Genomic DNA, 136,466 nt, shown 5'->3' on the forward strand with positions numbered 1-136,466 from the left:
AAAAAACAAGCGCAAAAAAAAAAAAACAAAAAAAAAAACCCCCAAAAAACAAAAACACAAAGCCTGCAACTGTAAAGCAGTAGAAGAATCAAAGTGTAACAATACGCAAACATATGGCGGCAGCTTTAAGGGGAAGTTACTCACCCGGCTATTTCAATTTCAGTGACTGAGACTCGGAATAACCGTCCCTACCTCCTAGAGCGCCACAAAAGCAGCAGGAGAGCGGCTGGCGCTCAATCATCAGGGTGTCCTTACAGTCAGTCCGTCGTGAGGTAGGCGTAAGAAAATCCTCATCACACGACAGGGAGATAGAGGCAAATAAAGAGGCCACTACCGACGCCAAGAAATCAGCAAGAGTGCCGTAAATCACAGAAGAGGTCTTTGGAAGGACGCAAACGAACAAAATGACAGAGACAGGAGATGTGGGCAGAAAGCGACAAGACGAGCGAAACTGCACAGTCGACAGTAGCTTAGCTAAAACCGCGTGCGGGCAGAGACAGCTAAAGCGGCCTGGAAGGCGAGTAAGGCGGCTTTCTGTCCTGGGCTTGCCCGGTGCTCCCGGAGCAGCCCGGCGGGAGGAAGGACACAAGGACACGGCTGAAAGCGTCGGCGGGCCGGTCTTTGTTCGGATCTGCGCCGCCCCGTGACGCCTCCTCCATCCGCCCGCCGGAGAAGGGCCGTGGCCTGCGGCGGGGCAAGTCCACACCCGGGCCGCGGTGCTGCCCGTCAGGCTCCACGGCCCCCGGCCCCCGGCCCCCGGCCCTTCGCCCCCGCTACGGACGGAGGCCTTTCCTGGCTCGCCCACTGCGACCCCAGCCGGCCACCATTTGCCCGGCGCTGTGCGCGGCGGCGTCGCGGCCTCGTCCCGCCTCCGCGCGGGCAGCGGGGAGACCCGAGCGGCGGGGGAGGCCGCGGCCGCCCGCTCCCTGCCTGGCACCCGGCCCCGGGCCTTCGGGGGTCGCGGGAGCAGCGCCCGGGCCCGAACGGGCTGGGCGGGCGGCGCCGCGACCTCACGCCTTGCCGGGCCGGGCCGGGCCGGGCGCTGGGCGCAGGGAGGCGGCGGGCCGCCCCGGGTGCCCCACGCCGGAGCCGGCACGCCGCTTACCACGAACACGGCCTCCGGGATCCCGAGGTGCAGTCGTCGCCCGGGCACCGCGGCCACGTCGCTCGAGCCCCAGCCTTCCTTGGCGGCCGCCATGTCGCGGAGGCAGCGCGGGACGCGGGACGGGCGGCGGGGCGGGCGCTGGTTGGCGCAGTCGGTGGCGCCCGCCCCCCACGCCGAGCCTGCGCGCCGCCCGCCCCCGAGCGCAGGCGCCGACTGACTGGCCCGGCCCGGAGGGGCGCGTCGCGGGAGGGCGGGAGGGCCGAGGCGGGGCGAGGCGAGGCGAGGCGGGGCGGGGCGGGGCGGGGCGGGGCGGGGCGGGGCGGGGCGGGGCGGGCGCAGCCGAGCGCGAGGATCGGCCCGCGGGGGCGGCGCCGCAGACGCCCTTCTGTGCCCCGCAGCCCTTGCTCGGTCCCGGGACCGGCTCGCCTGCTGCCCACCTCAGTCGGTGCCCCTCAGCAGACCCCGGCCTCCAGGACACCTCCTCCAGGTGTCCCTCCCCAAGCCACCCCCTAAATCACCTCTCACAGATTTGCACCCGCACACACTCAGGCCTTCGGGGCTCGGAGAAACAACGCGGCCCTGAGACCTGTCGCAAGCACCGGCGGCCCGGAGAGCAGCAGGACACAGACCCGCAGCGCCGCCATGCTGAGTACTCTTTCGTGACAAGTACTCACTAGCTTTCACGAGTCCGGGGTGTGGACCCCGCAGCGCACAGCCCAACTGCGAGCGGCCTCTCGAGGCTGGGGCGCAATGCCGATCGCCTGCACAGACTTCACTCTTCCGAGGACTCGCTCTTATGTGACTGCTCGGCGGTCACACCGGGGACACGACTGTCCCTAGCCACCCAGGCCCCATGAGCAGCCACGGGACGCCCGCGCCTCATCACACCCTCAGAATACTACCGGCCTGACAGCGGCCTGTATAGGACCCAGAGCCCAGGTCTGCATCGTCCGTGGCACCCGACGACACCGAAAAGATCCGCTACATTGCTCGCACCGTTGTTTCCAAGGGGGCTTGGGGACGAGCGAGCGCCATGGCACCACCAACAGCAACTCGCCCTCCAGGCCGCGGTCTCAACCCCCCATTCTCTAACGCGCACACGCGCACGCAGACACACACACACACACACACACACACACACACACACGATCACACTTACCACCAACTTCACGACTTCGCCTCGGCTGGACATCTTGGACCTCAAGGAACCTGGGCTCACCCTCAAACCAGAAGGCCACCCCTTAACTGCCGCCAGCACAGCCCACCAATAGGAAGCAGCAGCAACAGCTCCATCCTGTCGCACAGCCAATGGCGAGCCACCACAGCCCTGGACTTCTCCTGCACGAGGCCTTCACTTCCGGTGGCTTCCCAACTCCCTCCCGCCTTGTCCGCGAAAAGTCGACGCTTTGTCCCCTCAGGATCTTGTCTGTGCCCTGCCATATTGTGCCGATTTAAGTTGCATGAATTTCCTTTTTAAAAAAAAAAAAATGTTTACCTTTTAAACTTTATTTTACTTCATAGAACAGAGAGAGATTGACAGGGAAGGGGGTAGATAGAGGGAGAGAGACACCTGCAGCCCTGCTTCACCTCTTGTGAAGCTTGACCCCTTCAAGTCGGGAGCCGGGGCTTGAAACAGGGGGGCTTGAACCCGGCTCCTTCTGCATGGTAATATAGTGCACTTAAACCTGCTGTGCAATGGCCATCCCCAGTTTTATTTTTTCTATTACCTATAATAAGGCAGCCCAGTCAAAAAAGGATTATTTTTTTATTTAATATTATTTATTATTGGATGGAGACAGAGACAAATTGAGAGGGTGAGAGACAGACACCTGTAGCCCTGCTTCAGCACTGGTGAAGCCTTCCCTCTGCACGTGGGGTCCAGGGACTTGAACCTGGGTCCTTGCGCACTATAATTGGTGTGTTTAACCAGCTGCACCACCACCTGCCCCCAAGAATTGGTTCTTCACGAGTGCTGCAGGAGCAAGCTTCTACATAATGGAAATTTTAAAGGGGAACGTCCACCCCTGCTTGTCATGAGATCTATATGGATGACTCACACAGCTAGGTCTAGAAGACCTTCCACTAGACAACAAAACGTTTTCTTTTTCTTTTTTTTTTTTTGCCTCCAGGGTTATTGCTGGGGCTCAGTGCCTGTACCATGAATCCACGGCTCCTGGAGGCCATTTCCTCCCTTTTGTTGCCCTTGTTGTTGTAGCCTCGTTGTGGTTATCATTATTAGCATTGTTGATGTTGTTCGTTGTTGGACAGGACAGAGAGAAATGGAGAGAAGGGGAAGACAGAGAGGGGGAGAGAAAGACAAACACCTGCAGACCTGCTTCACCGCCTGTGAAGCGACTCCCCTGCAGGTGGGGAGCCGGGGGCTCGAACCGGGATCCTTACGCCGCTCCCTGTGCTTTGCGCCACGTGCGCTTAACCCGCTGCGCCACCGCCCGACCCCCCCCCCCCCAAAGGTTATTTTTATAAGGTCACTCACACACACACACACACTCACACAGAGAGATTTTTAAAAAATGACTTGGCCATTGGATGACCAGGGTTCAAGTCCCCAGCCCCCCCATGAAGCATGGGAGAAGCTTAATGAGAGCAGAAGCAGGGCTGCAGGTGTCTTTCTCTTCCTATGTTCCCCTTCCCTCTCAATTTCTATCTCTATCTAATAAATAAATGAATAACGAAAGAAAGAAAAAAGACTTGGCCTTAGCAGAAAGCCCCTGTTTATCAAAATAGAACTACAGCTAATATTTAAGACAGCATTACAATTTCACAAGACAGGCTGACAAGACAGCATACTGGCTCCGGACGAGATTTTCCTGCCTGAGGCCCTGAGACGCCAGGTTCAATCCCCAGCACCACCATCAGTCAGAGCTGAGCAGGGCTCTGTATTCTCTCTCATTAATTATATCTTTTAAATTAAATTGTAATTGACAATACAATTGTATGTCCACACCAAAAAAAAAAAAAGTATTCTGACACGACCGCTGATTTGGTGAGAGTTCTCTTAGCAATCAGGAGTATACAAATTAGACCAGATTTGTATGACTCTCAACCCACTGCAATGGAAGACACCTTAGAAGTTGCGGGCTAGAGGAGGACTAGTTGTGGACCCCAGTTTGGAGAACATGCAACGCCCAGGGATTACCAGTAGGGTAGACTTGTAGTGTTCTTTTCACAGATGTTTAGGCAGTGTCTTTCTTAGAAAGACATCTATTCTATCTATGGTTCAGTCATTTTACTCCATGAATTTATCTAAGAAATAGAATTACTCCATAGAACAGACACTCACACAGTAATGCTTATGAAATTTGCATATCTTCATGGACTTTATTTTTTTAAGTTTATTTATTAATGAGAAACACAGGAGAAGAGAAAGAACCAGACGTCACTCTGGTACATGTGCTTCTGGGGATCAAACTCGGGACCTCATCTTGAGAGTCCAATGCTTTATCCACTATGCCACCTCCAGGAGCACTCTTCATGGACTTTAGATATTCTTTACAATTTTCCCTGAGGAAATGACTTCTCAGATACACAAAGAGTAACTCCATCAACATCACAAGCACACCAAATACACTTCTAAAAGCATGTACTTCAGGAAGAACAAGTGCTTCCCAAACAAGAGGGAATGGTTAACAGTGCTAACACAGACAATGCTCAATCATTTTCCTGGAACACATTCAGCTCTGGGGGCTAGCAAAAGGAGACCTGTAAACGGCTGGACCAGCAGGTAACTTGGGAGGAAGTGAGCGCTCTTGTAGTTTCTAATTGCTCTTGGATGGTTTTGTTACTTGAAAGGGTACATTAAAATTTTATGTTTGCTTATGTATGCTTTTGCAGGATAACATTTCGAGGATTACTCTCACAACAGAAGAAATTAATAGGATAACATTTAAGACATGGGACAGAAAATTTTCCTGAGTATTCAATGTCCAAATGAATGTTTATTTACTTGCAAGATGCGGACTCCTTCACGTCAGGTTGTAAAAAGATCTCATTTTTTTTCCATTTCTAAATGTTTGCTTTGCTCTTCTACATGACTTCTGTCTGTATGAGAGAAAGACATATTTTTTATCATTTCTGCATTTTTCATTCTGTTTATTAAGTGAATTACAGATACCTTCATGCAAAGCACTGGTCTGAACACCTACCACAAACATTCAGGAACTAGGCAACCCAATATATAGGCTAAAGGCTAAAGGCTAAAGGCTAAAGGCTAAAGGCTAAAGGCTAAAGGCTAGGGGAAATCCTAGAGAGACCTGTAGAAAACAATTACCCACATCTGGAGGCTCTTCCATGTACTCTGGCTGCACTAATCCTGCCCCAAGTTCTGCGCTTTTGTTCTCTCCGGTGCCTACGATGCCCAATGCCTGTTACTTACTACCTGCGGTCCTCATTACTCCCAACTCTGTCTCCAAGTCTTCCATCCCTGACTCGACCTCCTGCAGTTCTCTGCGCGCTCCTATCCGCTTATGACCTTCCCCCATTTTGCTGCTTCTTGCTGTGTACTGTAAGCCCCAGGCTTCAACATAGGTGTCACTTCTCTAGGAGGCTGTCCTTAATACGCTCTGAGCTACCCACCTCCCTGCCACTAGGGAGTCAGGTCTAGCCAGTGAACGAGTCAACGAACAGCGTCAAAGCCCTGGTGAATAGCTATCAGAGCCTTGCTGAAGCTCCACACCACCAGTCTGCAGAAGGCCAGGTCTGCCTCTTTTTGTACTTTTTTTTCCTGTGTTTTTTTCTCAATGCTAAAAGTTATCGCCCCATAGTGACCCTGGGTCCAGGCTTCCAGAGGGATAAAGAAAAGGAGAGCTTTCAAGGGAAGGGATGGGATGGGATACAGAGTTTTGGTGGCGGGAAGTGTGTGGGACTGTACCCCTCTTATCCTACTGTCTTATCGATATTTTTTATTTTATAAATAAATTAACAAAAAAGAATTAAAAAGGATCACAAATCCCTTTCTTCAACGACAGACCAACAGTGTGCATAAGATGAATTACAGAGCTGTTCTCATACCGACCCTCCCTCCAATGCCACTACTTCTCTAAGACCCAAGACTACCACAGCTCAGACAAACCTTAGGTTCTGTGGATGAAACAGAAAGGTTGCTGGTCATTAAGCTTGGCTGCATGTGCATTGTGGGTTGCGGCACCATTAAGAAAGGCTCTCCCCTTGGAGTTGGAATCTACGAATGGGAGCGAAAAGAAACTGTGTGAGAGCTTGATCAGTGTACACATGCTTTTCTCTTTCCGTGTCTGTCTGTTTTTACCAGAACACTGCTCAGTTCTGGCTTCTGGCGGTGCAGGAAACTGAACCTGGGACTTGAGAACAAAGATTCTTCAGTGGAGGTGTGGGGCTGCTCAAGGAAGGGCAAGGGAGCCCTTCCCAGAAAGAAGGCGGCAAGGCCAGGCAGCAGGTGAAAGGTGCTGTTGGCTTTGGCTGTGGGGACTCTGGCTGTGCCTGCAAGGTCAGTGCTGGCGCGGGGCGCGGGGTGCGGGGCGCGGTGGTGGTGACTGAGGAAACTCTGCAAAACAAAGTGAGCAAAGTGTCCTGAGCCCCTGGGCAGGGCGAGTGGCTGCTGGCTGTGATGGAGGTGCGGTCAGTCACGAGGTCAGGTGAGGACAGGGAGAGCTGGAGGCCATTCTATATCCGAGGGAAGATTTCACCTACACAGCTGGCCATGGAATCTGGTGGCGGGCAGACCTCCAGGCTAGTGCCATGAGTCAGCAGGGTGGAAATGCACACTCCAGCCCGGGCTTGGTGACCGACAGAGAAGATACCAATACTTAGTGCAGGGAGAGAGAACAGAGTGAGCAGCTAAAGCGCAACGCTGTCCTGCAGAAGAAGTGCAAGGAAACAATTCTCAGGAGGGAGTGGCCGTTTGTACCAAGTCTTACTCGCGGCAGAGAAGAGTCTGGGGCAGGCCCACAGAGGCTGAGAGGACAAGTAGTGACAGAGCACATGGACAAGTCTTTTGGGAGAAAACAGACTGCTAGGTATGTGAATCTGCATTGGGTCACCAGAATTTTCTCCAATCTACATATAGCTTGAAAACACGAGAACCTATTGTCACCAATTTTTTTCAATCATGTAGAATAATATCACATCTTTTCCATGAGTCCAGACATAAAATTCATCGCTGTCACTGGAGGAAAGGGGACTGGGATAGGTGCCTACCAAGAAAACTTTGGTTTTGCTTGTGAAATCCCATCTACAAATTCTTTGCCATTTGACAGTTTAGAAAGTGGATACACAGCTGGTTGGTCGCTGTCACTCTCAGCTCCGTGGCCCACCGCTGGCCAGATGACCTCAGGGCAAGGAGAAGAACACAGCACCTGGCAGCCCTATGTAGTAACTCTTCTTTGTTGTAAGCGGTTCTTCTCTCTCTCCCTCTCTCTCTCTCTCTCTCTCTCTTTTCACTTAAAAAAATTAAAGTAGGGTGGCTGAGCGGTGGTGCACCTGGTTGAGCACACACATTACAGTATACAGTGGACCCAAGATCAGTCCCTGCCTGCAGGGGAGAAGCTTCATGAGAGGTGAGGCAGTGCTGCAGCTCGCTCACTTGCCCTCTCTCTCCCTCTCCCTCTCTCTCTCTCTCTCTCTTTCCCTTCCCTTCCCTTCCCTTCCCTTCCCTTCCCTCTTCTATCTCTATCCAAAATCAACTAAGTGAAAACATTTAAATGAGTTGAGCAGCCAGTTTAGGGGTGTGTGCCAAATAAGATCAGTGTACACAGGCGGGGACTAAAACTACATGAATGAAAACGACCAGCAGAATAACTCTCGCTAGTTTACTAGTCTTATCTTTCCCCACTGAAAGTCTTAAACAGTAAGAACAAACTCAGCCTTATGAAATCCTACTTAGTTCTTTACCTGCTAGATGTAGAATGGAAGTCGTTGCAAACGCTAAAATGGCTAATAAAATAAAAGCAAACGGCAAAATCTTTGCAGAGGGAGGAAAGCCAGCAGCAAACAGTAGCTCCGAACTCTTGGGATAAAGGGAGAAATCGAAACACACTTGTACTTGATCTTTCACATGTACAGTACGTACTGGCTATTCCTACTTGGGATGAGCTACAGACTCCGAAGCAATTCTTCCTTAACTCCTCCACTGGCATGTGATCTTTCTCCCCCTGCCGCTTCAGCTCCTTTCTCCATTCCCTCTAGCCGGCTTGGAAAGCCTTCACAGAGCTATTGTTCAGAGGGCTGCTACTGCCTTTCCCAATGCAAGGCAACAGCGTACTATAGGTAGATGACTTTCCATGTAAAAGCATCTATATTGTGTCTCTTTCTGTTAGTTAAAACCACGGGGAGTAAAACAATCAAATATCTAGGAATACACCTAACCAAAGAAGTGAAAGACTTGTAGAATGAAAACTATGAGTCACTACTCAAGGAAGTTGAAAAAGACACAAAGAAGTGGAAAGATATTCCATGTTCATGGGTTGGAAGAAGTAACATCATCAAAATGAATATACTACCCAGAGCCATCTACAAATTTAATGCTATCCCCATCAAGATCCCAACCACATTTTAAAAAAAAAGTTTATTCCCTTTTGTTGCCCTTGTTGTTTTACTGTTGTAGTTATTATTATTATTGTTGTTGTTGTTTATGTTGTTGTTGTTGGATAGGACAGAAAGAAATGGAAAGAGGAAGGGAAGACAGAGAGGGGGAGAGAAAGACAGACACCTGCAGACCTGCTTCACCGCCTGGGAAGCGACTCCCCTGCAGGTGGGGAGCCGGGGGCTCGAACCAGGATCCTTACATCCATCGTTGCGCTTTGAGCCACCTGCGCTTAACCCACTGCACTACTGCCCGACTCCCCCCAACATTTTTTTTGGAAAACAGAACAAATGCTACAAATGTTTATCTGGAACCAGAAGAGACTAGAATTGCCAAAACAATCTTGAGAAGACCGAACAGAACTGGAGGCATCACACTCCCAGATCTCAAATTGTATTATAGGACCACTGTCATGAAAACTGCTTGGTACTGGAACATGAATAGACATAATGACCAGTGGAATAGAATTGAGAGCCCAGAAGAGAGCCCCCACACCTATAGACATCTAATCTTTGACAAAGGTGCCCAGACTATTAAATGGAGAAATCAGAGTCTCTTCAACAAATGGTGTTGGAAAAATTGGGTTGAAACGTGCAGAAGAATGAAACTGAACCATTGTATTGCACCAATCACAAAAGTAAATTCCAGGTGGATCAAGGATTTGGATGTTAAACCAGAAACTATCAAGTACTTAGAGGAAAATATTGGCAGAACTCTTCGTCAAAATTTTAAAGGCCTCTTCAATGATACAAATCCAATTATGAAGAGGACTAAAGCAAAAATAAACCAATGGGACTACATCAAATTAAAAAGCTCCTGCTCAGCAAAAGAAACCACCACCCAAACAAAGAGACCCCTCACAGAATGGGAGAAGATCTTTACATGCCATACATCAGACAAGAGGCTGATAGCCAACATATAAAAAGAGCTTGCCAAACTCAACAAGATAACAAATGACCCCATTCAAAAAGGGGGAGAGGATATGAACAGAATATTCTCCACAGAAGAGATCCAAAAGGCCTACAAAAATATGAAAAAATGCTCCAAGTTACTGATGGTCAGAAAAATGCAAATAAAGACAACCATGAGATACCACTTCACTCCTGTGAGAATGTCATACATCAGAAAAGGTAGCAGCAACAAATGCTGGAGAGGCTGTGGGGACAAAGGAACCCTCCTGCACTGCTGGTGGGAATGTCAATTGGTCCAACCCCCATGGAAAACAGTCTGGAGAACTCTCACAAGGCTAGAAGTTGACCTACCCTATGACCCTGCAATTCCTCTCCTGGGGATAGATCCTAAGGAACCAAACATACCCATCCAAAAAGATTTGTGTATATCTACGCTCATAGCAGCACAGTCTGTTAATAGCCAAAACCTGGAAGCAACCCAGGTATCCGGCCACAGATGAGTGGCTGAGCAAGTTGTGGTCTACATACACAATGGAATACTACTTTGCTATTAAAAAACAGTGACTTCACCTTTTTCAGCCCATCTTGGATGGAGTTTGAAGGAATCATGTGAAGTAAGATAAATCAGAAACAGAAGGATGAATATGGAATGATATCACTCATAGGCAGAAGTTGAAAAATAAGGACAGAAGGGAAAACACTAAGCAGAACTTGGACTGAAGTTGGTGTATTGCACCAAAGTAAAAGACTCTGGGGTAGGGGAGGAGGGTTCAGGTCTTGGAACGTGATGGCAGAGGACCTAGTGGAGCTTGTATTGTTATGTGGAAAACTGAGAACTGTTATGCATGTCCAAACTATTGTATTTACTGTAGGCTATAAAACATTAATTCCCCCCCCAAAAAAAAAAACATTAATCCCCAAATAAAGAAAAAAAAACATAGGAAGTGATAACTGTATCACCCACTCTGATGTGGTGCGCATGTCTTTTCTTACCATGGTACACAGAGGGGCTTGCTGTGGAGTCAGCAGATAGTCTATTGGAGGTGGTTCCTGGAAGAAGAGTGTTAGTTACTAAATAGTATATATTCTACTTGAAATATAATAAAATACCGATAACATTCACCCATCCAAAAAGATCTGTTTTCACTTATGTTCATAGCAGCACAATTTGTAATAACCCAAGCCTGGAAGCAATGTAGGTGCTTAACAATAGATGAATGGCTGAGCAAGTTGTGGTCTATGTTCACAATGGAATACCACTTAGCTATTAACAATGGTAAATTCACCTTCTTCACCTCATCTTGGATGGAGCTTGAAGGAATCATGTTAAGTGAGATCAACCAGAAAGAGGATGAGTATCAGATAATATCACCCATAGACACAAGTTGAGAAATAAGATCAGAAAGGAAAACACAGAGCAGAACTTGGACTGGAGTTGGTGTACTGCACCAAAGGAAAAGGCTCTGGGGGAGGGGGTTTTCAGGTCCTGGAACATGATGGTGGAGGAGGACTTAAGTGCGGGTGGGGGGTTTACAATATCTTGCAGAAAACTGAATCATTTTACTGTTTACTGTAAACCATTAATGCCTTCCCCCCCATTTTTTTTCTTTAAAAAGTCTCTCATGCCTGAGGCTCCAAAGTCCCAGGTTTAATCTCCTGCATCACCAGGGCTCTGGTCAAATAATAATAATAATAAAAAATTTCATAGTGAACCAGTTCTCAGCTCAACTTCACTAAGGAGTGGAGATTCGCTCAGAAACATTCCACACAAGCCAGGAAAAAGGAAGGGAAGGAGGAGGGAGGGTTGTGACTCCTTTTTGTATTGCATAAATTATAACATGTATAGACAAAATGAAAGAATGAACAATTTCAGCAACTGTCCCACTGCTGCCAATAATCAGAGCCTTGTTCACTTCTAGTGTTTTCTTCCAGTCTCCGGTTATGACGCCTTAGGGATATGTGTGCTAACAGAAATATGAAGATAGCTTGGCTTGCATCACAACAGATGAGGAGCAGAAGCAATATATTTCGAGATACCAGCAAGATACCCAATTATGCCTGGCTTTCCACCCAGATTCAGTCTCCTGGTCCTGACCAGTCATGGCTCTTGTCCTTGCCTTAGTCTAAAACAAGAAGCCATCATCTTTGGCCTAGACATATCCCAGGTGCTAGTGACTAGCCAGATGCAGAAATACTTCTTTAATACCAAGATTCCTGATCTTTCCTCCCTATCTATCTATCTATTTATTTATCTATTTTTACCAGAACACTGCTCAGCTCTGAGTTATGGTAGCACAGGGGTTTGAACCTGGGACTTTGGGGCCCCATACGTGAGAGTTTTTGCACAACCATGATGCTGTCTACCCTCGCCCTTCTCCCAATATTCTTATGCCCTGACTCCTAATTCTGCTAAGATTGTTTTTCATTCTTGATATGTATCATGTGACTCAAGGTTGACCTGGAGTGATGCCTGTTTTTGTCACTCGCACCCTACCCGCAGGCACTCGTCAGTAGGCTCTAGTCAAGCAAAATCTGATCTACCTACCAGAAGCATCAACAGCAAGGAGCTTGCCAGAAATACAGATGCTTAGTTCCTACCCTGACCTGCTGCATTTTAACAAGCTACCTCAACCCCGGGGTCCGTGTGCAGCGTGAGAAGGGATAACTTGGCTGGGGGAGCACGGAACACATGCGCCAGAGGATCCTGGATCAACCTCTGGTGCTGTGTGTCTTGGAGTGGTGCTCTGGTTTCTCTCTCACGTGCAATTCTCTATCTCGTATGAAATAAGTAAAATACATCTATGTTTCAGTGTGACAAGAGTGGAGAAAGTCGTCCTGCCAAAGGAGTATTCACTTCTAGCACATTCACAATGGCCCCAGAGCAGCTTCCCTGCTGTCAGGAGAAATGCTCACCCTCCCGTTTTTATATTCCTGTCAGAGAGCTGCGGGATTGCCATTAATGGGCTTGCCTGCGCGAGGCTTTGGGTCCAATCTCAGCGTAGTGCATGCTTGTGTGATGCTCTGATGGCTCCCTCCCTCTTGCCCTCCTTCAAAGTCCATGAGAATTCGTAGTAACTTAATAAAGATAACACTCACAGAGAAACTTTAGGACAGAAAAACAAACTAGCTGAAACAAATATCGCTGGACAGACCCAATGGCAGAATGGAGGCCAGGGAGAGAATTCAGCGCTAGATTGACAGGGTTTTTACAATTCAATACCCACACCACCACAGGTCAGAGCTGGAGGAAGAGACGGAAGAGGAAGTGAACTTGAAACCATTCATTCTCAAGAAAACGCAAAAGATGTAAGAGTCAAACAATGTACCACACCACTCATCATCAGGAAATACTTGTCTCCCGGTCCTGTCAAAATTCGCATCCTCAGGGCTGAGGAGATAGCATAATGGCTGTGCAAAAGACTTTGCTACCTGACTGGGGACTCTTCCCATCTCCTTTTACCTCGTGTTGGACTCCTGTGGGAAACTCACCAGCATGCTCTCTACAGTATCCCAGCACCTTACTAGTCAATGTCTCTGTTTGGTGACAGGCCCGTCTCCCCTTCCAGTCCGTACAGCCTTTCCTTTTAGCCAGATACTTAAGGAATGTGCAACAAAGGAGCAGAAGTAGAGAGTGTGCAATGGGAAGAGGACTATACACCTTGCGGAAGTGCTAAATCTGAATTTTCATATTTTGATGAGTGGGGTAGTTCAATGCATTTATAGCAAAGGCTACATTTCTGGCCCTACCTCCTTCCTAAATCAATGTCTATGCCATATGTAAATATGTCAAAAATAAGTGAATACTCGTTCACAAGTGTTACCAGGTGGGGAATTGGAGGAGGAGAAATGGAATTCCAGATGGTGGACGTGCAGGCACGGGTGTTCACCTGCCAGCTGATTCCATCCACCATTTCCGTCTCTGCAGGTTGACACGTCACGTCAAATCTAAAACAGAATGCAGTAATCAGCCACTCGGGAGCAGCAGATCAACCTCTTCTAGATCTGGTCATGAGACGAGTTTTGAGATGATGTCTGCACTTATCAAGCAATGAGAAGAGCAAATCATAAAGCAGACTTTGCCCCAGCCCACGGGGGTTTCTACACGGAATGAGTTATTACACAACTTAAGTGCTTGAGATCAGTTTTTCTAGTTCAAATCTGAACTCCCCACTAACAAGCTTAAGGGGCCATGAAGAAATTCAATAGCAGCAGTTTCCCAGAAACAAAGTGACTCCAGTGAGAATATTCTGAAGTAGTTCGTAGAGAGAGAAAACTAGAATTTCCATATGTGGCGGCTCACCAGGGCGCTAGAATCAACAGGCCTTGAACCCCGTGCCCCACTGCATGATTCACGGCTTGTGTAACCTTGACTGCATTAACTTTCTTCTTTGTTTATAAAACGGGGGTAAACAATGCTTTATCACGCTGCTTCATAGAACTAAAAGTTATCACGAGAATACGTAATACCTGAAAGAATTTTCCATAAGTAAGAAGATAAGCTGAAAGAAGGAAAGGCATTCTTCTTGGACTACTTTTCTTACTAGGTTTTTTGTTAGGTACTGCAAAGTATTAACTGCCATTTCATTTCTTTTTTAGTTCTTTAATTTATTGACTAATTTTATTTGATAGGACAGAGATAAATCGAGACTGGAGGGGGATAGAGAGGGAGAGAGACAGAGAAACACTTGCAGCACGGCTTCAACACTAATGAAGCCTTCCCCCTGCAGGTGGGGACTGGGGACTCGAACCTGGGTCCTTGCACATGGCCACCTCCTGACCCCCCAGGCCATTTAATTTCATAATATCCATGTGAAGTATTATTTAAAAACGCTTAGTTTATGGATGAGGAAACTGAGTCTCAGAGAATGCTCGTGTTTATTCTGTTTTCAGCATATGACGTCTCTATGATTAATTTTTTGGACTCTTTTTATTTTTTAATTATTTATTGATTTATTGGATAGAGCCAGCCAGAAATCGAGAGGGAAGGGGGAGACAGAGAGGGAGACAGACAGAGAGACACCTGCAGCACTGCTTCACCACTTGCAAAACTCTCCTCCTGCAGGTGGGGACTGGGGGCTCATACCCGGGTCCTTGTGCTTTATAACATGTGTGCTCTCAACCAGTGCGCCACCACCAGCCCCTGTTTAATCTTTATCTGTGTGATAATGAGCTAAAAGATCTAAAACCATGGGGCCAGGTGGTGGCACACCTGGTTGAGCGCACATGTTACCATGTCTAAGAACCCAGGTTCACCTGCGGGGGGGGGGGGAGCTTCACAAGTGGTGAAGCAGGCCTGCAGGTGTCTCTCTTTCTCTCTCTATCTCCCCTCCCTCTCATTTCACTGTGTCTCTATCCAATTAAAAAAAATCTAAAACCAAAAAGTCACTTGCTACTCCCCCGCCACCAAGTAGCCATTCTTTTCCACATACTATTTGATTCTGGAAGGCGGTATTTATACCACTGTAGAGTATTTTATGAGCTTCGACATAATCGATTAGTTTCCTTTGGAAAAACTGATACTCACACCGCCTCCTTCTCCCCCTCTGACCTTCCCTCATCTCTGAAATGCCGAGGTTAAGAGCTTAACTCCAGGGCAAACCTCAGTTCCATCATTTGAGAACTGGGCAAGTCAGAGGCCCTGCATGTATGTATTCTCCCCATGTGCAAAGCAAACGCACTGCAGCCAGTTCACAAGTACGCACTGAGCATCTACTAGGTGCCGGGGAGTGTTTTTGTTGCCTAAAGTGTACACATGGCTACTTCCAGAGACTTATGATGGTCTAGTGACCATAACAACTTCTGACATACAAAGACTAAATGAACCATCTGGTGTAAGATGTGTACAGCGGACAGTCCTCATCACAGAACGGGCAACACTTGGTAGCACCAACTGACCTGCCCTGGAGGGTTTTTCTGGGGACCACCTTCCTGTAGCTGCATCTCCTGCTCCAGTCTGAACCGGCTGTTCTCCAGAGCTGCCGCACAAGTGTTACCTGAGACTTGCACTGTTACCCTGAGAGTCCTCTCCTCATCTGACCTCGGCAGTGCCCCCTCTGACTGTTGGGACTCCACGTGTTTCTCTCGCCTTGTTTTCTTCTCTGTTTTACTGGAGCACACCCTGTGGGAGCTTCCTGAGCAGAGGTGCATGGTAGGGCCATTCGTTTCAGATTCCTAATTTCTGAAGATGTCTATGTAGCTCTTAACAGCTTGGCAACGACAGAATATTAGTTTGGACACAGATTCATTAAGAATTTTTTTTTTAAGTTTGAACTTACTTGTTGTCTGCACTTTCTTCAATGTCAATATCTGTTTAAGAAAAATAAATTTCACATCATATTGTCTTTTTCTTAAAAAGTCCTTTGAAGTACATGTAAAATAGGCATCTCAAAAGAGACGTTTACCTCCTACATAGCTACCAAGAGAACCATTCGAGCTGCTTGCCGTAAGTGTTCCATTCTGCTGCCCGGCTTCAAGATATCTGTGGTCTTGGAAAGGTTGTAATAGGCCACGTAGCAGAAAGCATCTGAAAAGAAGTCAGATTTATACAGAGAGATATCTACCCCACACGGTGGCGACACAGATGTGCCCTCCTACTACAAACAGGACTCCATTTATGAGACAAATGAGTGTATATAACACCAGACTACACGTGACATCTAAGTTATAAATGAAGCAAATTCAAGCAGAGCACTTGCTATACGCCAGGCACTGTGCTAGCTGCTAGGATACATCAGTAAACAGATGCCCAGATGGCTCACTTGGACAGTGTGCTGCTTTGCCATGTGCACGACCCAGGTTCGAGCCCGGCCCCCACTGCACTGCATTCAAGGAAGCTTCAGTGTTGTAACTTCCCTCTCCCTTTCCCTCTCTGTCTCTATCAAAGTAACAACAGACATTTTTTTTTTTCAATTAAAAAAATTTATTCCCTTTTGTTGCCCTTGTTGTTTTATTGTTGTAGTTATTATTGTTGTTGTCATTGTTGGATAGGACAGAGAGAAATGGAGAGAGGAGGGGGAGGCAGAGAGGGGGAGAGAAAGATAAGACGCCTGCAGACTTGCTTCACCACCTGTGAAGCGACTCCCCTGCAGGTGGGGAGCCGGGGACTCAAACCTTGCACTTTGCGCCACCTGTGCTTAATCCGCTGCGCTACCGCCCAACTCCCTAATAATAGACATTTGTAAAAGATCTACAAACCTCTGCCTTCATGGAGCTTAGATCTGATGGGCGACAGAGAGCAACCAAGACAAATCAAGTACATATCATGAAAGGAAAGAGCACTCAGCCAAGGCGTACGGTGCCACTGGAGAAAGGTGCACTGAGAAGGGAACTCTAAGAGAGAAGCAAAGGCTGAGCAAGAGTGCCACGGAGCAGCTGCAGAACTATCAGCACAAGCCGGTGGCCTTGGCCTGGGCTTCAGGACTTTCATTTCAAAACTGCCACTTTCACTCAGTCCAGCACTGCCACCCGCCACCAAGCTCATCCATGACCCTGACATCAGACGTCCTCCAAGGGGTCTCTGCCCCACACATGAACCGAGGTGCACTCTAGGACTACAGAACGGTGAGGGGCTCCAAGTGTCCACGTCCACAGTCAGAGACTGAAGGAGTGAGAAAGGCGGTGGAAGGTCTTGAAAGAGTCAGAAGGCCTCCTAGCTTTGATTTCGTAACCAACAGGGCCAGTGGACTTGGAGTTGCTTCTTTTGCCTGCCAGGGCCTCATGCTGACAGATTCCACTGCTACTGGTGGGCCCGGACATGATCAAGTGCGCACTCGGGAAGGTGAGCATCTCCTGGGCCCCGGACTTGTAAGCGTACTGACAACACTCAGCTCTCTGTCAAGAATGGCTCTTCGCACACCATATACCAGACAAGGCTAAGAACCAAAATATGTGAAGAGCTCACCAAACTCAGCAACAACAAACAAAACTATCCCATCTGAAAACAGACAGAGGTTATGAACAGATTATTCACCAGAGAAGAGATCCAAAGGACCAACAGTCAGGTGAAAAAATGTCCCAAGTCATTGTCAGAGAAATGCAAATAAAGACAACCATGAGATACCACTTCACCCTTGTGAGAATGTCACACATCAGAAACGACTGTAACAAATGCTGTTGAGGTTTGGGGGGGCAAAAGAACCCTCCTGCACTGCTGGTGTGAATGTCCAACCCTTGTGGGGAGCAGTCTGGAGAACTCAGAAGGCTAGAAGTGGACCTACCCTATGACCTAGGGATATATTAAAAGGAGACAAACATGCCCATCTAAAGATATCTGTGTACACCTATACTCACAGCAGGACAATTGGCAATAGCCAAAACCTGGAAGTAGCCCAGGTATCCAAGGACAGATGAGAAAGGCTACGAAATCTGCGGTGTACATACACAGTGGAATACTACTAAGCGGTTCAGAATAATGACGGTGGGAGTTGGGCGGCAGCGCAGCAGGTTAAGCGCACTGGCGCAAAGCGCAGGGACCGGCGTAAGGATCCCGGCTCGAGCCCCCGGCTCCCCACCTGCAGGGGAGTCGCTTCCCAGGCGGTGAAGCAGGTCTGCAGGTGTCTGTCTTTCTCTCCCTCTCTCTGCCTTCCTCTCCTCTCTCCATTTCTCTCTGTCCTATCCAACAACGACATCAATTTAATAACAACAATAAAAAAACAAGGGCAACAAAAGGGAAAAACAAAAGAATAGTGAAGTCTTCTCCTTGGCTTCATTTTGGATAGAGCTTGAAGGAGTCGTGGTAAATGAGATAAGCCAAGAAGAGAAGGATGAATACCAGATTATCTCACCGACGGGTGGCACTTAAGAGAAAAGGACCAAAAGGGACAACGCAAAGTCAAATTTGGACTGGGTTTGGTATATTGCACCAACGCAAAGGACTCTGAGGAAGGAGGGGGGGTAATGAGAGTGGGCTCTGTGGCCCTGCTGCATGCTGATGTAAAGGCCCTAAGCTGGCAGCGGCCAGTGTTTTGCGGAGAATTTTCACAGGCAGACAGATGAGAAAGTGTTCCCAATGTGCCAACAACTATGCTGCAAACCATTAACCCCCCCCCCCCCCCCAGTAAAATGACACTCAAGCAATGGGACCATAGGGAGCTGGGACAGAAATGGGCCCCCTTCCAGCTGTATTTACTAAGCGGAAGAAGACACTGAGGCCGTCACACAGGCACAGACATGCACACATGCAGGAACTGGGCTAGGGCTTTCTGCCTGCCCTGTGGGGGTGGAAGGAACATGCCCCAGGAAATCTAGGCCCTGGGAAAGGGCTGGACCCCGAAAACAGCGGGCATTCTGCACGGTCGGGAAATCCATGCAGGAGGTGACGGTGCTGGCACAAAGCTAGCAGCAGCAGAGGCGAGGAAAGTGATCTCCTTTGGGAGTGTTTAGACGGCAAAAACAACAACTTCCAGCTGGACTAGATGTGGCCTGTGACAAAGAAATGAGTCGATGATGACTCATTTCTGAGGATAACCTGAGGAACTAGAAGAACCGAGTGGCTGTTCTCCTTTGGCTAAGATGGGGACAACCATGGAAAAGCGAGTGTGAGGGCCAGATGGTGGCACACCAGGCTAAGTGCTCATATTACAGTGTTCAAGGTCCTGGGTTCAAGCCCCTGGTCCCCACCTGCAGGGGGAAAGCTTCACCAGTGGTGGAGCAGGACTGCAGGGGTCTTTGTCTCTCTCTCTCCTCCTCCCTCTCAATTTCTGTCTCTGTCCAACAATAAGTAAATAAATAAAAATGAATGTTAAAAAAGAGAAAAAAGCAAGTGTGTGTGGAATATCAGGACCTGAGGTGTAGACAGACTGAGTGTCACAACCCTACGGGGCACTCAAGTGCAATCACTGGATATACACTTCTGGAGTTCAGGAGGAATGGGGTGTAGCTGGAGCTAGTGATTTCGGAGTCCTGATCCCAAATACAATTTTCAAGGCTGTGAGCCTGGAGGAGGGCATGTGGGGAGTTAAGAAGTATAGCTTAGGGAGAGAAGTGAGGAGCAATCAGTGAACAGAAAGACTAGAAATAAGCCAAGAGTTAGAACGGACAAAGCCACAAAGGCCATGAAGAAGATAGTGTGTCGAAGAGGAAGCAGTGACAGGCCATGTCCAATGTCGGCATGAGCCAGTGTGACAGAGTAAGAAATCACCAAGGGTCCTGCAGTCGGCAGGTTGCTGGTGACTCTGACACGAGTCCTTTTATTGGCAGGCGGTACAAAAGCTTGCTTGGCATCATGTAACTATAGAAAGTACTCATTTTAAGAGGAAATAAGAGAAGGGGGGAAGGAAATAAGAGAAGTTAGCACGCCTTTCTTTGAAGTTTTTAAGAACAAGCAGAACAAGTAATCGATGCAGACATAAAGGATTTGAAGAACACAGTCAACAATCTAGGCTCATACCACCCTGAACATGCCACATCTCGTCTGAAGAAAATAATCAACAACTCTGGCCAGCTGGTATCCATGGATCACAAGACCACCAATGGCAGGAGATCATTTTCAAGTAAGTGCACACGAAACTTCTGCCAAGGAATGATCACATCCAAGATCAAGAAGTAGGTATCAACCCATTCCAAAGGAAAGAGTGAAGGTTCTGATATGGTGCAAGTAAACTAGAATGTAATCACAGAACAGACAACTAGAGGAGCCCCATAGCCATGAAACACATACACACAATGAACACGGTGATGGGCCACATGCTCAACAACCTCTCTGTGCTGACTGAATTCTCACAGGAACCCTCCAAGTTACAAGGTCCATGAATGATAAAGTGACAGTTCCATTCAGTCACTCTGGTCCCAAGATCAGCAGTTTTTTAAATACTTATTTATTTTTAAAGAACTAATGGAGAGAGAGAGAAAGAGAGAGACCAACTAAGACCAGAGCACCCATTGTAGCCTAAGTTTGTATGTGTGTGGGGGTGTGTCAAACTCGGGCCCTCTCACATGCAAGGCATTCACTCTACCCACTGACCCACCTTCCCAGCACAGATGCCCAGGATACTAAACTCACAGTGCCTTAGATCAAGTATGGCTTGAGCTGGCCCCGGGATCTCCCACAGAAATGGTTCAAACGACGAGAGCTAGGCAACCTGAGCTAGGTGCTCTCAGAGGATGGGTGGAGACTGCCGCCTCCCCTCTATACCACTTGGGATTCACATCTACAGCTTGCCAACCGGCACACTTAACTGTCATGTAAGATCCCTGGCAAGCACAAACAATTCCCACAGCAAAGGAACCCAGAAAAGTACAGACTTTGCTTTGGAAGTAAGTCAAATGTACAGTTTTGCTATATGAATGGGTTTACTCAAAGAATATATATTCTAGTTTTGGTCAAACTCACCCATTGAAAATTCAGAAGGTGGGCCCATCGCGAATAGATGTGCAAAAGAAAAACAAAGACAATGTGTAAGACTTGAGGTTACATTATGAAGAAACTTACATTCAAATTCGTATGAGCCCCACAGTAACAAAGTTCACTATTAGATGGGTTTGCGTGCAGAGCAGAGGGTCAGGAAGCACCACTGAAACACAACTGTTGGTGTACAAACAAAGCAGCTGTGTGTCAGACAACTAGCTCTCCCCACAACAGACCTCTTTCGCAATGTCCGTTAACATCTGTGGTGCAAATACTTCCATCATTGTCTCACTTGGAGAAGTTTGCGAAATTTCTGCAACTTTCCTAGATTTCTGGGAGCTGGTATGAGAATACCTCGTTCTTCCTGAAAGCAGCTCACTTTACTGATTTTTACCAGAGCTCAGCTTAGCTCTGGTTGATGGTGGTGCGGGGGATTGAACCTGGGACTTCGAAGCCTCAGGTATGAGAGTCTCTTTGCATAACCACTATGCTATCTACCCCTGCCCCCAGCTCACTTCATTCCATATGCTATATCCAGAAATATTCCTTAAGGAATTATAAAGTGTATCTATCTTTCTGTTTTTAACGTCAAAGACGGTATGTAGTCTCACATCTCGCTCATTTGCAATGTGATAATATGTCCTGGAGATCATTTCAGTACACAAAAACAAGACTCTTGTTGACAGTGATTTGTTACTGCAATGTTGCAATGTTCACAACTGTAAACATATGTGTTGGAAAAGCTCTGCTAAATGAACCTTCTAGGTCAAAGACTGCAGCCGACAGCAGGTGGTTGGGCAGTGGAAGACCGAGACTCTGCTCTGTTTCTGTTTCCCATCCTTATGGACACAGTCATGCAGCAGTTCTATTACCTGGAACCCAAGCTTCTCTTGGTGAAGCTTTCAGAAGAGGAAACTTCGTGATGGAGGACATCAAAGCGCGCTGGAGACTTGAGAGAACGCAAGACAGATGAGGCCTGGACAGTTAGTAGGGTCACATACCCCTCACCCAGCTGAGTCCATCCAGCAATCCATCCACCCACCTCAGCACACACTTACTCATATACCGATCTGTAACAAAGAGACAACTGATAAGTAGTGAATGCATAACCTGATTCCAATCCACACGGCCTGTAAACGTGGAATGAATAATGGATGCATGATTGTCAACAAAACTTGGGGCAATTCTGAAAAGTACCAAACAATGGAAGTTGAGCATGTTTTTTCCACTCAGAAGTAGCTGGTGTAAACACTGTGAAGTGACACATCCCATTGTTGGTGTTAATTCACTGTGTGTATACATGTAGTGTGTGTGTGTGTGTGTGTGTGTGTGTGTGCGCGCGCGCGCGTCTTCGACGCTCCTGCCCACTGTTCTGTGTACTTCTTGTCTGTGCACCTCCAGGACAGTAATTCCCACTAGCAGAGCTCCTACGGGAGGGCATCAGATTCTTCAAAAGAGGGGCTTCTTGCAGTCCTGCTCTCCGACTTGGAGAATCACTCGGTAAAGAAGCACCTCTTCTGGGAAGTGACTCACCCATGTGAAGAGTATGGGTCCCTGAAAGACTCATGTCTTTTCCATAGTAGCATTTCAAACCCCTGGATAGCATTCAAGCATAGTCAATGTCCCTCTCCTCTTGCTAAATAGAAGGAAGTTGTCCAGTGAGAAAGAGAATCCATCTCTACAAAGACACTAACTCACCTGTGAGGAGGAACAATGTCATTTCTTTCTTCCAAAGAAGCTAAATGCTGCTGGAGTGCTTCCAGTAAACTGTGGGGTGCCTGGAAACAGTTATTATAAGAGTCATTTTCCGACAGTTCTTAGCACATTAATAATATTCTCTTACATAAGGCAAACCTGAAAATACGGACACCTGTTATCAGTACACTCAAGGCAAATAATGGTTGTAATTCACTTAATCACTATTAATTTATTGGACAGAGACAAGAGAGAAATTGAAAGGGGAAGGGAGATAAAGGGAGAAAGGTAGAGAAACATCTGCAGCCCTGCCTTCACCACTCATGAAGCTTCCCCCTGAAGGTTGGGATCAAAGGCTTGAACCTGGGTCAGATGAGCACTGTAATGTAAGCACTTGACAAGGTGCACCACCTGGCCCATCTCTTTTTCAAACCCAGCCAGGGAAGTAGAAAAAACAGCTCTCCCGAAAGAAGTAAAGGTTGGGGGCCAGGTAGTGTCGCACCTGGTTGATCGTGTACCTTATGTTGTACGCTACCTTATGCAAGGACCTGGGCTCAAAGCCCTGCTCCCCGCCTCCAGGGGAAAGCTGCAAGACTGGTAAGACAGGCCTCCAAATGTGTCTCCCCCTCACAATTCTTTATGTCTGTATGAAACTTTAAAAATGCATTACTAATCAAAGGTAAAAGCTGAGAAAGATTTGAAGGGGGAATGAAAGAAGGAGTGGGGTGGCAGGGCAGGGGAACCACTCCGTGAAAAGGTCCTGGAAAGGGCACAGCCACGGCCGTGGACGGAACAGCCCTGTGCCGCTATGGCAGAGGCCAAGGGCAGTAAGAGGACGAAGAGGCCGGCTTTCTGTGAAAGGCACTGTGTGTGTGTGGGGGGGGTATCGCCCCCTGTCCGCCCCCCCCCCCCCCCCCCCCCGTCCTGTGACGTGGCTTTCTGAGGCCTGAAAGGACCAGTCACATCCTGGCGGCACTGTGGAGATCAGATGGCAGGCGTGGTCGCCATGGCAGCATCTGAAAGAGGTGCTGCAAACACAGAGCGGAGTAGGCTGAGGGAAGGAGCCGTGAGCACCGTGGGCAGGACTGGGACACCACTCTGAGGAGGAGGGAGCGCTCTAGGACTGACACTCTGGCCAGCTTCTAAAGAGGCAGCCCAGCGGGCACCTGCTCAGTGTGGACGCCAGGAGCAGAAGTGCCCGGGACTGCCCTAGAACAGAAACATTCCAGAAGCTGCCCTTGGGTCGAACCTGGAGACAGACGCCTGTGGTGAGGAAGAGGGAATCTGGGACAGAGGCGCACCTCAAAGACTCTAGCCTGCAAGACAGACAAGAGGAGGCGAAGGAACGGCCACGGAGGAGCAGGGCACCGCAAGTGGGACAGTCAAGTCAATCAGCTGAGCATTTAACAGACGGCATCAGAAACGGTCTCAAAGGAATCAAAGTGGGAGTCGGGCGGGAGCGCAGCCGGTTAAGAGCAGGTGGCGCAAAGCGCAAGGACCCGCGTGAGGATCCCGGTTCGAGCCCCCGGCTCCCCATCTGCAGGGGCGTCGCTTCCCAGGCGGTGAAGCAGGTCTGCAGGTGTCTGTCTTTCTCTCCCCCTTTCTGTCTTGCCCTCCTCTCTCCATTTCTCTCTGTCCTAGCCAACCATGACGACAACAACAACAATAACTACAATAAAACAAGGGCAACAAAAGGGAATAAATATTTTTTAAAAAGGAATCAAAGTTGGCACTACGTGAACAGTGCTGGTTGGAGGTCTTCTTTTTTCATCTGACTTCCTCAGAGTTCACTGAAGGCTTTGAGCTGGAGGTGCTGCCATCACACAAGGCTTAGCTGCTAGGGGTCCCCACTCAAAACACTAGGTAGGGCGCGGAATCGGACAGAGACGCCTGCCTTCACCAGCCAGTCTGACTAGAGTGCTCTGAGGACCTGAGCTGAGGGAAGGAGAGAGGGGGACCCAGTGGTGCTGCAGCCTCTGGGTCCTCCTGTCTGATGACCCCCAGGGGCCGAGCCCTGGTCCATGAACACCCCGCCTATGCTCCCCCCAACACCCACCAACCACCTCCCACTTGAAGAAAACTCTGAGGACCCCCATCTGGGGACATTTAAAGCTTTGTTTGGTGGCCTCTGTGCTGTTGCTTCCAGGCTGGGAGTGTGCCTCCCTGCCAGCCCCTTCCTCCCGGCCGAGGAGAAGCATGTGCTGGTGACAGTGTGGGCTGGAAGCCACTGTGCGGACACCTGACTTGCCACTGTCTGCCCTGGGTTTGGGTGCCTTTCCCATTCCTCTCTCACAGTGTGGTCCGAAGTCTACAGAAAGTCACACGGCTCCTCTGACAAGCAGCGCAGCTGGGATGAGCAGAGGGTGGCGGGCCCCGCAGAGGCCTTGCCAAGCTCCCTGAGCTCCAGAGGAGGGAGAACTACTAGGACTCAGGGCCTTCTGGGTGGCTCTAAGCTGAAGGGCTGCAGTGACCAGGGATCTACAAGGACAAGTCATTCAGAACAGGGGCTCAAACACTGCCTCTGGGACGCCCCCCTCCCCCCCACACAGAGAAAGAGGAGGCTGGACCCCTGGGGAGTCTGAGTCCTGCAGGCAGCTTGCTCCAACGGACGGACGGACGGACGGACGCCCAAGGCCACACGCCTCACGAGTCTGGAGCCCAGAGGATGCAGAGGCTGAGTGCCACAAGTCCGGGCTAGACAGGCAGTCCCGCTGCTCCACCCTGTGATCCCTCCCACCTCTACCCTCTGCACTGCCCCCCTGCGGCCATGCAGCCTCTTGCACTCATCTCACTCTCACAGCACTGCAGTAGGCCGAGAAAGTGACACGGTGTCTGCTGTGAGCTGCTGGAGGTCACGCACCCAGAAGGCGGAAAGGAGGCCTCAAGCCCGGGTTTAAGATTCCAACACTTTGTCCTGCTGTTTGCAGCCACCAGTGCTGTGGGATTCTCTGGCAGGGCAGAGAGATGGGCACGCCGAGGCTGGAAAGCAGAAAGCAGTGCTTCCCCCAGTGCCGGCAGAGCCCCCCAGACTTGCGTCCACGGACTGGGCCCTTTTACAGTTCTCCACTTCCCTTTTGCAATAGCTGCCCTCTCCATTTCAGGTTGTCCCTTCAGGGGTTTTTGGTTTGTCTGCTTTTTGTACTATATTTATTTACTGGATAGAAAGAGGCAGAAATCGAGAGAGGAGGAGATAGAGAGGGAGAAAGACACCTGCAGCCCTGCTGCACCACTCGCAAAGCTTTCCCCTCGCAGTTGGGGACCGGGGGCTCGAACCCAGGTCCTTGCGTATTGTGACATGTGTGCTCAACCAGGTGCACCACCACCTAGCCCCTCGATTTTCCCATAGTAACTCATAGCAACAAGCTGAAAAGGTTACGTTTTTCTTTCTATGTGAAGAGAGCACTCTCTGTTTTGCTTATCAGCAGGGTTTGCTAACAACCCCTTCTATTAGGTAGCATAGAGTGTTCACTGGTAGCTGGCTCAGGCCAAGTTGATGACTTTTAGCAGAAAGTCCCCTCTGTGCTGAGGGGAGGGAAGGCTGTCTCCAGCTGTGTTCTTCTTATTCAGCTTGAACACCCAATTCTTCTCTCCTGTGAGAAGTTAACTCTTGCAGGTGGGGGAAGATAGCATAATGGTTCTGCAAAGAGACTCTCATGCCTGAGGCTCTGAAGCACCAGGTTCGGTCCCCTGTACCACCATCAGCCAGAGCTGAGCAGCGCTCTAGTAAAAATTAATTAATAAAATAGAAAGTTAAAAAACAAAAGAGTTAACCCTTGCTTGTCTCACCAGCACCACCCTTTAGAAAAGCAGGCCAGGTGGTTTCACCAGGAGTCAGCACTCAGCAGGGCTGGACACACTGCTAAGAAAAGTCAAATCTGTGTGAGCCCAGGGAGGGGGGCACACAGGAGCGCCAACAAGTCCTCTGGACAGAACAGCCACGCACTGACCTGATTAAGATATGGAATGTCATTCTGGTCAACTCCAACTTGCTGGAATCACAAGGAAGGGGAGAGAGAAGGTACACGTTATGGCAGGGAGTGGTACAGAGTAAAAACACTAAGATGATCGTGCACAGAAAAGAGGCAGAGCGTGTACAGAAATGAGCGTGAGGCCGACATGTCCACAAGTGCCCAGAGCGTGAATGGATGTCTGTGGGGCTGGCACGGACCTAGACCTCAAAGGGCCTACAGACACCCTCGGCACTTAGACGCAGTCTCGTCTTTGTCTCAATGGCGAGACTGGAAAAGCCGGCCAGCTACGGCCTGCCTGTGGTCTGGGGAGCGCTGAGCTGCACTGAGTCTCAGGTGCATGTGTCTGCCAGTGGGCCCTCACAGTGACTCTGCTGTGCACTCGCTGCAGTGCAGCTGCGTCCTCTCAGCCCATACATGTCTCTGACAACCTCCTCGGCGTCCCGCCCTCCTGGCTCAGCCACGCTCCACCTTAGGACCTCTGCCTGCAAAGACTTAAGCCGCGGGATTTGGGCCCAGTCTTAGAGTGGTTTCCGTGCCAGCTGTGCTCCTGGCCGATAACAGAGGCCACTGCAAGGGCTGGGAATGCAGCTCAGCAATACCAAGTAGGAGACCCGGGCTCTAGGCCTGTCGCTTCACGCCCACCCCCCTCCGCCCCAAGCACACACACATACACAAAGAAGTCCTTATAAGGTTACTTTTGGGGAGTCGGGCGCTAGCGCAGCGGGTTAAGCGCATGTGGCGCGAAGCGCAGGGACCGGCGTAAGGAGCCCGGTTCGAGGCCCCGGCTCCCCACCCGCAGGGGAGTCGCTTCACAGGCGGTGAAGCAGGTCTGCAGGTGTCTCTCTTTGTCTCCCCCTCTCTGCCTTCCCCTCCTCTCTCCATTTCTCTCTGTCCTATCCAACAACGACATCAATAACAACAACAGTAACTACAAAAAAACAACATGGGCAACAAAAAGGGAATAAATAAATATTTTCTAAGAATTATAAAGGGGAGTCGGGCTGTAGCGCAGCGGGTTAAGCGCAGGTGGCGCAAAGCACAAGGACCGGGATAAGGATCCCGGTTCGAACCCTGGCTCCCCACCTGCAGGGGAGTCGCTTCACAGGCGGTGAAGCAGGTCTGCAGGTGTCTATCTTTCTCTCCTCCTCTCTGTCTTCCCCTCCTCTCTCCATTTCTCTCTGTCCTAGCCAACAACGACGACAACAATAATAACGACAACAATAAAACAACAAGGGCAACAAAAGGGAATAAATAAGTAAAAATAAATATTAAAAAAAGAATTATAAAAAAAGATTGCTTTGGGGGGAGCTGCGTGGTAGCGCAGCAGGTTAAGCACATCTCGGTTTGAGCCCCCAGCTCCCCACCCACAGGAGGAGTCGCTTCACAGGCGGTGAAGCAGGTCTGCAGGTGTCTATCTTTCTCTCCTCCTCTCTGTCTTCCCCTCCTCTCTCCATTTCTCTCTGTTCTATCCAATAACGACAGCAGCTATGACAACAATAACAATAACAACTACAACAAGTGCAACAACAAGGGCAACGAAATGGGTAAAATGGCCTCCAGGAACAATGGATTTGTAGTGCAGGCACTGAGCCCCAGCGATAACCCTGGAGGCAAAAAAACAAAACAAAACAAAACAAAAAAAAAACCACTTCTGACATAAAAAAAAAAAAAAAAAGATTGCTTTTGAGCACAAGAGAATTGGGTGGCATATTTTAAAACCTTTAGTTCTTGGCTGTACTATTTATGAAATAGTTAAGAATGCCATCAGTTCTGTATGTCTCTGTGATGTGGGTGGGGTGGGGCAGGGAAAAGGCAGTTACACTGAATGCTAGGCTAATGCAGAAAATAGCAGAAAAGTTTTGGATAGAGAAGGATTTCAGAACCTCTGCAACTTTCAGGAACTGTGCGAGCTTCGTAGTCCTCCCCAGGAACTTGATGTAAATATCCAAGCTTTCCCTGCACTGAGTCTTCCTCATGTTAAAATACTTGCCTAAAATAGAAAATAAATGATCAAGAATGAGCAATCTTAGCAGCTTTCAAGTTTAACTCCATTCTGATTATTCTATTTCAAGCTGGTTCTGGGTGTGATTTTTTACGAATTCAGAAGCAGTAAGTTTAGATGCGATGATTTTCTGTTTTGGCAAACAACCCTGCCCTCAGTCCATATACACCACAGACTGTGGTAGTAACTGCAGCAGGCCGAACACCAGAGCTAGGAAAATACACATTAATAACATACACAGAGAGTTGGTTTTCCATGACTTCTAGACTGATCTCTGAAGTCCTGTACTTCCTACTCCTTCATAACTCCAGAACGATACTGGGAACTTCTGTAGTCAAGAAACAAACAAACAAACAAACAAACAAACCCACAGGTCCTCACCAAAGTCTGGAAAACCCTTCGTATGAAATGAAATCACTCTTTAGGGCTAGACGCTCAAAGAACTTTCCTGACAAGTCTACTAACTATGTGCTCGTGACAGTGAGTAACAATCACTTCTGCTGTAGGCTCTCTCCGGAAAGTCGAGCTCTCTCATTTGACCTTGGTGGACCATCTCTCAAGAGATGGTGTATACACAGGGTGCCCGTGCTGCCTTCCTGGCAAATTTCACTGAGAGAACAGCTGACACACAAAAACTAAAAGCTCTGTAGTTAGCCAAATGGCTTTTAGCCAGCATAATATGTTTCTCATCGGGAGTTGGGCGGTAGCGCGGCAGGTTAAGCGCAGGTGGCGCGAAGCCCAAGGACCGGCATAAAGATCCCGGTTCGAGTCCCCGGCTCCCCACCTGCAGGGGAGTCGCTTCACAGGCGGTGAAGCAGGTCTGCAGGTGTCTATCTTTCTCTCCCCCTCTCTGTCTTCCCCTCCTCTCTCAACAATGTCAACATCAGCAACAACAATAATAACTACAACAATAAAAAAAGCAACAAGGGCAACAAAAGGGAAAATAGATTAATTAATTAATACAAAAAATATGTTTCTCATCTATATGCAGTCCCCTCCAAGGATCTTCTATTTTGAACAAAAAACACACCAGGCTCTAAATACAGAGACCACTCATCTGAACAAATGCTTTGCTTTCAGCGTTTTTTTTTTTTAAGTGCCATCCATTCTTTAGCCTACCTAACAGATTTAAGATCCCCTCATTGTAGGCCGCAAAGAGACGAAGAGAATCCTTAAAGAGGAGCATGAAAGCAGCTTCTATTATCCTGTTATTCAGCTCATCCGCGTTTGCCTAAAAAGCACAAAGAGTAGTCAGTCACCACCCCCATTTGAAAATTTGTCTCCCCACCACTGGCCAAGAATGGCACTTGTCAACATTCTAAGAGAGGACTCTTACATTAAAGTTGAGAAGTGCGTCAAACTGAGTCTGAATGACTGGGAGTATCTTCAGCAGCTCTTTTGTGCTCAGAGTTCTCATCATTCCATCCAGTCTAGAGAAGAGAAGGGGAATTCTCAACAAGAACTCAGGCTGTGGGAACAAGTGCTGTGGCAGCAGCAGCATGAAAGCAAGCTTTTGACACAGTACACGTCCGACTACAAATGCATTCCCCTACTCCTCGTATCCCCAGGCAAGGTGGTTTACTGACCCTCTCTTGGTTTTGGTGATGTCAGATGCAAGCATTCTGTAAGCCAGTGACTTTTCGTTCAAGTACCTGCTATAGCGCCTGATGAAAGTCGACATAGAATAGCCTACAGGTGAGACAGTGTTTATATTTGCCAGGTAAGTAATAGTAAACATTTACAGTATAAGCTAGCCAACACGAAGACTTAGCCTACATTCACCCCAAGAATCTCAGCAACTTCTTTCAACCAAGAAAACCTCAAAGGACTTTGTTAACACACAGCCCAGCATTCTGAATTCAAGCTCACTGTCAGAGACCATCATCTGCGCCCACGGGATGGCGACGGGAGTGAGTGTCGATGGCGACATCACTGAGCAGAGGGACTAGCTGAGCTTTATCAGTTTCCCCTTTCCACAGGAGCAGCCGCATGTTTTTCATCTTTTTCTTCCTTCAGCTCTAACCATCCCTTCACAACCTACCCCCTTAGCAGACAGCCTTGCTCATCATCGTCGAGAACCAGAGAAAGGCCATAGAAGCAGCTCAACTCCGTGCCATTCAGACTCCAGACAGACCTCGGTTTGTGGATTCCACAGTTGGGGAGTGTACTCTGGGGACTGGGAACTGTCGCAGGGTCCTGCCTTTTGTGCTCCTCAGCAGAGGGAAAATGACACAGAGGTCCCTGTCTGTGGAGTTTACATGCCTATGGGAACTGATACGCAGTTAAGCAAAAGATGGTTGACTGATGAGGAGTGAAGAACCCAAACTCGGGCAGAGGGGTAGGGCCACATTTTGGGAGTGAACAAGGTAGGCCTCGGTGAGCAAAGCCCTGTAGGTCTCAATTCCCTCTCTTTCCAGAACAGAGTATATTCTATCACTCTGCTGCTGTTCTTGTGTGGTGGAATTGTTCAGCATTACACACACACACACACACACACACACACACACACACACACACACACACACACAACCTGTAAGTTACCGTCAGCTGGTTAAACAGGCACGGATTTAGGAACTGTCGTCCTTGTTGCATGGAATGACTTCTATCGAAGGATCATCTTACCTTCTATGACACTTTTATCCAAGAAGTTGTGTAAAGTGAACAAAGAGTTTCTAGATGAAAGATGCTGGAGAAAACGCTGTCAAAAAATTTGTCAATGCAAAGATTACTTCCTGTTCACAGACAGAGTTCATCAATGATCTTATCAATGTGAACACAGGCTCTATGCACTTCGCAGACAGCCTGCACTTATATACTCCCAACAAACAAAGGGTTACACGCACTCTTCCCCATCTAACATTCTGACCAGTCTCAGAATCACTGTAATCATTAGTGTTGACCGCGTACTTGATTTTACACCACAGTCTTGTGTGTGTATGCATTTCAGTATCCAGAAAGGCTACTGCTGACTTTCGGACAGGTCTGCTTCCAGTCTACTTGGAAATCAGAGCAAGCAAGTATTCCAGAGAACTTTAGCGCGCTTTTCACCCATCCCTAAATTCCTTTTTTTTTTTCCTCCAGGCTTATTGCTGGGGCTCGGTGCCTGCACCATGAATCCACGGCTCCTGGAGGCCATTTTCCCCCTTTTGTTGCCCTTGTTGTTGTAGCCTTGTTGTGGTTATTATTGTTATGGTTGATGTCGTTCGTTGTTGGATAGGACAGAGAGAAATGGAGAGAGGAGGGGAAGACAGAGAGGGGGAGAGAAAGACACCTGCAGACCTGCTTCACCGCCTGGGAAGCGACTCCCCTGCAGGTGGGGAGCCGGGGGCTCGAACCGGGATCCTTACGCCGGTCCTTGCGCTTTGTGCCACCTATGCTTAACCCGCTGTGCTACTGCCCGACCCCCTTTTTTTAAAAATTTCTTTACTGGGGGAGTCGGGCGGTGGCGCAGTGGGTTAAGCGCACGTGGCGCAAAGCGCAGGGACCGGCGTAAGGATCCCGGTTCGAGCCTCCGGCTCCCCACCTGCAGGGGAGTCGCTCCACGGGCGGTGAAGCAGGTCTGCAGGTGTCTGTCTTTCTCTCCCCTCTCTCTCTGTCTTCCCCTCCTCTCTCCATTTCTCTCTGTCCTATCCAACAACAAAGCAACGTCAACAATGGCAATAATAACCGCAACGAGGCTGCAACAACTAGGGCAACAAAAAGGAGGAAAAATGGCCTCCAGGAGCGGTGGATTCATGGTGCAGGCACCGAGCCCAGCAATAACCCTGGAGGAAAAAAAAAAAAAAAAAGCATCCTAGGACTGACTGGAGCAGTAACTGTGGATATACTAAAAAAAAAAAAAAATTTCTTTACTGGGTAATTAATGTTTTACATTCAACAGTAAATACAATAGTTTGTACATAACATTTCCCGGTTTTCCACATAACAATAAAACCCTCACTAGGTCCTCTGTCATCCTTTTTGGACCTGTATTCATCCCCCAACCCACCCCCAGAGTCTTATTTGGTGCAGTACGCCAACTCCAGTTCGGGTGCTACTTGTGTTTTCTCTTCTGATCTTGTTTTTCAACTTCTGCCTGAGAGTGAGATCATCCCATACTCACCCCCTTTTTGCTTTTAACTGGAAGTTACTAACACCATTTTTTCTTCTTCTTTATTGGGGGGATTAATGGTTGACATTCGACAGTGAAATACAATAGATGGTACATGGGAAACATTTCTGTTTTCCACATAGCACTCTAACCTCCCACCGAGGCCATCCTCTGACTGGCATTAATTTTAGCATGCTACCTGCACCGTCTATTGTACTACAGTGCTACGGGTGTTTATTCTGTGCACAAATACTCAAGTGTGCATTTCAAATCTAGAAGTATCATACTGCACTCTGAGTATCGTTCTGCAGCTTGGAGTTTTAGCTTTGCTGTCCACATGCCGCGCCATGCAGCCAGTAGCCGTGCAATGAGCACACCTCACTGCAGGTCCAGGCCCCTTCTCAGAGAGTGTGGGCGCTTTCCCCTTTCAACAACTCTAGGCACACCGTGAGGAGGGGGTCTGCTGCGTCACTGAGCTGGGCATGTCCCATTTGACGAGCCATGGCTCCCTGTCCCGCCGGCCTCAGCAGGGGCAGCAGCGCTACATGCAGGCCACGCATGGGGGCTGTGAGCTACTGTGCCCTCGAGGCCTCCCCTGAGCTGGCCCGCAGCTGTCCCCCACTCCACACGGGGCTTGGCTGAGCCTGTCTCCGGGTGGCATACTCAAGCTGGCTCCTTGCCGTTTGCTCATCTCCCCACCGTGCTACCTTCTTCCCTCACATTTCCACTTTAGCCGTGTGTCTAAGTTCCGCATGCTGCATATCTCTTATTCCGACTCTGCTGTCTTTCCTACTCATTGCCATGAGCTGAGTGCTCACTTACGTTTTCAACGGGCAGACTCAGGTTTTCACATCTGCAGATTTCATTCATGGGCACTCATGGGGATTTATTCTCGCGTCTGAGGTAAGAGAAAGCTCTCACTGCACTGCTTCCTTACGGGATGTGAACTGAGCCGACGGCTTTTCCGTTAAATTCGGCGCTTAGGTCACATCCTGGGCTCTCGTGCTCCACTTGCAGAGGCTGCAGTGTCAGACACCAAAACGTGTGCTGACTGTGGTCTGATAAAAAGCCTCCAGACCTAGTTACCTCTTCTGGCCCATGTATCCTGACTTGTCCCACTGGAACAGTGCTTATCTCTGATTTGTAGTGGAGCCAGGAGCCAGTGAATTTCTAGACCGCCAAGGCTGACGGAAACTCTACTGACACAAGCTTCTGTGAAGGGAGGAGAGAAATACTCAGCTGTCACAACATTTCAGGCGCTTTGTAAACTATAAAAGAGTTTAGGTAAGGAGAGCTGCCCTGGTGGCGACGGCATTCACCCAGGTGCCCGGTTTGCCTGGCAACGGAAGGCAGCTTAGGTTCGAGGGCTTTCTGTTTATCTGGTGTATGTAAATCGTGTAAAGGGGAGAGGGAAAGAGCCCCTCCAGTCACCACCTGATGTCCACTGGCTAAGGCACTATTCCCCCATCAAGGCCGTGAAGTGAGACTGCTGGGGAAACAAGGAAAGAGCAGTGCTGAACACCCACAGCTCGTTACTTCGCCCTGCCTGGCATTACTGAAAGGCTCACCTCGTTCCCGTGCACCATCAGGTGGTGCACCGTCACCAGAGCTTTGAACACCACCACCCAGCTGCTGCTCCCCGCTTGCTGAGACAGGACATCGGCGAGACGCGCCACGCTCATTTTCGTTCCATTTATGTGATGAATGAGATCTAACGAGAGACAGTGACGAGTGTTAAAATACGGCAAGAGGGGGGAGGAAATACTCAGCTTATTAGCCTGAGACTGCTGGCTTCTTTCTGTCTCACAGGAAATAAAATAAATCTCTGAAAATAAAATACAGGCTGGGTGAGGGGCACGAAGTTTCACGACCAGTGACGCAGGGCTGCAGGTGTCTCTGTCTTTCTCCCTCTCAATTTCTCTCGGTCCTATCTAATAAAAGTAAAGGAAATTTTTCAAAAAATTTCTATTAAATTAAAAAAAAAAACACGGGGGAGGGAGAATGGCCTCTGGGAGTGGTGGATCCACAACGCTGGCAACACTGGCAACGCTGGCACTAAGGCTCAGTGATGGGTCTGGTGGGAGAAAAAAATGGACAGGCTGAGAAATTATTTTAACATCAATACCGTGCAAGTGAAGTCAAATGATCAGCTGCACTGATACATGTTCCACAGCAGTGAGTGCCCGTCACTTCGCTAGCTGCTGGGAAGGGATCATGTTTGTTAAAGTCCTCACTGTCCCTACGGGGCAGCACAGGGGCGGCTCAGGGCAGGTGATGTTGAACACACATCTAAAGAATGAACCGCACTCAAGAAGGCTGGTAGGGAGCGGTGGCTAGCGCTGAAGCATTTTATTTATTTATTTAAAAATTAAATATTGACTTTCCCTTTTGTTGCCCTTGGTTTTTGTTGTTGTGGTTCTTACGGTTGTTGTTATTGATGTTGTCATCGTTGGCTGAGACAGAGAGAACTGGAGAGAGGAGGGGAAGACAGAGACGGGGAGAGAAAGACAGACACCAGTAGACCTGCTTCACCGCCTGTGGAGCGACTCCCCTGCGGGTGGGGAGCCGGGGGCTCCAACTGGGATCCCTGCACCGGTTCTCATGCTTTGCGCCACCTGCGCTTAGCCCGCTGTGTTACCACCCGACGCCCGTGCTGAAGCATCTCTATGCCACCTCTCCACAGAAAAGTGGCCTTCCACGGGCGTTCCTCTGGAACCTTTCTGTCCCCTCTTTATGTCCTCATTCTCTAAGCCCGTGTTGCTACTTCGTGACTCCATCTGGTCTACTGCACAGAGTCCCAACTTCCTGCCACAGACATGCAAAAATGACAACACTTCCTTTTTTTGCAGCCAAGAACATGCAGCATTTCTCTCCAGTTCTTGGAGGCAAAGCTCTGCTTGTTTTCCAACCTATCTGCACACTGTCATTTAGCAGTCATTCAGCTGGTGAGAGGCAGTACAGCGAGAGATCAAGGGACTTGCAAGGAGGAGGCCCCACATTCAATCCCTGAGTGTTCAAGCCAGAGGGTGGCTTTGGTTCTCCCTGACTTGTCTAATAAATCAATCAACATGAAAAAAGAAAACAAACCCACACATATGGACACTTAATAAATCACAAAGTGGCCAAAACTATTTAGTGATGAGTAGAAGACTTCTTCAATAAATGGTGCTGGGAAAACTGGACAGCCACATGTAGAAAAAGCAAAGTAGGGGGGCCGCCCAGTGTGACAACTGGTTAAGTGCACATAGTGCCATGGGCAAGGACCCAGGTTCGAGCTCCTACTACCCACCTGCGGGGGGGGGGGGGACGCCTCATGAGTGGTGAAGCAGGTCTTCAGGTGTCTTTCTCCCTCTCTATCTCCCCCTTGCCTCTCAATTCTGTTTTATTCAATAAAAAAGAAAAGGAAAAAAGGGGGGGGGGTGGATGGCCACCGGGAGCAGTGGACTCTTAGTGCAGGCACCAAGCCCCAGCAATAGCCTTGGAGGAAAACAGAAATCAAAGTAGGGCCAGGCAGTGGCGCACCTGATTAAGCGCACACATTACAACGCACAAGGACCCAGGTTCAAGCCCCCGGTCCCCACCTGCAGGGGGAAAGCTTCATGAGTGGTGAAGCAGGGCTGCAGGTGTCTCTCTCTCTCTCCCTATCTTCCCCTCCCCTCTCAATTTCTCTGTCTCTATCCAATAATAAATAATAAAGTTTTAAAAAATTAAAAAAGAAAGAAAGAAAGAATCACAAAAATCAAAGTAGACCACCAGTTAATAGCTTGCACCCAAATTAACTCCAAAGGAACCAAAGCCTGGACACCAGACCTGGGACCATAAAAACAGGTAGAAGAAAACATCAGGGAAACACTTGGGGGCTATAGCATCAAAGATGTCTTTTGAGACTCAACCGTAAGAGAAAGTGAAACTAACGCACAATAAAAGAAAGAAGACTCCGACAAACTGAAAAGCTTCTCCATCTGGGAAGAAGGTTCCACAAGGCTAAAAAAGGGAGAAGATGAAGATAGCAGCACAACACACATCTGACAACAGAGTGGCGGCAGAGGCGCACTACGGCGCTGAGCAACAAGACTCCAGTTAGCTAACCCGAGTCAAAGCTGGGGGAGAGATCTGGAGAGTTTCTAAAGAAGGTGTGCACGGAGCCTGCGGAGACTCAGGCCCTGCGCCGCACTCACTCCTAGAGAAACGCAAATCAAAGCCGCATGGAGCGAGCACCTCACACCATGGGGATGGCCTACATCAACAGAGCAGACAATGCCAGCGTGGGGAAAAGGGACTCTGGTACATGGCTGGTGGGAATAGAAACAACCTTTTAATTTTCTTTTTTTTTTTTTCTTATTTTTTTATTGCCACCAGGGTTATCACTGGGGCTGGGTGCCTGCACTATGAATCCACCGCTTCCGGCAGCCATTTCTTTCCTATTTTTATTTATCACTGGATAGCGACAGAGAGAGATTGAGAGGAGCGGGGGAGTTAGAGAGGGAGAGGAAGACAGAGGCACTTGCAGCCCTACTTTACCACTTGTGAAGCTTCCCCCTACAGGTGGGGACCAGGGGCTTGAACCTGGGACTTTGTGCACTGTAATGTGTGTGCTTAACCAGGTGCGCCACTGCCTGGCCCCTTTCTTTCTATTTATTTGACAGGACAGAGAGACATTGAGAGGGGAGGGGAGGGAGAGAGAGAGAAAGAGAGACACCTGCAGACCTGCTTCACTGCTCGTGAAGCTTCCCCCCCTGCAGGTGGGGGGTGTTGGGGCTCAAACTCGGGTCCTTGAACATGGTGATGTGTGCAGTTAGCCAGCTGTGTCACTGTCTGGTCCCCTCTTTTTGTTTTTTGTTTTTCATTAGTGATTCCATACTGATTTACAAGCTTAGAAGATGACAGGGTGCAATTCCACACAGTTCCCACCACCGGAGTTCCGAGTCGCCATTCCCTCCACTGGAAACTGCAGTTCTCCCAAGGTCACAGATACAGGCTGACTTTTTCATTATCTATCTCTCTATATATATATTTCCCCCATTTTTTAAAATTTCTTTTTTACTTGAGAAAGGATAAATTAACAAATCCATAGGGTAGGAGGGGTACAACTCCACCCAATTCCCACCACCCCAATCTCCATATTATTTCCCCCATTTTTCTATGTTCCTGTGTTCACTTCCTTTCCAAGTGACATCTACACCTATTTCTACTTCTGAGTGTCTTTTTTTTTTTTAATTTTCCTTATTTCTTTATTTATCCCCTTTTGTTGCCCTTGTTGTTTTATTGTTGTAGTTATTATTATTGTTGTGGTCGTTGTTGGCTAGGACAGAGAGAAATGGAGAGAGGAGGGGAAGACCGAGAGGGGGAGAGAAAGACAGACAGACACCCGCACAGCTGCTTCACCGCCTGCCTGCGAAGCGACGGCCCTGCAGGTGGGGAGCCGGGGGCTCGAACCCGGGTCCTCCGGCCGGGCCCTGCGCCCTGCGCCACGTGAGCGTCTCGCTTTCCCCTCTCCTGTCTTAGACTGGAGAAGAAGTGCCCGGCTTTATCCAGTGTCTTCCCGGATCGCTTCCCGGGCCGTGTGCTACGCTACGCTACCGACATTCTTGGGGACAGACGCTTTGGCTCCTAGAGGAACTGGGGGCTCCGAGCCCTCTGGGATATGGGCAGAAATTGCGGGGGGCAACTGCAACCCACCTGGAGAACAGTACGGGTCAAAGAAATGGAGGGGAGCGCAGCCGCGCTTTCACAGGGCCTCGGCGTGGCCTCGGCGTGCCGGACAGCGGCGGCCTCACGAGCCGTGAAGTCGCCGTGCGGGAGAAGACAGACGGCGGGGCCCTGGGGCCAGCGTGGGGCGTGGAAAGGAGGGAGGCGGCGACAGGGAGGTCGGACACGCCGAGGGAGCCCCGGCGGGCACTGGGGCGGCCGCTGTGGGACACGGCCGTCAGCTAACCGCTACTGACAGGAATGGCGAACATGGCGAGAGGCCGCCGGGCTCGGGCTCGGGCTCGGGCTCGGGCAGCGGGGGCCGGGGGCGGCCAGGGGGCTCCCTCCCGCACGCGGCGGCCCCAAGCCCGTCGACCGTGGGAAACGGGGGAGGCGGCGCGCCGGGTCCGGGTCCGAGCCGCCCGCCCTCCCGCCGCCGCGCGTGAACCTGCCGGGGGCGCCGGGCTACTCACCCGCCAGGTGTTTGGGCTCCGGCGCCGTGGGCTCGTCGGTGGTCGCCCCGAGGGCGGCCTTGGACGCGGAGGACCCCATGTGCGCTGCGCGGCGGCCGGCCGGCCTCGACGGCGACGGCGACGGCGACGGCGACGGCGCGGTGCGGTGCGGTGCGGTGCCGAGCCCGGGCCGCCCCCTGCGACTGAGACGAGGCCCGCGAGCGAGCGAGCGACGGCAGAGAGGCGTCGCCCACCGGGCGGGCGGCGCATTGTGAGGTGGGACCCCGGAAACCTGCGGGGGCGGGGCGGGGCGGGGCGGGGGCCGGAAGCCGGCCACGAGGACGAGGACGAGGACGCGCCGTCGGGGCCTCCGCCGCTCCTCCGGCAGCCCGCAGCCCCGCGCACCCGTGTCGTCGGGGACGCGTCGTCGCCACACTCGCCGACACACGGTGGGAAACAGACGCCCGCCCGCAGCACCTTTTCGCGGCGCGTTAGGCGTCCCCGCGGGTGGACCGGGGCTTGAACCCGCATCTTCGAGCACGGTAGCAAGGGCGCCACCCGCTGACCACCTGGAGACGTGCTTTCCTTCCTTTAATCCCACTTTGGCCGAGGCTTTTCCTTTGAACCTGTCTCTGGGTTACGCTCATGTACACGCTTTGGAAGTACTTCCTCGGGAGGCGGGCGGCAGCGCGGCGGGCAAAGCGCAGGGAGCGGCGTCAGGACCCCGGTTCGAGCCCCGGCTCCCCCCCTGCAGGGGCGTCGCTTCGCAGGCAGGCGGTGAAGCAGCTGTGCGGGTGTCTGTCTGTCTTTCTCTCCCCCTCTCGGTCTTCCCCTCCTCTCTCCATTCCTCTCTGTCCTAGCCAACAATGAACAACATCAACAACAATAACTACAACAAGGGCAACAAAAGGGAAAGTAATTTTTAAAAAATATTTATTTATTCATTTTCCCTGTTTTTGCCCTTGTTGTTTTTTTATTGGTGTAGTTATTATTGTTGTTGTTATCGACGTCTTCGTTGTTGGCTAGGACAGAGAGAAATGGAGAGAGGAAGGGGAGACAGGGAGGGGAGAGAAAGACAGACACCCGCAGACCTGCTTCACCCACCGCCTGGGAAGCGACTCCCCTGCAGGTGGGGAGCCGGGGGCTCGAACCGGGATCCTCTCACTGTTCGTTTTGCTTTGCGCCACCTGCACTTCACCACTGTGCTACCGCCCGACTCCCTGAAAAATAAATATTTTTTTAAAAATTTTTAAAAAGAAGCACTTTCTCCCGTCCTCAAAATGAATCACTGAACATACACCCATTGCCCCTGCACTGAAGCCCATTAGACCTGCTTCCACCCTGGCACCCCCGTCTTCTTTGTAATGCACCCAGGCATGGGGATAGCATCGACCTTACTCCCACCAGAGGCAGCCACCACTAACTAACAAGATGTTCAAACGCTTAAGGCCAGAAATCACAGAAAACTGCTCACGGGTCAGGAACTTGGACACTTGGACTGTGACATGCTTCTACTCAGATTTTTAAAAATATTTCTTTATTTAGAGGAATTAATGGTTTACAGCAAATACAGTTGTTGATACATGTGTAAAGATTTCTCAATGTTATGCAAAACACTCAGCTCCAGCCTAGGTCCTCCTCGGCTATTGCACACCAGGAGCTGAATGCCCCCCACCCCCACCCCAGCCCTCTCCTTTGGTTCAATCCACCAAGCCCAGTCCCAGTTCTGCTTTGTGCCACTCAGACGTTTTTACGATTCGCTGCCTCAAGTCTCGCTCACATGCTTAAGCATTTTTGCCTCAATTTTCATCCAGATGCTATCAACTCAGTTTTTTCCTGACAAAAGGAGTAAGTACACCTTATCTCCTCATCTAGGACTTTAGGGAACAGATGAGCCTATCGCTCCCACTACATCTTCAGGGAAGGTTGTGTGTTTGTTCTTTCAGCAGAGCGCTTTGCCGCTGCTAACTGCTGCATCCGGTGCATGTGCTCCCACGTGGCCAGAGACTGGAGGCTGAGTCCTCTCCTTCACTGTGCACTCTCCCAGGTGACCCATCTCAGTCCCAACTGCACTGATCTCATACTGCTCTCTGGCCTGTCTTTTCCCTGCTTGCTAATATCTTTTGATGCATGAAATCTGTTTTCATGAAACCAAAGAAGCCTTTCTGTTTCGTGTGCGCGCCAGCTTTATAGATATGAGACCAAAAGCTCTCTGTCCTCTTCTCTCTCATTAGTAAGTGAAGGGCCATACGGTGCCACCCCAAGTTGAGCAGACAGATGACCAGGCACAAGGATCCAGGTTCAAGTCCCCACTCCCCACCTGTAGGGGGAAAGGCTTCTCAGATCAGCAGGCAGGTCTCTCTTTCTTCCTATTTTTATATATATATATATATATATATATATATATATATATATATATCCTGTCAGCAGTGGTGGGTTTGATGTGTGGACACTTAGCCCCAGTGATAGCCCTGTGGAGATGAACAAAGTAGGCATCTGGGAGCTAGCTCAGTCAGTACAACAGACACTTTACTCCCAGGGAAACAACTTCAGATTCCCACTAGAAAACTGAGGAGACGGGGTCAGATTTGGGTGAAGCAGAGACTTTACTGCACACAGACCGAAAGCTCAGATCATTCTGCAAGCCTTCAGCCTCCAGTCCAAATTTGGATTCAATATATACCCCGTCAGCAAAGTGAAAGCAAGTTTACAGAAGCTGAAGCTGGTAGGTCTCATTTTTCATTTTTCTCTACCCCCCCCCACACACACTCAGCCTTTAAGCTGCTAGATACAGGGAAAGCTCCCACCAAGCACGGCAGTTGCAGCTGCTTGCTGCTTCCTACTTCACTGCCCCGTTTCTCACTTGTTCAGCTTTCCTCACATCCATGTTTGTCTGTTCGTTCAACTCGCCTCCCATTACCATGTGGGAGACCCGTGTTCAAAACATAGGAGATCACACAAAGAAGAAGCTTCAAGAGGGGTGCTTGGTGTCCCCTCTCCCTCTCCCTCTCTTTATTCACCCTACAACTAGAACAAAGAGAAAAATAAGGCACTTTTTTTTTCCTTTTTTTAATATTTTATTTTATTTATTCCCTTTTGTTGCCCTTGTTGTTTTATTGTTGTAGTTATTATTGTTGTGGTCGTTGTTGGCTAGGACAGAGAGAAATGGAGAGAGGAGGGGAAGACAGAGAGGAGGAGAGAAAGATAGACACCTGCAGACCTGCTTCACCGCCTGTGAAGCGACTCCCCTGCAGGTGGGGGAGCCGGGGTTCGAACCGAGATCCTTATGCCGGTCCTTGCGCTTTGTGCCACCTGCGCTTAACCCGCTGCGCTACAGCCCGACTCCCAGGCACTTTTTTTTTAAGAGTCAGTGTCAAAGGCACGGAAGGTGATAAAGATGACTACTGCCTAGGCCGGGGCTCCGCATATTCAACACGCTGGGCTTGATTTCCGGCTTCACCAAAACACAGCGAAGCAAAACCAACAAAGAGACAGAAACAGAAAACTAAAAGACGAACAACAATTACCACTGTTTTCTTGGAAGCATTCTTTTTTTATTTAGTATGCGGTTTTAGCTCCTTCATTTAGGCCTTCGCTTAATTTGGAGTCTTAGACACACTGATAGCCCAGTATGAAGACAGATGTGACTTCACCTCATGTGTCTATCCAAGTGTTCACTCAGCCATCTGCAAAGACCAATTTTCCCCATTCAAAAGTTCCGGATCCCTTGTTGACAATAAGCTGACCATGGGCATGTGTGCTTCATTTCCTGGCTTTTTTTTTTTTTTTTTTTTTTTTACTGCTCAGCTCTGGCTTATGGCGGTGCAGGGGATTGAACCTCAGGCATGAAAGTCTCTTTGCATCACCATTAGGCTATACCCACACCCTCTAGGCTCATTCTCTTTTCTTCTCTTTTTTTTTTTTTTTGACATCACTGGGGTTTCACAGTTTCAGTCTTTTTCAGAGAGAACCAGGGAAAGACATCACAGCCCCAAAGCTTCTGGATTTGAACCTGGCTCACACAAGGCAGGTGTGCTGCTGGGTGAGCTATCTCGACTGTCGTTAGACTCAATTCTATTGCAAGGATCTCCGTAACTAGCCCCATAGCTGAACCAAACTGTCTTTTTTTTTAAAAAAATTATTTCTTTATTGGGGAATTAATGTTTTACATTCAACAGTAAATACAATAGTTTGTACATGCATAACATTCCCCAGTTTCCCATTTAACAATACAACCCCCACTATGTCATTTATCATCCTTCATGGATCTCTATTCTCCCCACCCACCCACCCACCCCAGAGTTTTTTACTTGGGTGCAATACGCCAATTCCATTTCAGGTTCTATTTGTGTTTTCTTTTCTGATCTTGTTTTTCAACTTCTGCCTGAGAGTGAGATCATCCCATATTCATCCTTCTGTTTCTGACTTATTTCACTCAACATGATTTTTTCAAGGTCCAAACTGTCTTCTTTGTCAGTACTGAGCCTTGGTTTAGAAACGAAACTACCTGTGTTCCTCCTGCTTGGCTCTGCTGAGGTTGCCGAGGCCACCACTGAATCCAAGAACCAGCTTTCAACACAACTGCCGTTTGACAGATGCTCTGAGACCTCACCGCCTCCACTTTGTCGTAGATGAAGTACGTTCTTCTCGGATAAGACTTCTGGACTATCTATTTTGTGGCATGCCTCTCATCATAAACAAAACGAATCTCTGTGCCTGGTCTCTGGTACAGAAGAGAAGCAAGCTTCTGAGTGCCACCCCTGCAGGAGGCATCGCTCACGCAGGGCACAGGGAAGCAGTCTGAGGCCCTTCTAACCTCCATCCAGCTGGGAGAAGGACCCTGTGTTCCTGACAGATTATTTTCTTTTTTTTCTTCTATTACGACGACCAAGTGGAAATTTACTACAGGGTTCCATTTTTATTTATTCACCATGTAAGTTGATTCCATGAACGAAATCAGATGATCAATCCCACAGACGTTGAAAGGGCATTTGAGGCCTCGTATGTTAACTCTCTTTTCAACCACCAGGTTCCAGATGCCACCAGGATGCTGGCCAGGCTTCCCTGGATTGAAGACCCCACCAATGTGTCCTGGAGCTCCGCTTCCCCAGAGACCCATCCTACTAGGGAAAGAGAGAGGCAGACTGGGAGTATGGACCGACCAGTCAACGCCCATGTTCAGCGGGGGAAGCAATGACAGAAGCCAGACCTTCTACCTTCTGCAACCCTCAATGACCCTGGGTCCATGCTCCCAGAGGGATAGAGAATGGGAAAGCTATCAGGGGAGGGGGTGGGATATGGAGATTGGGTGGTGGGAATTGTGTGGAGTTGTACCCCTCCTACCTTATGGTTTTGTTAATTAATCCTTTCTTAAATAAAAATAAATAAAAGAAAAAAAAAGAAAGGGCATTTGAGAAAAATTCGACATCTAGAAAACTACATTATTAGTGAATTCAGTACAAGAATATTAGCTTTCCTCACTCCATCCTTTCTCTATGGGCTTTGTGATGAGAAACCGGATGAGGACCTACCTGATTGTTGTACCTTTGTATGTTTTTTTTTTTTTCCCTTGTCCTTTTTTTTTTTTTAAAGATTTTATTTATTTCTGAGAAAGATAGGAGGAGAGAGAAAGAACCAGACATCAATCTGGCACATGTGCTGCCGGGGATCGAACTCAGGACCTCATGCTTGAGAGTCCAAAGCTTTATCACTGCACCACCTCCCGGACCACCTCTTGTCCTTGTTTTTAGATAGTTTTACTATTCTTTGTCTTGGTGTCTGCCATTTTGGATTAAGGAACTCGGGTGTTCAGCTTCCTTGATGTCTGTTTTAAACACTGCACAGGTGTGGGAAGATTTCTGCTATGATTTTTTAGTTTATTGTGTTTTTTATTTTTAAGCTCTTTTTTCCATTTATTTATTTTGGATACAGAGTAAAAAAAAGAATATCAGCCTATATCAGCTTTGAGTAGGGCACCAAAGTAAAACCCCTGGGGGACAGGGGAGGGTGAATGTTCAATTTCACGGGGTGGGGGGGCTGGGGGGAGGGGATGGGACACAGTCTTTTGGTGGTGGGAATGGTGTTTATGTACACTCCTATCAATTTGCAGTCATATAAATCACTATTTAATTAATATGAGAGGGGAAAAATTAATTCAATATCTCAAACTTTTTAAATCACAGACTCTTTTTAATACAAAGGCTGAGTCTTTGATATGTTGACTCTCTTAAAAAGCTTAGTCTAGGGAGAACAAAAGCAACTGGTGGCATAGCTCTATGCAAACAATGTCAAAGGACATGAAATATGGTGAGGGTGTGTATGATATAGCAAATCCTAACAAAGGGATTCTTCAAATTTAACCCAATTGCCAAACAATGTGATTATTGCAATAACTATGTATTGTCTTCTTAAACCCTAAGACAATAGGAATCTCCACTTCGTCTATAGAGCCTATGTTTCTCCCAATCCTGGAACCTCTGGGGTGGGGCTCACTTCCCTGCATGCTTCTCTCATGTCAGGCCCAATGATATTGCATCCTCCGATTCCAACCGAATCAATGCAACAAGTGCTTTACCTCAGACTGTGTCCAGAGACGTCAGGCATGGATTGCCAACACTTCACCCTCCTCACTCGGGTGAGACCTTTCCTTTCATGGTATTCTCTAATTCCTTCCAGGAGGTTCACTTCCTAACAAAGTCCCAAAATCTAGATATAGACCAGGTCCTGTAAGATAGAGCATATGTTCACATGTATCTAGAGATTAGGGCAAAATATATACCTGAAAGCAAAAATACACACTAGTCAGCAGTGAGTTAGTATCAAGTTCATAATGAAATAGTGTCTACTTAGACTTAGATACCCTCCTCACCTACTTCCTATTACAGTTCTCTCACTCACTCCAAAGCTCACCTTAGCAAAGCAAGGACTGCAAAAGCTGAATAAGGGCAAAAGACTGGCATACTTTAACGATGACTCTTTAGTCACTATCAGGCCATTCCACCAGCTGGGGCCCTAATCGGGGAGTCCTGAGTCTCCCAAACAGACTTGATGGGCCTAGAACTCAAATCTCTCCATTGTTTCCAGTCATCTGTATCAGGAACAACAAAATATACCCCTTTGTGGGCCCCCATACGACCTTGCCCTCAGCTTGGATCAACAATGATAGAGAATATTCCATCCTCTGAAGGGAGGCTGGACAACATACTCTATGCTACACCTGAGGAAGATGGGTTGATACTGGGGCAGCATGGAATGTTCCTACTCATGACCACTGAATATGAGCTCAGATCTAGAGGGATGCAGAGGTCACACAGGCTCCTAAGCTAATTATGGGCCCCAGATCACATCAAATCGATGGGGTTTACAGTCAACAATATTTATACCCCTTTCCCATATTAGGGAGCTACTCTCTTCCCTGATCCAGCTTTCTGGTCCTTTTCCCAGCCATGACATCATCTCCCTAGACAATAATTAGGATTCACCTGCATATCAGATTTCAGGCTCAGGCAAAACAAAACAAAACAAAACAAAAAACACCTAGTATAGCTACAGACCCTTTGAAATACAACTAAAATATGCCTACTAGCTATCTACAAAATGGAGGACCCCCCCAACGTTTCACCTGCACTATTCCAGCCTTTAGGTCCATAATTGTCCAACAGTTTCTTTGGCTTCATATATTAACTCTTTTCAGCCACCAGGTTCCAGATGCTAGCAGGATGTGACCAGATTTCCCTGGACAGACGACCCCACCAATGTGTCCTGGAGCTCCGCTTCCCCAGAGCCCTTCCTCACTAGGGAAAGAGAGAGACAGGGTGGGAGTATGGATCGACCTGTCAACACCCAGGTTCAGTGGGGAAGCAATTACAGAAGCCAGACCTTCAGCCTTCTGCATCCCACAATGATCTTGGGTCCATACTCCCAGAGGATTAAAGAATAGGAAAGCTATCAGGGGAGGGGTTGGTATACAGAGGTCTGGTGGTGGGAACTGTGCAAAGCTGTACCCCTCTTATCCTATGGTTTTGTCAATGTTTCCTTTTTATAAATAAAGAAAGAGAGAATATCAGCTTTGCTATTACATAGGAGCATGCTGGAGATACTAGCTTATGCAGTTATACAAGAAAAAGAAACTGGAGATAGGAATATTGAAAGACAGAAAGTGCAATGTCTGTGGGTGACTGGATTCCATGCCTGGATCTTTCCCTTTTTATATATTTTTATTTATTTTGTTATCTTCATTTTATTTCTTGGATAGAGACAGCCAGAAATCACCACTTGCAAAGCTTTCCTCCTGCAGGTGGGGACTGGGGGCTCGAACCCGGTCCTTGCGCATTGTCACTTGTGCACTCAACCAGGTGCACCACCACCTGGTCCCTCTTTTAAAAATTTTTAAAAAGATTTTATTTATTTATGAGAAAGATAGGAGGAGAAAAAGAACCAGACAAAACTCTGGCACATGTGCTGCCGGGGAATCAAACTCAGGACCTCATACTTGAGAGTCCAAAGCTTTACCACTGTGCCACCTAACAGACCACCCCTTTTTATATTTTTGTAGAGTCTGGAATTGAAACATCTTGTGGGGACCATTGGTGGTGCACCTGGTTGAGTGAACGTGTAACAATACGCAAGGTCTCAGGTTCAAGCCCCTGGTCCCCAACTGCAGTGGGAAACCTTCAGGAGTGGTGAAGCAGTGCTGCAGGTGTCTGTTTCTATCTCCCCCTTCCTCTCAATTTCTGGCTCTACCAATAAATAAGTATAATAAAAAACATTTTTTTAAAAGAAACATCTTGTGTTGCTTCTTGTCCACAAGACTACTTGCAGAGGCTCACCTGTGTGTGGTTTGCCACCATTTGCACTGCCTTTTCGGCCTGCAAAGATCTAGGTCTCTGAGTGAATTATTGGTTTCTCCCCACTTTTCGTATTCTTGGGCACTACCCTCCTTCTCATCAGCCTCCCCATCCACGTCCCAGGGTGGCTCCCACAAGGGACAGCCTCTACCAGGATGACTTTTTTTTTAGATTTTTAAAAATATTTATTTCCTTTTTGTTGCCCTTGTTTTCATTGTTGTTGTAGTTATTGTTGTTACTGATGTCGTTGTTGGATAGGACAGAGAGAAATGGAGAGAGAAGGGGAAGACAGAGGGGGAGAGAAAGACAGACACCTGCAGACCTGCTCCACCGCCTGTGAAGCGACTTCTCTGCAGGTGGGGAGCCAGGGGCTCGAACCAGGATCCTTATGCCGGTCCTTGCGCTTTGCCCACTGCACTACTGCCCACTCCCCAAGATGACTTTCTGAGCCAGCTGACTTATCCTTCTACGTTGCCGAGCTGGCGCTCTGCTTAAAGAGCTCTCATTCTAGTGGTCCGGGAGTTGGCGCAGTGGATAAAGCCATCGGACTCTCAAATATGAAGTCCTGAGTTCAATCCCCGGCAGCACATGTACCAGAGTGATGTCTGGTTCTTTCTCTCTATCCTGCTATCTTTCTCATTAATAAACAAATAAAATATTTTTTTAAAAAAAGAGCTCTCATTCTTTCCTCACCTATTTCATTGTCACTCGACTGTCAACCACGCTTTTTCTTCTTCTTCTAGCGTTTGCCGTCAACCACGCTTCTAGCATGCAACAAGTTATATATTCCTTTCCTCTCCTAATTCTGAACTAAATCATCTCAGATTTGGTGGGTCAGAACCTCTCAGGCTAGACCCATTTCTTTACTCCATGGCTCAAACAGATGGCCCAGGCTAACTACCTTCAGGGCCCCCCTGCTGCTTCTTCCATGCAGGAAAATGTCTGGAAGCCAGCTCCTGGGGGCCCCGTGTGCACACAGCTCCTGGCACAGTCTTCTCCCCTGCTTTCGGGGCACACCGTGGTCTCTGTATCATTTTCCTTCTGATTTCAGTTTGACACAGTGGGGCTCGGCTCACATTTCCCACTTCTCATGTCTGTCCGTGCTAGCTCTCGGCTTCCTCAGTAGATTCACTTCTTCGCTCCACCCCACTTATCTGCTGAAGGACCTGGCTGCCAGCTATCTCTCCACACTGACAGCCAGCCAGCCACCGTGTGACTTTCTCTCTAGTCCCCAGCAGACTGGGGACTTGGGTGTCTTCATTCTGTAGCTGAGCCGTGCTCCCCCAGTCCTCAGGCACCTCCCTCCACCCAGAGCACAATCCAGATGACTAGGTTTGAAAAAGAATCGCAAGGGGCTAGGGGGTGTCCCTCAGCCAGCAGAGTGCACACACTGCCGTGTGTGGGGACGTGGGTTTAACCTCCTAGCCACCACATGGGAGTGCCACAGGGGGAAGCTTCAGACAGGGTGACTTGGTGTCTCTCCTTCTCTCTGCCCCCACCTCCCTCTATCCAAAAGAAAAATGGCTGCTGGGAACAGTGGATCTGTGCAGCAATAACCCTGGTGGGGAAAAAAAGAAAAAAAAGAAAAGAAAGCCAGGTTGTGTTGTGTTGTGTTGTGCACCAGCAGTGCTGCATTTGGGTACACTGCATGAGGAAACTGCGTGGTCGTCTGCCCTGCCCTCCAGTGGGAGGAAAAGGAAGCAATCTAGAGAGGGAGAGAAAGTGTATGTTTTCTAAGTGTTCAAAGTGACCTTTAAAGTACTCAATTCATTTTATCCTCCTCAGAATCACTTATTTATTTATTCCCTTTTATTGCTCTTGTTTCACTGTTGTGGCTTATTATTGTCGTTGTTATTGGTGTCGTCGTTGGATAGGACAGAGAGAAATGGAGAGAGGAGGGGAAGACAGAGAGGGGGAGAGAAAGACAGACACCTGCAGGCCTGCTTCACTGCCTGTGAAGTAACTCCCCTTAAGGTGGGGAGCCAGGGGGTCGAACCAGGATTCTTCTGCTGGTCCTTGCGCTTTGCGCCATGTGCGCTTAACCCACCGCGCTACCGCCCAACTCCCCAGAATCACTTTTTTTTTTCCTCCAGGGTTATTGCTGGGCTCGGTGGCTGCACCATGAATCCACCGCTCCTGGAGGCCATTTTTTCCCTTTTTGTTGCCCTAGTTGTTGCAGCCTTGTTGCGGTTATTATTGCCATTGTTGACGTTGCTTTGTTGTTGGAGAGGACAGAGAGAAATGGAGAGAGGAGGGGAAGACAGAGAGAGAGGGGAGAGAAAGACAGACACCTGCAGACCTGCTTCACCGCCCGTGAAGCGACTCCCCTGCAGGTGGGGAGCCGGGGGCTCGAACCGGGATCCTTCCGCCGGTCCCTGCGCTTTGCGCCACGTGCGCTTAACCCACTGCGCCACCGCCCAACCCCCCTCCTCCCGAATCACTTTTTATCACCTTTTTCTTGTCTCAGAAAACAACCACCACACCTATGCGTTCCTTATTTAATAGTTGTAGCTTTTTATTTTGCAATGATTGTAGACTTACAGAAAGTTGCGAAAATCGTGGTCAGCCCCTTGTACTTTTCAGCCACGTTCCCTGGTGGAGTACACAGAGTCAAAACCAACAGACTGCCAATGGGCCGCACACTGTGCACTGTGTCAGACCGCGCTCAGCATCACCAGGCTTTCCATGTACAGGCCAGACAGAAATTCATGTCGTCAACACCACAGTGAAGGTACAGGGTCATTCTGTTAGCACAAAGGACTCCTCATGATCCCGTCAGTCACACAGGCCCCACTGCCACTCCAGTGCCTATCCCTGGTGCCCAGTACTGTGCTACGTATGCCCAGAGTGGTAGAGTCGAGACGGTGGTGCAGCCAAGCTGTGCGTGTCAGCAGTCCTGCTCACAGTGGAGTGACCCATAGCCCACAGGACTGCTTCAGCCTCTCACTGGCAGGGCAGCTGGCTTGTTTCCTGGGTTTGGGCCGTTACAAATAAAGCTGCTAAGAACATCTGCATGGAAGTCTTTGTGCCAACGTGAAAAGCCTTTCATTTCTCTGGGACATACGTCCCGGAGTGCAGTTGCTAGGAGTGTATGTCAGACTCCACGAGAGCTCCAGAGTGGCCGCAGCCCGCTGCATTCCGACCAGCGACGCCTGACACCCAGTTCCCACACTCAGGGCACCTGGCATCTCCACCACCTTTTCTTTAGCCACTCGGACATGGAGTGATCGCTGCTCGTGGTTTTAACTGGCATTCCCTTAGGACTAATGAGGTTCAACATCTTTTCATGTGCTTAGTTGCCATCTGTATAGCCTTTTAACTAAAGCAATTAAAAAAACAACAAAGAGGCGGCTGGGTGGTGGTGCGCCTGGTTGAGTGCACACGCTACCACGCAAGTGAAGCAGGTCTATAGGTATCTATCACTCTCCTTCTTCTCCTTCCCTCCTGATTCCCCTGTCCTATCAAATAAAATCAGAAAGGATAAAAAAAAAAAAAGCCACCAGGAGCAGTGAATCTGTAGTGCTGGCACAGAGCCTTGACAATAACCCTTGTGGCAATTAAAAAAAAAAAAAAGTTCGCGAAGAGAGAAAGGCCAGAGAACTGCTCTGCTCCATCACATGCAGCTCGGGACACTGAAGCAGGGCTCTCCACACACGAATCCTGTGCTCCCCAGCTGAGCCGCCCCCAGCTCTGTGTCCTCTTTAGTGAAATCCATATCCACCTCTTCTGCCCATCTTCTAAGTCAGTCACTCCTTTTAGCTATAGACCATGGAGTCTGAACCGACCAAGCAGATTATTTGCAAATGACCCCTCTCGCACTGTACGGTAGCTTTTCCTCTTAAGAATTTTGCAGAGCCAAGGTTTTTCATTGTGATAAGGTGAACTAAATCAATGTCTTCCTTTTAGAGTTGTGCTTTTAGGGGTGCAGACCAGAACTTATTGCCTAGCCCACCATCCTCATGATTCTTCCATGATATTTGTTAAAAGCTTTATAGTCCTATGTATTACATTCAAATTCATGATACAGTTGGAGTTGATTTTTTGTGGCGGGTATGAAGTCGCATGACAGGTCCGTCTCCACCCACAGATGCTCGACGGCTGTAGCAGCCTTCCTTGCAAAGACTATCTTTCCACTAGATTGCTTTTGCGTCTTACTCCAATCAGTTGTCCTGATCACTGCAGTTTTATAGTAAGTCTTTAAAAGTCACATAGGTGATGGGAGTCCTCCAGCTTCTTGGCAATGAATTACCTTGATTAACTTTACACCCGGATATTTGCATCCTTCCCTATGGGGCAAGACAAGAATAGAGAACAGAGAAGAGCTGTGGCTGGGGAAGCAGGAAGGTCCGTCACATCATTTCATATGCTCTAGGGACCGCTTGCAGACTGCCCTGTGTCTCAGGGAGTTGAGGCCAATGTCTGAAGGGTCGCACTCAGAATAGAATCCTGACCTCCAACAGCTACAACGCTTCCAGACTTGGTTCTGGACTACACTGGAAACACAACACTTTAGGGAAAAACAAGAACAACAAACAGACAAACTAAAACTCTCTCTTGGGGCCAGGCGGTGGCACACCTGGTTAAGCACACCCATTACAGTGTGAAAGGACCTGGGTTCGAGCCCCTGGTCCCCACCTGCAGGGGGAAAGCTTCACAAAGCAGTGAAGCAGGGCTGCAGGTAACTCTCTGTCTCTCTCCCTCTCTATCACCCCCCTTCCTTCTTGATTTCTGGCTGTCTCTATCAAATAAATAAAGGTAATAAAAAAACTCTCTCTTGATGTAGGTGGTGAGACTCTTTGCTTTCTTTCTTCCATATTATTTTCAACTCCCACTTTATTTTCCTGTATAGCCAACTTTTTCTGAAGACACACTTAACATCTGTGGTTACACTTGGCAAGAATCATGCAACAGAACTTTCTGAAGCATGCTTTATTATACCGTAAGTCCTATATCTTTCTAGAAAAGCATCTGTATTACAATGGAAGTTCCAGGACTATCTGGATTTGCAGGCAAAATTCTTATTAGGATCAAATACAGTAGAAGCCACCCATTTCATCAGGTAGAGTCAACCCTTGATATGACGGATATCTTTTTTATCGAACAGAGACAGAGAGAAATTGAGAGGGGAAGCGATAGAGAGACACCTGCGGCCCTGCCTCACTGCTAGTGAAGCTTCCTTACTGCAGGTGATGAAGAGCCCTGGTCCTTGCACATGGTAACCTGTGCACCACCACCCAGTCCCCCTTCACAGATTTCTTAAGGTTTATATTCTGGAGATCAAGAAGGGAGACATAACATATATCTCACGTGGAGATCAGAGTAGAAGTCAGGTGTTCATGGGTAACTTCACCTCCTTCTACTAACCCTTGTGTTATTAGTACAGCAAAACATCATAACTAAGAAAACAAACCAAAAAACTTTATTTTCTTTAGCTAAGTCTAAGCAGTGAGCATATCTGAAAATGAAAATAGACTTCCAAGTGAAACAAAGGAAAAAGAAACATTTAAATTACAAAAATGCATATAGCTGGGGAGGTAGCATAATGGCAACACGAAAATGCCTTTCATGCCTGAGATACCAAAGGTCCCAGGTTCAGTCCCCAGCACCACCATAAGCCAGAGCTGAGCAGTGCTCTGGTAAAAAACAAAACCAACAAACAAACAAACAAACAAAAAACCACCAGATATTTTATTACAGGCTGTCATGGTCAATGTTCCTTCTGCAGCCTTAAAAATAATTTCAGGTTCTACTTTGTTTATTTATTTATTTATTTTTTAATATTTATTTTATTTATTTATTCCCTTTTGTTGCCCTTGTTGTTTTATTGTTGTAGTTACTGTTGTTGTTGTTGTTGGATAGGACAGAGAGAAATGGAGAGAGGAGGGGAACACAGAGAGGGGGAGAGAAAGATAGACACCTGCAGACCTGCTTCACCGTCTGTGAAGCGACTCCCCTGCAGGTGGGGAGCCGGGGTTCGAACCGGGATCCTTATGCCAGTCCTTGCGCTTTGCGCCACCTGCGCTTAACCCGCTGCGCTACAGCCCGACTCCCCAGGTTCTACTTTGAAACACAGTGTTGGCACTCTTTGCCGGGCGACGACAGGCAGGTGGGCTGTTAGCCCTAATGAAACATTCTGGGCGACACTGAACACAACCCCAGTTCTGCTCCACTATCTGCCTACACGCAAGCTGCTGCCTTTTCAGACCAGGCTTAATACACAGATCGAAAAGTGCTTTTTCTCACCCCACTGAGTCTCCTGCTTTATTCGAGGGAGGAAAGCTCTTGCAGAAGCTCTTCTTTCTCTTGCTGCAGCTCCTGCAGGTGCTGCTGATTCTGCTCCAGTCTGTCCTCCAGCCACTGCAGGAGAGGCCCGCTGACTGCCGACATCTGACTGCACAGATTCTTGGTAAACACTTGAATTGGAAAAGCACAGATGAGACAGCTGTGTCCAAGTACTGTCCACTGGCTCGCTCCCACGCCAGCACAGTAGCCCCCACTGTGCACACACAAAGGTGGAGGGAGAAGTAGAAAAAGTTCAACAGGTAGGTAGGAGTGACAGAATCCCAGCCAGGGAGAAGAGTCTCCTCGGGTCCCTGAGCAGAGGGCAGTCTGGCCTGTACCGAGGTCACTTCCGTCCGAAGGCCACAGACACCACCACCCCCAACCCCCGCCACCACCTCCCAGAGAACTCCAACTCCAGCTTCCGCAACACCGTCTCTGCAAGTCCAGTGAAGCAATCTACCTGCTGGATGCTACGGCCTTTGAAGAAGTAGATACATTGATCTAACCCACCCGAAAGCCCCTCTGGCAATGAGGAAATAAATGCCAGGGGGACGAAGAGGACTGATGTCCAGCCTCAGTCTTACAACTAACGTTGGCAGATGGAGTGTTCTTTCTCATTATCCCTGACTTGCTGAAACGGGCATATAATGCAGTGGAGTGTATCTTCCGAGCTACAGTACAGGTAGATATATGTGTGTGTGTGTGTGTGTGTGTGTGTGTGTGTGTCTTGAAGAAAAAAAACAAATGAACTGTCTCAACACTGTTTCGTGGATGATCTATTCTTCCTTGCATTGAAGTAACATCTGTCTTAAACTCTATTATGCCATGGCCTATCTCTGGGTTCTATTCAGATTTGCTTGGCCCTCTGGGGACATGTTGGGGACAAGAGATACAAAGCATATGGCCGCCTGCTGAGCCCAGCCCAGCCTGTTCATCTGTCTCTGAGCTCCCGCCATCTTTCTGAGAGTAACTGTTAAGTCTGGAGGATGGCGAGACAGTCACATTTACCTTCAGACACAGTGGGCCTATGGCACCCCGGCCCCTCCTTTTCTTCTGACTCTGGGAAACCTCCCCTTCTTCCACACTGGGGTAGATTCAGACAGCATGGCCTAGGAGCTAGGCCTGGTGTGAGAGAACAAGTGTTGTGTGTGTGTGTGTGGGGTGTGTGTGTGTGTGGGGTGTGTGTGTGTGTGTAGGATTTTTGTGTTTTGTGTTTTGATTATTCTAACCCTTGATATCACTGAGAAATCCTTTATAAATAATCTGAGCTGAAAAACCCTTACCTGAACCATTATGGATCTTGGTTACTGAGTCCAGATGTGTGAGGCTAAAGGAAGGAAGGAAAGAGTCTAGGTTAGCAGCACAGCTGCAGTAAGCAGGGAAGCAAGCAGGCAAGGGCTGTCACGACACAATCAGTGGTACCAGAGCCCTGCCCAATGTGGGAGATGATCTGTGTGTGTGATCTCAGACTGTTCAGTTCCTGGTGGTCTGGGGGATGTGTCTGTATCCAGAAGTTCCCAAGACGATGGGAAGAGAGTTTTGAACTCCTATTCTGAAGCTGTCACTTAGTGCCCATTTATTGGCAAGACCCAGTGCCTGGCAGCGGGGCTCCTGTGCTTCCAACAAACATTGTGTCTTTGTCCTTGAAGGACCCACAGTGCAACTAGAGAAGAACATAGGTGAGAGACATTGCTGTCACTATAGGAACCTCTTGACGTGAGAGTGGGGCCAGGCCCTGAGCGGGGAGTGGGGAGCGGGGAGCGGGGAGGGGCTGGACCTGTGGATCCTCCTGTAGGCGTCCTGCTCCTCCTGGCATAGGATCTTGGGCAGCTCCACTGCTGACTCAAGACACACTTTCCCAACGGTCGCGTGGGGGACAATGTGGATCGGGATCTCAATCCTCTCGTACCTGCCAGATAAGCAACCATCAGCGCTTGCTCGTTGCTCGGTCTGCTTTGCTGAGATGGAGCAGGCAGGCAGGATGACGCGGATCGACGCGCACCGCCCCCGGTGAAAGTATCAGCGCCCTCCAGCTGATCCACATGCCACCGCATCACCCGCCCCGCTGGTAGCACTGCCCAGTGAGAGCGCTTCAGAGCTAGCGCCTCAGCAAAGGCCAGCACAGGCCAGTGCCGGTGACCATGGCTGCCATGTACGTGAGGCCCCGCAGCGTACACTGACCAAAGCTTCCCCACCGAGCACCACTCTTCTGCCTCTGGGGCTGGACTAGTTTAACTACTGACATGAGTGACAAGCAGTATTCGTCCTGCTCTAACTCACGGCACTTCACATCCCGCCCTCCCGCTTCCTCTGCACCGCTGCAAGTGCTAGGTCATTCCACAGACACAGCTGCCTTTCTCATCCGCCGTCAGGTGTTTCAACTGCTTGTGTGGACTGGCTATTGAGTGATGTCACAACGAGCATGGTGGTGTAGAGGTCTCTGTAAGGTAGTGACTTCAGATATACACCCACAAGTGAGTTCACTTTTAACAATAATTTAGCAGTAATCAGGATAGGAAGTTTAGGATATAGCGAGCTTCAAAAATCAACCGTTATTTCTCTGATTAGCTGAACTTCAAAGTGGGTAGAGTTCGGATAGTTTAACCTGGGAGTTGACTGCACACCTGATATTCTCTAGTCTTGCAGCTGAAGCCACTTCCACAGCTGGAGAGCTCTTGTGACATCAAGACACTTCTACATGCTTCCCAGAATGGGAAATAGCTCCTTTCTGCTCCCTATCGGGAAGCTGGACTCACTGGCCACAAAACTGTGAGAAGAAGAACCACCCATTTGTCAGTAACACGTGGATGGGAACACACATGTCAACCCATGCTCACTTGGTCCGGTCAGTGCTCCTCACCAGTCTCTCTCCTGGGGTGAGGGCGAAAGATGAGTGAGGAACTTGCAGGCACTTGCATCTTATGCTAGAGCAGAAGTAGTTCTGCTTGACCCCGAAAGCAACCCAGACTCCTCAACTTGCTCCTTCCTCACTCCAGGTGCACCAACGCTGTACCTAGCAGTGGCTCCGCGAGCATCCATCCCAACAACTGCTGGCACCACAAGGTCCCTTTGGCTCGTAAACTCAAACTCACCTCTCTGTTGCCAGCAGAAGGTATCTGGGCCCCTTACCAATCGAAAGGGGAGCCATAAGAGGCAGATTATAATTCCTCCACCCTCCCCATATCCCAGCAGCTATGGAGACTGCAAGAAAGACGGTCCCATTACTGGGGCAGTTTGCAGATGATCCCAGGAAGCAATTCCGAGTGACTACTAAGAACTACAGCACATTCTACTGACAGAAAGTCAGTCTGCTGCTGCTACTAAACTGGCGAGGAAGGCTTCCCCACAAGTGTGTTTGTTGGAAGCATGAACAGAAGCAGTTCAAGTGATCTGCTGAGAGTGAACGCACAATCTTTACACATTCCTAGTGGAAACCGTCTCGGTCAGTACGAGTTTCCTTCAAAATACAACTGCAAGGCCTAGGCAGGCAGAGAAACAACACTTAGGACAGAGCTTGTATTGCTGCTATGACCCAGACAGTCAGGATGAATCCTGTTGACAGCAACTAGCAGAGCGGTGCCACTGAAACAGTGAACATGTAGTCCAAAACTGCCAGCAGGGACAGCACTGAGAAACCGCACTGCGTAGCCTACAGTAACGACAAAAGTCACATAGCCTGAAAAGGAAATAAATGCAGGAGAGAACAAAGCAAGTCACAGTCACAATGGCTACAAAGGGTCCAAATATGCCAGCTAAAAAAAAGAAAAGATCGTTGAACTGGATTAAAAAAAAAAAAAAAGCAAACCCCAGCTACATGCTAAGTATAAGAATCCTGAAGCTTTAAAGTTAGACACCAACAGGTTAAAAGAAAAAAAAAAAAAAAGATGCAACATGCTAGAAAAACCTCAAAAGACAATAGAGGTGGCTATACTAAATCAGATCAACTCATTTCAGAACACGGAATGTTAGTAGGATAAATGAGCTGATTCCGTAATGATGAAAAGGTTATGAATCACAGAGAAGACTGAAGGGAGGACGGATGGACAGTGACAACAGAAAGCAAGGCAGATAGTCGCAGGAACACTAGCAGGTATAGCAACCATTACAATACGAAGACTGCATTACACACACGTATGAACAGACAGTCTGACCGTCAAAACCAAAGAGCTCTAAGGTATTGCTAGCTTCCACTCATAACGGACAAAATAAGCGACAGAATCAAGGAACAGAAAACATTTCTAACAGCAGGAATCTGCAACAGGCTACCTGATCTAAATGCCTAATCTCAGCTTCCTCCTTGGTCGCAAAGTGGAGAAGCCCGAAACAGGCCACCGCAGAAACAAATGCCTGCTCGATGCGGATATCTCGATGAAAACACAGAACGTACAGCCACGCTTCACGCCATACACAAAGATCGATTTCAGGCGTTCACATAGATCTAAATGTAAAAGGTCAAATGAACAGCGCCGGAAGGTCAAAAGCAGGACATCTGAGGCTGGCGGAACAGGTCACTCGGCCAGTGTGCTGCTTCCCCATGTGCACCACCCACACTCAAGCCTGGCAAACTGCAGGACAGAGACGGCCAGAAATCGAGACGGAAAGGGGTGGGAGACAGGGAGAGAGACAGAGAGACCCCTGCAACACTACTTCACCACTAGCAAAGCTCTCCCCTTGCAGGTGGGGACCAGGGGCTCGAACCTGGATCCTTGCACATTGTAACATGTGCTCTCAACTAGGTGCACCACCACCGTGCGGCACCTCTTTCATTCTCTCTGCCTCAGTCTCAATCTAAAAAAAAAGATAGATAAATAAAAAATTTTAAAAGCAGAACAGCTGAGTGATCTTGAGGGTAGGGGAAAAAATCCAAAGCAGAAAACCAAGAGCACTGACCAACAAGGAGATAACGGCCGTCCGTATTAAGAACTGTCACCAAGGGCTGGGGAGATAGCATCAGGGCTATGCAGAAAGACTTCCACGCCCGAGCCACCAAAAGTCCCAGGTTCAATCCCCAGCAGCCCCATAAATCAGAGCTTAGCAGTGCTCTGGAAAAAAAAAAAAAGTGAATCATCCTATCTTAAGCAAATGAAAAAACAGGAGTGAGGAGAGTTTTTTAAAAAGAACTCATATCACGATATATGTCATAATTTTTCAAATAAATGTCTATTTATTTATTTATTTATTATCGAAGACACAAGTTGAGAGGAGAAGGGAGCGGAGAGAGGGAAAGAAACAGAGTGGTCCAGGAGGTAGTACAGTAGATAAAATGCTGGACTCTTTCTTTTTTATTTGTTTCTTTTTATTTCTTTTTGGATAGAGACAGAAAGAAACTGAGAGGGAGGGGGAGATAGAGAGGGAGAGAGACAGAGAGACACCTGCAGCCCTATTTCACCACTCGGGAACCTGCAGGTGGGGACCAAAGGCTTGAACCTGAGTTCTTGTGCACTGTAATGTGTGCGCTTAGCCAGGTGCGCCACCGCCTGGCCCCACGCTGGATTCTTTAAGCATGAGATCCTGAGTTCGATCCCTGGCAGCACATGTACCTGAGTGACATGTGCTGTCACATGTCTCTCTCCTCCTATCCCTCTCATTAATGAATAAGAATAAAATATTTAAAAAGAGAGCAAGAAAAGAGGGAGAGAGACCCCTGCAGCCCTGCTTCACCACTCATTAAGATTCCCCCTGCAGGTGGGGACCAGGGGCTTGAACCTGGGTCCTTGCGCACTGTGTGTACTTAACCAGGTGCGCCACCGCTTGGCCCCCGGTCCTAAACTCTTTATCTGACAGTGTTAAAATATATAAGCAACTATTACAACTGCCTGGGGGGAAAAGGTAATAAAATAAAATTTAAAAAAAGAGCAAAAAAACCCTCAGCCATTTCTACAAAGAAAACATACAAACGGACAGTGGGCTTATGCCAGTCCATCCAGCTACCTAGAGCCATCTAAGCCGGTGAATACAGTTACCACAAAGAAACCAGTAAGCACAGCATCTGCTTTCCATCCGTGAAACAGCTCGTCTTTTCCATCTGAAAGAGGCCTCACTGTCCCAGCGCCGACACCTGTCATTTGTGAGCTCTTATCTTCACTGTAATTCTGAGGTACAGCTGCCAAAATTGTAAATCGGTTCGGTCTATAAAGTGACGTTTTGATGCATGCACACTGAAATCATCAGCACAAGCAAACTACGTGTCTGTCACCTCACGCAGTTAGCAAGCAGTTTCTGTCGGGGCACTGCCTTCTCGTACCTCGTACCGACCTCTACTCACACTGCTTGCTGTGCACTTGCTTTCCAGAAAAGGCGTCCTGCAAGTGGGCCGCGTGTGCCTCAACACTACCTACCTCCCCACTGCCATGCCCTCCGGCGCCTGGCAAACACCATTCTACTAGGGTTCTATGAGTCTGACCTTTTCAAAGTTCACAGATAAGTGAGATTACACAGTATTTGTTTTTCTGTGGCTAGGTTATTTCACCTGGCACCATGCACTTGAGTTTTGTCCATCCTGTTGCCAATAGTGGTAGTTTATTCGGGTCAAATACTGATTCGCTGTGTGCGTACACATTGTTGAGACGCAGTGACAGCCTTTTTCTATACCTGCTGGCCACGCACAAGCCTTTAGGGAAACGTCTAGCCAAGTCAGTCGTCCCTACTCTACTCCTCTCTTCCCTTACTGCTGACTCACACATTTCCAAGTTAAGACAGCGGTTCCAGACTATTGACAATTAATTATCCTCTTAGCAACGTTCTGTTTGTTTTTGTCAACAGGGTTATTGCGGGGGCTCAGTGCCTATACAAAGAATACACAGCACCAGGGCTGGGCGGTAGCGCAGCGGGTTAAGCGCACATAGTACGAAGTGCAAGGATCCTGGTTTGAGCCCCTGGCTCCCCACTTGCAGGGGGGTCGCTTCACAAGCAACCTGTTTTCCTCTCCCCATCTCTATCTTCCCCTCCCCTCTCAACTTCTATCTGTCCTGTCCAAAAAAAAAGGAAAAAATAGCCACAGGAGCAGTGGATTTGTAGTGCAGGCACTGAGCCCCAGCAATAACCCTGGAGGCAATAAATAAATAAATAAAAGAATCCACAGCACCCATTTTTTTCTTTTTCTTTTTCAAATCTATCATTTTATTTATTTTTCAGTGAATCTAAACCCTTGATGGGCACAACACCACCCGGATCCTGTGCCCGATGGCCTTGGCAGGAAGGTCGCTGCGGAACTTGGCGCGCACCATGCCGCTGGTGCCGTGAGTCCGCGTGAGTCCGCGTCACCTTTCCCCAGATCACTCTGGTCTTGTTCGGCTTCCCACCCGGTGTCACCGTGTTGTTCCTGGCCTTGCATTTCGCACCATGTGCACTTAACCCGCTGTGCTACTGGCCCGCCCCGTCAAGTTAACTTTTGTATGAAGTTTGGTGTGGGGTTTCAACTGAGGTATATTATTATGAAAATGGCAGTCTAGTAATCCTACCACCAACTACTGAAAATACTCGTATTTCTCCACATGCTAGCGTTCTTAGCTTTGCTGAAAACCAACTGGTCTTCTGGACTCTTCCTCTGCTCCAGGTGCTTGTCTCTTCACCATCACCACACTGTCTTGATAACTACGGTTTCATTGTACATTTTAAAACTGAGTATTTGATTTCTTCACCTTTTTTCCCCCCAGAATCTTTTTAGGTATTCAAGTCCCTTTGCTTTTCTGTATGACTTGAGTTAGATTGGCTATATCTACCCAAATAAAGTTGATGAACTCTTGATATTGCTCTAGATTTACTGATTAATCTGGGGCAAACTGAGTTTCTTATCATTTTATTAGAGGAAATAATGCTTTATTTGGCAGTGGTTACATGGGTAGAGTCTCTTACCTTCCAAGGACTGGTATCGCACACCACTCCCATCACCAACCCAAGTCCCTTGTCACCACCCAGCACTGGATACCTGATGCCTCCCCATTCCTCCTCGTCCAGAGTCTTTTGCTTTGCTATAAGACTCCTCACCCAGTCCAAGCTTTCCACGTGGAATGAGAAACTGCCTCTCAATCTCACTGTGAATTCCTTGTATTCGTCAGTCACTCCTCTCTCCCTTTCTGTCCCTCCCTCCCTCCCTTCTTTCCTTTCTGCTATCAAGATTCTTTGGTGAACCAATCTTTGACTATTTATTCTTTTGCTTTCTCGAATCTGCTATAAAATCTTTTTAGTGTGGGGCGGGGGAGACAGCATAATGGTTATGCAAACAGATCTCATGCCTGAGGCTCCTAAGTCCCAGGTTCAATCCCCCGCACCACCACAAGCCAGAGCTGAGCAGTGCTCTGGTGTTTCTCTGTCTCTGTGTGTGTGTGTCTCTCTCTCTGCATCTCTCTCAAAAATAAAATAAAAAAAAAAATCTTCTTAGTGTGGTCTGGCAGGTGGTGCAGTGGATAGCGTATTGGACTCTCAAGCATGAGGTTCTGAGTTCAATTCCCAGCAGCACATGTAATACCAGAGTGATTCTGGTTCTTTCTCTCTCTCCCTCTCCTCCTATCTTTCTCATTAAATAAATACATAAAATATTTAAAAAATCTCTTTAGTAAGGTTTTCAGTCAGGTACTATTCATACTGGTTATAGCGTTCCAATTAAAAAAATTTTTTATATTTATTTTATTTATTTATTCCCTTTTGTTGCCCTTGTTTTATTGTTGTAGTTATTATTGTTGTTGTTGTTGTTGGATAGGACAGAGAAATGGAGAGAGGAGGGGAAGACAGAGAGGGGGAGAGAAAGACAGACACCTGCAGACCTGCTTCACCGCCTGTGAAGCGACTCCCCTGCAGGTGGGGAGCCGGGGTTCAAACAGGGATCCTTACGCCGGTCCTTGTGCTTTGTGCCACCTGGGCTTAACCCGCTGTGCTACAGCCCGACTCCCTTAAAAAATTTTAAATTATTATTTTCCCTTTTGTTGCCCTTGTTTTTATTGCTATTGTAGTTAGTGTTATTGTCGATGTCATCGTTGTTGGGTAGGACAGAGAAATGGAGAGAGGAGAGGAAGACAGAGGGAGAGAGAAAGATGCCTGCAGACCTACTTCACCGCCTGTGAAGCGACTCCCCTGCAGGTAAGGAGCTTGGGGCTCAAACCGGGATCCTTATGCTGGTCTTTGCGCTTTGCGCCATGTGTGCATAACCCACTTCACTACCGCCTGACCCCCTCCAATTTGGTTTCTAATGATATCTCTCTGTTGATATTCTCATTGATTTTTTTTTTTGCCTCCAGGGTTATTGCTGGGGCTTGGTGCCAACACTATGAATCCACTGCTCCCGGAGGCCATTTTTTTCACCTTTTTAAAAAAAAATTTATTTATTTATTTTCCCTTTTGTTGCCCTTGTTGTCTTTTTATTGTTGTAGTTGTTACTGATGCCGTCACTGTTAGGACAGAGAGAAATGGAGAGAGGAAGGGAAGACAGAGAGAGGGAGAGAAAGACAGACACCTGCAGACCTGCTTCACCGCCTGTGAAGCGACTCCCCTGCAGGTGGGGAGCCGGGGGCTCGAACCGGGGGTCCTTGTGCTTCACGCCACGTGTGCTTAACCCGCTGCACTACCGCCCAACTCCCCATCTTTTCACTTTTTGATAGGATAGGACAGAGAGAAATTGAGAGTAGAGGGGAAGATAGAGTGGCGGAGAGAAAGATAAGACACCTGCAGACCTGCTTCACTGCTTATGAAGCACGCCCCTACACACACACACACACACACACACACACACACACACACATACAAGTGGGAGCCGGGGGCTCAAACCAGGATTCTTGTGTGGGTCTTTGTGCTTCATACTATGTGCTGCTAACCTAGTGTGCCACCACCACCCCAGACTTCTTTCATGTACTCATGGTCTCCTTCAGCTCTCTGAGAATACAATATTTTCTTTAAATACTTTTTATTATTATCTTTATTTATTGGATAGAGATAGAAATTGAAAGAGGGAGGAGATAGGGAGATACATAAATAAAAAGATAGATAGACAGACAGATACATACATACATACATACATACATACATACATAGACCTGAAGCCCTGCTTCGCCACTTGTGAAGTTCCCCCCTGCAGGTGCGGACCAGAGACTTGAACCCAGGTCCTTGTGCACTGTAATATGGGCACTCAACCAGCTGCACCACCACCTGGCCCCTGAACACAGTATTTGAAGTAGTATTTGAATATCTGTCTAGTAAGCCAATTCTCTGCCTGCCTCAGGGACCATTTTTATTAATTTATTTTTCTTGTTTATGGGACATGATTTCTTCTTTGAATGCCTTGTTTGTTTTGCTAAAATTTTGACTAGTTTGCTAGGCTGGGAGATTGCTTACCCAGTGAAGCCCACTTTTTACCCTGCACGAGGACCTGAGTCCAAGCTTCTGGCACTGCATGGGAAGAACAGTGCTGTGCTGTCTCTCAAAGTCCTGGTGGCAAAAAGGAACCTGGATATTTTTAGTAGAACTCTGGAACACCATAGTACCCTCTCCCCAGGGTTGCTGTAGCTGCTAGCTGTATCTGATTTTGCCTTTTTTTGCCTCCAGGGTTATCCCTCGGGCTTGGTGCCTGCACTATAAACCCACTGCTCCTGGAGGCTATTTTTTCCCTCTTGTCGCCCTTGTTGTTTATCGTTTCTGTTGTTATTTTTTAAAAAATTTCTTTAGCTGTTGTTACCATTGTTGTCATCATTAGATAGGACAGAGAGGAAATCAAGAGAAGAGGGGAAGACAGAGAGAGAAATATAAGACACCTGCAGACCTGTTTCACCGCCTGTGAAGTGACCTCCCTGTAGGTGGGGAGCTGGGGACTAGAACTGGGATCCTTACACTGGTCCTTGCACTTCGCGACATGTGCGCTTAACCCGCTGTGCTACCTACCACTCAGCCCCCTAATTTGTCTTTTTTAGTGACTTTCTTGAAGTACATTTTATGGTCTGTATTTTTTGTTGCACATGGCCACTGCAGTCTGTGCTGTGAGCTTAGAGGTCATCTAGTAAGTCAAGGGAGATTTCCTCAGATACAAGATCCTGATGTTTGTTTTTAATCAAACATTTGCTTGTTTGCTATAGATCTGGGTTCTAACAAATTTTTCCAGATTATTTAGTACTTTGGAGAGGATGACTTGGAAGTTTCCTGCTTTGCCACTTTTGTTGCTATCACTACTCCCTTTTTAGTCAACACCACTTTTCTCGCTGAGTGGGTAGTCTACCGAACTAGCATCTAAGTTACTGATTTGTCCCTCTGTTGTCTCCATTCTGCTCTTGAATGAGCCAATGAATTTTGCTTCAGTAATTTTTCAAGTTTAACATTTGCTCTTAACTCTATATCTTGAATTTATTTGCTGACTTGCTATTAAAAATTTGTTGAGGGAGTCCGGCGGTAGCGCAGTGGGTTAAGCACAGGTGGTGCAAAGCGTAAAGACTGGTGGGAGGATCCCGGTTCAAGCCCCCGGCTCCCCACCCGCAGGGAAGTCGCTTCACAAACAGTGAAGCAGGTCTGCAGGTGTCTGTCTTTCTCTCCCCATCTCTGTCTTCCCCTCCTCTCTCCATTTCTCTCTGTCCTATCCAACAACAACAACATCAATAATAATTACCACAACAATAAGACAAGGGCAACAAAAGGGAATACATAGAAAAAAATTGTTGAGAGTATTTGTGACAATTTGGCTTTCACATTTTTCTATGCACTGCTTTGCCATCTTTATCGGACAATCCCTACATCCTTGCCATCTCAGCACTGACCTTTGGTGACTGTGACAGGGAGTTTTTAATCGCATCCCAAGAATTTTCAATCTATTATGTTGAGATAGGTACTGTGGTGTTATGGCTGCAAAGAACAGAGAGTGTCTATGGTGATAAATGTCTATATCCCCAGCATCTAAGATGACAGACTCTAACACCTCACAGGGATATTAATGGATTTCCGTAAATTACAGAGTTCTTAGCATCTTACCAGAGACAGCAAGCAAATAAAATAATACAGTTCTCAAAATGGACATCAACTCACAAATACATATATGTTTGTCTTAACTATACTTACTCTGAGCTCTTTTGGGCCTGTATGGATTGAAAGCAAGTGTAGAGTACCCGGCCAGTCTAAAGTAAAAGAGGGAGAGAGAGGGGACAGAAATATACAACAAAGGATTATCACTGAGAAAAGGTACAGTAACTCAATAGACTCTATTATAAAACTCAAAGGTCCTTCTGGAACTGAAAGATTCCAAAGAAGGAATGTTCCATTAAATGTTTCTGTAGGAAGGATCAAATGGTCAACATGAGATGCTCACAATCAGACCTCTATCTGCTCATGGGACAGAAGATAACTGCTCAAAAACATGTAAGTCAGGCTCCAGCCTAAGCCCCACCCTACTGAAGGAAACTGCTGCTACGGTCTCTCTCTCTCTGTCTCCTCCTTTCTACCTGAAAAAGTCAGCCTGGAGCAGTGAAGCCACAGTGATGACAAAAACAAACAAACTATGTAAATCGAGAAGCTAATAACTGATTAAACAAATATTTTAAATGGGTATAAACAAATCTATGAGGGCGAGGGTAGACAGCATAATGGTCACGCAAAGAGACTTTCATGCCTGAGGCTCCAAAGTCCCAGGTTCAATCCCCCCTGCACCACTGTAAATCAGAGCTGAGCAGTGCTCTGACAGAAAAAAAAAGTCAAATCTATGATGGCTAGCTAAAAGCACTTCAAATTAAGTATAAAGTTCAAGATACTGAACTCTAATGTTAATAGAAAAAGTAGCTTTAGGGAGAATATTCGTTATTAACATGGATCTGGAAAAAGAAATATCATTCTAAATAACAAAACAGTCTTGTTGTTCATGGCAAAAATCATACCTATGGTGTCCAACAGCATCTTTTTGTTTAAACTGACACACAGCATTGACAAGAACATTAAAACAGAAGCACTTTAAACAGACAATGGCAAGACTAGCCATTGTTTGGGCTGCTTAACTTCTCCAGTTCCAGTTCTGTCACACATAAAGCATGAGCAACGATCATCTTTGTAGGCTTCCTGTCAGGGCTAGGGCACATTTGAGATCCACGGTTATGCCTCCTTGACTATTGATCCCGTCAGATGTGCAGAGACGACCACCTCTTGTGGCCTCTACTCCTACCTCCATGGAGAAACCTCTGTCATCTCTTTCCCAGATGACTACAGCTTCCTAGCTGGTTCCATGGATTCCACACCCACTCTGCCCCCCCACCCCAGTCTACTGTCAACACAGTAGCCAGAGATCTCATTAAAGGGGAGCAATCACTTGCCAGTGACTTCCCAACTTGGAGTCCAAGCCAATGCCTTGTAAGAGCTGGCCTGTACCTTCCAGAAACCAGGTCACTTCCAAGAGGGAGTGGTGCTAGCGGAACAGGGGAGAAAATGCGGTCAAACCAGGACTGCCAGAGGTGAACTGAGACATGAACTCAGTCTCCCTCGCTCTGCTGCAGCCGCTCACTTCCTCCATAGCCCCTGAACATGCCACTCACCTCGGGGTCTTTGCACTGGCTATTTCCTCTGCCTGGAACGCTCTTCCCTCAAGAACTCCACAAGACACGCTCCCTTACTGTCTTCAGGTCCTGACTTAATGACCCTTCTCATTGAAACCTTCCCTGGCCACCCTATTAAACTTGCAAAAAGATCTTTCTCTATTCTGTGTGTGTGCACACACACACGTGCACGTGCACACACACACAATACCTTTGTGTTTTTATCTTCTATGAAACAGGAAAAAATAAGTCCTACAAAGCCTTGATCCATCATTTGGTACATGGCTTGTGTGCGAACATCTGCAAATAAACAAAAATAAAACCTGCTGTCAATAAACTATAGCTCACAGACTTCAAGATTTAAATATAATAGTGGCATACAATGTTCCCAGGGCTCAGATTCCTCAGGCGGAACAGGGGTATATGTGAGGGATGCCCTGGTGGTCCGAGCGTCAGTGTCTGCCAAGCTTGGGAAGCTACTATTGCAGGGAAAGGCTGCCCTTGCCCAAGAGAAGACCTGTGCCGAAATGCCTACAAGAGAAGACCGCAAAGGTCTCGAGCTAAGCTCGCTCCCTTGGGGCTTCCATCCTGTCCCAGAGTCTGGATTTCACATCCTGCTCCAGGGGCCATCATGGCAGCACCTATTTCTCACCTGCTCCCGATACCCAGCAATTACAGCGCGTGCCCCAGGAAGGTGGTGGAGGGCAGTCATGTCGCAGCTCTGGCTACACCACTTAGCGCCTCCACGCGCCACCCGAGAAGAGAGAAAGCTGGAGAAGGCTCCAAAGTGCACAGTGAAGAGAAAATGAGTAAAGGCAGGATCTGACTGCGATAAAGAAGTCTTTAGGCTGGGGCCTAGTGCAGCCAGCAGAGCAGGTCTCTTGCCACGCACCATGGACAGCACTGAGGGAGCTCTGTGGATAGCAGAGAGGTACCGTGGTGTCGCTCTCTCTCTAAAACAGAAGAATGACGGCTGCAGAGCTAGCTCTCTGGGTAGGGCTCCTGCCTTGCCACGCAAGAAGCCAGGTTCGAGTCCCAGCATCATTTGGGAGTATCACAGCATGTGAGGAGGCTCAAATGCTGCGGTGTCTCTCTCTGTCTCTTCCTCTCTCCATCAGAATGGTAATGAGGCCCAGAAGCAGTGAAAGTGTACAAAGGTGAGCTTGTCAAGAAACTGATTGTTTTCATTACATAAAAGAAAGGGAAATCAGCCACTGAGTGTTGTGTATGTGCAAGACTCCAGCATCACGTTTTCTTTCATTTCTTATAGATCTCTGTCAGTAAGTAAGGAGAGAGCAAGAGCAAGGGAACGAGAACGAGCATCTGAACAACACTGTGGCATATGCGTTGCCAGGGACTGAACTTGGGACATCACTTTCGGGTCCCACATTCTAACAAGGGTGCCACCTCGCAGACTACCCAGCATCACATTTTTAAAAGTGCTTTCAGGAAGATACTTCCCACTGCGAAAGCAAAGGCACTGGCTCTCCTGTCTCCTGCCCTGAAGACAGCTGTCCCCAAGCCTGCAGCTCAGCCTGCATCTCCGTGCTGATTTTCTAGCAAGGCATCTGCTGCCTGTGGCCATCAAGTCTGCACCCCCCAACCACCCAAATGCCAGCTTCAGGGCCACCCTGGCCACCTTTCTGGCAGGATGGCAACATTCTGGGGCTGTTTCTCGGTACTGGGACAGGGGAAGGGGCTGCTTACACTTACAGCCATGAATAAAATCAGGCTGCTTCACTGGCCACACTAGGTCCCTCGTGCTTACCGATGTGGATTTTAGAGAGTAACCCTTCCGGCCCTCCAGACTGAGAATGGCACATGGGCATACTCAAAAACGGGGTCCTGGACTGGAAGGAGAACTGCCATCTGGCAATGCCTGGACTGAGAACTGCACAGTTGGGCTGTACCCCTATCACACTTCCTGATTTTGATCAAGAAGTGGACAGTCCTGCTCCCCAGAAACACAGCGTGATGTACCGCGGGGTGAAGGAGCATCAAGTCTACAACTTATCTCAGAAAGTGTTTGTATATGTGTGGAGAAAGAAAAAAGAAGTCAAGTCTAGCAAAAGGTTAGCAACTGTTGAATCTGATGCTCTGACACCATGCTTGCAGTATCTGTATGAATCTGAAATGCTTTGAAAATCGAAGCCTAGCTTCTTACTGTGTGCGCTGGCCCCATACCAGCCTTGCACCTGCCCTCATATCCACTCTGCCTGCCCCCACTCCGTTGCAAACTCCAACCCAAGGCTAAAACAGTGTACTCCTCAAGGCATGAGGAAACTCTGAAAGGGGGCTTTTGGACTCTTGTACTTCAATTAGAGCGCCCATTGTGTTCCTTGCTAGTCAATCTGTGCGCACTGCATCGCTGTGGTGCTGGCTAGGAGATCTGCTTGCATTAGTCTCTTTACAAGCTGTGTCTTTTATCACAGGAAAACTGTGCCTCACATCCTTCTGCTGATATGGTCGCCACCCTGAACTTTCTTCGCCTAGCAGATTCGTCCTTGCTCAGCTGTGTAGGCTGGCAGTTTGTCTGGAATGCTATGCTATGCTACGCTACGCTACGCTACGCTACGCTACGCTGTGTGGTCCCCAACACTGACATTTTTCTTGTCATGGGCATTTCACCCTGTTCATATCAACTGGTATAAATATTCAAGAAAAGTGTATTTCTTCTTTATTGCTTGTACTCTGCTTTCCCTGTAACACTATTTCTGTCCTCATTAAATCAGAAGGTCTGAGACAGCAGAAACATGACTTACCAATAAAGGTACCCAATCAACTTGCTGAAGCAGGATTTCCATGGTATTTTCAGAGCACACCCCACTAAGCGCCTTGTCATGAAGGCATCAAGATTCTGGACACACGTGGACACTCCCCACCGTCTTTAATGAAAACGCTATCTAATGCCCAAACCCTTCAATCCTGACATTTTCACTCTTGACCATACTTTAGAATTCTTATTAAGTGTACATACTACACATGCTAAAATGTGGTTTTTATCCGTCTTTCATTTTCCCAAGGCTTGGTGATAACGGGGTCCATGTTGCCGTTTGGCATGAGCTGTGCTAGTCATGAAGTCATCTCCCAAGCAAGGCTGGGAGATGGTTTTCTTCAGACCTACCCATACTTTTTTTTTTTTTTAATCACAAAGATCTTGAGATCTCCATTGAGAGAGCAAATGTTTTCTTACGTTTGTCTGAATACTGCCCTTCAACTTGAAGATTTAACAGTACTCTCTCTATGCCCAAGAGGGGCATCTTCCTACTGACCAGAGAGTAGGTGACAAGAGCCACACAATGCCCTGGCAGCTCTGAAACTGCCAAGAGGTTGTCCCGTTCTGTCACGGGGGCAAAAAGAGCTTCTTAGTTAGCAAGCGACTAAAGGGAGATTCTGCCAAAGCCTGATCCCTGGCAGAAGCTGGAGCAGGCGCTGCCGACACAGCCACCACCCACACCGATTCGTCCCTTCGCTTGCAGCCAAGCAGCAGCATTTCCAGAGAAGGCCTCAGTGCTCTAGTCCTCACTCTAGCCTGTGGCAGATCCCTCCTGATTAGGCTTGCTGTCGGCTACTCTCGGAGTGTCCCTGCTTCCCAAATCGCACTCACGAAGCCGCTAGCTGCAGCCTAATCTTACAGTCACAGCGCAAAGGCCGTCATCATACATAGCTCAATTTTTAATGACTTTCAATCTGTTTTTATTTATTTATTCATCTATTGGGTAGAGAGAAATTGAGAGAGGAGGAGATAAGAGAAACAGAAAGAGAGAAACCTGTAGCCCTGCTTCGCCACAGGTGAGGGCTTAAACCCGGGTCCTTGTACATGACAATGTGTGCATTCAGTCAATGTGCCACTACCTGGCCCCTATATCCCAAGCTTTTATCAGTGGCTGCTATGTAGTTCTTTCTGGCTAATGGCACTATCATGGGGGAAACTTGAGGCTGCTCTGAGTTCAGTGATGGCGGAGACAGGGAAGCAACAATTCCTATTTTACAGTAAAAGTCAGATGCAACCAAACACTGACTTTATTCAGTGTTACTAAAGTAATGCCAGGATATGTTTGAAATACATTTATACAAGAATATCTTCACAGCTACGAAATGACTTTCATTTGGACATCAGCGAGACAACTAGAGGATCTGAGTAAGGGCGGTAACTTACAGCTTTGCATACGAGTTGATTTCTCGGTGCTAATAAATGCCTAAGTGTTTAGGAGACTCACACTCAAGGAGTGTCTGGCCCAGGAGAAGATCCCCTACTCACATGCTGAAGGAGAGTAACAGTGAATTTTTTTTCCCATTATAATTAACAGCGAATATTTTTAAATGCTGATACATGACACATTTGTAGGAAGAGTGCTTGATCATCTGAAATTAGGTTAAACTGAAAGGACCTCTTATCACTGTACCTTCAAACTGGAGTTTTTCTACTGCAAACAATGGCTTACACAGTCCCTATTAGTACAGGCTGTCTGAGGCAAGCCACCCCCATGCCCCAGTGTCTCCTGTATGAAGACTGAGCCAGGACCCACGTGGCCGCGCAGGAGGAATGGAGGGCCAGTGCGTCTGGACAAAGCTTTCCCAGGCGACTGAAGCACCTGCGCTCACAGCAAGAGCCAGCACTCTGGCTACAGAAGTCCTGGTCTATTCTAAAAGTCTGAGGCGGCACTTTGGCATTCAGAACAGTGTAGATGGATTAGGATCTGTGGCAGCTCAGGCCCCGTGAGCAGAAACAGCACATGGCAGCGGAAAGAAGTCAGCCTGGGACTGAATCTCAACTCTAGTCCTGCCGTAGCCTGTCTTCTCCTCAGCATGCGGATGAGAGGAGAAGAATTCTAAGCCATCAGCACCAGTTTATGCTGCTCAAAAATGCCCACTCGCTCCCTCACTCTCCCCAAGCCAAGCAACCCTACTTCTTCAAGACGTCAGGTATTAGTCAGAGATTGAAAAGCAGGTGAGGGGAGGGTGTTGGCAGCAGGATTCATTCAGCACTTTCAGCTGTGGCTGTTTTGGCTTCTGGATCTCAGCCATCTGCTAGATTTTGCTGCTTCTTACTTCCCTGAATACCATCAGAACAGAATTCTAATATGTCATCTCTTTTTTAAAAACAGCCAAGGACATAGTCCCATTTCTTTGAAGTCACGGAAATCAAAATACAAATATTCCTGAGAGACAGTTAGGTTAACTTTGAAATAACCACAGCCCTTACAGTAAGGAAAGAAAAGTCACTCGAGTTTCTCGGAGCCATAACCACTGTATCCCTACAATACTTACCGACATGGGAAGGCCAAACGGTGATGTGTGGATGGGAATGGTACCAGCCCACAACTCTCATAGGGCGACCTGTTAGTTCCGCCAACCTGTGTGTCTGTCAAGGCAGCTTTAACAAAACTTGGGAGGCTAACAAGGAGACAGAAAGTGTCCTGAGACTTAAAATAGCTCTACTGTAATTTAAAGTCAGCAAAAGAATGAAATCAGGCCAATACCCAGGATTTTTCCAAACTCCCATTTAAAAGGTGGCAGGCAGGAGACAGTGCAGTACCTACAATGTGGGACTTCCATGTATGAGGTCCCAAGGTCAATACCTGGCAATTCGTGTGCCAAAGTGATACTTTGGTTCTCTTTATTTCTCTCATTAATACAAATATATTAATTTTGAAAATGATGAAAAGAATGAAGTCACAGCTGTTCTTTGATTCCCTTGTTGTAGTTACATCCTCTCCCTCTAATTTGGGTAATGGCTGGTGACTCAACTGTTCATCATTATGCTGTCTAAAAAAGAATCCATGTAAATCTTAAGAACGTGAATCATGTGGACACCTATGTTCATAGCAGCACAATTCATAATAGCTAAAACCTGGAAGCAACCCAGGTGCCCAACAACAGATGAGTGGCTGAGAAAGCTGCGGTATATAGACACAATGGAATACTACACAGCTATCAAGAACAATGAACCCACTTTCTCTGACCCATCTTGGATGGAGCTAGAAGGAATTATGTTAAGTGAGCTAAGTCAGAAAGACAAAGATGAGTATGGGATGATCCCACTCATCAACAGAAGTTGAGAAAGAACAACAGGAAGGGAAACTCAAAGCAGGATCTGAATGAGTTTGGAGTAGGGCACCAAAGTAAAAATCTCTGGGTTGAGGATGAGAGTGGATGCTCAGCTTCACTGGGGGGTTGGGGGGGGGAGGATGAGAGGGGACACAGTCTTTTGGTGGTAGGAATGGTGTTTATGTACACTTCTATTAACTTGTAGTCATATAAATCACTAATTAACCTGAGAGGGGAAAAACTGATTCAATGTCTCAAACTTTTAATGCACAGACCATAGGCTGAGTCTTTGAAATGTTGACTCTTCTAAAAGCTGAGACCAGGGGGAGCAGGTTTAAGCGCATGTGGCGCAAAGCGCAAAGACCAGCGTAAGGATCCCAGGTCGAGCCCCCAGTTCCCCACCTGCAGGGGCGTCACTTCACAAGTAGTGAAGCAGGTCTGCAGGTGTCTATCTTTCTCTCCCCCACTGTCTTCCCCTCCTCTCTCCATTTCTCTCTGTCCTACCCAACTACAACAATAACAGCAACAATAATAACAACAATAAACAACCAGGGCAACAAAAGGAAAAAAAAAAAAAAGCTTAGACCAGGGAGAACAGAAGCAACCAGTGGCATTACTTTAAAAAATACAGATATATATATATATCATCAAAAAACTAATTATGATGAGGTCGAGTATGATACAGCAAATACTAACAAAGGGATTTTCAAAGTTAACCCAATTGCCAAATAATTTGATTATAGCAATAACTATCTATTGCCTTCTTCTTTTTTAAATTTACTTATTTTCCCTTTTGTTGTCCTTGTTTTTTGTTGTTGTTGTGACTGATGTCGTCAATGTTGGATAGGACAGAGAGAAATGGAGAGAGGAGGGGTAGACAGAGAGGGAGAGAGAAAGATAGACACCTGCAGACCTGCTTCACCGCTTGTGAAGCGACTCTCTGGCAGGTGGAGACCCGGGGGCTGGAACCGGGATCCTTATGCCGGTCCTTGCGCTTTGCGCCATGTGTGTTTAACCTGCTGTACTACCTACCGCCCGACTCCCTCTATTGCCTTCTTTTTCTCTTTTCTTTTTTTTTTCATTTATTTAAGAAAGGAGACATTAACAAAACCGTAGGATAGCTTAAACCCTAAGACAGCAGGAACCTCCCGCTTCCTCTATAAAGCCCAAATTTCCCCGTCCCGGAACCTCTAGGGCGGGGCTCACTTTCCAGCTGGCTTCTCTCAGTTCAGACCAACTGACACTGCGTCTGCTGATCCCAACCTATTCGATACAATGAGCACCACCTCGGCGTGCCTCACTTTGGAATGTGTCCAGAGACGTCAGGCATGGAATGTCCGCCCTTCAACATCATCACCCAGGTGAGACCTTTCCTTTCTCATAGGTGTCCTTAATTCCATTTCGGGTGGTCCACTTCCTAACAAAGCCTCAAAACCTAGATCTAGACCAGGTCCCATGAGATAGGGCAGAGGTGCACATGTCCATAAACTAGGGCAAATATATGCCTTAAGTCAAAAGTACACAATAGTTTGCAGTGAGTCAATAAATGAAGCAACTAGAAAGACCTAAAAAGACATCTTAAAGTACCTAATGAAACAGTTTCTACTCAGACCTAGATCCCCTCCTCACCTACTTCCTATTACACTTCCCTCAATCACTCCAAAGCTAACCTTATCAAAGTAAGGACTACAAAAGCTGAATAAGGGCAAGAGACTGGCAGACTGTAACGACTCTTTAGTCACTATCAGGCCACCCCATCAGCTGGGGCCCCAGTTGGCAAGTCCTGGGATTCCCACACAGACATGATGAGCCTAGTCCTCTAACGGATCCCTCTCTCCATTACCACTGGTCATCTCCCTCAGGAACAACATAATGGACCCCTTTGGGGACCCCCATAGGACCCTGCCCTCAATGTGGATCAACAGTGGTAGAGAATGTTTAAAATGATTTTTAAATTGTAAACACTAACTGCAATCCCTGCTGTCACAACAGTGACACCAACAGCTGTACAGCATGCATCAGCACAACTCACAACACACACACACACACACACACACACACACACACACACACACACACACCCCTATCTGCTGGGATTTTGATTTTAGCAAGATTTGTATTTATTTTACCAGAGCACTGCTCAGATGTGGCTTATGTTATTGAGGGGATTGAACTGGGACTTTGCAGCCTCAGGCATGAGTCTCTTTGCATAGCCATTACGACATCTACCCTCCCCCCCCAAGCAAAGTTTGTTTTTGTAGCAATGAATGAGCTATTTGCTTTTGGTTAATATGGAGTAAGAGGAATGGGACTCATTCTAAGAGCATGTTTGAAACCACTTTCAAGGCACCTCACTTACTGCCTAGGGGGAGACGATGTGTCACGGGAGGGCAGCAGCAAGCAGCAAGGGAAGGGACCGCAGTGCACACACACCGACAGCCCTGGGGGAGGAGCCCTGGGAGGAGGAGAGGCCGCTGTGGTGCGCAGGGAGGACATCAGCTTCATCCCAGGAGTGAGGGAGAGAGCTCAGGTCCTGGGCGGGGAGTGTGGGAAGAAGTGCCACCGCCCTCCAGCTCCGCTGCTCCAGGCGCACCTGTAACATCGTCTGTCACCATGAGGTCGAGGAGCATCATGAGCTCAGCCCCCAGAGGGATGCGTGCGACGGCTGGCACCCATCAAAAGCCCGCACAGGAGGGAAATCCAACCCTCAATCAACCCATAATGCAGACATGGAAAACAGATCGCAGAGTGTGAGGGAAAGGAATGGGGGAACAGTGAAAAAAGTCAGTCTCAAGAGGGCACATACTCTATGGTCCTTATCTGGTCGGGGTTTTTTTGTTGTCTTCCCCCCCCCCCCCCCCCCGCACCAGGGTTACGGCCAGGGCTTGGTACCAGTAAGACAGCACCACTGCTCCCGGAGGTCTCTTTTTCATCCTTTTTCCTCACGGTGGTGGGGGAGACAGCTGCAGCACTATGGCATGGCCCGTGATGCTCCCCCATAGCCGGTACACTCTACAGGATGCACACACACCCACCATGTGCAAGGACCATGACTTAAGCCTCCCGCTTAGCGTCTTTTTGTGTTTGTGCTGTTTTTGAGAGCAGTGTGTGCGCCATCCCATGGAGTGACCTGCCCGGTCACTTTTCTGTTCCTATTTCTGAGGGAGTGAGGAGATACCAGTGCACTGCAGCACCAGGCACGCAGCCCACTTAGCCTTCCACAGTGTTGCTGTGCGGGGCCAGGGATAGGAGCACAACACGAGAGCCTCGTGCATGGGAAGGCCTGAACTTTAGCCCGAGCTATCTCCTGGTCCCTAGCACACATTCTAGCGGCAGACCAAAGAGAGGGTGAAGTCGCAAGAGGTTTGGGGAGATCTCCATGCTCGAGCAACACTTCTACCTCGACTGCCATGGAGGCCACACGCATCTATCTACACATGTGAAAAATGGCACGCTGTTCCGGCCCACTTCCTGGTGTCTGGAATGTAAGTGGGTGAAGGCTTACAGCAGGGGTGGGGAGGTCTGGTACTGGGGAGGCGAGAGCTTTCTTCATACCACCAGTAAGCGAGCGCTCATTTTTTAGTTGCTCATTTTCTAATGGCCCACAAATGTTACAAGCATCCAAATGGTCTTTGCAAAACCAAGGTTCCCCACCCCTGCTGTACATGAGCCTTCCTACACTGTCAGCATGGCGCCAGCTTCCCACAAATCCTATAATGCCTTCCAACTAGGCTGAAGACCACGCAAGAGGTGGCTCCTAAGGCAAGTCTCCAGGCCACTGTAGAAAGGAGTAAGGGTGTGACCACGTGACCGGAAATGCACATACCATGAGTAAGCTGAGAAACACGCTAGCTAGCGCCGTCACTAGGGAGCAGCTGGTCACCCTCGGGCGGCAGACGGGAGGGCCTGAGTTCTGCTTCTGGAAGTGCAGAGCAGAGGCCACCGTGATGCCGCCGCTTCACCTCTTCTCCCCATCTCATCAACAACAGAATCCTGATCAGTACAAAGCTAGCAAAGGAAATGATCTGATCATCCCGAGTAGAATACACATGGAAACTGTGAGTATGTTCACTTGTGACATCCAAACGGCTAAGTAAAAATGCAACGAAGGGGTAAGATACTTTTTGTTGTTGTTGTTTTGCCGATCACATTAGCAGCAATCAAAGGCTCTCAGGACATATAATATGAGGCCACAGGGGAAGCAGCTAGAGGGCGAACTGCTGAAACACCTCCGTGCACCAATGCCCATGACACTGGTCCAGCCTCCAAGACCTGAGCCCACAGACATCACAGGGTGTGACACGGAAGATGTGCCGGGTACCTCCCCAAGAGATGGTACACAACGGGAATGCCTGGCCTGCGTGGGCACAGCATGGTCACCCAGCGCTCCACACAGACGTGAGTGGACCAGGTAAGAAAAAGTCGACACCGTGGTCTTTCACCACGACTGGAAATGGATTCTAGTTGTCGCCAAGGATGCAGTCTGTCTCTCTCTCTCTCTATCAGATGGTATCAGTGCCTGAGAGGAGTGAGAACAAGAAGTACAGAGAGGACTAAGAGAGCAGCCCAGTGACACACAAAACCAAAGCAGGCTACCGCCTGCACTGGGTCTCTACACACACCTTAGATTCTTTTAAACACAGAACACACATGAAACCCGCAGCAGAAACACATACTCCACATGTCTCGGCGTAGCTTTTAAAGCCTGTACTCTAGCAATCTTTCCAAGTCACTTCCTACCTGCCTAGCAGATCTCCGAGATTCCTGTTGGCATGAGCACTAGGGTGGCGGACTTGAAGACAACTCTCTCCAAATGAGAGACCCGGACAACGAAAGGTCCAGAAGTGAGATAAAGCGAAGCTAACTGGCTGGGACAAAGAGGAGTGGTGAGGAGCAGAGTGGGGAACAGGAGGAGGGCAGTGGCAGCACCCCACAGAGTTCTCTGCCACATGGCTTCACTGTGGGATATTTAGCATTTACGAGCAGGGGTGTCAGAAATCTGTAAATCTCCCCACTCAAAAAAGACAAATAGGAACAAATTCTGATTGACCAAGCAAGTGGGTCTTGAGAATCCCCAGGAAGAAGAGCCAGGGCATTTGGCATTTGGCATTTGGCAGGCTGAGGTAGCACGGCTCCGGCTCCACCAGGAAGGATATCTCTGCCTCTGTCGAGGCTGCAGACAGCTGCTCCGGGGAAATTTCCACTCGGTCTTTTCTCTTATCTGAGCGTCGCAAGATGATGACGGAATGAATGTGAACAATTCTGACGGTGTCAACCTAAAGGAAAAGTCACAGAAACTATTACTTCTATCTGTCTCAAATCACACGTCATTCTTTGATCATAGAATTGCACTGCCTATTATCTACATTATTGGGGTAGGGATTCTATTTTAGAAAATTGACATTTTCCTCAGAAATAGGGTAACATTTCAAATAAAAGGTATCCAACCTCCACATACACACTTGAGAAACAAAAATATAAGAGAAGTATATTTAGATCAATCACTTTGTGAGTGATCAATTGATAACCATTTGATTCACAACTATGTGTAAAACACTGTCTCACACACGAATACGAGTGTCTAAAATGCTAACAGTTGGGCTGAGAGACAACTATTGGGACCAAACTGCATTAAGATACTGTAGTAAATCAACGGTGCATCTCAGAGGAAGGAGTCACACTGAGCAAAACAAATGAAAAGAAGCAAACGAACCACCCCTTTCACAGGACATGCATGTGGGCCAGGAGCTAGCTCAGCTAACAGCGCATACTCACCTCATCATGCGTGAGGACCCCAGCCCGAGCTCCCAACACCACATGGGAGCATGCATGACGGGTGCTGCTGCTGTCTCTGCCTCTCCCTCCCTTTCTCTCTTCCGGCACAATCACGCAGGCATGAAGCCCCGTGCTGCCATTCAGAAAAGAAAGGTGGAGGCTGGGCGGTGCTGTACCTGGTGGAGTGCATGCTACTATGTACACAGGGCCCAGTTTAAGTCCCGGTTCCTACCTGCAGGGGGGAAGCTTCACAGTGGTGAAGCAGTACTGCAAGGCTCCTTTCCTCCCTCCTCCCCTCTCGATTTCTGTCTCTATCCAAAACAAATAAACCAGCAAAAAGACAAAGACATCCATTTCCTGATTGCTCTGGTATAATGTATGTGTGTGGGTTTGGGTTCACACACATGTGCAGACAAGTTTTTTCCCAGGTGTCAAATAGATCTGAGCAAGGTATCTGGAAGACAAGTTGACTCAGACACAGAACTTGCAGTGCATGAGAGCCAGCAAGACTCAAAGAGCAGGTCAAAGTGAGGGTGTGCAGCGCCTTAACTGCCAAGCCGCGCTTCACAGAATGAACTAGAAGGAAATGATTTCAGATAGCCTGGGCACACAGTAGTAGGAAAGGATGGTAGAGACAGAGAAAACAGATCGGAGATTCACTAAAAAGGACAATCTCCACAAGATTCCGTAGCTTCTGGACCATGGGTGAGAGGGGACAGGAAATTGTCCAGGGTGACCGGCAAGTTTCAAGGTTGAAACTCGGAACAAAGAAGGCAGTTCTACATTTCAAAGGGATAGCGAGGAAGGGAGGAAGGAAGGAAAATGAGGCTGTTTTCAGAGGAGCTGATCCCTGGATCAAGAGGGAAGAGGAGAATACTGAAGTGAGCTCTGAATGTGCATGTGGAATGGAGCAGCAGGAGACATGGGCTACTGAGCCGGAAATACTTGCCTTTCCTGCGACTCTGCACACAGCCCTGGGGCTCCCCCCCACACACACACATACAATTCCTTCCATACCCCACTCTGTGCTGTCTGCCATAACGCCAGGTTCTTGGGGCCGGAGATCACACGTCCTGGTCTCCACCCTGAGAACTGTACAATGTCCGGAAGGAAGGCACAGAGCACACGACAGAGAACATCGGAGGTGGGCCGGGAAGACAGCAAAGCAGTGAAGCAAAAGATTCGGACACTGGCGCTGCTGAGCTCGGTCCCCAGCACCGCTCTGGTCCAAAACAAACAAAACAAAACAAGAGCAAAGCACACGTGAGCAATAAGACAGAGTTCATGTCTCATCACAAGGTAAGATGCTTGTCTTGCCACGTACAAAGCCCAGGTTCAGCCCCTGGTACCACATGAGAGGTGCCATGGCACCGGGAGCAGTTTGGGTGCTATTATGTCTCTGCTTCTCTCCAGAACCAAGTAAAAAAAAAAAAAAAAGCAGTCTGGAATGATGAAATTGAATATACGTGAGGTTTCTGATCCACAAAAAGGAAAAAAGAAAGAATTACGGGCCAGGTGGTTAAGCGCACACTTTACAGTGCACAAGGACCCAGGTTCAAACCTTGGTCCCCACCCTCAGTGAGAAAGCTTCATGAGCAGTAAAGTGGTCTCCCTCTCCCTCTCCCCCCCTCCCTCTCCCTCTCCCTCTCCCTCTCTATATATATCCCCTTCCCTCTTGATTTCTCTGTCTCTATCCAATAAATAAATAATTTAAAAAAGAAGAAATGATGAGCCCAAGGGGCAAGGTAGTGGCCCACTTAAGAGCACACACATTACCATGTGCAAGGACCCTGGTTCAAGCTCCCAGGCCCCACCTGCCAGGGCACAGCACCACAAGCAGTAGAACAGTGCTGCAGGGTGTATGTGTGTGTGTGTGTGTGTTTCTCTGTCCTCTTCCCTTTCAATTTCTGTCTCTATCAAAAAAAAAAAAAAAAAAAGAAAAGGAAAGAAAAAGAAATGGTTGTCAGGACCTGTAGATTCATCATGCAGGCAGGCAATGAGCCTCAGCGATGACCTTGATGACGAGAAAATAGAATGGCGTGTTAGAGTACAAACAGAATTATCATCTGGGGCGTAAAAAAAAAAGAAAGAAAAGTATATGTAGTATGTAAGAATCAGATAATCAAGAACTACACTCTGCAAATATGAACACAAAGTAACAGATTTTTATATGCAAAAGGAGAAAATTCATTCTTAGCACATAACTACTAAAAAGTGTTCTTCCGGCAAAAGCTCTTAGGAAGGACTAGAGCACGCTGCACCAGGTACAGAGAGGAGTCAAGACAATCATCACTGCACAAAGGCAGGAACCAATGGGATATGAAGCTTGTAATAGCCACAGATCTGCAAAGATATGATGCTGAGGTCTGGCAGTATAGCTCACACGGACAGTGCACTGCTTTGTCATGTGTGCGACCCAGGTTCGAGCCCAGCCCCTACCACAATGAAGGAAGCTTCAATGCTGTGCTTTCTTTCCCCCCCTCTGTCTCTATCTGAAAATATGTATATACATATATATGCATGTATGTATACACACACACCACACACACACACACACACACACACACACACACACACACACACACACACACACCCTTGTGGCTGTAACTGAAGTGGTAATGGCATTCTATAATTATCAAGCTCATGGCAAAAGCAGGCATCGCATCAGACTAAGAGATCAAAGTTTTATATGCTGTCATGTTCAGGATAACCAAGAAAAAGAATGTGAGAAAAAGAAAAAGAAAAGAAGAGCTATAGCTGATTAACCAGGGGCCAGGGGGTTGGGGGCTGGGGGGGGGTCAATTTACAAAAGTCACACTGTAAATAATAGTAAACAGAAAGGCTAAAACTAGAAAGCTAGAAAAAAGACACGCCAACATAAAAAAAAAAAATCAGGTCACTAGACTCAGGAAGGTCAATATGAAATCTGGAGGAGGCCAGGAAGATAGCATAATGGTTCTGCAAAAGCCTTTCAAGCCTGAGGCTCTGAGGTCCCAGGTTTAATCTCCTGCCCCACCATAAGCCAGAACTGAGCAGTGTTCTGGTCTCTTTCTACCCCCCGCCCCGGGTGTGTGCATCTTTCTTTCTCTATCTACTCTTTCTTATTAAAATAAACTAAATAAAAATATTCTTTAAATGCAAGAAATCTGGACATTACAAAAGAATTCGAGATGATGGCAGACTCCCAAATGATAAACAGCACACCATTGCATGCAGAAACGTGTGCTAGGAAGAGCCGACGCCCCACCCAGGGCTGGGAAGTGCTGCAGCAGGAGGAGTGTCGGGAAAAGTGGGCTTCAAGCAGAAGAAAGCAGCAGCTCTAAACAAGTTGCCTTCAGAGGCCTGTGTGTGGTTCAAGTGGGAGCCAGGTCAGTAGATGAGTAAGAGCTTCTGTAGCCGGGGCGCGTGGACACCAGCAGCTGCTGGCCACTGCCAAGGAGTAGGAGGATGGCCAGAGTTCACAGGCTGCATGCCATGTGTCAGAAACCTGGAAAAGCACTGTTTGTGAAGTAACGGAATTGAGTTCCCTAACAGTCCAGCAAGGCTGATATTATCCTTATACCCACTGTACAGTTCAGTGTTTCACACACATTGCCCAAATCCAACTCTCCCAATAGCTAGAGGATGTTGCATGCTGCCATTATCCCTGCTTCACAGATAAAGACAGTAAAGTTCAGGGACCAGGTGGTGGTTCACCAAGTACAGCACACGCATTGCCACGCTCAAGGACCTGGGCTCAGGACCTGCAGGGGAAACTTCACAAGTGGCGTAGTGAAGTGCTGCGGTGGTCCTCCTTCCCAGTCTATCAAAAAGAAAGAAAAATGGGGGAAATGGGGCTGGATAGACAGCATAATGGTTCTACAAAAGACTTTCATGCCTGAGGCTCCAAGGTCCCAGGTTCAATCCCCAGAACCAGCACGAGCCAGAGCTGAGCAGGGCTCTGGTTTCTGTCTCTCTTTCTCTCTGTGTGTGGCATAAAAATAAACCAATCAATCTTTAAAAATAAAAGGGGGGGGGTGACTCCTGGGAATGAAGCAGCTGTGCAGGTAGGCACCAAGCCCCATGGAGAATCCTAGTAGCAAAATGAAGAGAGGAAGATGGGTAGAAAGAAAGAAAGAGGTAAACAAAGCTCGTGGCTCAGCAGAGCTGAAGTCACACGATGCCAGGAGGAGCTGAGCACAGATCTGCTGAACCTCAATGGCTGTTGCCACTTAAGTCGCAGGGCCACTAATGCTGCTCATTGCAAGAAGGGGTGAGGTGGGAACTTGAGAACCAATACAGAACACATGCAGGCGGACTCTGGAGAGAATAGGAGGGAGGGCTAGAAGTCAGCCTAACAGCCTTGCGTGCCTGGAGCCGGGAGGGCCCAAATTCAGTCCCCAACACCACGATAGGGCTGATCAGGGCTCAGTGAGAATGAATACATACATACATATATACTGGGCAGGGGTAGATAGCATAATAGTCATGCAAAGAGATCAACAGGCCTGAAGCTCCAAAGTTCCTGGTTTAATCCCCCGCACCGCCATAAACTAGAGCAGAGCAGAGCAGTGCTCTATTAAAAAAAAAAAAAAAAAAAAAAAAAAAAAACTCCACCAAGGTACCAAGGTTATGGGGTCAGAATGGGGATGGGGATGGGGATGGGGGAGACCCAGAACTCAGGTGGTGGGGGCAGTATGGAATTATGCCCCTGTAATTTTATAAACCATTATTAAGTAACTAATATGGTTTTTTTTTTTTAAAGAATAAGAGCAAATGGAGAGGAACAGAGAGAAATCAAAACCCGACAAACCAAGAGATTTGAGAAGAGTAATCAAGATAAATACCAAGAAATTATCCAGTGACGTAGCAATGAGGAAGTGACTTAAAAGGTTATGGAGAACCCCATCTCCCCAGAGTCCCGCCCCACCAGGAAAAGACCGAAAAGGCTGGGAGTGTGGATTGACCTGCCAATGCCCATGTTCAGCGGGGAAGCAATTACAGAAGCCAGACCTTCCACCCTCTGCACCCCATAATGACGCTGGGTCCACACTCCCAGAGGGATAAAGACTAGGAAAGCTACCAATGGAGAGGATAGGATGTGGAACTCTGGTGGTGGGAATTGTGCGGAACTGTAGCCCTCTTATCCTATGGGCTTGTTGATCATAATTAAATCAATCTAAAAAAGAGGCTATGGAGCTGTCCAACTGGAAACCAAACCTCGGTGAACTTGGTTGGAGAAGGTAAAGAACCACTCAAAGTTTTTCTAAGCAATCTGCCTGAACAAGACAGATGTCAGGTAGTGGCTACAGGGACACCTGCGACTGAAAACCTGCCTGCGTCGCTTTCCTTTCAGTAGTGACAGTAATCCAGGCACATCTACATCATAAAGGAAGAACCAGATGGCAAGAAAAGGCCAACAGTGTCAAAAAAGAGAAACAGTGCATTTGATATGCAAGGTCTTGGAAGAAGCTGTGTTGGGAAATTGTGACTATGACGGTAGTTGAGCAGTTGAGCTCAGCAGGGCTCACAAAGCACCCTGCATTCCTGATACTATGGCCTATCTACATAATGACTGTTTTGACTGAAAGATCCCCACCCATTCCATTCTTTTGATCTAGCTTCTTTCAACCCTCAAGACCCTCCCTGCCTGCAGGGTAGTATTAATCCTACCAGTGAAAACCCTCGCAACAGTTGCTAAGGAAGTTTCTACCTCCCCAGCCCCCTTTTGCCTTTCTCTGCCCCTTTCCTAGCCATTTCCGTTTCCGACTTGCCACTTCCAGGTCTGCCTTTTAAAAGCCTGGGCTCTCTGATCAATAAAGGTAATTGCAGTGCCTCGCACCACGTGGTTGGTTCCTGAGTCAATAAAGGTAATTGCCTTGCCTCGCACCATGTGTCTGGTTCCTGAGTCATCTCCCTCACGTTGCTGAGTGACTAGCAGCCCAGGCTGGCTCCCGACCGTGTTTTCTCCAACCCAGAGAGCACGCGCCCGGGAAGAGGCAGCCCCACGCTAGCCTGGCAAAGCTGCAGTTCTAGAGAGGAAGTAGACTTCTTTCCCTGGCATGAGAAGTCAGGGCTTAGAGGGGTGATGTTGCCTGATAGTTTTATCACCTCCATCATCTGTTTAGCAGGAAGAGAGGAACTAAGTATACTGTGACTATGTTTTACAAAAGCATGGATCTACAAGATGTTGGCAAAAAAGTAACTGGCACTATACCTCGGTTAGCTCGGGGATCAGAGAAGATCACATGTCAGAAAAGGTGAGGGCACAGCCAGGAGAAAAATCAAATCCAGCCAAGAACAGTGACATTCCAGATAGTGCAAGAAGACAGCAGGGTTAGGGGGTCAAGGGAGAATAATGGTATGAGTCAGATGTGAAGCTGTCGACATGTGCAGAAAAGTGGGAGAAGAAGGACCAGAAGATGGCAGATGTCAGGAAGGGGGCTAATGGCAAAGGGAGCCGACCTTGCTACTCATCTCCACAAGCAGCAACAATCTTCTATAAACAGAAGAAAAATTAGTTCCAGTTGTCAGTGAGTAGATACTTCACCTGATCGTACTGGAGACAATACCTTCCAAGCTGGCCACAAATGCAGGCCTGCACAAACTAGATCAGTTATAGGCTGAGGCCTCAAACAGCATGGGAAGGAAGTCCTCTCCAACTCAGGGGTCCATTACACAAATTCTAGTATACATACCTTTTCAGCAACTGTGTGCACATCAGCTCCAGGACACGTAAATTTGGAGTCATTCCTTTTGGGCGGAAATTAGAAGGAAAAGGAACTGAAATTTGGAATATGAAAATGAAGAAGAGCAAAACAACACCCCCTATCACCATAAGCCAGAGCTGAGTGGTTCTCTGGTTAAAACAAATAAATAAACAAATACCAGTATGCAATGACAGATCAGCAGGAAAAAAAATCTGAGGGGAAGTATACCGAGGCAAGAGCTGTACTCATACTTCTGTCAAAATCAAAACTGGTGGGGCCACAGAAATAGCTTACTTGGCTAGTACACTACTTTGCCATGTGTGTCACCCAAGCTCAGAGCCCAGTCCCCACCACACTGAAGGAAACTCTGGTGCTGTGGTCTCTCCCTGTATCTATCAAAAATGAAAAAGAACAACAAGGGCAACAAAAGGGAATAAATAAATAAATAAATATCTTTAAAAAATGAAAAAGAGAGAGAGAGAAAAAAAAACAAAACCTGACGGATGCACTCAAAGGCAAAAGTAGACGAATGCATGAAGTCTGCACAGGGAAAGGTAAACTCCTAGAATGAAGGGTATTAAAGAGGTGGGAGTGAAACAGAGCAATGTTTGAAAGTGTAAGTGGAGAAACTTGAGGATTCTACAGTGTCAAGCAGTCAAGACACTGGAGAACTCTTAGCATTACTGTACAACCCACGCTGGGGAAGAACAAGCTAGAAACGACTCAGGTGGGGAGGAAGGGAAGGTCAGTGGGGAGAAAGACCTCTTAACAGTGCACTGTGTGCCACACAGAAACTCACTGGTTTCACTGTGGTCAACAAACTTCTGTATCTAATAGCTTTTCCAGGTTCAGTCATGCTTGGTTCTTCAATCACATTTTCCATGTCAGAGGATACTTCCATCAAGTGAAAGTTCTCCCAGCAGGAAGGAAAATGGACAGCAACCTTCACAATCAAGTCGAGTGCCAAAAGCATCCCTGAGGGAGCTCTGCACTGACACTGCTTAAGTGAAGGCGCGAGTCTTTAAGCTGACTGTCCTACTGTAAAGTTGACTTGCCAGTCAATAAAGAGTGGGGCCAGGTGGTGGCACACTTGGGAGAGCAGACATGTCACTAGCACAAGGGCCCAAGGTCGAGCCTCCGGTCCCTATCTGTAGGGGAAAAGCTTCATGACCTGGGAAGCAGGGTTGTAGGCGTTTCTCTCTCTCCCTCTCTCTCTCTCTCTCTCTCTCTCTGTCCCCAACTGTGGCCCCTCCTCCCCTCTCGATTTCTGTCTCTACTCAGTAAATAAAGAAAATATACGAAGGAGTGAACAAAGAGTGTCTTACCTTACATCATCGGTCAACTAGAGTGGGGAAGAGCAGAGAACATTAGTGGTCAAAGAAAGGCCATTCGATGTACAGGCATGCAGAGAGCATAACGAACCGTGGTCCCGTGTCCCTGGGTACTGGGGTGCCAGGGGCTGGAGACTGCCGCTGGGGGGTGGTCACGCCAGTCTAGCTCCTCCTCCCGGTTCACCCCTCCGGACAGTCCACACGTGGGGAGTTTCGCGCCCCTGAATCCCCGTGCGGCATCGGGAGCTGCGGCCCCCGGGAAGCACTGCCCTTGCCAGCCCGGTTCTCAGACGCGAGCCGTGGGCGGGGTCAAGGCCCTTAGGGGGTCGCCGCCTCTCAGCCCTACAGCTCTGAAGACCCCAGCGGGGGCCCGACTCGAGCCTGGAGTCGAAGGCGAGCTACTTCCCGACGGGAGAAACGCCTCGGGCTCCGACCGCGCCCAGAAAGGTCGCAGGAGGCTGGTGCGAGGGGGAGGGGGACTCGCGGGGGGCGTGCAAGGGAAAGAGAGCGGAGGGCCGGGGCCGCAGCGACGGTGCCCAGAAAGGGCGGGGTACGCCGGGCTGAGCCGGGGACGCCCGTGGCCTCGGCAGCCCCGGGCGCGGCGGCGGCGGCGGCGGCGGCGGCGGCGGCGGCGGCGGCGGCGACTCGGCCGGCCCGCGCGGGGCCTACTCACCTCGCCGATGCACAGCCCCATCACCTCCTCCTTCTCGGTGCTCAGGGCGTGGTTGAGGCAGACCAGAAAAGCGTCCGACTCCAGATGCACCGCCTGCACCGCCTGCGCCGCCTGCACCGCCTGCGCCGCCATCTTGGCTCGGCGCGCCTCGCATCCGCCGCGGCCGCTCGGGCCTGGCCAACCGCCGGCGCGCGGGCTCCGCGGGGGGCGGGGCTTGCGTCGAGCCAGGGCGGGGCCGGGGCGGGGAGCTCAGCGGGCGGGGGCGAGGCTTGCGGGGGGCGGGGGTGGGGCGCGCGGGGGGCGGGCGGCGGGAGGAGGCGGGGCCTGAGCTTTCGGGCTCCGCGGGGGCGGGGCCGGCCGGGCGGAGGCACCTGGGAAACGCCCCGGGCGCCCGCGTCGGTGGGGGCAGGTGTGGCCGTCGGGCCGTCCGGGCGGGGGCGACGGGGGCGACGGGGGCGTGTGGCGGGCGCGGCGTGTGCGGGGGCCGGGGCGGCCGGGCGGGCGCCTCCCCAGCAGCGGCGCCCATTTTGCGGGGCCAGAGGCCGAGGAGAGCGGCGCGCGGCCTACACGCTCTGGGCACGGCCGTGGGAGGCAGCAGCGCCGCGCGGCGGCCTCGAGAACCAGCCGAGGGGGACGCTGTGTGGTAGTCGCTCCTCCGTCAGCTGAGGTTGTGTTTCCTTTGGTTTCCTTTCCGAGATCCAGCCCCTGCCTTTTGCTCAAGTCTCCCTGGACCACTTCCGGTTGCCGGCCCGTACCCCGCAACTTGGCTGGGGTGACCTCCCGTCCCCGATCCCGGCGTGCGTGGCCCGGGGTGGGGAACCTGCAAGTTTGAGCCTCGCTCTCCTCGAGGCGGAGTACTTAGCCCAAGAAACGTTCCATTCATGTGAGTACCCGCTGGCAAACAGTGCTGTGTCTGAAAGCGCCCCGAGGCCGCTGCTGTCACTTCCAGAGGCCGATCGTGTCCTTTCTGGGACGCAGGGAAGGGGAGCAGGGCCGAAGGTCGGCCCCAGGGCCCGATGTCACGGCTGACACCCAGAGTCCCGGCCTCCTCGGTGCCCTTGTCCGGCTGACGTCACGTCGGTGGCGCGGGTGGCCGCGTAGAAGTGCTTGTCCCTCGAGGGAGGGCACACGGACCCGGGGTCGGGGCAGCAGTCACACGCGCTGCGCGCGGTGTCACCACGATTCCCTGGCAGAGAAAAGCCTCGCTCAGCCGCCGGCGTGCCTGTCGGTGTTTCTGATTCCAAGCGTGCGCCCCGCGTTCTAGCCCCTGTGCGGCGTGGTGCGGAATCCGGGCAGGTAGGACGGTACTGGACAGGAAACAGCCCCAAGGGACCACTGGAACAGTCGCGCACTCTGGCTTTGCTCTAGCCTCCCAAGCCTCCCCGCAGAGAGGGCCGCTCCCCCCCCCCCCCCCCAAAGCCCGCACCTAACCCAGCGAATGCTTGCAGGGTCTCAGGGCACAGTCACAACACGGGGCTCGATTTCACACGCACGCTTCTTCTTAACCTTTACTTTGACACCACATATTACTTCTGGTGACTCTTGGGGGATAGTGTGCCCAGCCCCACAGGGCAAGCAAGGTTGCTCTCTCACCGTTTGGGAAGCGCTTTTGTGCACCTTCGAGGAATAAAGACAGACACCGTGTGTCGGTTTGGTGGTACCAGTCAACTTCATAGTCCACAACAACATCCTCTAACTAGTTTGATGCTCATGGCTGCATTTTCAGCTTTAAAGGGTTCAATATACTAGAAAAAAGAACTGTTGACATTTAGGACAGGCAAATTAAGTGGAAGACACTCTCTACTAAAACATCTCTAGACTTCGTATGTGGAACTGACCCAACTGGAAGCAGGCTCCTGAGCTGTGTACGCTGTGCTGTGCTGCCTCGTGCCCATCCCCTGGCTTCTCTCTGTCTGATTTTCCTCTCCTGTAAGTTGGGGTAGGGTCAGTGCCGTACAATCAGGTGACCATGACAATGACAAGAGTATCTATGTCACATTTAGGGAGTGCTAATAAGTGCTGACTATTGTGCCCGACATGTTGTTTGATTCTCATTTCCCGTCTCAGAATCTGAAGTGCAGAGAGATTGGCTTGTCCAGGATCACAAAGCTGGTAAGAGCCAGATTCAGAAGACATACATGTACGGCTTACTGCAGGGCCCCGGTCATGGCTCACCACCCCTCATCCCCACCCCCACCCCCACCCCCACCCCCACCCCACCCCCGTAAGTGGATGAGTTTATGGACTCGAAATATTATGGCCGTGTTCTAGTTGATTTTTAAAAGCTGTTCAGACACCTGCGATTGAACACAAGGCGAAATGATCCTTTTCATAAAGGAGAAACATTGGTTGGGCTTAGATTGCTACCTAAGAAAAGTTCTGTCTTGCATGACGGCCATTGGAGCCATTTTTTACTAAATGCCTTAATAAGAAAGACTTTATCTAGGCCGGGCGTGACCTCAGGGCAGGCCTTGGTGCGCGACCAATGTCTGTTCATGCCTTCATGGCTGGCAGAGCCGTTTAGGCACTTTCTTGATCCCAGCACTTTGATAGAATCTCGTTTGATCCCTTGAGGAGAGCAGATTCGTGTCCCATGGATTGAACTGCACCCAGCTCCTCAGCGTGTCTGAGGTCTGATGGTGTCTTCCCAGTTCCAGGAGTCCTGATGTTCGCGGACAGATGGCACATACACAGAAATGTGCTCCAGTGGGATAGATGTGGGAAATGTTAACAGCGGACATTCTTTACTCTACAGCCTGCCTCAGTTCTCCATGTGCCCATGTGCTCTGTGACTCAGCGTGATTCCCAGACAGCTGGCCCACGAACCAGTTAGGAGCAAGTTCTAGGAACCACAGGGACATGAGCTCATAGCCCTACAACGTGGGACCCTGAGCTTTGGTGTGGATCCCTCTCCTTTGGCTTTCACATTTTTCTGATGAAGCTGCTTCCTCTTCACGCTTCTCTGGACTTTGATCACTGTGTTTCCCTTTGGAAGGGCCACTGTGCTGCCTCTGAGTTGCAGTGTGTCCTCGATTCCAGTTACTTGCTGTGCTTTGCCCTCAGGTTTGTCCTGCTGACGCTCCGCTGGCTGGCTTGGGTCACAGCGTTCTGAGAGCATTTGTGATGGTTCGTAGTAGCCCTGACTAGTCTCTCCACTTTGCCACATACACACTGCCATTGTGCCCAGTAGGATTCTGCCCCTCATTCAGAACACATTCAGATGGCAAGATGTCGATCACGCTAGGACTTGCACGTGACGCCGCTTCTGCTTCTGCTTCTGCTTCTGCTTCTGCTTCTGAGAATCGGCCACATGTTTTCCTTTCTCCTCAGCTCCAGGCTTTCCCATTCTGTTTTTACTTTAGCTTGTTTTGTTTTATTTTCTTTTGTTTGGTGACTCGCCTGTTCAGGGTCCTGGAGAAGCCAGACCAGACGGTTCTGCTTGCTAAGTGTAGAAGAATTGACGTTGATCATCACACCCCCAGGCATGTGGCTCTCCTTAGCTCCCCGCTCTGCTCTTAGCAGCATTATTTAGCTAGCCTCTGCCTCAGAGTGCCCAGCTCCTGATACTGAGGGGCATAAGAACATTTCAAGGGACGACACCTTGTGAACCCAGCTGAGCAAATATGCAAGGCAGTTTAGGACTGGAGGCTGAAGTGTGACCTTTCCCTTCGCCGCGATGATTTCAGTGACCATAAGAGGCAGGAAGCCTCCAGTGGGGGAGGCGGACAGACACTGTGACAGTACAGGGAAGGGCCAAGAGGCTGCAGGGACATTTTTGGCAGATGGAAAGCAAGAGAAAGAACATGGGGCTGGAAGAGCGCCAGGTCTTTGAGGAGAACTCAGTTTCAAATCCAGTGGTGGCGGTGGCGGTACTTGCTGGAACTGGTGGTAGGTTGGGTATAGAGCTGAGGGAGAGGGAGAAGCCCAGTGGTGACGCACCAGGAGAGGTGCCGCTGCCGCTCGAGAAGACGGCATCTGCCTTAAGTGAGCTTGGCATGAGCTCGCCCCGGCACGCAGGACTTTCCGGCCCAGAGTCGGTGCTGCTCAGGGGACCAGGGGATGGTGCGCAGCTCAGTGTGCTGTCTGCTGAGTCTCTACCAGACCATTTCTGCAGTGTGTCCGGGTATTTCCTACTTTCCTCCTAGGAAGAGAAAAAAGAGTGTTACGAACCCGGCTGAGATCACTGTGCTTGACAAGGTGGTGCTTCAGCCCCAAGCCAAGCTCCTGTCTGGCCCTTTTCCTGAGCTGTTTGCTACGCTGCTCTGGACAATCTCACTGTGAGGCCGTGGGCTCGCCAGCTCCGTGCAGGTCCTAGCCTACACGAGGACCCCAGACAGGAGTGGAAGGCCTTGGCTTCCTGGGGTGCACCCCGTGCCCTGTGTGTGCTGTGGCTGAAGCAGAGTCAGCGGAGTGGTGCTGAGGTGCAGCCCAGTTGCTGCCGCGGCTCGAGTGCAGCCGGGAAGGGCAGGTGACCTTGTGGGGTTCCAACCGAGTCCTTTCTGAAGAGTCTGCCAGGAGTGAGCTCCCCTTCTGCCCTTCAAGGGACAGAGGGCTCCTGCTGGCCTTTGGACTTGGGGAAGCAGGATCAAGGCCACAGCTCTTTGGGAGACACCGCTGCCTCCTACACCCTGAACCTGCCCAAATGCAAACGGGCTGGGCTGGCTAGCGGGCTGCTCTCATTCAGCTCCCCAGAGCCAGGACCAGAAGGTCTCGTGTAGTTTAAGAATTCCGGCAAAGCCCTTGAATATCTTCCCTGGCGTGACACCCCTTCTCAATGCCCCGCCCACTATAAGCTACCTTGCTGGGTAAACTGATACATATATAGGTCGTCCACCCTACAACTGGATGTCAAGTCAGAAAACCCTGGGATGGCAGACCTTTAGATGGAACCTGCTTTGCAGTGACTTTTCCCTGGGGGGATGCGGCCCGTGTGTGTCATTACCTGGTACAGCCTTAGACGCGCGCGGGTCTCTAGCTCTCTCTGCTTTGGGAATCCCAGCGCCCAGCTTGCGGGGCTCTGCCCCCTGCCCCATGTGCGAAGACCTCCTTACTTAGCCGAGCTTGTGTGCTTCACGTCTGGTACTTGGTGTCTGCAGAGGCTCTGCCTCAGCGGGGTGCGGCCGCAGGGCCCTGGTCTCTGTGGAGGCTGTCAGTTTTGCCTGCTGGTTGTTAGCAGCCGGCCGGCCAGGCACCTTACCAGTGGCCACAGAGCTCTGTCGGGCCCCAAAAGTCATACCTGTGTCCTGTGCACGGGTGCTGCAGGCTTAGGTGGAGAAAAGCAGGGCTAGAGTTGGAACCCCAAGCCCAGCATGGCAGGAGAGGATGTGGGGGCTCCACCCGATCGCCTCTGGGTTCACCGAGAGGGCATCTACCGCGACGAACACCAGCGCACGTGGGTGGCCGTCCTGGAAGAGGTAACTACCTCCTTTTTGCTTCTTTCTTGTACTGACTTAGCTTTCAAGCAACTTGGTTCTATCTGCTCTCACTTTTCTGAAGTCTCTGGCTTTCTTCTTTATCTTTTCTTTCCACTAGGAGCTGAGTTTCCTCAGGGCACGAGTCCAGCAAGTTCAGGTGCCCTTAGGTGACGCAGCTAGACCCAGTCACCTCCTTACCTCCCAGCTACCTCTCATGTGGCAACTCTACCCCGAGGAGCGCTACATGGACAGCAACTCCCGCCTGTGGCAGATCCAGCATCATTTAATGGTACACACCGCGCCCAGTCTTTTCACTGTCCGGAGCTCGTACGGCAGACTCCTCTAGAAACTGCACTTTTTCTGACAGGTCAGGGGAGTACAGGAGCTGTTGCTTAAGCTTTTGCCTGATGATTAGCCTGGTATGTATTGCCAGCTCTCTCTCGCCCTCCCTGCCTTCTGGTCACTCTGTTTCTTCTTTCTAGTGATCCAAATGATGTTTTTTGTTTTTTTTTCAGGTGCTGGGAGTCCTGGAAGATATGCTCCTCTGTTCTGTTCAGTCTATGGCAGTCGCTCCCTCCACCAGTGTGGTTCACCCACCTGTGGGCCTGGGGGAGGGAGTGGGTTGACAAACAGCTCGTGACCACGGAAGTTTAGGAAGGGTCATGAAGCACACTGCGAGTGGAACTGCAGAGAGAGGGCTGCACAGGCAGAAAGGGAGTCAGCCAAAGCACATAGTCAGGATCCACAACTTGAAAGTGACTCCTTTGGAAATTGCCGTAGAGCCTTGCGTGGACACCGTCGGGGGAACAGGGGTCTGATGAGTCCCTAGCCCGTCGGCACCTGCTGCAGGACACATGCCCCGCCACCCCGGACTTGGCACTGACTTCGAGAGAAGAGCACAGCTCCTGCGTCTGCCGCTCCCTAGCCCTGCAGCGCCCACCTGTCTTTCCTTCTCCCGCCCTGTAAATATCCTGGGTTTGCTACAGTGTTCCCCACCCCAGCACTCACCCAACTCGGACCTACTGAGGAGTTGGGGGGCTCTGAAAACGAAGTCATTTGCGTTAAATGATATGGGCCTTTTTCTCGTCTGAAATTGTGTCTTCAAATAATTAGAAGTTGCTGTTCAAAATCATGGGCACTTAGATCCATTCTCTGCTTGCAGATACTTTACTTTGACCAGAGCGCTGCTCAGCTCTGGTTTATGACGGTGCCAGGATTAAACCAGGGACCTCAGAGTGGCAGGCGTCCAAGTCATTTTGTGTAGAAGCGACCCTGCAGATATCTTAACTAAGTGGGTTTCTGTGCGAGTTCTTAAGCCATCTCAGCTGCTTAGAAGTAGCACCCGTCTCGGAAAGTATTAGTAGCCACCCTGGAAGGGGGACTCTAGGAAACAGTTCCTGAGCCAGAGCAAATACATGAAAAGCCCAGAGCTCGGGGTTAATAGCTGCCATGTGGTGCAGAGCCTTCCAGGAGCTCTTGCTCTGCACTTGGCTGCAGTTTGGCATGACTGACCCCACCATGCCTCCTGGGGGCGGGAGGGGGTAGGTAGGGGCCCAACTTGCCCAGGTACTAAGCTTCATCATTGGCTCCGCCAGGCTGTGGCTTCGGCTCTCCTAGCCCAACATTGGCTTAAAATATTGAAGATGAGATGATTGGATCCAGGTAGTCTTGTTCCATGGAACCCTATTTATGTCTTCCAAATGGAATGAAACATATTAGAAGAGTTTGATTGATTCCTTCTATGAATGGCAAGAATACATCTCAATGTGATTGTTTTCCAGCAATTGTTAGGGCTTACTGCTCGTCTTGGAAGAAGATTACATGTAGTGGGGATTTACAGTCTTTGCAGATAAGACACTAAAAGTGTTTATTGTTGTTTGTTTTAGTTTTCTGAATATGCCACCGAAGGATCCGTGCCAGAAACAAGCCTGTGAAATACAGCAGTGTTTACAAGGTAGTATGCTAAATGCTCTTATGTCATTTTCTGCTTTTGCTGTGAGCTGCCTATAGGCGTCTAGGTATTCCTTTTCTCTGCTGGCTTTATTAACTTCTCTCAGAATGTAATATTTTCAAAAGAGTTCTTTTTATCAAAGAGAGACTAACCAACCAGAGGACCACTCCATGATATATCTGTGTCGCTGGGTGGTAAACCCAGGAGGCTTTTTACATGTAGACCCTGCCGTCTACCCAGCACCCCAGCAGCATGTGGCAGACTGTCCTCAGCGTATCATCCAGTATGTAGAAGATTAGAGAGTGATGTGATCTCAGCTTGGGGGCTGGAAGCCTGATGATACGCTAGAGTCCCCTGGAAGGCAGTAAGCCCATCCATGCCTGGGACCGTGGGCACAGGTGCGTAGACGCGGGGATGAGTGGGACTCGGTCTACAAGCTAGGCTCACGGTCTTCATGTCAATGTGCAGTCAGTTACAATGACTAAGCTGTCTCTTTTTTGAAGAAGAATTAGAAGACTAGTTTTAAATAGGTAGGCTCACTGGTAGCACAACTTTGGACCTCAATTTAAGTTATGCACACCTATTTGTGTTGTTCTACCATGGCAGTAGACTCAATTCACTCAATATCTATCATCACATAACTGAAAGCAAGTTCGTGCCAGGAGGCAAATGTTGCAGGAAGAGAGCAGACCCAGGTGTGAATAGGCATGGCGACCTGTGGGGACCGACCAGATGGCTGGTAGCTCTCAGTCCCCTCAGCAGTGAAGTTTGCGACTTGGCTTCAGGCAGCTCATTTCTTAGGTTTTGACCTCAGGTAAAAGCCCAGGGTCTCAGCAGGTGTTTGTCAGTTTGGATAATGGGGGGGGGGGGGCAAGTGCTGAGCACATATAGTCATGAACAGTTTGGGCTTTTGTGACAGGCTCTTCTCGGTGGTCTTAGGACTTCCAAGTACTCAGAGACAGACTTTCAGAATGGAGCAGTTCATGCTATCTAGATTAATATTTCACTATTCCTGACAACTTATTCAGTTTCTCTGTCGCTATCCAATAAAGAAAAAAAGAGAGAAAGGAGATTTCCAGACAAGCTTTTGACTACTTTGTAAAGCGTGCTTCTGTTTTTTCTTTTTTTTTCCTCCAGGGTTATTGCTGGGCTCGGTGCCTGCACCATGTATCCATCGCTCCTGGAGGCCATTCCCCCCCCCCTTTTTTGTTGCCATTGTTGTTGTAGCCTCGTCGTGGTTATTATTATTGCCATTGTTGATGTTGTTCGTTGTTGGCTAGGACAGAGAGAAATGGAGAGAGGAGGGGAAGACAGAGAGGGGGAGAGAAAGACAGACACCTGCAGATCTGCTTCACCGCCTGTGAAGCGACTCCCCTGCAGGTAGGGAGCCGGGGGCTCGAACCGGGATCCTTATGCCGGTCCCTGCGCTTTGCACCACATGTGCTTCACCCGCTGCGCCACCGCCCGACCCCCTAAAGCGTGCTTCTTAAGGCACCAATCAGTCTCTGTGTCAGAGAGCTCAGGAGACTTGGCTGCCCCCTTTCTTCCAAGTCTGTATGTAGATCAAGACCGGACTGGCAATGCGAGGTGGACTCCCTGTGTCTCAGTCTTATGATCATGACTGAGGCCTTTCTCTGTTTTCAGCCAACAACTATGTGGAGTCTAAGTGTCAGGCTGCCATCCAGGAATTGCGCAAATGCTGTGCTCGATATCCTAAGGGAAGATCTCTCGTCTGTTCCGGATTTGAAAAAGAAGAGGAAGAAAAGTTGGCCCTCCAGTCCACATCAGAGTAAAGCTCAGCTGAGAAGGCGAGCGCTGCTCCTTATCTCCACCTTGGGAGTTTCGCCATCCTGACTCTTCAGGCCAGGAAGCAGCGCAAGAAGCGTCATTCACGCACAACAGATAGAAGCAAACATTTAGAAGACAGATATGCAGAATATAATAAAACTGAGCTGCTAAAATAAACCCATTAAGCGAATGATTTCTTGGTACTGTGATACTGTTATTTATAAGTGTACATGTGATCTCCCGTTCCCGTTACAGCTCTGAAAACCCTGACATTTCCTCGGGAGACTGATTTGGGTGTCAGATGACTTTTGGAAAGCCTGGGCCATCATGTAGAAGGGGATGGTTGCTAAGGGAACCAAGCACATGCTCAGAGAGTTGAACCTTTTCAGTCTGTTTGTGGGCCGCTACCAGAGAGGCAGGGGAAGTGTGAATTCAGTCACCAGCGGTCGTGATTGCATCAGTACTGCTGTGTAGTTAAGCCACCCGGAAACTGGACAAGATGGGTTTGAAAGCCTCCAGGTTGGAGGTCTATTGTCGGACACTGATGTAACATCACCCTGGATTATCACTGTGACGTACTGAGAAAGAAAAGGCCGGCAGAGAAGCTTCAGCTCTCGAGAGGATCTTCTGTGCTAGGCATCAGGACTAGCACTGAATCTGTGTTCAGGGAGAAGGCTGTCTAGGAAGGAGGATGACCTCACCTCCTTTCAGATGTGGACAGCTGCGAAGTCAGCTGTGAGCGCCAGTACGGCTAGCTGGGGCTCCCTCTGCAGCGGGCCTGCCGTCTGCAGGTGGTGCTAGTACCCATCAGCCCACAGCTGTTTGCCCCACACCATTAGCACCACCCTTCTATTAACTAGCCTACTAACTAGACACTCAGGTTCAGTACCCTCAAGGCAGCCAAAGCTGGACGATACTTAATGTGAAATGATTCAAAGGTCTGCTCGCCAGTTTTCCGCAGCAGCGCTGTGATTCTATTAGCACCAACTTCCACTTGCTCCTCCAGTGGCTCAAATGGCATCTGCTTGTTATAAACAGTCCAGGCTGCTCACCAAGCCGGGCTGTCCCGTGTCCCAGCGAACTCCGGCCCTTCAGACTGTTTCAGATCCACATCAGTGAGTAGTGAGTGAGCTGACTTGACCAAATGCTACCTTGTCAGTTCTTTAGAAAAACATGCCCTTAAAGGGGATCCAAACGTCACAGGTGCACGCTACACCATGTGGTTTGTGGGGAATCCGGTCTAGAGGATGTACTGTCTGCCCAGTTCACCACGAGTCACTGCCATTACAGACATGAGCAAGAAGGCCCCCTACCTGCACTTCCTGGCGAGAAGTGGTAGAGGGAGCAGAGAAGGCAGGGCTAAAGCTAGCCATCAGTGAGTTACCCTCTGAGAACAGATCACGAAACAGCAATACTCAGAAATGTCATATCCAGGGCCAGAGAGGCAGGGCACCGGGTAGGGCACATGCCCTGCTATGCCAGTGGCTCAGGTTGGAGTTTGAGTACTGTAAGGGAGGTGCCACGACACCATGGGCAGCACCTGTTGTCTCTGAGTGAAAAAAAGCTGGGGAGGGGCAGGCAGGGCTCACCCGGTTGAGCACACCCAATACCAGGTACAAAGACCTGGGTTCAAGCAAGCCCCTGCTTCCCACCTGCAAGCAGAGAAGCAGGGCTGCAGTGCAGGTGGCCATCTCCCTCTATTTCCCCCTCTCCTCTTGATTTTTTGTTCAAGATTTTATGAGAAAGACAGGAGGAGAGAGGACCAGACATCACTCTGGTCCATGTGCTGCTGGGGACTGAACTCAGGACCTCATGCTTGGGAGTCCAATGCTTTATCCACTGCGCCACCTCCTGGACCACTCCATTTCTGTTAAATACAATAGTTAGAGGGAAAAAATTGAGGTGGGATGGCTGCTGGGAGCAGTGGATTTGTCATGCAGGCATGGAAGCCCAGCAAAAACCATGGTGGCAAATATATATATATATATATATCCAGAGGTGAAATCCTGCTTGTACCATGGCCCCGGATCAACAATAAAAATCCATATCCATGCAATATAAGAAATCTCATGGTCCAGGAGGTGGCACTGCAGATAAAGCATTGGATTCTCAAGCATGAGGTCATGAGTTCAATCCCCAGCCGCACATGGACCAGAGTAATGTCTGGTTCTTTCTCTCCTCCTTTCTATCAGTCAAAAAATAAAATCTTAAAAATCTCATGAAAAAAATGGCAACTTCCCATAGAAAAAGTATAAGTTTCAAAAGAGTCTGGCATTAGCCACACCTCTTTCTGGCATAATCAAGAACCTCTCTGCCTCCTAGACAAGCAGCAGTCCAGAGGGCATGTTATCTAGAATCATATATATATGAATCATATATATCCTATATATGATTAAAATGATAAATATATATATATATATATTCTTTTCCTGCCAGGGCTTTGTACCTGCAGTTCTATCGTTTCCAGCAAATGGGTTTACTTTTTTCCCAGATACAGGGTGAGACATAGAGAGGTAGGAAGACAAGAGGATTCCACAGTGGTCCTTGTTAAGCTTCTCCCAGACATAATGCTCCCGAGTGATGGCCCGGGACGAGAACCCAGGCCCTTACTGGGCAAAGTCTGCACTCTACCAGGCCAGCTGTGTTCAGTCGTAGAAGGTGCCTTTAGGCTTTGCTCACGCCCTGCCCTCCATCAGCATCCTTAGGAGGCTTCTCACCCCAATGCCAAGTGTAGGTGCTCAAAGACCTGGTCTTTCTCTGTTGTGTGCTGTTTGTTTTTGCTGCTGGGCTTTGTGCCTGCTCAGTTCCACTACTCACAACATGCCTTTTTTTCTAAGGGGAAGGTGATTGGAGACACCACCACACCACTCCACAGCTCCTAAAACTTCCCCTTTCCCTGGTGCCCCCAAGGGGGCAGTTAGGGCTTGGCCTAGGGCATGGTAAACTGTGCGCTCTAGTGGGTCAGCCCTAAAGGTCCTGCTGATTAAGAGGGAAACTCCCTGCTACTACTTGCCACCCTAGGTGATGCAGGATTTTAGTGTTTGTGGTGCTACTCCATCTCCCCAGCAGGGGGCATCAAAGGCAGTCAAGTTTCTTAAGAATAGAGACTGACAGGGCTCAATCTGTCTAGAAAAGTTTAACCCCTCCCCCATCCCCACGGGCTAGCACATGACTGACCCCTGGGAGGTAGAGAAAGACACGCCCCGCCAAACAGGTCTCACTGGCCAAACAAAAGCATTAAGTTCATGAGCACAGAGGAGGCAGCTGGGGGAGCACGCTTCACTGCTTGAAGCAGAACTGTAGCAATAGGGATTCAGTGTCCTAGTCGCCCCCAATGTGGGGGCTTAATCTGTCTAGTCAGCTCTGCTGAAACCCAAGGGGGAACAAGTGCTCAACTCGAGCTCCGGGCCAGTTCTGCAGTCACCACACCAAGCCAGTCCCCAGCCCAGAATACACGGCTGGCCAGAGCACTACAGGTACAAGCAGCGCGAGGATCTAGGAGCACCAGGGGCCACGGGGAAGCTGAATGGAGAAAGGGTGTGAGGCCCTCTTCCCACAGGCACCCAGTCGCCCTGCTCTCCATATACCACACAGAAGAGCCATGGCCCACACAGCACAGGGAACATGAGACACTCGAGAGACAAGGAAATTTTATTACAGAATCAGCCACTGGTATCTCTTTGGTACAAAAGCGTATTATATGTTTTCTAGTGTTCTCACCTTGTAGACACTGAAGGAAGTTGATATGATACAACTTTTTTTTTCCCCCAGAATTGATACACAAGGCGTACTGGCGACCTGGAGAGGTGGTTGGAGAAGTGGCAGTCCTTGTACTCTGTTATTGGCCGATGTATAGGTTTGACCGTTTCCACAACAGAAAGTGAAAACACTGTAAAGCTCTGTATAAAATATGCAGCAGAGGCTGTCAACTTCAGTGGGATGACCCGGACTACGGAACAACTGAAGCCGGTCGACAAGACTCCTGGAGGAGGAGGAGAGGAGAGGGCTTCTCAAGGAAGTTCTACACATCCACTGCAGCTACAGTTCCCAAAGGCAACACAGCATTCTCGGTATAGGTGAAAGGCAGCCATTTCTAAAGGAAGGCCCAAGAATACGACTTTCACAGGGAATCGCCTGCCAATCTGGCCATTCTCAGCTCAGTGGATGCGCCCTTCTTCCAGATACCTCTCCACCAGCTCAGTATTTGCAGTCAAAAAATAAACAGTTCCTATGAGAGCTTAGCTCTCTAGTTACAAAAGCAAATGCAAGTGAAGACACAGGCCATCACAACATGATGTATTGAGACGTGTGTGAGTGTGTGTGTGTGTGTGTGTGTGTGTACACATACACATGTACTTCTACAGAATAATCCAAACTCTGGGATCATGAGACAGTAGATTGCTTTAATGATGGAAACAGCTTATTTCAGGGGAACACCGGGTTAAGTGCACATAGTATGAAGCACAAGGACCCGCACAAGGATCTTGGTTCAAGTCCCCGTCTCCCTACCTGCAGGGGGGTCACTTCACAAGTGGTGAAGCAGGTCTGCAGATATCTGTCTCTCCCTCCCCTCTCAATTTCTCTTTCTCCTATCAAAAAAAAAAAAAAAAAAGGCCACAGGAGCAGTGGATTTGTAGTGTAGGCACCAAGCCCCGGCAATAACCCTGGAGGAAAAAAAAAAAAAACTGCTTCACATGTCATAGTTCTCACTGACTGGATCAAGAAATAATAGAATTGGCACAGAGGAACTACAGCGACCAGATATTTGTACAAGTAAAGAATACTTCCCATTTTAAAGCTTAGTCTTTCTATGAAAGAAAAGATCCCGAGCTTCTTTCCTGTCCCAACTGGCGTCACTCATTTTATCAGCAGCAAGCCCTTTGGGTGCATCGATAAGCCGCTTCATCGTGTGAGCCGGAACACACCCTGGGCTCCGGCCCAGTGCCTGGCGGTGACTTCCCAAGCCTGACCATCCAGTGGTGTGTCTTTTCCTGAAGACTTCCCCACCAAGCACCACCCCTCAGTGCAGCAGGTGTGCATTCCTGTAACAAGCACCTTCCGTGTCCGTGTGTGTATTTGTGTGAGCGCGTGTCTCAAATGAAGTAGAGCAGATATAAATAGCTGTCTGAAAGCTTAAACCAAGCTCAGGAAAGCAGATACCAGCACAGCAAGCTCTTCATGCTTAAAGGCAAATGTATTCAAGTCCTTTGCAGGCGGCACATAAGGTACCTATCTGTCACCTGCCTGTCACTTCTTTTCCAAGTCCATAGTCTGGGACAATCTTGGACCTTCCACCTGCCCTCCATGTTCTGCTAAGTACCTTATGTGGCAGGAAAGGAACCTGGGGAGTGGGGAGTATACTGGGAAACCTATGTCTACGTCTCTTCCGTCGCCGCCGTGGAGCTCACAGCAGGGTCCTGTCCACTTGTGGTTGCAGATGCCTTCAGAAGCCTCAAAATACACCAGCGCAGGGAGGAAGGCGCCAGAACAGAGGAGGAGGAGGGAACGCCCTGGTGACTGAGCGAAGAGGCTGCTGGCTGGAACAAACCAGGAACACTGGCAATGAAATCATCCTGCTTAAGATGCCATGCCGAGCAGAAAGCCTCCAAAAAAACCCCCAGTCACGAGAACATTCTTCTTCACAAATGACACCACCTAGGAATAGAAGAGAGCAAAACAGGTGACTTTACTAAATACGTTAATGTCAGAAATGATTCTTGCTACCTTGAAATATTTATTTATTTACTTACTGCCACCAGGGCTATTTGTCGTGCATGACGAATTCACCACTTCCAGTGGCCATTCCCCACCCCACTCCCAATTTGATAGGACAGAGTTAGAAAGTGTCAGGGGAGGAACAGATAGAGACACCTGCAGCCCTGTTCCACTGATCATGAAGCTTCCCCCTGCATGTAGGGAGTGCGGGCTTGAACCTGGGTCCTTACTCACGGCCACCTGCACACTCAAGTGGGTGCACTACCAGCCCACCCCACCAGGTGACTGTTCTGTCACTTCCTCATCAGTTGAGTACTTTTCACAGTTAATCCTTGAACAATGTGGGTTTGGGGTGTGGGCTTAGACTTGACCCTCTAGTCCCATAGGCCCAACATCCATGGGTTTAACCAACTAACATCTGCCCTCGGCCAAGCCCATAACCACTAAACACAGACAGAAACAAACCCAACCCATGTTTCCCAAGATGCTCAGGGGTCAACAAGGTTTTGCCTACAGGGTAGTGGGAGAGGTGTGACAATGTGGCCTGGCTGTGACAATGGCACTGGCTGCTGGGGAGATAGCAAATTCAGGGAAGCTGAAGGGGGAGTCTCAAGTCAAGGGAGTGGCTGGATGTAGCACCCGGCGCTAAGACTCCAGAGTGAGAGATGAGCCTGCTCCTGAGTCCGCCAGGACACACCCTGCAGCGCGAGTGCACCCAAGTCTCCCAGCCAGCCTTCCTTTCCACCTGCCCACCCAGCCCCAGCCCAGCAAACCAGGCAGAGGCTGTGGAGTCTCACTCGCACTCTCCGCCACATTCAAGGCTGACTCCCAGGTGAGGTCCTGTTTGCTTCAACCGCCCGAACTTCCACCCTGCTGAAAAAGGTCCCTAAAGGTCTCACACTGCAGCCTAGGAGGGGCTCAGTGGCTAGAGGACCCGAGTCTGATCCCAGGCACCGCACGTGCCAGAGGGGTGCTGGTGGTTTCTCTCTCTCATTAATGAATGGATTGTTTTTTAAGTTCCCTGTACCTGGGACTTGGAACAGACCCTTGGATCTCCCTTACTGCCTACATGTGAGCTCTGCCTCCACAAGGAGGCACCCAGTTCAGAGAGCATTTTGACACGTGAGTCAGACTCTCTTTCTCCCGAGGTCAAGCATGACCTTAGAAAATGTTAGGGGGGCAGCAGTAGTGCAGAGGGTTAGGCGCACATGGTGCAAAGTGCAAGGACAGGCATAAGGGTTCCAGTTCGAGCCCTCAGCTCCCCACCTGCTTCACAGGTGGTGAAGCAGGTCTGCAGGTGTCTGTCTTTCTCTCCCCCTGTCTTCCCCTCCTCTCTCCATTTTTCTCTGTCCTATCCAACAACAACAATAACAACAACATGGGCAACAAAAATAGCTGCCAGGAGCAGTGGATTTGTAATGCAGGCACCGAGCCCCAGAGATAACCTCGGAGGGAAAAAAGAAAAAAAGAAAGTTCTTGATTCAGTTTTCTAGTCCTATTTCCAACTCTGACACCATCTCCCCCAGACTCTATCTCTGGCCCACCTCCATGTTAGCTGTCAGGCTCAGGCAAAAATTAGTAAAGTCATGGGCCCCTTGGAATAGACCTAAAATAGACCTACTAGCTTTTTCCACAATGGAGACCCCAAATCTCATCTGCTATACTCTTGCCTTTAGGTTTCTGATTATTAAACAATATGTGCCACTTTATATCTTAGTGGTTTTTTAGACACCAAGTTGCAGATGCTACCATGAGGCCAACCTGACTTCCCTAGGCAGATGACCTCACCAATGTGTCCTGGAGCCCTGTCTCTCTGGAACCCTGTCCCACTAAGGAAAGAGAGAGACAGGCTGGGAGTATGGATCAACCTGCCAACGCCTATGTTCAGCGGGGAAGCTAGACCTTCCACCTTCTGCACCCCACAATGACCCTGAGCCCATACTCCCAGAAGGATAAAGAATAGGAAAGCTATCAGGGGAGGGGATGGGATATGGAGCTCTGGTGGTGGGAATTGTGTGGTGTTGTACCCTTCTTATCCTATGGTCTTGTCGATATGTTTTTATAAATAAATTTTTAAAAAGTGTTCTGGGAACAAGGCATCCGGTTTCCTGGCCTTTCATCTTTTGACCTCAAGTTCAGTGACACTATCTCCCAACTGTTTCAGAGACTCGGTCTGATGTCCACCTAACCATCTCCACATGACTAGTCCTTCCTCCCAGCACCCTGCTGCATCCTTGCTCCCACTAGGCCTCTGTCTCCCTCACTTGAGAGACCCCACACTTCCCTACTTTTGCCTTCTACCGCGGGGAAGAGGGTGGAACCACGTGATTTCCTGGGCTAATTCCTCTCGCTCAGCACCATTACTCTTTGACTTCCCGTTCACTCTCACATGTGGGCTTCAGCTTTGGACTCCAACACCCCACTCAAGAAGTCACTGACAAATGTTACCAAGGTCATTTGAGTGAGGGAGCCGACCAACCATTCTCCGCAAAGCCTGTCACAGTACCAGGCCACAAACAGAAACAAAGTGTTTTGGGGAATGAACCGACTCCAAACCTTTGCCACTTTCCAACAGGCTCCCCCTGCGAGTCAACAGTTCCGATCAGATTTTAGCAACATTCTTTTCCTCTCATCTGTTGCACACCACTAGCGAAGCCTTCCACAGCCATGTGCTACTTCTGGAACCATCTGAGTAATAGGAGTGGACGTGTCACAGGGCACAGGGACCTGGGTTCAAGCTCCCGGTCCCCACACGCAGGTGAAAGCTTCACCAGTGATGAAGCAGTGCTGCAGGGGTCTGTCTGTCTCTCCCTTTCTACCCCTTTCCCTCTCAGTTTCTCTGTCCTATCAAATTGAATACAATTTTTTAAAAAAATATTTAAAATCTGAGTGATGAGGGTGGGGCGGTAGCGCAGCAGGTTAAGTGCAGGTGGTGCAAAGTGCAAGGACAGGCTTAAGGATGCCGGTTCGAGCCCCCGGCTCCCCACCTGCAGGGGAGTCGCTTCACAGGTGGTGAAGCAGGTCTGCAGGTGTCTATCTTTCTCTCCCCCTCTGTCTTCTCTCCTCTCTCCATTTATCTCTGTTCTATCCAACAACAATAATGGCAATAATAACCACAACATGGATAAAACAACAAGAGCAGCAAAAGAAAAAAAAAGCCTCCAGGAGCACTGGGTTCGTGGTACAGGCACTGAGCCCCAGCAATAACCCTGGAGGCAAAAAAAAAAAAAAAAAGAGAGAGATAGCTATAAACTAAAGAGCTGGACCATCAAACCTTGAGTTGGAGAAGGAACAAAAGAAGGGGAGAAAAGCGAGGTACTGGTAGTGCTGCTGGGTTCCCAGAGAAGCCATCTTCCCCTGGGTGAAGCAGTAACTTTGGCCGACCCCTGTGGTGTCCCCTCACAAAGTTCTAATCTGATAAGTCACCTTCCACTCATTTCTTTGCTCTCCAGCCTCTACAGACTTGCTGCCCTAATTTGTTAGCTGCCATAAGTCTCGAAACTTTACATCAGGCTTAACCTGACGCTGTTGACTGGCTACGGAAGGGCAAACGCTAGAAGAAGAAGAAGTCAGTCTCCTGTTGTCTTGTTCCCTGTGGGTTCGACCTCTGTATTCTGTATTTTGTTGGCATCACTCAGAAGTATACCAGACGGAAGTGGTGATGAGTGTGTGTCTAATGTGCCATATTTGTCCCTAGTCCACCCAGTCAACCCTCCTAATAATGACGTGATTTCTTCCCATCAGTGCCAGTAAAGTGCGAGTGCCTCTCACTGCCCCTCGTCGTGAATCCAGGCACTCCCCGGCTCTGAGGCTAGTGATGTCCCTACTGTAGTGCTTGGATGCTTGGATTTCTTTCTTTCTTTGTTGCCCTTGTTGTTTTATTGTTGTACTTATTATTGTCGTCGTTGTTGGCTAGGACAGAGAGAAATGGAGAGAGGAGGGGAAGACAGAGAGGGGGAGAGAAAGACAGACACCCGCAGACCTGCTTCACCGCCTGTGAAGCGACTCCCCTGCAGGTGGGGAGCCGGGGCTCGAACCAGGATCCTTACGCCGGTCCTTGCGCTTTGCGCCACCTGCGCTTAACCCGCTGCGCCACCGCCTGCCCCCCGTAGTGCTCGTATTTCTTTGGGGCGTTCAACATACTGGTTAAGGTGATGAAGCAGCGAAGCCCTCGCTCCTAAAAGAAGGGGGGATGCTTTCCCTGGTCACTCCCCACCCACGGTTGCTCTGTGGGCAGTCAACCATTTTCAAAGATGTCCCATCTGTCCACGCAGCTTCCCCACCACCTGGGATCTGTGACTAGTTGTAGCAGCGACCTCCAGCCTCAAGTCTGAAAATAACTTTCATCCAGCCCTTTGGGGCAAGGCTGCCACCCCTGGGTTACACATTCCTGCCAGTTCAGAGAGGTGTGTCCGCAGAGATGAAACAAGAGTCGGGTGATGAGGCCAGCAGAACGCACTGCATCCTCACTCTCCTTCCTCTCCGCTAGAACGGGTCAAGGGGTGACTTGTGTCACTGCGCTGCCCAGATATCTCCACCCCCCGGCTTTCTAGCAGGCCTTGGAGGTGGGGCTACCTGGGGGCGCCAGGCCCAGCTTGTGTTCGCAGCGCGCGGGCAGAGTGTCTCACCTCCTCGGCTTTACTCCTGACCTCCGTAGGGATCTGGTTGCTCTTTCGAATCTTCAGCTGTTCCTTGGCTTTCTTCATGTCCTTCTCTACTCGCTGCCAGTCAACTTTGATGTACCCAGTGTGGTTTGCAAGCTACCGTTTTATCAGCAAGAAAGAAACACAGCTTATTATTTCCTTCTAGCGGCACCAATATCTAAAGTGCATTGTCAAAAGGCCTTCTGACTTTCCACCTGCAGACACGTTCACCACCCAGTTCTTTGCCAGTTACATCCACACAGCATTTGCCCTCCATGCCCTGCTGCCTGGAGCCGGAAGCCAAAGGCCAGCCTTCAACAACCACGTTATTTTCCTCTCACCCTCTCTACAAAGTCTGAGGGTAGCTGACAAATAGAAATGGTAGAAACTGTAAGCAGAGAAGTTATTTAGCAGAGAGAGCATAGGACTGCAGTGTAAGTTTCTAGTTTGATTCCTAGCACTGTATAGGAAAGGGTGACACTCTAATCAGCCAGCCCCTCTCTCCCTCTCAATAGATCTGTGGGGGGAAAAAAGAAAACAAAAACAAACAAACAAAGAAACCCCGCTAAAATGAAAATATGAATAATGTGGAGCAGCAAACCAGGGCCCAGGTGGTGGTGCACCTAGTTGAGCGCACATGTTACAATGCTCAAGGACCAGGGTTCAAGCCCTCCGCCCCCGCACCGGTCCCCACCTGCAGGGGGAAAACTTTGCAAGTGGTGAAGCAGTGCTGCAGGTGTCTCTCTGTCTCTCTCCCTCTCATCCCCCAAGATTTCTGGTTGTCTCTATCCAAGAAATAAATAAAGATAATTAAAAAAATTTTTTTAAAGAAGCAAACCTGCCAACCAACACAAATCTGAGTTCTTCACAGTGTGAACAGTACACGGCCATCAGGTGTCCACAGAGATGATTCATGAGACCCCAGACATAATGGAGTCTGGAGAAGCCATCCAGATATACCTACTTTGCTGAACAAAGAAAACAGCCAACAGCAATACTAACACTTAGGGAAAAAATTCCACAACTGTGTGAACAGGCCACAACAGAGTGAGTATGCAGTCTTGGGATGGATTGGGGTTACCCAGAGGATGATTATGGCCCACCAGTAGTCTCTCTGTCAATGTTTGCTAAGTCACATCAGCCTGCGTGTCTCAAACTGAAATCCTCTACCGCTCACAGTGCCTCATGATTCTTTTCCTCATCTTGATTTTGGTGTCACTGTTAAACATTCAGTCACTCAAACTGAACAGAAAAGAAAATGGGTAAAGACAGTTAACAGGACATGACATGGACACACATGGGGCAGAATAAAAAAAGCAGAGAGGTAGCCCGACTGGAAAACGGGGCAAGTGGACCAGCGGTGGAGCAATGGCTAAAGCACTGGACTCTCAGCATGAGGTCCGGAGTTTGATCCCCCGGCATCTCATGTGTGCCAAAGTGATGTTATGGTTCTCTCTCTCTCCCTCTCCCTCTCTTAAACAGATGATTTTTAAAAGACAAAAATGGGAAAACTGGGTGGGGGCAGATAGCATAATGATTCTGTAAAGAGATTATCATGCCTGAGACTCCAAGGTACCAGGTTCAGTCCCCTGCACCATCATAAACCAGAGTTGAGCAGTGATCTGGTTTAAAAAAAAATGGGAGGACTGGTATAAGGATCCCGGTTTGAGCCCCCAGCTCCCCAGCTGCAGGGGAGTCGCTTCACAGGCGGTGAAGCAGGTCTGCAGGTGTCTTGTCTTTCTCTCCCCCTCTCTATCTTCCCCTCCTCTCTCCATTTCTCTCTGTCCTAGCCAACAACAACAACAACAACATCAATAACTACAACAATAAAACAACAAAGGCAACAGAAGGGACTAAGTAAATGAATAAATATTTTTTAAAAATTTAAATGAGGAAAATCTGAAGAGACACTTCACTGAAATGGGGACGTGGAACCCCCGATGGGCCACACCTGAGCTTTATCAGTGAATCGACCTGGGACAGCCCCAGGGCTGAGGGTGAAAGTCATGCGTGACTAAGGCTGCAAGGTATCTAGGAATGAACACAGATGAAACATGAATAATAGAAGGAAAAGAGATCAAAGCCAAACAGATGTGCACTTACTGTATAGGAAAAAAAAATCCCATGCAAAGACACTAAAGCCTAAGAAACTGGAGAGACCATGTTCACAGACGGAAGAGTCAACATGAGAGATCTCATTTCCCCAGATTTATCGATATAGTTCCAATGCAATTTCAGCCATGTTTGAAACTGGCAAGCCCATTTTAAAGTTTACTGGCAAGCAGCCACTGCACTCCTGCAGAGGACGTGAGGGATGTGTGCCTGCAACCAACACAGCCCAGCAGTCCCAAGGGAGAACAAAGTGGAGCGAGTCACCCCACCCACACGTGGCTTCTGAGATATGGCAGGGAACGGGAGCTGAAGCTCAGGTCCATGTGCATGATTTAAGAAAGCCTTAAAGAAAAATCTTGGAGCAGGGGCCGGGCAGTGGTGCACTCAGTTAAACACACACTAAGCACACTAAGGACCTGGGAGATCTCCCTCCACACTCCCCACCTGCAGGGGGGAGCTACATAAGAAGTGAAGCAGGTCTGCAAGTATCTAGTCTTCATTCTCCTTCTCTGTCTCACCCTCCTCTCTCAATTTCTCTCTGTCCAATAAAATGGGGGGGATGGGGAAAAATGGCCACCAGGAGCAGTGGGTTTGCAGTACCAGCACCGAACTCCAGCAGTAACCCTGGAAGGAAAAAAAAAAAAGTCTCGGGGCCAGTAAAACAGCCAACTCACTTGGAGAGTGCACCGCTTTGCAATGTGTGCAACCCAGCTTTGAGCCCGGCCCCCACTGCACTGACGGAAGTGTCAGTACTGGGGTGTCTTATCTAAAGGTAAAATAAACAGAATCCAGTCCAGTGATGGAAGTGTCAGTGCTGGGGTGTCTTATCTAAAAGTAAAATAAACAGAATCCAGTCCGGTGACGGAAGTGTCAGTGCTTGGGTGTCTTATCTAAAGGTAAAATAAACAGAATCCAGTCCGATGTTATAGTTGACAAAATGACATGTGAGCAGCAACAATCATCTCAAACGGCCACTAGCACGGAAGATAGTCCACAAAGACAAACAGAGGTGAGCGACGCCAGTGTAAGGTAGCCAGGGCTATATTATAGCTTCTCAGGCCGCACTTTCAAGGGCAAGTTGTATTTCCAAACACTTAGGGACATTTCACATACAGACCTGAAGGAGAAAAAATCCTCCTCCCACAGCGGTTGCAGCCAACTTTCCGACCTTCTGGAAGATGAAGCCTGTGCACCTACAAAAACCAAGCCGGCATCAGACACATCGACGGGCCGTCAGGTAATCACACCTTCAGCAACGTGTATCCAACTTACCTTAGGATGGCCTAGATCCAGACATGGGACATGGCACATGGCACAGGGAAATGCTCAAGGCTCTGAACTCAGAAAAGCCCTGACTTTGATCTCGGTTTTAACCACTTACTAATTTTTTGGTGATCCTGGAAAAATCCATTAAAATTGTCAGGTTTCAGAAGACTAGTTCATAAAAAAATAATGATAAAATAAATTAGAAAACTATCAGAACTTGAATCCTAGAGGTGGCAAAAAGGATAAGGCATGAGGTTCTGAGATCAGTCCCCGGCACAGCTTGTGCCAGAGTGACGCTTTGGTTTTCTCTCCCTCCCTTTCTTTCTCATGAATAATAAATACTTTCAAAGTTAGAACTGTATTCCAGATGTTCAAGAACTCAAGTAGACAAGTAGAGACAAGCTGAAGTTTTAAAATATGCAAATCAGAACTAGAGGTGAAAACACGAATGTCTGAGGTTAGACACTGCAGAAGAAAAGGTCAGCAAAGACTAGAACACAGCAATAAGAACTATCAAAAAATTACACAGGAAAGACTGAAAAACATGATCGTGAAAATAAACTAGTTACGGAGGCCGGGATAACTGGAGGCAGGCTATGCGGGAGCTCTCTGGAGTCTTTCTAACAAGTGTCTGTGCGCCACAGCATTAAAGACCAGGAGAAGTTCCCAGGCCATCTAACATGCGTGTAGCTGGAGCTGTTGAAAGTGTTACAGAAGACAGAAAGATTTAAAAGAAAGCTGAGAGATTGCTCAGAGGGTTTTTAAGAAGTTGGCAAATGTTTTGACATTAGACTTTAAAAAGAAAGAAAGAAAAAGTTGGGGCAGTGCCCAGAGGGAAAAGAAAAGTCAGAAAGATGGGGCTAAGGGTAGAGAAAAATCAGTGATGTTACTGCAAAGAAAAAAGGACACTGGAAGAAAGGCTGTTTTATCAACAAGCCATTTAGACTGCTTGTGGATGAACTTAAAGGCATAAACAACGGTACCAATTTCAGAATAATAAAAAGGAAGCAAGAGGATACAAATTCTTACAGCTTGAACTGGCAGGAAGGAAATACCACATATGACCATCAAACACCCCTTTAACTGATGTCTACATAAATGCTGCACGTGTGTGGCCAGGGTCCCCAATATCAAGGTATTTTCATTGGTGAACAGAGATGCCTGCTAGCATAATACTTGTCATGCCAAGCAAAACATAGGTCATCTCTTGAGAAATATTTGTTTTGATAAGATCAGAGCACTGCTGGGGACAGAACCTGGGAATTCAGGCATACAAGTGCTTGCTTTACCCACTGAGCCATCTCCCTGGCCCCGCACTCACCATCCAGTGACTCCTCCGATTAGCAGCTGGGTGGCCACGCTGTACTTCTCAGCAGAGGGCCCGGAGTCCTGTCCGAACAGTTTGCGCCACCATGGTTGTTTTTTAGCAAGTTCTGCAAGGTCCAGTGACTCAAAATTTCCTGTAAGAATTAAGGTAGTTTACAAGAAAGTAACTACAACATTCCTAAGTAGAGTGAGATTTAGAGAAAGTTGTGGCAAGACCTCCTAATAGTATCCCATTTTAAATAGTAAATTAATACTGAAAACTGGAATACTGTGCCCAGTATGGTTCCGTAGCCCCCATGTCCACTTGGTCGATTCCAAATTATATTCCTCCATGAGGATCATTTCTGGAACCATCCGTTCCACCCCGGTTCCATGGCTGCCAGTTCTTAGCAACATCGCCCCGCCAGATATTCGTCGGGATGCGGCATCATCTAAGTTCATTTCCCACGTCTACGCTCGACTGGACCTGCCAATATACGCGGATATCTTCGCCCACCCTGTCCAACGCTGGACGTCTCGTCACCCAATCTGGTCCCCTACGCCTACACTGAACTTCTCTGTTCCAGTCTCTTGGAAACAGAGTTGGCAGTCAGCTGAGGTCAAGAACAAACACCTCATCACAGACCCCTGCGAGCGTCAACCCGGCTTTGACCTAGCACGTTATGATCGGGCCCTCCTCAATCGCTATTGAACAGGCCATGGCCGGTGCGCCACTATGTTCCATCGCTGGGGAGCCAGAGACGACCCGAACTGCCCCTGCGGCTCCAAACAGACTATGACCCACATAGTCAACGACTGCCACCTCTCCAGGTTCAAAGGAGGTCTCGAAACTTTACATCAGGCTCAGCCTGATGCTGTTGACTGGCTACGGAAGAAGGGCAAACGCTAGAAGAAGAACTGGAAAGACTGAAATCACAAATAATGTGTCCTACTGGAAAAAATGGCAACTTGGAGTAGGGAGTCCTCTAAGCGCTTAACAGTGCATCATCTTCAATGAGATTAATTCTCTTCACTTTGTCTCCTTTCAGAAAGCAGGCAATCTACTCATTAGCTCACAGATTTGCAGTGTCGTGCTGATGCTGGAGATTATAAGGGGAAGGGGTGGTATTTAACTGAACTTGCGAACAATATCCATGTATCTAATTAAACCCACAGAACAAAGTAGGCACATAACAACGTACTACTAATCAACACACTTTGTAAGTAAGAATCAGAGGTTAGTTTGGAAAAAAAAAAAAAGAATAAGGAAATGTCTAATCCACTTCTCTGTGGGAAGATAAGCTTAGGGTGACCCATACTCAACACTGCTTCTCTGGAAACTACTGCACTAAGACCAATTTTAAACACTAGTTCATTCTAAAAATTAGCAACTTTCACAAACATGGAATCTTAAAATTGTTTCTCAAACAGATCAGACATACAAGAAAAACAGCGCCCGTGCAAAGAGACAAAGTCGTATAATACAGAAAAATAGGGGAAAAATAGCAGAATCAGAGATGATGCAGTTGAAGTAAATAACCAAGTTAAAAACTGCGGAAAAGGTGGCGCAGATGTGACTGGATTCCCTGAAGATTACAGAGGAGGGCGGGACATCCGGGGGCTGAGACAGGTGAGAACTAGAGTCTGTAGAAGGGTGAGCAATCAGTGAAGCGACTTTAGTGCATACTTTCTGGGTCCAGCCCTAGTCACAGGGTCTGAGAAGACATTAGAAAATAAGTGCACGTGGTCCGGGAGGTGGCGCAGTGGTAAAGCTTTGGACTCTCAAGCACGAGGTCCCGAGTTTGATCCCCAGCAGCACATGTGCCAGAGTGATGTCTGGTTCTTTCTCTCTCCTCCTATCTTTCTCATAAATAAATAAAATCTTTAAAAAAAAAAAGAAAAAAAGAAAGTAAGTGCACATTTTAGTGTTAAACAAACAGCACCTTCTTCGGGTTAAAGATGAAAAATCAAAGGGAAACAAAACACAGGAAAAGGGAACCATATATATATACATATATATACTTATTACAAGAGAGAAAGAAGCAGAGCATGACGCTGGTACATGACAAGCTGGGGATCAAACTTGGAGCCTCATGCTTGCGAACCCAACACCTTATCCCAATGGAACCAGTTAATCAGATGAAGGGCCTCAATGGTAAATACAGTTAACATCATATTTATCATTTTTAGGGAAACGTATATTTATTTATTTATTTATCATTATTTTTCCCAGAGCACTGCTCAGCTCTGGCTTATGGAGGTGGTGGTGGGGACCGAACCAGGGACCTCAGGGACCTCGGCATGAGGGGAGAGTCTTCTTGCAGAACCACGATGCCGTCTCCCCAGCCCAGAGCGAACGTCATGCTTAATGTTTCCTGAGTCACTCCCTAAAATGAGAAACAAGGCAAGGCTCCCATCTCACCTCCTGCACGCAACATTATACCAGCAGTGGTATCCAAGTGCGGTGGGGGAAGGGGAAAGAAGGTCATAAAAGTCTCCCCTGGCAGATGACCTAGTCATGAGGAAATCAAAACTAGAACCGACAGCTGAGTTACGAAGGTCACAGGACCCAAGGTCAACTGAAGAAAACAGCAGCTGAATCGCTACATCTCAGAAATGAAGATGTCAAGGGGAAGGGGTGGTGGCGAGCCCTCTAAGTGCACATGTGACCATGTGGAAGGGCGTGGGTTCAATCGCCCCTCCCCACCTGAAGGGGGGGGAAGAAGCTTCACAAGCGGTGAAGTCGGCTTGCAAGTGTCTCTCTCTCTCTCTCTTCTGTCTCCACCTACCCTCTCAATTTCTGTCTCTATCCAAATTAATTAATTAACATACTAAAAAAAGAAGCAAAAGAAGAAGGAAAAGGAGGAAGAGGAGGAGGGGAAGGAGAAGAGGAGGAGGAATGAGTAACTCTAGGAGCCCACGAGGTAACAAAGCAGCTAAGGCACTGGACTCTTGGACTCTCAAGCATGAGGTCCTAAGTTTGATCCCTGGCACTGCATGTGCCAGAGTGATACTGTGGTTCTCTCCTGCTGAATAGTTAATTTTGAAAATACCACTATAAAAATGTGTAACCTGGGGCTAGGCTGTGGCACACTTGGTTGAGTGCACACATTACCATACACAGGAATCCCAGGTTGGGGGGGGTTCACAATCAGAGAAGCAGTGCTGCAGGTGTCTCTTTGTCTCTCCCTTTCTCCCTCCCCTTCCCTTCTCAATTACTGTCCTATGTAATAAAAGAAACAAAATAAAATAACGAATTTAATAACAAAGTAAAATCACTCGGGTAGCAAAAAAAAAAATGAGGATAAATTGAATGAAAGACACACAAGACTTCTACATCATAAACTAAAAATAACTGTAGGGGAAAAATGATACAATGGGAGAGATAGCACAGTGAATGAAAGAAAAAAGGTAAAACTTTCATGTCTGATTTTTTGGGGGTCCAATCTCCCCATCACCACCATAAACCAGATGAGCAGTGCTCTGACTTAATAGGGAAAAAGGGAGAAAGGAAAAAAACAAATCAACCAGTAGCGTGACCAGGACTGTGGTGCAATGGCTAGAGCACTGGACCCTAAAGTTATGTGGTCCCAAGTCCGCTCCCCAGCACAGCATATGCCAGAGGGATGCTCTGGTCTCGGTGTGCCTGACCCCTCCATGCTAAGCCAAAGAAAGAAAGGAAGAAAGAAAGAAGGAAAGAAAGAAAGAGAAAATAAAGTAGGAAGAAAGAAAGAAAAGGAGCCAGGCGGTGGTGTCCCTGGTCGAGTGCTCACATTATAGTGCACAAGGACCCAGGTTCAAGCCCTTCGTCCCCACCTACAGGAGGAAAGCTTTATGAGTGGAGAAGCAGGGTTGCAGGTGTCTCTCTGTCTCTCTCCCTCTCTATCTCCCCTTCCCTCTCAATTTCTGTCTCTATGCAACAATGAATACGAAGATTTAGAAAAAATAATCTTTAAAAAGAAATGGTGACCTAAAGCAACAGACACCTAAAATATGTATTCTGCATGATGCAACCCTTTTTCCAAAAAGTTTTCATCTTTATTTATTTGCTGGATAAAGACAGAAATTGAGAGGGAAGGGGGTGCTAGAGAGGGAGAGAGACAGAGAGACACCTGCAGCCCTGCTTCCACTGCTTCGCTGCTTGTGAAACTTCCCCCCTGCAGGTGGGGACCAGGGGCTCGAAGCTGGGTCCTTGCGCACTGTAACATGTGCTCAACCAGGGGCGCCAACGCCTGGCCCCCAAGATGCAGCACTCCTAATACATTCTTCCTCTGTTTAGACACTATAGAATCCGAGCAAGTCCAATCCCAAAGCAGGCTGTTAGCTAGAAATGTACAAGCTTGCTGTCAAAACCTGATGAAGGTGCCAAGAACCCAGAGTAGGGTTCCAGTGGCCATGACTGCAGGCAAACCACTCCCAAAGTTTAGTACAGCAATCATGTACTGTGCTCTCCGATTCTGTCGATGAGGCCTTCCGGCAGCCGACAGCATTCCGGCTCATCTCTGCTCATCTTGCCCGCAGTCGGAACACCGACAGGCAGAGGGCTAGAATCACCTGCCGCTTTCATACGAACGAGCCGCTTCTCCCCGTGCGCTACTTTCGGCCTGCTTACTGCTGGGGCTGAGGCTGGAGGGCCTGTGTCCCAGGAGCGAGGACTAGCCATCGGTGGGTAGGCAGATGCTCAGTTACCACTTAAACCCCGGCATCACAAGGAGGCCACGCGGTGTCCCCTCTGCTCACGCTGCTGAAGCAGGGACAAACTTGAGGAAACCGACGCAAACGCCGTCACTAGGAATGCAAAGGGCCACTGGCAAAGGAGCGTGGGGGCCGGAGGGCACCGCCGCACCGCTTGGGAAAACACAACGCCACCCAACGGCAACACCACTTGGAGGGGGGGGGAAGAAGAAGAAGAAGAAGAAGAAGAAGAAGAAGAAGAAGAAGAAGAAGAAGAAGAAGAAGAAGAAGAAGAAGAAGAAGAATGAAGGAGAAGAAGAAGAAGAAGAATGAAGGAGAAGAAGAAGAAGAAGAATGAAGGAGAAGAAGAAGAAGAAGAATGAAGGAGAAGAAGAAGAAGAAGAAGGAAGAGGAGGAAGGAGGAGGAGGAAGGAGGAGGAGCGGAAGGAGGAGGAGGAGCGGAAGGAGGAGGAGGAGCGGGAGGAGGAGGAGGAGGAGGAGGAGGAGGAGGAGGAGGAGGAGGAGGAGGAGGAGGAGGAGGAGGAGGAGGAGGAGGAGGAGGAGGAGGAGGAGGAGGAGGAGGAGGAGGAGGAGGAGGAGGAGGAGGAGGAGGAGGAGGAGGAGAAGAAGAAGAAGAAGAAGAAGAAGAAGAAGAAGAAGAAGAAGAAGAAGAAGAAGAAGAAGAAGAAGAAGAAGAAAAGCTCGAGCGATGTCAAGGCTCGGCCGGCCGACCGGCGACGCGACTAGCAGCCAGCGTGAAGGGGCCCCGCAGCGCGGGCTCGTCGCAAGTAACGCGGCGCCAGCAAGGGCCGTGGGCTCCGTTTTTCCATCTGCAACGGAAGCCCCAGCTCCGAGGTCAGTCCCGGCACACACGAAGCCGCTCGCGGACCTCTGAGGAGACGGGGCAAAGGCGACGCCCCGGCGGGCTGTGAGAGGCTGCCGGAAGACCTCGGGCGGGCGCGGCGGGGAGAGGGTCTGGCCGAGCCGCCTCGTCCGCCCCGCCAGCGCGGGCCCCGCTCCTTCCAGGGTCCAGGAAGGCGACTCCCAGCGACCCTGGGGCGCAGCCACTCTCACCTTGACTGGACGCGGCCATTTCTGCAAGTTCGTCTCGCGAGGAGAGTCGCTGGGGGTCCCCGCGCGATGACAGGCTGTGGCTGGCAGCCAGGGGCTGGCTCCCGACAGGTGGTACCGATGTTTCCATTCCCACGGCGGCGGCGGAAGAGCGTGGGCGGGCCGCGCGGCGGCCCCTCCTTAATGACGGCGGCGGCCGCGTCACAAGACCGACGCACGCCCTCACAGGCGGAAGGCACCGCCCGGCCACAGGCGCATGCGCAGACACAAGCGCAGGCCCCAGCGCGGCGGCGGGCGGCGGGCGCGTGCGCGTGCGCGTGCGCAGAGAGCTGCCTGGAAGGCCGCCGCCCCCGCCGCCTCTTGTCGGCTCTGCTGCTGGCGTGACCCTCCCTCTGTGAACGCACCCCTTCCAGGCGCACTGCTAAAAGTAGGGGAGCTGGGGAGATAGCAGGATGGTGAGGAAAAGTAAGGAAGGCAGCCCCGGGTTCTTCTAGACAGCGAGCGCAGAGGGGTGGGCAGCGTCCGGTGTAAATCGTTTGCCACACAGTCCGCCACCCTGTATAGTTACTTTACGTGTCCGCCTTTGAATTGCCTCCTCTGACTGTGACTGCTGAGACAGGAGCTATGTTTCATTCTTTTCCAAGACATTCTTTTCCTCACGAACGTCATTTCTGAGGCCTCAGACCACACTGGCTCTGGTGATTCCTCAGGTCCCCAAAGCCACCTGGACAGTTGCGAGACCGCACGCCCTTTCTGGGTCTCACTGACGCACTATGTTTCCTTACCGGTAGAATCCCCAGACCCTGGATTGAGCAGAGGATGGTTTCTGAAACATGTCATCCCGAGTTGCGAGCTCCTGGATAAACGTACTTTTCTCACACAAGTATCGTGATTTATTGGCCTCTAAGCGTTAACCAGCAAACCCCGGCATTTGGGCACATTTTTACAGTGCTGGTCCAGATCAGAGCTCGCCTCGGAGGGGAGGGAGGGGGCGTGGAGCCAAGCCGCAGAGCTTGGAGGTGGTGTGAGACTGGATGCCTGAGGAGAGTCCGGAGAAGAGAATGGTGTGAGACTGGATGCCTGAGGAGAAGAGAATGGTTTGAGACTGGATGCCTGAGGAGAAGAGAATGGTGTGAGACTGGATGCCTGAGGAGAGTCGGGAGAAGAGAATGGTGTGAGACTGGATGCCTGAGGAGAAGAGAATGGTGTGAGACTGGATGCCTGAGGAGAGTCGGGAGAAGAGAATGGTGTGAGACTGGATGCCTGAGGAGAAGAGAATGGTGTGAGACTGGATGCCTGAGGAGAGTCGGGAGAAGAGAATGGTGTGAGACTGGATGCCTGAGGAGAAGAGAATGGTGTGAGACTGGATGCCTGAGGAGAAGAGAATGGTGTGAGACTGGATGCCTGAGGAGAGTCGGGAGAAGAGAATGGTGTGAGACTGGATGCCTGAGGAGAAGAGAATGGTGTGAGACTGGATGCCTGAGGAGAGTCGGGAAAAGAGAATGGTGTGAGACTGGATGCCTGAGGAGAAAAGAATGGTGTGAGACCGGATACCTGAGGAGAGTCGGGAGAAGAGAATGGTGTGAGACTGGATGCCTGAGGAGAAGAGAATGGTGTGAGACTGGATGCCTGAGGAGAGTCGGGAGAAGAGAACGGTCTGAGACTGGATGCCTGAGGAGAAGAGAATGGTGTGAGACTGGATGCCTGAGGAGAGTTGGGAGAAGAGAATGGAGTGAGACTGGATGCCTGAGGAGAAGAGAATGGTTTGAGACTGGATGCCTGAGGAGAAGAGAATGGTGTGAGACTGGATGCCTGAGGAGAGTCGGGAGAAGAGAATGGTGTGAGACTGGATGCCTGAGGAGAAGAGAATGGTGTGAGACTGGATGCCTGAGGAGAGTCGGGAGAAGAGAATGGTGTGAGACTGGATGCCTGAGGAGAAGAGAATGGTGTGAGACTGGATGCCTGAGGAGAGTCGGGAGAAGAGAATGGTGTGAGACTGGATGCCTGAGGAGAAGAGAATGGTGTGAGACTGGATGCCTGAGGAGAAGAGAATGGTGTGAGACTGGATGCCTGAGGAGAGTCGGGAGAAGAGAATGGTGTGAGACTGGATGCCTGAGGAGAAGAGAATGGTGTGAGACTGGATGCCTGAGGAGAGTCGGGAAAAGAGAATGGTGTGAGACTGGATGCCTGAGGAGAAAAGAATGGTGTGAGACCGGATACCTGAGGAGAGTCGGGAGAAGAGAATGGTGTGAGACTGGATGCCTGAGGAGAAGAGAATGGTGTGAGACTGGATGCCTGAGGAGAGTCGGGAGAAGAGAACGGTCTGAGACTGGATGCCTGAGGAGAAGAGAATGGTGTGAGACTGGATGCCTGAGGAGAGTTGGGAGAAGAGAATGGAGTGAGACTGGATGCCTGAGGAGAAGAGAATGGTTTGAGACTGGATGCCTGAGGAGAAGAGAATGGTGTGAGACGGGATGCCTGAGGAGAGTCGGGAGAAGAGAATGGTGTGAGACTGGATGCCTGAGGAGAAGAGAATGGTGTGAGACTGGATGCCTGAGGAGAGTCGGGAGAAGAGAATGGTGTGAGACTGGATGCCTGAGGAGAAGAGAATGGTTTGAGACTGGATGCCTGAGGAGAAGAGAATGGTGTGAGACTGGATGCCTGAGGAGAGTCGGGAGAAGAGAATGTTGTGAGACTGGATGCCTGAGGAGAGTCGGGAGAAGAGAATGGTGTGAGACTGGATGCCTGAGGAGAAGAGAATGGTGTGAGACTGGATGCCTGAGGAGAGTCGGGAGAAGAGAATGGTGTGAGACTGGATGCTTCAGGAAAGTCGGGAGAAGAGAATGGTGTGAGACTGGATGTCTGAGGAGAGTCGGAGAAGAGAATGGTGTGAGACTGGATGCTTGAGGAGAGTCGGAGAAGAGAAGGTTTTGAGACTGGATGCCTGAGGAGAAGAGAATGGTGTGAGACTGGATGCCTGAGGAGAGTCGGGAGAAGAGAATGGTGTGAGACTGGATGCCTGAGGAGAAGAGAATGGTGTGAGACTGGATGCCTGAGGAGAGTCGGGAGAAGAGAATGGTGTGAGACTGGATGCCTGAGGAGAAGAGAATGGTGTGAGACTGGATGCCTGAGGAGAGTCGGGAGAAGAGAATGGTGTGAGACTGGATACATGAGGAGAAGAGAATGGTGTGAGACTGGATTCCTAAGGAGAGTCGGGAAAAGAGAATGGTGTGAGACTGGATGCCTGAGGAGAGTCGGGAGAAGAGAATGGTGTGAGACTGGATGCCTGAGGAGAAGAGAATGGTGTGAGACTGGATGCCTGAGGAGAGTCGGGAAAAGAGAATGGTGTGAGACTGGATGCCTGAGGAGAAAAGAATGGTGTGAGACCGGATACCTGAGGAGAGTCGGGAGAAGAGAATGGTGTGAGACTGGATGCCTGAGGAGAAGAGAATGGTGTGAGACTGGATGCCTGAGGAGAGTCGGGAGAAGAGAACGGTCTGAGACTGGATGCCTGAGGAGAAGAGAATGGTGTGAGACTGGATGCCTGAGGAGAGTTGGGAGAAGAGAATGGAGTGAGACTGGATGCCTGAGGAGAAGAGAATGGTTTGAGACTGGATGCCTGAGGAGAAGAGAATGGTGTGAGACGGGATGCCTGAGGAGAGTCGGGAGAAGAGAATGGTGTGAGACTGGATGCCTGAGGAGAAGAGAATGGTGTGAGACTGGATGCCTGAGGAGAGTCGGGAGAAGAGAATGGTGTGAGACTGGATGCCTGAGGAGAAGAGAATGGTTTGAGACTGGATGCCTGAGGAGAAGAGAATGGTGTGAGACTGGATGCCTGAGGAGAGTCGGGAGAAGAGAATGTTGTGAGACTGGATGCCTGAGGAGAGTCGGGAGAAGAGAATGGTGTGAGACTGGATGCCTGAGGAGAAGAGAATGGTGTGAGACTGGATGCCTGAGGAGAGTCGGGAGAAGAGAATGGTGTGAGACTGGATGCTTCAGGAAAGTCGGGAGAAGAGAATGGTGTGAGACTGGATGTCTGAGGAGAGTCGGAGAAGAGAATGGTGTGAGACTGGATGCATGAGGAGAGTCGGAGAAGAGAAGGTTTTGAGACTGGATGCCTGAGGAGAAGAGAATGGTGTGAGACTGGATGCCTGAGGAGAGTCGGGAGAAGAGAATGGTGTGAGACTGGATGCCTGAGGAGAAGAGAATGGTGTGAGACTGGATGCCTGAGGAGAGTCGGGAGAAGAGAATGGTGTGAGACTGGATGCCTGAGGAGAAGAGAATGGTGTGAGACTGGATGCCTGAGGAGAGTCGGGAGAAGAGAATGGTGTGAGACTGGATACATGAGGAGAAGAGAATGGTGTGAGACTGGATTCCTAAGGAGAGTCGGGAAAAGAGAATGGTGTGAGACTGGATGCCTGAGGAGAGTCGGGAGAAGAGAATGGTGTGAGACTGGATGCCTGAGGAGAAGAGAATGGTGTGAGACTGGATGCCTGAGGAGAGTCGGGAGAAGAGAATGGTGTGAGACTGGATGCCTGAGGAGAAAAGAATGGTGTGAGACCGGATACCTGAGGAGAGTCGGGAGAAGAGAATGGTGTGAGACTGGATGCCTGAGGAGAGTCGGGAGAAGAGAATGGTGTGAGACTGGATGCCTGAAGAGAAGAGAATGGTGTGAGACTGGATGCCTGAGGAGAGTCGGAGAAGAGAATGGTGTGAGACTGGATGCCTGAGGAGAAGAGAATGGTGTGAGACTGGATGCCTGAGGAGAGTCGGGAGAAGAGAATGGTGTGAGACTGGATGCCTGAGGAGAGTCGGGAGAAGAGAATGGTGTGAGACTGGATGCCTGAGGAAAGTCGGAGAAGAGAATGGTATGAGACTGGATTCCTGAGGAGAAGAGAATGGTGTGAGACTGGATGCCTGAGGAGAAGAGAATGGTGTGAGACTAGATGCCTGAGGAGAGTCGGAGAAGAGAATGGTGTGAGACTGGATGCCTGAGGAGAAGAGAATGGTGTGAGACTGGCTGCCTGAGGAGAGTCGGGAGAAGAGATTGGTGTGAGACTGGATACCTGAAGAGAAGAGAATGGTGTGAGACTGGATGCCTGAGGAGAGTAGGAGAAGAGAATGGTGTGAGAATGGATGCCTGAGGAGAGTCGGAGAAGAGAATGGTTTGAGACTGGATGCCTGAGGAGAAGAGAATGGTGTGAGACTGGATGCCTGAGGAGAAGAGAATGGTGTGAGACTGGATGCCTGAGGAGAGTTGGGAGAAGAGAATGTTGTGAGACTGGATGCCTGAGGAGAAGAGAATGGTGTGAGACTGGATGCCTGAGGAGAGTCGGAGAAGAGAATGGTGTGAGACTGTTTGCCTGAGGAGAGTCGGAGAAGAGAACGGTGTGAGACTGGATGCCTGAGGAGAAGAGAATGGTGTGAGACTGGATGCCTGAGGAGAGTCGGGAGAAGAGAATGGTGTGAGACTGGATGCCTGAGAAGAAGAGAATGGTGTGAGACTGGATGCCTGAGGAGAGTCGGGAGAAGAGAATGGTGTGAGACTGGATGCCTGAGGAGAAGAGAATGGTGTGAGACTGGATGCCTGAGGAGAGTCGGGAGAAGAGATTGGTGTGAGACTGGATGCCTGAAGAGAAGAGAATGGTGTGAGACTGGATGCCTGAGGAGAGTCGGAGAAGAGAATGGTGTGAGAATGGATGCCTAAGGAGAGTCGGAGATGAGAATGGTTTGAGACTGGATGCCTGAGGAGAAGATAATGGTGTGAGACTGGATGCCTGAGGAGAAGAGAATGGTGTGAGACTGGATGCCTGAGGAGAGTCGGGAGAAGAGAATGTTGTGAGATTGGATGCCTGAGGAGAGTCGGGAGAAGAGAATGGTGTGAGACTGGATGCCTGAGGAGAAGAGAATGGTGTGAGACTGGATGCCTGAGGAGAGTCGGGAGAAGAGAATGGTGTGAGACTGGATGCTTCAGAAAGTCGGGAGAAGAGAATGGTGTGAGACTGGATGCCTGAGGAGAGTCAGAGAAGAGAATGGTGTGAGACTGGATGCCTGAGGAGAAGAGAATGGTGTGAGACTGGATGCCTGAGGAGAGTCGGGAAAAGAGAATGGTGTGAGACTGGATGCCTGAGGAGAAGAGAATGGTGTGAGACTGGATGCCTGAGGAGAGTCGGGAGAAGAGAATGGTGTGAGACTGGATACATGAGGAGAAGAGAATGGTGTGAGACTGGATTCCTAAGGAGAGTCGGGAAAAGAGAATGGTGTGAGACTGGATGCCTGAGGAGAGTCGGGAGAAGAGAATGGTGTGAGACTGGATGCCTGAGGAGAAGAGAATGGTGTGAGACTGGATGCCTGAGGAGAGTCGGGAGAAGAGAATGGTGTGAGACTGGATGCCTGAGGAGAAAAGAATGGTGTGAGACCGGATACCTGAGGAGAGTCGGGAGAAGAGAATGGTGTGAGACTGGATGCCTGAGGAGAGTCGGGAGAAGAGAATGGTGTGAGACTGGATGCCTGAAGAGAAGAGAATGGTGTGAGACTGGATGCCTGAGGAGAGTCGGAGAAGAGAATGGTGTGAGACTGGATGCCTGAGGAGAAGAGAATGGTGTGAGACTGGATGCCTGAGGAGAGTCGGGAGAAGAGAATGGTGTGAGACTGGATGCCTGAGGAGAGTCGGGAGAAGAGAATGGTGTGAGACTGGATGCCTGAGGACAGTCGGAGAAGAGAATGGTATGAGACTGGATTCCTGAGGAGAAGAGAATGGTGTGAGACTGGATGCCTGAGGAGAAGAGAATGGTGTGAGACTAGATGCCTGAGGAGAGTCGGAGAAGAGAATGGTGTGAGACTGGATGCCTGAGGAGAAGAGAATGGTGTGAGACTGGCTGCCTGAGGAGAGTCGGGAGAAGAGATTGGTGTGAGACTGGATACCTGAAGAGAAGAGAATGGTGTGAGACTGGATGCCTGAGGAGAGTAGGAGAAGAGAATGGTGTGAGAATGGATGCCTGAGGAGAGTCGGAGAAGAGAATGGTTTGAGACTGGATGCCTGAGGAGAAGAGAATGGTGTGAGACTGGATGCCTGAGGAGAAGAGAATGGTGTGAGACTGGATGCCTGAGGAGAGTCGGGAGAAGAGAATGTTGTGAGACTGGATGCCTGAGGAGAAGAGAATGGTGTGAGACTGGATGCCTGAGGAGAGTCGGAGAAGAGAATGGTGTGAGACTGTTTGCCTGAGGAGAGTCGGAGAAGAGAACGGTGTGAGACTGGATGCCTGAGGAGAAGAGAATGGTGTGAGACTGGATGCCTGAGGAGAGTCGGGAGAAGAGAATGGTGTGAGACTGGATGCCTGAGGAGAGTCAGGAGAAGAGAATGGTGTGAGACTGGATGTCTGAGGAGAAGAGAATGGTGTGAGACTGGATGCCTGAGGAGAAGAGAATGGTGTGAGACTGGATGCCTGAGGAGAGTCGGGAGAAGAGAATGGTGTGAGACTGGATGCCTGAGGAGAAGAGAATGGTGTGAGACTGGTTGCCTGAGGAGAGTCGGGAGAAGAGTATGGTGTGAGATTGGATGCCTGAGGAGTGTCGGAGAAGAGAATGGTGTGAGACTGGATGCCTGAGGAGAGTCGGGAGAAGAGAATGGTGTGAGACTGGATGCCTGAGGAGAAGAGAGTGGTGTAAGATTGGATTCCTAAGGAGAGTCGGGAGAAGAGAATGGTGTGAGACTGTATGCCTGAGGAGAGTCGGAGAAGAGAATGGTGTGAGACTGGATGCCTGAGGAGAGTCGGAGAAGAGAATGTTGTGAGACTGGATGCGTGAGGAGAAGAGAATGGTGTGAGACTGCATGCCTGAGGAGAAAAGTATGGTGTGAGACTGGATGCCTGAGGAGAGTCGGGAGAAGAGAATGGTGTGAGACTGGATGCCTGAGGAGAAGAGAATGGTGTGAGACTGGATGCCTGAGGAGAGTCGGGAGAAGAGAATGGTGTGAGACTGGATGCCTGAGGATAAGAGAATGGTGTGAGACTGGATGCCTGAGGAGAGTCAGGAGAAGAGAATGGTTTGAGACTGGATACCTGAGGAGAGTCGGGAGAAGAGAATGGTGTGAGACTGGATGCCTGAGAAGAGTCGGGAGAAGAGAAGGGTGTGAGAATGGATGCCTGAGGAGAGTCGGAGAAGAGAATGGTGTGAGACTGGATGCCTGAGGAGAAGAGAATGGTGTGAGACTGGATGCCTGAGGAGAGTCGGAGAAGAGAATGGTGTGAGACTGGATGCCTACGGAGAAGAGAATGGTGTGAGACTGGATGCCTGAGGAGAGTCGGGAGAAGAGAATGGTGTGAGACTGGATGCCTGAGGAGAAGAAAATGGTGTGAGACTGGATGCCTGAGGAGAGTCGGGAGAAGAGAATGGTGTGAGACTGGATGCCTGAGGAGAAGAGAATGGTGTGAGACTGGATGCCTGAGGAGAGTCGGGAGAAGAGAATGGTGTGAGACTGGATGCCTGAGGAGAAGAGAATGGTGTGAGACTCGATGCCTGAGGAGAGTCGGGAGAAGAGAACGGTCTGAGACTGGATGCCTGAAGAGAGTTGGGAGAAGAGAATGGTGTGAGACTGGATGCCTGAGGAGAAGAGAATGGTGTGAGACTGGATGCCTGAAGAGAGTCGGGAGAAGAGAATGGTGTGAGACTGGATGCCTCCGGAGAGTCGGGAGAAGAGAATGGTGTGAGACTGGATGCCTGAGGAGAGTCGGAGAAGAGAATGGTGTGAGACTGGATGCCTGAGGAGAAGAGAATGGTGTGAGACTGGATGCCTGAGGAGAAGAGAATGGTGTGAGACTGGATGCCTGAGGGGAAGAGAATGGTGTGAGACTGGATACCTGAGGAGAGTCGGGAGAAGAGAATGGTGTGAGACTGGATGCCTGAGGAGAGTCGGGAGAAAAGAATGGTGTGAGACTGTATGCCTTAGGAGAAGAGAATGGTGTGAGACTGGATGCCTGAGGAGAGTCGGGAGAAGAGAATGGTGTGAGACTAGATGCCTGAGGAGAAGAGAATTGTGTGAGACTGGATGCCTGAGGGGCAGAGAATGGTGTGAGATTGGATGCCTGAGGAGAGTCAGAAGAAGAGAATGCTGTGAGACTGGATGCCTGAGGAGAAGAGAATGGTGTGAGACTGGATGCCTGAGGAGAGTTGGGAGAAGAGAATGGTGTGAGACTGGATGCCTGAGGAGAAGAGAATGGTGTGAGACTGGATGCCTGAGGAGAGTCGGAAGAAGAGAATGCTGTGAGACTGGATGCCTGAGGAGAGTCGGGAGAAGAGAATGGTGTGAGACTGGATGCCTGAGGATAAGAGAATGGTGTGAGACTGGATGCCTGAGGAGAGTCGGGAGATGAGAATGGTGTGATACTGGATGCCTGAGGAGAGTCGGGAGAAGAGAATGGTGTGAGACTGGATGCCTGAGGAGAGTCGGAGAAGAGAATGGTGTGAGACTGGATACCTGAGGAGAAGAGAATGGTGTGAGACTGGATGCCTGAGGAGAAGAGAATGGTGTGAGACTGGATGCCTGAGGAGAAGAGAATGGTGTGAGACTGGATGCCTGAGGAGAAGAGAATGGTGTGAGACTGGATGCCTGAGGAGAGTCGGGAGAAGAGAATGGTGTGAGACTGGATGCCTGAGGAGAAGAGAATGGTGTGAGCCTGGATGCCTGAGGAGAGTCGGAGAAGAGAATGGTGTGAGACTGGATGCCTGAGGAGAAGAGAGTGGTGTGAGACTGGATGCCTAAGGAGAGTCGGGAGAAGAGAATGGTGTGAGACTGTATGCCTGAGGAGAGTCGGAGAAGAGAATGGTGTGAGACTGGATGCCTGAGGAGAGTCGGAGAAGAGAATGTTGTGAGACTGGATGCCTGAGGAGAAGAGAATGGTGTGAGACTGGATGCCTGAGGAAAAGAGAATGGTGTGAGACTGGATGCCGGAGGAGAGTCGGGAGAAGAGAATGGTGTGAGACTGGATGTCTGAGGAGAGTCGGGAGAAGAGAATGGTGTGAGACTGTATACCTGAGGAGAAGAGAATGCTGTGAGACTGGATGCCTGAGGAGAGTCGGGAGAAGAGAATGGTGTGAGACTGGATGCCTGAGGAGAGTCGTGAGAAGAGAATGGTGTGAGACTGTATGTCTGAGGAGAAGAGAATGGTGTGAGACTGGATGCCTGAGGAGAAGAGAATGGTGTGAGACTGGATGCATGAGGAGAGTCGGGAGAAGAGAATGGTGCTAGAATGGATGCCTGAGGAGAGTCGGAGAAGAGAATGGTGTGAGACTGGATGCCTGAGGAGAAGAGAATGGTGTGAGACTGGATGCCTGAGGAGAAGAGTATGGTGTGAGACTGGATGCCTTAGGAGAGTCGGGAGAAGAGAATGGTGTGAGACTGGATGCCTGAGGAGAGTCGGGTGAAGAGAATGGTGTGAGACTGGATGCCTTAGGAGAAGAGAATGGTGTGAGACTGGATGCCTGAGGAGAAGAGAATGGTGTGAGACTGGATGCCTGAGGAGAGTCGGGAGAAGAGAATGGTGTGAGACTGGATGCCTGAGGAGAGTCGGGAGAAGAGAATGGTGTGAGACTGGATGCCTGAGGAGAAGGGAATGGTGTGAGACTGGATGCCTGAGCAGAGTCGGAGAAGAGAATGGTGTGAGACTGGATGCATGAGGAGAGTCGGAGAAGAGAATGGTTTGAGACTGGATGCCTGAGGAGAAGAGAATGGTGTGAGACTGGATGCCTGAGGAGAGTCGGGAGAAGAGAATGGTGTGAGACTGGATGCCTGAGGAGAGTCGGGAGAAGAGTATGGTGTGAGACTGGATGCCTGAGGAGAAGAGAATGGTGTGAGACTGGATGCCTGAGGAGAGTCGGGAGAAGAGAATGGTGTGAGACTGGATGCCTGAGGATAAGAGAATGGTGTGAGACTGGATGCCTGAGGAGAGTCGGGAGATGAGAATGGTGTGAGACTGGATGCCTGAGGAGAAGAGAATGGTGTGAGACTGGATGCCTGAGGAGAGTCGGGAGAAGAGAATGGTGTGAGAATGGATGCCTGAGGAGAAGAGAATGGTGTGAGACTGGATGCATGAGGAGAGTCGGGAGAAGAGAATGGTGTGAGACTGGATGCCTGAGGAGAGTCAGAGAAGAGAATGGTGAGAGACTGGATGCCTGAGGAGAGTCGGGAGAAGAGAATGGTGTGAGACTGGATGCCTGAGGAGAAGAGAATGGTGTGAGACTGGATGCCTGAGGAGAGTCGGGAGAAGAGAATGGTGTGAGACTGGATGCCTGAGGAGAAGAGAATGGTGTGTGACTGGATGCTTGAGGAGAGTCGGAGAAGAGAATTGTGTGAGACTGGATGCCTGAGGAGAAGAGAATGGTGTGAGATTGGATGCCTGAGGAGAGTCGGGAGAAGAGAATGCTGTGAGACTGGATGCCTGAGGAGAAGAGAATGGTGTGAGACCGGATGCCGGAGGAGATTTGGGAGAAGAGAATGGTGTGAGACTGGATGCCTGAGGAGAAGAGAATGGTGTGAGACTGGATGCCTGAGGAGAGTCGGAAGAAGAGAATGGTGTGAGACTGGATGCCTGAGGAGAGTCGGGAGAAGAGAATGGTGTGAGACTGGATGCCTGAGGAGAAGAGAATGGTGTGAGACTCGATGCCTGAGGAGAGTCGGGAGAAGAGAATGGTGTGAGACTGGATGCCTGTGGAGAGTCGGGAGAAGAGAATGGTGTGAGACTGGATGCCTGAGGAGAGTCGGAGAAGAGAATGGTGTGAGACTGGATGCCTGAGGAGAAGAGAATGGTGTGAGACTGGATGCCTGAGGAGAAGAGAATGGTGTGAGACTGGATGCTTGAGGAGAAGAGAATGGTGTGAGACTGGATGCCTGAGGAGAAGAGAATGGTGTGAGACTGGATGCCTGAGGAGAGTCGGGAGAAGAGAATGGTGTTAGACTGGATGCCTGAGGAGAAGAGAATGGTGTGAGACTGGATGCCTGAGGAGAGTCGGAGAAGAGAATGGTGTGAGACTGGATGCCTGAGGAGAAGAGAGTGGTGTGAGACTGGATGCCTAAGGAGAGTCGGGAGAAGAGAATGGTGTGAGACTGTATGCCTGAGGAGAGTCGGAGAAGAGAATGGTGTGAGACTGGATGCCTGAGGAGAGTCGGAGAAGAGAATGTTGTGAGACTGGATGCCTGAGGAGAAGAGAATGGTGTGAGACTGGATGCCTGAGGAGAGTCAGGAGAAGAGAATGGTGTGAGTCTGGATGCCTGAGGAGAAGAGAATGGTGTGAGACTGGATGCCTGAGGAGAGTCGGGAGAAGAGAATGGTGTGAGACTGCATGCCTGAGGAGAAGAGAATGGTGTGAGACTGGATGCCTGAGGAGAGTCGGGAGAAGAGAATGGTGTGAGACTGGATACCTGAGGAGAGTCGGGAGAAGAGAATGGTGTGAGACTGGATGCCTGAGGAGAGTCGGGAGAAGAGAATGGTGTGAGACTGGATGCCTGAGGAGAGTCGGAGAAGAGAATGGTGTGAGACTGGATGACTGAGGAGAAGAGAATGGTGTGAGACTGGATGCCTGAGGAGAGTCGGCGAAGAGAATGGTGTGACACTGGATGTCTGAGGAGAGTCGGAGAAGAGAATGGTGTGAGACTGGATGTCTGAGGAGAAGAGAATGGTGTGAGACTGGATGCCTGAGGAGAAGAGAATGGTGTGAGACTGGATGCCTGAGGAGAGTCGGGAGAAGAGAATGGTGTGAGACTGGATGCCTGAGGAGAAGAGAATGGTGTGAGACTGGTTGCCTGAGGAGAGTCGGAAGAAGAGTATGGTGTGAGATCGTATGCCTGAGGAGAGTCGGAGAAGAGAATGGTGTGAGACCGGATGCCTGAGGAGAGTCGGGAGAAGAGAATGGTGTGAGACTGGATGCCTGAGGAGAAGAGAGTGGTGTAAGATTGGATTCCTAAGGAGAGTCGGGAGAAGAGAATGGTGTGAGACTGTATGCCTGAGGAGAGTCGGAGAAGAGAATGGTGTGAGACTGGATGCCTGAGGAGAGTCGGAGAAGAGAATGTTGTGAGACTGGATGCGTGAGGAGAAGAGAATGGTGTGAGACTTCATGCCTGAGGAGAAGAGAATGGTGTGAGACTGGATGTCTGAGGAGAGTCGGGAGAAGAGAATGGTGTGAGACTGGATGCCTGAGGAGAAGAGAATGGTGTGAGACTGGATGCCTGAGGAGAGTCGGGAGAAGAGAATGGTGTGAGACTGGATGCCTGAGGATAAGAGAATGGTGTGAGACTGGATGCTTGAGGAGAGTCAGGAGAAGAGAATGGTGTGAGACTGGATACCTGAGGAGAGTCGGGAGAAGAGAATGGTGTGAGACTGGATGCCTGAGGAGAGTCGGGAGAAGAGAATGGTGTGAGACTGGATGCCTGAGGAGAGTCGGAGAAGAGAATGGTGTGAGACTGGATGCCTGAGGAGAGTCGGAGAAGAGAATGTTGTGAGACTGGATGCCTGAGGAGAAGAGAATGGTGTGAGACTGGATGCCTGAGGAGAAGAGAATGGTGTGAGACTGGATGCCTGACGAGAGTCGGGAGAAGAGAATGGTGTGAGACTGGATGCCTGAGGAGAGTCGGGAGAAGAGAATGGTGTGAGACTGTATACCTGATGAGAAGAGAATGGTGTGAGACTGGATGCCTGAGGAGAGTCGGGAGAAGAGAATGGTGTGAGACTGGATGCCTGAGGAGAAGAGAATGGTGTGAGACTGGATGCCTGAGGAGAGTCGCGAGAAGAGAATGGTGTGAGACTGGATGTCTGAGGAGAAGAGAATGGTGTGAGACTGGATGCCTGAGGAGAAGAGAATGGTGTGAGACTGGATGCATGAGGAGAGTCGGGAGAAGAGAATGGTGTGAGACTGGATGCCTGAGGAGAGTCGGGAGAAGAGAATGGTGTGAGACTGGATGCCTGAGGAGAAGAGAATGGTGTGAGACTGGATGCCTGAGGAGAGTCGGGAGAAGAGAATGGTGCTAGACTGGATGCCTGAGGAGAGTCGGAGAAGAGAATGGTGTGAGACTGGATGCCTGAGGAGAAGAGAATGGTGTGAGACTGGATGCCTGAAGAGAGTCGGGAGAAGAGAATGGTGTGAGACTGGATGCCTGAGGAGAAGAGAATGGTGTGAGACTGGATGCCTGAGGAGAGTCGGGAGAAGAGAATGGTGTGAGACTGGAAGCCTGAGGAGAAGAGAATGGTGTGAAACTGGATGCCTGAGGAGAGTCGGGAGAAGAGCATGGTGTGAGACTGGATGCCTGAGGAGAAGAGAATGGTGTGAGACTGGATGCCTGAGGAGAGTCGGGAGAAGAGAATGGTGTGAGACTGGATGCCTGAGGAGAGTCGGGAGAAGAGAATGGTGTGAGACTGGATGCCTGAGGAGAAGAGAATGGTGTGAGACTGGATGCCTGAGGAGAGTCGGGAGAAGAGAATGGTGTGAGACTGGATGCCTGAGGAGAAGAGTATGGTGTGAGACTGGATGCCTGAGGAGAGTCGGGAGAAGAGAATGGTGTGAGACTGGATGCCTGAGGAGAGTCGGGTGAAGAGAATGGTGTGAGACTGGATGCCTTAGGAGAAGAGAATGGTGTGAGACTGGATGCCTGAGGAGAAGAGAATGGTGTGAGACTGGATGCCTGAGGAGAGTCGGGAGAAGAGAATGGTGTGAGACTGGATGCCTGAGGAGAAGAGAATGGTGTGAGACTGGATGCCTGAGGAGAGTCGGAGAAGAGAATGGTGTGAGACTGGATGCATGAGGAGAGTCGGAGAAGAGAATGGTTTGAGACTGGATGCCTGAGGAGAAGAGAATGGTGTGAGACTGGATGCCTGAGGAGAGTCGGGAGAAGAGAATGGTGTGAGACTGGATGCCTGAGGAGAGTCGGGAGAAGAGTATGGTGTGAGACTGGATGCCTGAGGAGAGTCTGGAGAAGAGAATGGTGTGAGACTGGATGCCTGAGGAGAAGAGAATGGTGTGAGACTGGATGCATTAGGAGAATCGGGAGAAGAGAATGGTGTGAGACTGGATGCCTGAGGAGAAGAGAATGGTGTGAGACTGGATGCCTGAGGAGAGTTGGGAGAAGCGAATGGTGTGAGACTGGATTCCTGAGGAGAAGAGAATTGTGTGAGACTGGATGCCTGAGGAGAGTCGGGAGAAGAGAATGGTGTGAGACGGGATGCCTGAGGAGAGTCGGGAGAAGAGAATGGTGTGAGACTGGATGCCTGAGGAGAGTCGGAGAAGAGAATGGTGAGAGACTGGATGCCTGAGGAGAGTCGGGAGAAGAGAATGGTGTGAGACTGGATGCCTGAGGAGAAGATAATGGTGTGAGACTGCATGCCTGAGGAGAAGAGAATGGTGTGAGACTGGATGCCTGAGGAGAAGAGAATGGTGTGAGACTGGATGCCTGAGGAGAGTCGGGAGAAGAGAATGGTGTGAGACTGGATGCCTGAGGAGAAGAGAATGGTGTGAGACTGGTTGCCTGAGGAGAGTCGGAAGAAGAGTATGGTGTGAGATCGTATGCCTGAGGAGAGTCGGAGAAGAGAATGGTGTGAGACTGGATGCCTGAGGAGAGTCGGGAGAAGAGAATGGTGTGAGACTGGATGCCTGAGGAGAAGAGAGTGGTGTAAGATTGGATTCCTAAGGAGAGTCGGGAGAAGAGAATGGTGTGAGACTGTATGCCTGAGGAGAGTCGGAGAAGAGAATGGTGTGAGACTGGATGCCTGAGGAGAGTCGGAGAAGAGAATGTTGTGAGACTGGATGCGTGAGGAGAAGAGAATGGTGTGAGACTTCATGCCTGAGGAGAAGAGAATGGTGTGAGACTGGATGCCTGAGGAGAGTCGGGAGAAGAGAATGGTGTGAGACTGGATGCCTGAGGAGAAGAGAATGGTGTGAGACTGGATGCCTGAGGAGAGTCGGGAGAAGAGAATGGTGTGAGACTGGATGCCTGAGGATAAGAGAATGGTGTGAGACTGGATGCTTGAGGAGAGTCAGGAGAAGAGAATGGTGTGAGACTGGATACCTGAGGAGAGTCGGGAGAAGAGAATGGTGTGAGACTGGATGCCTGAGGAGAGTCGGGAGAAGAGAACGGTGTGAGACTGGATGCCTGAGGAGAGTCGGAGAAGAGAATGGTGTGAGACTGGATGCCTGAGGAGAGTCGGAGAAGAGAATGTTGTGAGACTGGATGCCTGAGGAGAAGAGAATGGTGTGAGACTGGATGCCTGAGGAGAAGAGAATGGTGTGAGACTGGATGCCTGACGAGAGTCGGGAGAAGAGAATGGTGTGAGACTCGATGCCTGAGGAGAGTCGGGAGAAGAGAATGGTGTGAGACTGTATACCTGAGGAGAAGAGAATGGTGTGAGACTGGATGCCTGAGGAGAGTCGGGAGAAGAGAATGGTGTGAGACTGGATGCCTGAGGAGAAGAGAATGGTGTGAGACTGGATGCCTGAGGAGAGTCGCGAGAAGAGAATGGTGTGAGACTGGATGTCTGAGGAGAAGAGAATGGTGTGAGACTGGATGCCTGAGGAGAAGAGAATGGTGTGAGACTGGATGCATGAGGAGAGTCGGGAGAAGAGAATGGTGTGAGACTGGATGCCTGAGGAGAGTCGGGAGAAGAGAATGGTGTGAGACTGGATGCCTGAGGAGAAGAGAATGGTGTGAGACTGGATGCCTGAGGAGAGTCGGGAGAAGAGAATGGTGCTAGACTGGATGCCTGAGGAGAGTCGGAGAAGAGAATGGTGTGAGACTGGATGCCTGAGGAGAAGAGAATGGTGTGAGACTGGATGCCTGAAGAGAGTCGGGAGAAGAGAATGGTGTGAGACTGGATGCCTGAGGAGAAGAGAATGGTGTGAGACTGGATGCCTGAGGAGAGTCGGGAGAAGAGAATGGTGTGAGACTGGAAGCCTGAGGAGAAGAGAATGGTGTGAAACTGGATGCCTGAGGAGAGTCGTGAGAAGAGAATGGTGTGAGACTGGATGCCTGAGGAGAAGAGAATGGTGTGAGACTGGATGCCTGAGGAGAGTCGGGAGAAGAGAATGGTGTGAGACTGGATGCCTGAGGAGAGTCGGGAGAAGAGAATGGTGTGAGACTGGATGCCTGAGGAGAAGAGAATGGTGTGAGACTGGATGCCTGAGGAGAGTCGGGAGAAGAGAATGGTGTGAGACTGGATGCCTTAGGAGAAGAGTATGGTGTGAGACTGGATGCCTGAGGAGAGTCGGGAGAAGAGAATGGTGTGAGACTGGATGCCTGAGGAGAGTCGGGTGAAGAGAATGGTGTGAGACTGGATGCCTTAGGAGAAGAGAATGGTGTGAGACTGGATGCCTGAGGAGAAGAGAATGGTGTGAGACTGGATGCCTGAGGAGAGTCGGGAGAAGAGAATGGTGTGAGACTGGATGCCTGAGGAGAAGAGAATGGTGTGAGACTGGATGCCTGAGGAGAGTCGGAGAAGAGAATGGTGTGAGACTGGATGCATGAGGAGAGTCGGAGAAGAGAATGGTTTGAGACTGGATGCCTGAGGAGAAGAGAATGGTGTGAGACTGGATGCCTGAGGAGAGTCGGGAGAAGAGAATGGTGTGAAACTGGATGCCTGAGGAGAGTCGGGAGAAGAGTATGGTGTGAGACTGGATGCCTGAGGAGAGTCTGGAGAAGAGAATGGTGTGAGACTGGATGCCTGAGGAGAAGAGAATGGTGTGAGACTGGATGCATTAGGAGAATCGGGAGAAGAGAATGGTGTGAGACTGGATGCCTGAGGAGAAGAGAATGGTGTGAGACTGGATGCCTGAGGAGAGTCGGGAGAAGAGAATGGTGTGAGAATGGATGCCTGAGGAGAAGAGAATGGTGTGAGACTGGATGCCTGAGGAGAGTTGGGAGAAGCGAATGGTGTGAGACTGGATTCCTGAGGAGAAGAGAATTGTGTGAGACTGGTTGCCTGAGGAGAGTCGGGAGAAGAGAATGGTGTGAGACGGGATGCCTGAGGAGAGTCGGGAGAAGAGAATGGTGTGAGACTGGATGCCTGAGGAGAGTCGGAGAAGAGAATGGTGAGAGACTGGATGCCTGAGGAGAGTCGGGAGAAGAGAATGGTGTGAGACTGGATGCCTGAGGAGAAGATAATGGTGTGAGACTGCATGCCTGAGGAGAAGAGAATGGTGTGAGACTGGATGCCTGAGGAGAGTCAGGAGAAGAGAATGGTGTGAGACTGGATGCCTGAGGAGAAGAGAATGGTGTGAGACTGGATGCCTGAGGAGAGTTGGGAGAAGAGAATGGTGTGAGACTGGATGCCTGAGGAGAAGAGAATGGTGTGAGACTGCATGCCTGAGGAGAGTCGGGAGAAGAGAATGGTGTGAGACTGGATACCTGAGGAGAGTCGGGAGAAGAGAATGGTGTGAGACTGGATGCCTGAGGAGAGTCGGGAGAAGAGAATGGTGTGAGACTGGATGCCTGAGGAGAGTCGGAGAAGAGAATGGTGTGAGACTGGATGACTGAGGAGAAGAGAATGGTGTGAGACTGGATGCCTGAGGAGAGTCGGAGAAGAGAATGGTG

At 49.4% G+C, this 136,466-nt stretch overlaps 6 protein-coding genes across 13 annotated transcripts in view; 2 read left to right on the plus strand and 4 right to left on the minus strand.

The window, feature by feature from the left end:
* Positions 1–1,254, minus strand: part of VBP1 (VHL binding protein 1) — a 20,289-nt gene extending 19,035 nt beyond the window's left edge. For 3 of the 5 annotated variants that reach the window (XM_060182874.1, XM_060182875.1, XM_060182871.1), the window contains exon 1: positions 1,106–1,253. In XM_060182874.1, coding sequence (XP_060038857.1) covers positions 1,106–1,198 — 93 coding nt within the window. In that variant the 5' untranslated portion in view covers positions 1,199–1,253. Of the gene's footprint in view, positions 1–1,105 lie in introns of all 5 variants that reach the window. The other 2 variants (XM_060182873.1, XM_060182872.1) reach the window with 1 other exon arrangement.
* A 20,422-nt stretch (positions 1,255–21,676) lies between these two features.
* On the minus strand, positions 21,677–34,397 carry LOC132535874 (phosphatidylinositol-binding clathrin assembly protein-like). The gene is made up of 9 exons (XM_060183400.1): positions 34,260–34,397; positions 31,224–31,299; positions 30,188–30,290; positions 29,938–30,031; positions 29,721–29,832; positions 28,483–28,589; positions 26,576–26,617; positions 22,632–22,711; positions 21,677–21,882 (listed from the first exon to the last, which is right to left on the minus strand). Exons 1-9 carry the CDS (start codon positions 34,371–34,373, stop codon positions 21,786–21,788), a joined length of 825 nt encoding a protein of 274 aa, XP_060039383.1. The 5' UTR covers positions 34,374–34,397; the 3' UTR covers positions 21,677–21,785.
* An 18,194-nt stretch (positions 34,398–52,591) lies between these two features.
* On the minus strand, positions 52,592–88,128 carry BRCC3 (BRCA1/BRCA2-containing complex subunit 3). Its single transcript, XM_060182878.1, has 10 exons — positions 87,963–88,128; positions 87,284–87,300; positions 85,947–86,001; positions 78,651–78,770; positions 72,715–72,802; positions 67,655–67,743; positions 65,987–66,042; positions 55,737–55,868; positions 55,243–55,286; positions 52,592–54,090 (listed from the first exon to the last, which is right to left on the minus strand). Exons 1-10 carry the CDS (start codon positions 88,092–88,094, stop codon positions 53,939–53,941), a joined length of 885 nt encoding a protein of 294 aa, XP_060038861.1. The 5' UTR covers positions 88,095–88,128; the 3' UTR covers positions 52,592–53,938.
* Positions 88,129–88,708: 580 nt separating this feature from the next.
* CMC4 (C-X9-C motif containing 4) lies at positions 88,709–97,308 on the plus strand. Of its 3 annotated transcripts, XM_060182880.1 has the most exons (4): positions 88,720–88,845; positions 94,539–94,667; positions 95,263–95,330; positions 96,972–97,308. In XM_060182880.1, exons 3-4 carry the CDS (start codon positions 95,273–95,275, stop codon positions 97,118–97,120), a joined length of 207 nt encoding a protein of 68 aa, XP_060038863.1. In that variant the 5' UTR covers positions 88,720–88,845; positions 94,539–94,667; positions 95,263–95,272; the 3' UTR covers positions 97,121–97,308. The 3 variants fall into 3 exon arrangements, with proteins under 3 accessions (XP_016049580.1, XP_060038863.1, XP_016049579.1); XM_016194094.2 differs by lacking the exon at positions 94,539–94,667 and having other exon boundaries at positions 88,709–88,845; XM_016194093.2 differs by lacking the exons at positions 88,720–88,845; positions 94,539–94,667 and adding an exon at positions 94,206–94,338.
* Positions 88,712–94,031, plus strand: MTCP1 (mature T cell proliferation 1). The gene is made up of 5 exons (XM_007536660.3): positions 88,712–88,845; positions 93,225–93,376; positions 93,495–93,665; positions 93,744–93,795; positions 93,892–94,031. The coding sequence occupies exons 2-4, from the start codon at positions 93,272–93,274 to the stop codon at positions 93,789–93,791; spliced, it is 324 nt and encodes a 107-aa protein (XP_007536722.1). The 5' UTR covers positions 88,712–88,845; positions 93,225–93,271; the 3' UTR covers positions 93,792–93,795; positions 93,892–94,031.
* A 3,574-nt stretch (positions 97,309–100,882) lies between the features above and the next one.
* On the minus strand, positions 100,883–118,114 carry FUNDC2 (FUN14 domain containing 2). 2 transcript variants are annotated; one of them, XM_060182876.1, is made up of 5 exons: positions 117,905–118,114; positions 112,173–112,311; positions 110,703–110,778; positions 107,406–107,590; positions 100,883–102,770 (listed from the first exon to the last, which is right to left on the minus strand). In XM_060182876.1, exons 1-5 carry the CDS (start codon positions 118,029–118,031, stop codon positions 102,755–102,757), a joined length of 543 nt encoding a protein of 180 aa, XP_060038859.1. In that variant the 5' UTR covers positions 118,032–118,114; the 3' UTR covers positions 100,883–102,754. The 2 variants fall into 2 exon arrangements, with proteins under 2 accessions (XP_060038859.1, XP_007536721.2); XM_007536659.3 differs by having other exon boundaries at positions 107,459–107,590; positions 117,905–118,107.
* Between the last annotated feature and the right edge of the window lie 18,352 nt (positions 118,115–136,466).

Source organism: Erinaceus europaeus, chromosome X (genome assembly GCF_950295315.1).
Source record: "Erinaceus europaeus chromosome X, mEriEur2.1, whole genome shotgun sequence".
NCBI classification, from domain to species: Eukaryota; Metazoa; Chordata; class Mammalia; order Eulipotyphla; family Erinaceidae; genus Erinaceus; species Erinaceus europaeus.

Excerpts from the sequence above, each read along its gene's own strand:
- LOC132535874 (XM_060183400.1), bottom strand. The coding sequence starts at position 34,373 with ATGAGCGTGGCGCGTCTCGCCGATGTCCTGTCTCAGCAAGCGGGGAGC. Across the intron at positions 30,032-30,187 it reads ATCACCAAAACCAAGAGAGG|ACTGGATGGAATGATGAGAA; the intron begins GTCAGTAAACCA and ends TCTCTTCTCTAG. Across the intron at positions 28,590-29,720 it reads GGGGATCTTAAATCTGTTAG|GCAAGTATTTTAACATGAGG; the intron begins GTAGGCTAAAGA and ends TTTCTATTTTAG.
- BRCC3 (XM_060182878.1), bottom strand. The coding sequence starts at position 88,094 with ATGGCGGCGCAGGCGGTGCAGGCGGCGCAGGCGGTGCAGGCGGTGCAT. Across the intron at positions 72,803-78,650 it reads CAGCCTCGACAGAGGCAGAG|AGGTTGGCGGAACTAACAGG; the intron begins ATATCCTTCCTG and ends TGACAGACACAC. Across the intron at positions 67,744-72,714 it reads CGTTTGGCCTTCCCATGTCG|ATGTTCGCACACAAGCCATG; the intron begins GTAAGTATTGTA and ends GTTTATTTGCAG.
- MTCP1 (XM_007536660.3), top strand. The coding sequence starts at position 93,272 with ATGGCAGGAGAGGATGTGGGGGCTCCACCCGATCGCCTCTGGGTTCAC. Across the intron at positions 93,377-93,494 it reads GGGTGGCCGTCCTGGAAGAG|GAGCTGAGTTTCCTCAGGGC; the intron begins GTAACTACCTCC and ends TCTTTCCACTAG. Across the intron at positions 93,666-93,743 it reads AGATCCAGCATCATTTAATG|GTCAGGGGAGTACAGGAGCT; the intron begins GTACACACCGCG and ends TTTTTCTGACAG.
- CMC4 (XM_016194094.2), top strand. The coding sequence starts at position 95,273 with ATGCCACCGAAGGATCCGTGCCAGAAACAAGCCTGTGAAATACAGCAG. Across the intron at positions 95,331-96,971 it reads AATACAGCAGTGTTTACAAG|CCAACAACTATGTGGAGTCT; the intron begins GTAGTATGCTAA and ends CTCTGTTTTCAG.
- FUNDC2 (XM_007536659.3), bottom strand. The coding sequence starts at position 118,031 with ATGGAAACATCGGTACCACCTGTCGGGAGCCAGCCCCTGGCTGCCAGC. Across the intron at positions 112,312-117,904 it reads AATGGCCGCGTCCAGTCAAG|GAAATTTTGAGTCACTGGAC; the intron begins GTGAGAGTGGCT and ends TAATTCTTACAG. Across the intron at positions 107,591-110,702 it reads GAGGATTTTTTCTCCTTCAG|CTTGCAAACCACACTGGGTA; the intron begins GTCTGTATGTGA and ends ATAAAACGGTAG.